At 42.2% G+C, this 128,477-nt stretch overlaps 1 protein-coding gene and 1 pseudogene across 1 annotated transcript; one reads left to right on the top strand and one right to left on the bottom strand.

Annotated features, from left to right (window-relative positions):
• The first annotated feature begins 34,526 nt into the window (after positions 1-34,526).
• EIF2AK3 (eukaryotic translation initiation factor 2 alpha kinase 3) lies at positions 34,527-122,427 on the top strand. The gene is made up of 17 exons (XM_066376891.1): positions 34,527-34,998; positions 43,998-44,127; positions 76,193-76,387; positions 77,761-77,891; positions 80,293-80,527; positions 81,223-81,385; positions 82,955-83,095; positions 84,510-84,632; positions 86,333-86,562; positions 87,581-87,693; positions 91,075-91,197; positions 95,496-95,645; positions 99,054-99,831; positions 103,390-103,557; positions 111,815-111,916; positions 119,415-119,477; positions 121,250-122,427. Exons 1-17 carry the CDS (start codon positions 34,724-34,726, stop codon positions 121,454-121,456), a joined length of 3,327 nt encoding a protein of 1,108 aa, XP_066232988.1. The 5' UTR covers positions 34,527-34,723; the 3' UTR covers positions 121,457-122,427.
• Positions 47,902-48,016, bottom strand: LOC136401832 (U4 spliceosomal RNA; annotated as a pseudogene).
• Positions 122,428-128,477: the final 6,050 nt, after the last annotated feature.

Raw genomic sequence — 128,477 nt, 5'->3', positions numbered from 1 at the left:
GCTCGTCCACAGAGATGTGAAACGGGGTCAACAGCACTAGGCACCTTTAGCCCTCAGTGGCAAGTCCCACCAGACTGGGCAAGGTTAGGTCACAGGTGGCTGGAGCAGGGCTGGAAGAGACTAAACTCTCCCTTAGAGGAGCGAGGCAGAAGCCTAACCTTCCAGTGTCCCTTTTTCCCACAGCAAAGGCATGTCCTGGTGGGGGCCGAGAAGCCTGGCAGGCTTTAGCTCAATGACCTTCCTTTCCGCTATTGAATCAGGGCCCATATGGAGTAGTATGAAGCCCCCTCGGGGCATTGGGGCCTTTAAGGGTGTATGCCAAGAGCTGGTATTCCACCTGATTTCTTTTGGGTTTTTTCTGCCTCTTGGTCATTATAGACCTTAAAATCCATGCTCAGAAGGTTTTGCTGAGGGACTTGAGGGTCCCCATCTGCCTAAATAAACTTTTTCCGTATATCTGGAGCTATTTGGAAAAAGACAAAACAACGTTATTAGCTGGATCAAATAAAAGAGGATAGAAGTTTGCAGGAGAAAGAGGTTTGGAGTCTCCTGTACATCAGCATTCAAAAGAAATCTTTTAAAGTAAAAAGCATGATAAGGTAGACCTGCAGGAGTTCCAGGATATGACTCCCCCAATATATGTATTTTAAATTGACCTTAAATATTTGCTGGGTACACTTTAATAATACCTTGACTTTAAAGATTGTAAGAAATACCTGTAATTCAAAAGGTTTGACAAAATATAGTAAATGCTTTTCCTACATATGTAGGAGTATTATTGTCAGTTTTAATCAGTTTAGGAAGTCCTAAAATAGAAAATACAATGCGCTATGACATGCTTAGTAGCCTTACTTGTTCTGGCAGAGGCTACTATAAATCTAGAATAAGTATCCACTGTAACGTGGACAAAGGACTGTTTGCCAAATGAAGGTATATGAGTAAAATTCATTTGCCAAAGTTGGCCTGGTAGGAGTCCTTGAGGGTTAACTCCAAATGAAGGGGCAGATTGTAGTATAGGACACCTTGGACAGGATTTAACAATCTGCTGTGCTGCTTTCCAAGAAAGTTGAAACTGTTTACACAGGGCTGCAGTGTTCTGGTGATGAATACTATGAGACTGGATTGCTTGATCTGTCATGGTTGCTCCAATAATTTTCTTTTGGGTAGTTTGATCAACAAGGGCATTCCCTTGTGCTAAAGCTCCATTGGAGCCTAGAAATTAAGCAAAGGAACACTGAATGCAAAATGCTTGCAATCATGAGGACTTAAAGGAATAGTAAAAAAGCAATCCTTCAAGTCAGTAATTACAAGGTAAAAATTCCATGGGATGGCAGTAGGAGAAGAGAGTCGTAGCTGGAGAGGACCCATAATTTTCTTAGTCTTATTTATTGCTCTCAAATTTTGTAATAGCCTCCAGTTTCCTGATTTATTTTTAATGACAAATATAGGCGTATTCCATGGGCTATTAGAAGGTTCAATGTGCCCAAGCTGTAACTGCTCTTGTACCAATCGAGCAGCTGCCTTAAATTTCTCCTGAAAGAGGGGCCATTGGTCTACCCATACAGGATTATCTGATTTCCAAGCAATTGGGTCTGCACAATGCATTATTGGGTAGCAGGAGCTACCAAGGCCCCTATATTAAATTTTGATATCCTAATCCACGCCTTCTAGTATTGGGTGCCACGTCTATGGTGGTGAGAATTTCCCACTGTTCTTTCCCTAGTCCCTTACTGGGCAAAAATCCCTGATCAAGCATTTGAGTACTGACTAAACTATAAGGACTGACAAGCAATGCTCCCATATTTTTCTTTTTCTTTTTTAAAAAAAAAAATATATTTATTGATTTTAGCCAGAGAGGAAGGGAGAGAAAGAGGGACAGACAGGAACATCAATCTGTTCCTGTATGTGCCCTGACCAGGGATCAAACCGGCAACCTCTGTGCTTCAGCCTGATTCTCTAACCAACTGAGCTATCCGGCCAGGGCAACTCCCATATTTTTCAAAACATCTCTACCCCACAAATTAACTGGCAATCCAGGGAGCACATAAGGCTGAAAAAGTCCTAATGACCTTTATCTTCCCATTGTAAAAAACTAGAGCTTTGTGGAGGGGATTTACTCTGCCCTATACCTTGTAATTCTGTGGCTGCTGCATGAGTGGGCCAGGAAGGAGGCCAATGTAGCTTAGCAATAACAGATACATCAGCCCTAGTATCTAAAAGTCCTTTAAATTTACACCATTGTATTATTATTTCTATTTCAGGGTGTTCCTGACCTATTTTTTGAATCCAATAGGCAGAATCAGAGAAGCCAAATCACCGATTTCCTTGGGGCCCCTTTTGCAGGATGTGGCCTGAGAAGCAGAATTAGCATCCTTATACTATTCTTCTAACTGTCTGAGGCAGCTTGAGACAAATTTTTGAAATGACTTATTAGGGGTCTGCTTAATTTTGCTTAATTTCTTTGTTTTGCCTACCTGAGTATAACCTTAAAAATAAACAAGACAATCTATGCACAAAAACAAGTATAACATATAACTTTGATTAATCCTAATACATGAATTGTTATTTGGCTCCTAACTCTGAACACACTTCACAATGCACTAACCAAATTATTATAGTAAGTCTTAAGGATATACATTCTATTCTATTTAAATTTAAATGAGCGCTCCTTACAAGTTCTAAGATCACTTTATTTTTTCAATATTAGAGCCAGCATTTCCAATCTTTGCATGCAAAACTCAATTCAGGCCTCAAAAACAGACACACTTAGACATTAAACAAAGACTTCACATACAATCACAAAAATCAAGAGTGAAACTCAGGATTTTAGAGATTAGAACGTGGCCTGCTTGATCTTACATAGGGCTATTTTAATAAGGATAAATACTAAACAGAAATCTGTCTGGAAAAATCTCAAGACGACCATATGAGATTTCTGTTTAGCAATCATCCAAACAGGCTCCCCCTTCGCCCTCTTTCCACGCAAAGAATAAGAAAGAAACAAAATGACAGTTCAGAAGATTGTAGTTAAAACATTAAAGAAAATCAGACCATAACAGGAAAAGCTGTGACTTTCCTATACCTGAGTCTCCTATCCATTCTCAAATTCTATAGTTGCTGTAATCAGTGGCTCAGGTTCACTATGCTGAGATTTCTCCCCTACCTCAACTTCAGCTGAGCGGCAGACTAAGCAGCTAGAGAGAACCAGAGGCAGCCACTCTGTCCTACGTTCCTTGGCCCCCAAACTGCAAAGTACAGCACCAACTGCCAGGGAGACTGCCACTTTTATTCCTCCTCCCATAGTCTCCTCACACCACTGCCTTCTCAGAACTTTACCTTCTTGCTCCCCTGTAGCAGAGCTAACTGTTCCCTCCTCCAGGAACCAGGGGCACACATCTTGAACATATCGCAAAAAGCAATCTAGCTGTATAACTATCCTTATGAAAGGTCCCCTACTTTAGATCCTAATTGTCCCATAATTTATTACTACCGACTATACTCTCCTCAAAACTTTCTTTACTCACTGTGCACACTTGGGGAGCTCTGTCACCTGCCTTCAGTTTAATTTTCTCGTATTCAAGTCCCTGTTTGGGTGCCGCTTGCCACAGACCAGCACAGTTCGTAATTCTGGGTCTTGAGTGAGAATGGTGTGGAATTAAGAAAACAGACTTAAGAAAAAAGGATGGGATCGGGAGGCCTCTTCAATGCTGATGGCAATATCAGAGCACCCCATAGCCCCAGTTTGCTTTATTATATAGCCATATGCAAATCAAGGAAGTCCTTGATACAAAGTTACACATCTGAGGCTAAAACAGGAACTCTCCCAAGGCATAAACAGGAATCCCCCTACCCTGCATAAGCAAAATCAACCAACATCTGAACAAAGAGTGAGAGAAAGGGCATGTAAATTGCTTCCAGCAACTTAAGCAAGCAAGTGAAGTGGGTGCAAATACTCAATATCATAGCCATTATGGAGGTGGTGGGGGCAGAACTTAGCCTTTTGCTACTTTCAGTCTACAACACTCATCGAAATTTCTACCAACGCAAAGCAAGGTGTCCAAAGCAGTCACGGTGACTCACCTGTCAGCCCCTCATTGGCACATGCATTTGCTCCTTCCCGAGCCATCTGCTCAGTTGCCTGCCTGGTGGTCAGCTTTGTCCAGTCTGGAGTCTCCAGTCATTTTCCCCCTTGGCTGCAGCTGGGTTCTCCATCGTGAGGGTCTCAAACACCATTTCATGTAAAAAGAAGAAAGATAAGTGTCTTTCTGGAAGGCAGTGGTTTGCACGTGCTATGTCTATCCTGCACACTGTCCCAAAACTGTGGAGGGACAGTGTTCCCCAGAACCTCTCCATCCATGTCAGGAGAATATCAGGCTCTGGTAGCTAAAAGGCAGGGCCATGCAGCCCCAGCTTTGGACAGGCGTTAGTTCTGACCTGCTTGTGCTTGAGCAGCCATGCAACATCTCTAAGCAGCCTGTGTTCTCATCTCTAGAATGGGGATATTTTTTTTTTTTTTTTTTTTTTTTTAGAATGATATTTCTTAAGGACTCACGGGGACAATGCTCTCCATATAGACTATTTTTTTTTAATGTAAATTTTTATTTTAATGGGGTGACATCAATAAATCAGGGTACATACATTCAAAGAAAACATTTCCAGGTTATCTTGTCATTTAGCTCTGTTGCATACCCATCACCCGAAGAGAGATCGTCCTCCGCCACCCTCCATCCAGTTCTCTCTGTACCCCTCCCCCTCCCCCTCCCCCTCTCCCTCCTTCCCTCCCCCCACCCCCTATAGCCACCACACTCCTATCCATGCCTCTTAGTCTTGCTTTTATATCCCACCAATGTATGGAATCCTGCAGTTCCTGTTTTTTTCTGATTCGCTTATTTCACCCCGCACAATGCTACCAAGACTCCACCATTCCTCTATAAGTGATCCGATGTCACCATTTCTCCTAGCTGAATAATATACCATGGTGTATATGTGCCCCATCTTCTTCATCCAGTCCTCTATTTTTTTTACAGTGATTAAAAGCCTTTAAGCAAACTCTTGGCCAATACAGCAAGAATCCCTAAAAGAGTACTGTCCTTAACATGTTCCCCAAGTCCAAGTTGGCCCCATCACCATGCCAAATCCCTGAAAAATGCAACCCAACCACAGTTCAGTCTGTTAGGAGCTGTCACAGGGAGCAGGAGTCCAGGAAATTTCCCCACAGGAAAAGTCCGCATGGCACTGGAATTGTTGTCATCATTCTATACTTTGCAGCTCATGTCCAAGTCCCAATGACCGCTGCTTCTAGCTGGTAATGATTCAGGTAGACTGGAAAAAGCCATTTGCAGCATGCGTGGATATGAAGCTTCTGTTCTCCTCTGCCTGGAGAGTTGAGACCAGGTTGCTTTTTCCTGGAGCTCTGTGACTGTGGCCTGGTAAAGAGAACCTTGGGATACACTAAGCTGGGTGGCAAAGGTAAATTCATAATACAAGTTAGCAAAAGGAAGAAAGAGAGCTCTAAATTAGGAGTAGGTCCCAGCCTGAAATATGAGTGGGACATTGAGGTAGGAGGGATAAAGGAAACACTATATATTAAGCAAAGCAGCAGAAAATAGGACTATCAACACCCACAACAGAGATCTTTGAGGGAAGAATAAAAAACCTGACTATTCAGGCAAAACATAGTTAAGTGGCCCTTGTGCGAATGAGATCAGTTTACCTGCTTCTTGGAAGAAATACCCTAGGCTCGTCCACAGTGTCGTACATGGGGCCGACGGCCCTGGGCACCTTCAGCCTTCAGTGGCAAACCCCAGCTTTCTGGGCAAGGTTAGGTCATAGGTGGCTGGAGCAGGACTGGAAGAAACTGAACCCTCCCTTAGAGGAGCGAGGGGTAAGCCCACCTTCCAGTGTCCCTGTTTCCTCACAGCAGAGGCCTGTAAGCCTGGCAGGCTTTAGCTCAATGACCTTCCTTTCCACTACTGAAGCAGGACCCAGATGGCATCCTATGAGACCCCTTTGGGGTGTTGGAACCTTTAAGGGTGTATCCTAAAAGCTGGTAGTTCCCCTGATCTCTATTGGGCTTTTTCTGCCTCTAGGTATCTTAAAAGCCATTCTCAGAAGATCTCGCTGAGGGGTTTGAGGATCCCCATCCGCCTATATAAATCTTTTCCATATATCTGGAGCTGTTTGGAAAAAAGACAGAACAGTGTTATTAGCTAGATCTAATAAAGAAGGTAGTAGTTTGCAGATGAAAAAGATTTGGTGTCTCCTGTTCATCAGCATTCAAAAGAAATGTAAATTTTTTTTTTTTTTTTTTTTTTTTTAAGTAAAAAGCATGATATGGTAGACCCGTCGGAGTCATTGGCCTGGTGTGCAGGATTCCCGGGTTCGGTTCCCGGCCAGAGCACACAGGAGAAGCGCCCATCTACCTCTCCACTCCTCCCTCTCTCCTTCCTCTTCGTTTCTCTCCTCCCGCCCGCAGCCAAGGCTCCACCGGAGCAAATCCACCCTGGGCACTAAGGATGGCCCCACGGCCTCCGCCCCAGTTGCTAGAATGGCTCGGGTTGTAACAGAGCAACATCCCAGATGGGCAGAGCATTCCCCCCGGTAGGCATGCCAGATGGATCCTAGTCAGGCGCATGCAGGAGTCTGTCTGACTGCCTCCCCATCCCCATCCTCAGAAATATACAAAAAATAAATAAATAAAAGAAAAAGTACTAAAAAAAAAAAAATAAATAAAATAAAATAAAAAAATAAAAAAATAATAAAAAAAAAAAGGGAGGGGGCATTCCCTTGTGCTAAAGCTCCAGGGAGCATGGAGTGAGCTTGAGTATGTCCTATGAAACATGGAGCTCTATGTTTACATATAAGTCTTTAAAGAAGGAGGAACTGCTGAAGTAGTTTATCAGCATTTGTCCCTAAGACAGCAGTCTTTGTAGTGGGAACACCATACTTAAATATTTGCTGTCTGTCTATAGATTAAGGGGGGAATATGGCAAATGCTGAAAAGCCATGATCTTTGTGACCCTCCCCTCCCCCAACCCCCTCCCTCTCCTCCCCCCACCCTGTAACCCCAACACTGTTGTTCATGTCTCTGAGTCTCATCTTTATGTCCCACCTATGTATGGATACATATAGTTCTTAGTTTTTTCTGATTTACTTCTTTCACTCAGTATAATGTTATCAAGGCCCATCCATGTTGTTGTAAAAGATCCTATGTCATCATTTCTTATGGCTGAGTAGTATTCCATAGTATATATATACCAAAGCTTTTTAATCCACTCGTCCTCTGATGGACACTTGGGCTGTTTCCAAATCTTTGCTATTGTGAACAATGCTGCCATAAACATGGGGGTGCATTTCTTCTTTTCAAACAGTGCTATGGTGTTCTTGGGGTATATTCCTAACAGTGGTATAGCTGGGTCAAAAGGCAGTTCAATTTTTAATTTCTTGAGGAATCTCCATACTGTTTTCCACAGTGGCTGCACCAGTCTGCATTCCCACCAGCAGTGCAGGAGGGTTCCCTTTTCTCCACATCCTCGCCAGCACTTATTCTGTGTTGTTTTATTGATGAGCGCCATTCTGACTGGTGTGAGGTGATATCTCATTGTGGTTTTAATTTGCATTTCTCTAATCATTAGTGATGTTGTACATTTTTTCATATGCCTATTGGCCATCTGTGTGTCCTCTTTGGAGAAGTGTCTATTCATTTCTTTTGCCCATTTTTGGATTGGATTGTTTGTCTTCCTGGTATTAAGTTTTACAAGTTCTTTATAAATTTTGGTTATTAACCCCTTGTCAGACGCTATGTCAAATATATTCTCCCATTGTGTAGTTTGTCTTTTTATTCTGTTCTTATTGTCTTTAGCTGTGCAGAAGCTTTTTAGTTTGATAAAGTCCCATTTGTTTATCCTGTCTTTTATTTCACTTGCCTGTGGAGACAAATCAGCAAATATATTGCTGCGGCAGATGTCAGAGAGCTTACTGCCTATGTTTTCTTCTAAGATGCTTATGGTTTCACGGCTTACATTCAAGTCTTTTATCCATTTTGAGTTTATTTTTGTGAGTGGTGCAAGTTGGTGGTCTAGTTTCATTTTTTTGCAGGTAGCTGTCCAGTTTTCCCAACACCATTTGTTGAAGAGGCTGTCTTTACTCCAATGTATTATCTTACCTCCTTTGTCAAATATCAGTTGTCCATAGAGCTGTGGGTTTATTTCTGAGTTCTCTGTTCTGTTCCATTGATCTATGTGCCTGTTCTTATGCCAGTACCATGCTGTTTTGAGTACAATGGCCTTATAATATAACTTGATATCTGGAAGTGTGATACCTCCCGCTTTTTTCTTCCTTTTCAGGATTGCTGAGGCTATTTGTGTTCTTTTTTGGTTCCATATAAAGTTTTGGAATACGTGTTCTATGTCTTTGAAGTAAGTCATTGGTATTTTCATTGGTATTGCATTGAATTTATAAATTGCTTTGGGTAATATAGACATTTTAATGATGTTTATTCTTCCTAACCATGAGCACGGTATATGCCTCCACTTATTCGTATCTTCCCTGATTTCTTTTATCAATGTTTTATAATTTTCCGAGTACAAGTCTTTAATCTCCTTGGTTAGATTTATTCCTAGGTACTTTATTTTTTTGGTTGCAATGGTAAAGGGGATTGATTCCCTGATTTCTCTTTCTGATAGTTCATTATTAGTGTATAAAAATGCCTCTGATTTCTGAGTGTTGATTTTATATCCTGCCACCTTGCCAAATTCTTTGATCAGGTCTAGTAGTTTTTTGACTGAGACTTTAGGGTTTTCTATATACAATATCATGTCATCTGCAAATAATGATAGTTTTACTTCTTCTTTTCCAATTTGGATGCCTTTTATTTCTTTTTCTTGTCTGATTGCTGTGGCGAGGACTTCCAGAACTATGTTGAATAAGAGTGGTGAAAGGGGGCACCCCTGCCTTGTTCCTGATCTTAAGGGTATTGCTTTTAATTTTTGCCCATTGAGTATGATGTTGGCTGTGGGTTTGTCATAGATGGCCTTTATCATGTTGAGGTATGTTCCTTGTATTCCCACTTTGCTGAGAGTTTTGATCATGAATGGGTGCTGGACTTTATCAAATGCCTTTTCTGCATCTATTGAAATTATCATGTGGTTTTTCTCCTTTCTTTTGTTTATGTGATGAATCACATTGATTGATTTGCGAATATTGTACCAGCCTTGCCTCCCAAGAATAAATCCTACTTGATCATTGTGTATGATTTTTTCCATATATTGCTGGATCCGGTTTGCTAATATTTTGTTGAGGATTTTTGCATCTAAGTTCATCAGGGATATTGGCCTATAATTTTCTTTTTTTGTGTTGTCTTTGCCTGGTTTTGGAATCAGAATTATGCTCGCCTCATAAAAGGAGTTTGGAAGTCTTCCTTCCTCTTGAATTTTTTGAAATAGCTTGAGAAGGATAGGAGTTAGTTCTTTTTTGAATATTTGGTAGAATTCACTTGTGAAGCCATCAGGCCCAGGACTTTTCTTTTTTGGGAGTTTTTTGATAGCTGTTTCAATCTCATTTGTTGTAATTGGTCTGTTTAGGTTTTCTGATTCTTCCAGATTGATTTTTGGAAGATTATATGATTCAAGGAATTTGTCCATTTCATCTAGGTTGTCTAGTTTTTTGGCGTACAGTTCTTCATAGTATTTTCTTACAATATTTTGTATTTCTGTTGTGTCAGTTGTTATTTCTCCACTCTCATTTCTAATTTTATTTATTTGAGTCCTCTCTCTTTTTTTCTTGGTGAGTCTTGTTAAAGGTTCATCGATCTTGTTTACCTTTTCAAAGAACCAGCTCCTGGTTTCATTGATCCTCTGTATTGTTTCTTTAGCCTCTATGTCATTTATTTCTGCTCTGATCTTTATTATTTCCTTCCTTCTACTAGCTCTGGGCTTTACTTGCTGTTCTTTTTCTAGTTCTTTTAGATGCAGGGTTAAGTTGTTTATTTGAGCTTTTTCTAGCTTCTTGAGGTATGCCTGTAATGCTATAAACTTCCCTCTCAGGACTGCTTTTGCTGTGTCCCATAAATTTTGAGTTGATGTATGCTCATTATCATTTGTTTCTAGGAATTTTTTAATTTCTTCTTTGATCTCAATGTTAACCCATTCATTGTTTAATAACGTGCTATTTAGTTTCCAAGTATTTGAATGTTTTTCAATTTTTCTATTGTGGTTGATTTCTAGTTTAATGCCATTGTGATCAGAGAAAGTGCTCGATATGATTTCAATCTTCTTAAATTTGTTGAGCCCGCTTTTGTGCCCTAACATGTGGTCTATTCTAGAGAATGTACCATGAGCGCTTGAAAAGAATGTATATTCTGCTGTTTTAGGGTGAAAGGTTCTGAAGATATCTATTAAATCGAGTTGATCTAATATGTCCTTTAAGTCTGCTGTTTCTTTGTTAATTTTCTTTCTTGAGGATCTATCTAATGATGTTAATGGGGTATTGAAATCTCCTACTATTATAGTATTGCTGTTGATCTCGCCCTTTAAGTCTATCAAAGTCTGCTTTATATATTTAGGTGCTTCTATATTAGGTGCGTAGATATTTATAATGGTTATATCTTCCTTTTGGATTGCTCCCTTTATCATTATGTAGTGACCTTCTTTGTCTCTAACTATGGTCTTTGTTCTAAAGTCCATTTTGTCTGATATAAGTATTGCTACCCCAGCTTTTTTTTCATTTCCATTTGCGTGAAATATTTTTTTCCATCCTTTTATCTTCAGTCTGTGTGCATCTTTTGATTTAAGGTGTGTCTCTTGTAGACAGCATATGCATGGGTCCTGTTTTCTTATCCACGCAGCTACCCTATGTCTCTTGATCGGATCGTTTAATCCATTAACATTTAAGGTTATTACTGATATGTAATTGTTTATTGCCATTTTTTTTCTTTAAAACTGTTTTTCTCTTTTGCTATATTCTTTTTTTCCTTTGACCTGTTTACAACAGGTCCCTTAGCATTTCTTGCAGCCTTGGTTTGGTTGCAGTGAAATCCTTGAGTTTTTTTTTTGTCTGTAAAGCTTTTTATTTCTCCTTCAATTTTAAATGATAGCCTTGCTGGATAAAGTAGTCTTGGTTGTAGGTTCTTGTTCTGCATTACTTTGAATATTTCTTGCCATTCCCTTCTGGCCTCAAGTGTTTCTGTTGAGAAGTCAGAAGTCATCCTTATGGGGGCTCCTTTGTAGGTGATAGTCTTTTTTTCTCTCGCAGCTTTTAGTATTTTCTCTTTATCATTTAGCTTTGGTAATTTAATTATGATGTGTCTTGGTGTTGGTTTCTTTGGGTTTCTCCTTAATGGTGTTCTCTGTGCTTCCTGAACATCTGAGACATTTTCCTGCCTTAATTGGGGGAAGTTTTCCACTATAATATGTTTGAACAAAGTCTCTATCCCTTGTTCTTTCTCTTCTTCTTCAGGAACCCCTATGATGCGGATGTTATTTCTCTTCATGTTGTCACAGAGCTCTCTTAGAGTTTCCTCAGACTTTTTGAGTCTCTTTTCTTTTTTCTGCTCTGCTTCCGTGCCTTTATTTATTGTGTCCTCTAACTCACTGATTTGATTTTCTGCTTCATCCATCCTGCTTTTAATTCCTTCCATTGTATTCTTTATTTCAGATATTGTATTTGTCATTTCTGTCTGATTCTTTTTTATTATTTCAATGTCCTTTTTTATATTTGTTATCTCTTTATTTAGGTTTTCGTAATGGCCATCTATGGTGGTTCTAATATCTTTGAGCATCCTAAAAATCGTTATTTTAAACTCTGCATCTGGTAATTTGGTTATATCTGATTCACTTAGGTCCTTTTCTGGGGATTTCTCTTGGTTTATTTGTGTTGTATTTCTCTGTCTCCGCATTTTCTCTTCACGGGAGTGGCTGTGATCACGTGCTCGGGTGCACAAGGGTTGGTGGCCTTGGCCTTTGCCCCGCTCCCGTGTGTGATGTTATGCTCGGTCCTGAGGGCACTGGCGAGCACCTTTGCTCAGCTGCGGGTCTCTGCCTGTTTCCGGGCTTTCGCCTTGCCCTTGCAGGAGGAGCCCACTCAAGGAACCTCTGCTAGCCTTGGCTCTACCACCAGTCAGGGCTGCGTTCCCAAGCTCAGCTCCGTAGCGGAACACGGCCTCTTCTGGGCTTTTGGCTCCACCCCCACGGGAGGAGCCGGCTACCAAGTCAGACCGCAAGCCTGAGTTGCACGGGCGGGGCAGGGATGTGCTCCTCTGCCCTTGCTCCGGGACTGGTTTCTACCCTTTCCGGGTTTCCCGCCCTTCTCCCAGAGGCTGGATTACAGGCTCCTGGCAGCTGAGTTTGGCCGCTTTTGCACGCCCCCTTCTCCCTAGCCGGGCAAGATTGAGCTCACACCTGAGCCCAGTGGTGGCCAGCCGGCTTCCACCCCTGCCAGCAGAACCGCGCTTTTGTTTCCCGCTGCTGCCCGCCCTCCGGCTCGCCCTCAACCGCGTGGGTGGGGGCGTTGCAGCTCGGACCCTGACTCACTACTGTAGACCCGAAAGCTCCCTCCTTCTATGCGATTCTGCTCTGAATGCTGCGGGGGAGCTTGTTTGGCTGCTCTCCTGCTTCCCTTTGCTGGTGTTGCTGTTTCCAGGGGAAATATTCACTTCAGCTTTGGGGAGTGACTCATCCCAGGGGTTAGGGTGGCTATCTCCCAAAATGTTTCTCCCTGTGCCTCCTAGATTATACTCTTGTAAAGCCAGTAGGCAGGGCCAGGGCCACCATCAGAGCAGCCCAACCCATGCAGGTTCGCATTGGATTCGGACAGTTGGTAAAGAAACCATGGAGCCAAAAACTGGTGGGCCATAACCTTTAATCCTACCTTGCACCCGGCGGGCAAGTAAAAATACACACTGGGCTCCAAAACCCAGTCACACTCAGTGCTCACAAAGCCACTGACTTATCCGAGTTTCCTAGAATCAAAGGTTTCTAGCTCACCAACCTTATTCTCCTCAGTTCCCCATCTCCTTCCTTATCCCAGATACAAACTCTACACAGACTGGCATCTCACTCAGTACTCCGCCATCTTGGCTGCTTCTCCTGGCCTCCTCCACGTGGCCTCCTTTAGCTGCTGGCTCTACTCTCTCCGCTCTCTCATGCTAACCTCAGGAACCAAGAGCCAAGTCCCGTTCTGCCCCCATTTTATAGTGTAGCTTCACAACCCTTAATCCAATATACAAAATAGGGTAGTCTCTAATACAAAGTCACTTCTCCGAGGCATGATTGGATTGTACCGCCCCACAACAAAAAGGGTGGGAAAGGCTTAATCCCAAAACCAAGCCCCAGGCTACAACGATCTCCAACACACATTAATATCACCTGGGCAACGGCCTCTTTAGTAAAGTGAGCATAATACATTTTATCTGCCCAACAATCCACCCCTATGCTCACTTTACTACCCACAATTTACATCACCAGCATTCCTGTGCAAGGAAATTAGAACATTACACAGATTACAACAGCAAAAATCATACAGTTTCAACAATTTCAAAGGTACATTTCACCAGTCTCTGAGCACTTAGCCCAAAGCGCAAAATGTCCTCGGTCTTCTTTCTAGCCATGGGAAAAGCTTCCCGGGGCAGGGGAGTGCTTCCAGCAAAGCCACCCCCCACCCCCATCAGGGTATTTCACATTGTCCAAAATCCGTAATCCGTAAATCCATCCAACAAAGGAGCCAATGCCTACTCCGGTCGTAGTCCAGGAAATCAGTCCGTGTAAATGGGGTGTCAGCCACCCCCCTCATCCCTGCCATCCTCGCAGGTCTTACACTGTCCCAAAGAGGGGCATGTGGCAATGGCAGTCAGCATTTCCATCTCTGCTCTGGAAAGCATGTCCGGCCCTATGTCCCCAAATCGCAGACCTACCGGGGCCATAGTAGGTGCTCCTTCCAGCTGGGCTCTCATCTTATGGAGACTACGGATTGCAACTCCAGCCCGATTCTCCTCATCCTCCAAAGAGGAACTGGAAACATCAGCTCCTGCTGCCGGGCTCGAACCCTGGGCTGCCGCCACCTTCTGCTCCGCAGACCTTGCAGCTCCGGACCCGGCCTCAGCTTCAGCCTCAGCCTCAGCCTCAGCCTCAGCCCCGGCCTCCTGCCGCTGCTGGCTCTCCGCAACATCCAGGGCAAGCTGCAACTCACGAACCTCTGAATCCTCCTCCAGCGTTTGCTCCATTTCCAGGCGAATCTCGCAAACCTGGTCGGCCTCCTCCTCCAGCGCTTCCTCCAGCTCCAGGGTCAGCATCTGTTTCTCCGGCATTTGCTCCAGCTTCTTCCACTGCTCAGTTTGCAGGTCCTGGGCAGCCTCTTCCACAGAGCTCTCGGTTTCCTCACGCATGGCTGTAAAAGTCAGCCAGCCTAAGATCCCCAAAAGGACAGCCATGGGGAACCCTAACACTAGCCAGTCCTCTACTCCACCGCTCAAAGGCTCCTTGCCGATCTGTATCGAATCCTGCCGACTACACCAAATGTAAAGCCAGTAGGCAGGGCCAGGGCCACCATCAGAGCGGCCCAGCCCATGCAACAACTCTCTTCCTGTTACTGTGGTTCTCTCCCCTCTCCCTCTGTCTCCAGGAGCCCCGGGTGAGTGTTTGTGAGAGAGATGTTCTGCGTGGTCCCTTTAAGAAGGATCCTGGGTCTGAGAAATCAGACTCTCTCACAAACAGTATCCTGACTTGTTTCCGGCTAAATACTGTCCTTACGCCTCTTCTGGGCTCTGGGGCTACAGGCTGGGGCTTTGTTCCTGGGGCTCAGGACCCTTTCCCCTCTGCTAAACTCACTTCCCGCCACGTGAGTCTCTCCCTGCTGCCGTTCGCTCCGAGAAGCTGGGCAACCCTCTCCGCGTTTCCGCTTTTCCTACCAGTCTCTGTGTGGCTTCTTCAGCGTTCCTTGGTTGAAGAGTCCCATATAGACTATTAATATGAGGAAGTTTGTTGTTCCTCAGCTAAAAAGCTATGCCTAGAAGGTAACATTTGTATAAACATTGCCCCACCCACCCAGCCTGGAGGGTACTTTTCAATCCTAGAATTTTGTTCAGTGTGGGCTCTCCTGTTACCCTGTTCCACACATCCCTGAGAGGCAGGGAGTTCCTGAGAGAGTTCCAGACTTCAGTCTTCCTGGAAATCCACGGTGACGCCACTGATTGGATGTCCCTACTTGTCCCACCCAGTGTGCGGCTGAGTTAATGCTTCACCCCTATAAGCCCTGCAGGATGCGGGCCCTCCAGGGAGGTGCGCTGGAGAAGGTGGCGGCCTCCATGCTAACAGCTTTCCCAGCTGGAAATATCTCCCGCATCTCGACCTTCATGACCATCCACCCAGCCTTCTCCAGAGCCCAACATTCCTGGACCAGCTGTTTTGTAGGTGAGTATGTGACCTCTCTTTGGTACAGCGATCACTCTGCCCACTGGTAGCTGTGTCTCCAGAGTGTCACCACATCTCTCTAAGTTTATAGCTCTGAAAAGTGGGGTGATGGAGGAGAAACCTCATCAGGTTCTTGCAGAGACTACTGTGCAGAGAAGCTGTGGCAGGTACTTACCTGGTGCCTGGTTCTGCAGAAAAGACTGCTAGATGGGAGGTGGTTGGATATAGCGGTGTTCTTTCTGTCTTCCCCAAGAAGTCACCTGCCTTGCCATTCAGCAGCAGGTGGCATTTCTGAGGATGGAAAATCACATAGAAAATAACTTCTCAAGGAGCTTGGGAATCCACTTAGCTGACCTTGTCCTGGTCTTTGGTGTTGCTGCATTAGAGAAGTCTGGGCATAACCGGGGGGGGGGGGGCGCTCAGGCCCACTCCAATATCTGGGATGGTTCTGGTTGGAGTTCCTTCATTCAATGTGGTGTATTAAGCACCGACTACAAGTAGGAATTTTTGGAGACCATTAGGCTAACTCAGTGAATGAAGCAGATACAATCCCCGGCCTCGGTTCTACTCAGTGAATCAGACAGTCACAGTAGATGTCATTCGCAGGTCCTGGCCACCGTCCATTGTACATGATGCCATCAAGGTCTTTACCACGTCTGGTGCTTATCTCCTTATAATGACCAGGGTGACACACCAGAGGACCAAGTAAAAATGTGAGTGTGGTCTTAGGGTCCAGTGCAAGGAAGGCCTCCTGTGTCAACGTAGTGGGGGCTGAGGGTGGGGAGGACCCGGCAGGACTGTGATCTTGCATATCTTCTGATTCCCAAAGAAGGCCTGAGCTTTGGTGGCTTCTATTCCAGAAGGAAAGGAGTCAAAGAGGACAGAACCAGGGGAACAGGTGGGCTGAGTTGTCCCTGAGAGTCCCAAACCCACCACAGTCCCATCTGGCTCTGCCTGCACCTCACCACAGCCATCTCCCCTGAACACCAGCACCAGGCCGAAAGCAGGAGATGTGGTGAGCAGCCTGCTCACAATTCTGTCTCCATCCTCATTAAAAAATATTCTTTGCCAGGTTTCTCTGTACTAGTGGTTAGGACAGTGATGGGCAATCTTTTGAGCTTGGTGTGTCAAAATTTTCCAAAAAACTGAACATAACTCAGGTGGTGTGTCACTTCGAGAAAAAAACCATAATTTCATGATATTTATAGTTTAAATAACAAAAATGTATAATTATAATATATAACTATTTAATAAATCAAAAACTAATTATTTAACTTACCTGCTTAGTGACTTCTTTGTTCATCTGTCAGTCGGTTTTTTTTGTTGGTCTTGATATTATTTAACTTGTGTGGGGTGCCGTGAACTAAAATAAGTGAGGGGGAGGGGGAATTCTTTAACTAATCTGCCTATTAGTGACTTTTTTATTGCTGAATTTCATTGGCTAAATCTTCAATTGAAGGTTGGTATTTTGTACACTTCAAGCCCAAGCAAGCGCTACTAACTTCATCTGTCAATCTGTTTCTTTTGTTGGTTTTGATATTATTTAACGCTGAGAATAAGGTCTCACAAAAGTACGTAGAGGAAAAAATTGTGAGTAAAGCCATTGCTATATTTTTCGGGGTGCTAAAAGTGTCTGGTAATGGGTTTCAGGCACTCCAAATTTCCTGTTCATAGTGGCACTCCTCTTGATTCTCCAAGCGGCACCTTTCCAGATTCTCAAGCATTGACCTCAAGTCGACAAACACCTGAGCCCAGATGCTGTCTTGAAATTCTGCAAGTTGCATCTTATATAAATTAAGATGGCTGCTGCTATCTCTAATGGTGGGAAACGGCACCCATAGCACAGGCCCTCGCCTCTCCCAGCCTCCCCCTCACTTATCTCAGTAATGACGGTCAATTAGAAATCCACGACACCTCAGAACAGTAAATTGGATGATGGTTGCTGTGGTTATGTGGTTGCTGGTAATGGAGATCACAGGGCCCCCAGAGATGCGACCCTTGCAACATTCTGCTGCTCCCTGCTCTGCTGGCCAGAAGTGAGGTCAAAGATCCCCTAACAGCCTAACGGGAAGACCCAGAACTAGACATTCTGTGCAGAGTTCTGTTGTTTTGGCCTACAGACCTCCGGCACAGAGTGTCTACACTACAGCAAATGTTTTATCCTCGGCTACTGCACCTGGCCATGCAGGAGCCAAGGATGAAACGTCCTTCTTGGCATGCGGCCCCATTCTTTATGGTATGTGGCTGCATGCGGCCACGTGTTATCGAAAATGTGTGATGACACGTGTGTCATAGGTTCGCCATCATGGGGTTAGGAATATAGTTATAGCATGGGGACTCGCCCAACCCTTACCTTTGATGATTCTATGCCCGATAAATCCACCCAACCCAGGAATTAATTACAGTTTACCAGAGAGTAATGCTTAAAGTTACCACCAGGGGGCAAGCCATCCTCTCTAGTAAAGGGTCAGTTTGGTTGCTGAGGTGGTGGTAACCAGCTATATTTAAATATATTATATTTAAATGATAAAGTCTTTCTCTGTTTCCTGCAGTGAGAAACTTCTGGAACAGCCTAGATTCGTGATGGGAATCTTTTTATAAAAACCGCCCACTTTTGCAGTGCTAGTCAACCTGGTCCCTCCCGCCCACTAGTGGGCGTTCCAGCTTTCATGGTGGGCCAATCATGGTGCTGTTTGGTTGCTCTGCTACTGCCCATTTATACCTGTATAAATGTAGACAAGGTATTACGAAAAGTATTTGTTCATCTTTGGTACATAACCCCTATGGCCTGAGAACAGCTAAAATAAATAAATAAATAAATAAATAAATAAATAAATAAATAAATAAATAAAACCAAGTGGGCAAAAGTGTTTCAGCTGGAGTTCAAGCCAACTGTTGCACCTTCTCGTGATATGTGGGTCATTGGGTAACCGACTTGTCTCAGTGTTCCCGGGACTTCCCTAGTTTTAAATCTAAAGATCCACCTCCAGTGAAAACCCTCAGTCCCAGGCAAACTGGGATGGTTAGTTGGTCCCCTTAGGTAGAAATGGATTTTCTCTTCCTCCCGGCTGAGGGATTTCAGATCAGGAAATGGGAGTGCATTTCAGAATGACCTTCCCATAGGTGGTCACTAAGCCTGTCTTGTCATGGAGCCTAACAATCAGGGCACCATGTCTAGCATCAAGTAGACCTAAAGCTACCTTTTAAATTCTGGGACAGAGTCAATCTGGACCAAAGTCAATCTGAGACAGATAAAGCCTGGGAATGTACAGGAGGGTCAGAGAAAGGAGCACTCTGAGAAAGTGGCATTTGAGCTGAGCCCCAGGTGAAGGGAAGAGGCAGCTCCCCAGAGATCTGGGAAAAAGCACTGCAGACAGAAGGAACAGCAAGTACCAAGGCCTGAGATAGGGCGGGATTTAAAAAGCTGGTGAAAGCAAGGCATGCTCAGTATGGCTGGAGCAGGAGAGGGGAAGAGGGGCAGGTGGTACATTTGGCAGGGTAGGCAGGGTGGTTCAGGTGTGGTCCTGTGGGCCTTGGGAAGGAGTTTGGAATTTTTTCTAGGACGAAAGAATTCTTAAGATAGGGAAGGAGGCCCTGGCCAGGTGGCTAAGTGGATAGTGTCTTCCTGGTGCCCTGAGATCATGGATTCTATCTTGGGTCAGGGCATATACGATAAGCAATAAATGAGTGCACAACTGAATGGAACAATTGAGTGAAACAAGGAATTGATGTTTCTCTCTCAAATCAATGGGAATTTTTTTTAAATTTATTGATTTTAGTGTGAAAGAGAAAGAGAAACAGGAACATCGATCTGTTCCTGTATGTGCCCGGACCATGGATCGAACCGACAACCTTTGCACTTCCATACAATGTTCTAACCAACTGAGCTATAGAGGCGGGGCATGGGGAAAAGTTTTTTTTTAAATGGGGAAGGGCACGGTCCAATTTGTGCTATAAAATGACCATGCTGGCTGCTGTGGGGAGATGGACTATGAGGGAGCTAGAATAGAATTAGATAAACCATTCAGGGAGTGCCTGCTGTTTGAGTCAAATAGTGTCAGACTGGTCAGGCACCCATGCCACCATTGAAGGTGCAGAGCAAAGTTCAAGGAGAGAGGGCCGCCACCCAACAGCTCCTCGACCAGTGTAGGTAGAGCGCAGAGCATTTACCTGGCAGCTGTGGCTGATGCTATGCTGTGAGAACACTCCAGCAAGGATAAACTCTCCCCATCACACCCCGGAGGGAGCTTGCCTGCTATATGGAAATGACTCAGTGCTAGCCAGGCAGCCTCCTGACCTTTTTTGGCCATTTTTCCTAGTATAACATCCTATTGGCTGACCCTGTGTATATAAGCTAGCTTACTTCCTGAATACAGTGGATCTGTGTCACTGAACCTGGTCCCCAGAGTCGGGTCTTTGCGTCTCCGTCGTCCTCACCCCCAGCAGGACTTGTCCACAGACCAGAGATTCACCTGTTTCCCACATCCCACTTTGTAACTAAGAAGCAGTGCAGTCCCTCAGCCTGGGGCTTCACAGAGCATCTGTGCTGTGGACCCAGAATGACCCAAAGATAGAGACCTGGCCTTTAGGACACTACTGTCCACATGGCGTCGCCCTCAAAGCAGGCAGAAGAGGGAGAGATGAGAGAGATGTAGAGAAATGAGAGAAATGGGAAATGATGAACATGTTTTAGTGCCCTTAGTCCTGAAAGGCACCCTCACTGCCCAATCCCAGTAGCTGTCCCTTCTGTCCAGCCTGATGCTGCAGCTGAGCAGAAAACTATGGTCAAGTATTTTGCTGAACCTCAGGATACGAGTGCTATATTCCCTGAAATGAACAGGAGTGTGAATGCAGGACCAGACTGCCTCCCGCAGCCTGGCTGGCGCACAGCTCCGACGTGCCAGGCCGTGGGGTGGTCAGGTTCAAGAGAGGTGAGGAGCCTGCGGTGCATCCTAGCTGCAGGGCATTGGTGAGACTTTTGGTGGCAAAGGCAGGAGCTCTGACAGAGAGAGAACTTTTTATGTCTCCCAAGTAGTCATGCTGTCTGCTCTTCCAGGAACCCCGTTTCTCCTTTGGACTGGGTGTAAGCATACAGGCAGTGATTTGGGAATAAAACTAGGGGGAGTCAGAGATGATAGGCTGGTCAGCTGGTGCTAATGAAAACTCTCAACCACACACAGGAAGGCACACTAGGCTGGAGTGGACGTGGAGGGCCGTGATCGGTGGTATCCACTGAACCTGGCCACCTTTTTTCTTGGCTGTCCCCACAGGAGGTCTTCCTCCACCCAGCTTCTCTGGGTCCTTGCTGACCCAGTATGGACTGGGGACAGCAGCATCAGCACCGCCTGTGAGCTTTTAGAAATGCAGGACCTCAGGCCTCACCACTGCTTAACTAGAACCTACATTTTATCATGGTCTAGGCCCTAGACTCTAGGGTGACCTGTATGAATATTTGTGCTTGAGAAGTACTAGTCAGACACTGGTTCGCATGCTTGGCTTCACATTGGAATCACTGGGGGAGATTAAAAAATTCTAATGCCTGCTTCCCACTTCCAGAGATTTTGATTTTGTCGGTCTGGAGTACCATCGGAGCATCAGAATTTTAAAAATCTGATATGTGGGAAAATTAGAGAACTACTACCCTGGAAAAACAGACATATTTGCTTTGTGCTTTGTGTACATTGGCCACAGTGCTGAGCATAGCACTGGTCACGCTGAGAGTGGAAGCTAGTGCCCTCAAGTTTAGCCTGCTAAGGGTCTCAAGCAATTACAGAGCTGGGTTACTATTCCAAAGACTTACTATTTTGTTGGAAAGACTATAAAAAACAAAATGGTGCTGATTTAAAATTTTCTAAATTACCATAAGAAGTAAATTCCAAGAAAGGAAGTCACAAATTGGACAACACCTTTTCCTAAGGTCTCTTGCTTACATATTTAGCTTACATATTTAACATGCTGCATACATCTATTGACTGGCCACAGAAGTGAACTGGATATTGATAATGAACCACTTCTTCCTTCCTTCCTTCCTTCCTTCCTTCCTTCCTTCCTTCCTTCCTTCCTTCCTTTCTTTCTCTCTCTCTCTCGCTCTCTCTCTCTCTCTCTCTCTCTCCCTTCCTTACCTCACCTCACCTTTCCTTCCTTCCTTCCTTCCTTCCTTCCTTCCTTCCTTCCTTCCTTCCTTCCTTCCTTTCCTTCCTTTCTTCCTCCCCCCTCCCTCCCTCCCTCCTTTCTCTTCTTTCTTTCTTTCTTTCTTTCTTTCTTTCTTTCTTTCTTTCTTTCTTTCTTTCTTTCTTTCTTTCTTTCTTTCTTTCCTTTTTTTCTTTCTTTCTTTCTTTCTTTCTTTCTTTCTTTCTTTCTTTCTTTCTTTCTTTCTTTCTTTCTTTCTTTCTTTCTTTTTTAGTGAGAGAGAGAGACAGACAGGCTGGAAGGGAGAAAGATGAGAAGCATCAATTCTTTGTTGCAGCACCTTAGTTGTTCATTGATTGCTTTCTCATATGTATCTTGACCGGGGGGCTCCAGCAGAGTGAGTAACCCCTTGCTCAAGTCTGTGACCTTGGACTTAAGCCAGCGACCTTGGGCTTCCAAGCCAGCAGCCTTTGGGCTCAAGCCAGCTACCATGGGGTCACATCAATCCCACACTCAAGCCAGCAACCCCATGCTCAAGCTGGTGAGTCCACGTTCAAGCCAGATGAGCCCGTGCTCAAGCCAGATGAGCCCGTGCTCAAGCCAGTGATCTTGGGGTTTTGAACCTGGATCCTCTGCATCCCAGTCTGATGCTCTATCCACTGTGCCACCACCTGGTCAGGCAGTGATGAACTGTTTCTTAAAGGGCACAAATAGTTTCAGTCTGATCATATTCATAGGAATATACACTGTACATGCAATAAAGATGAAATTAGAACAAAATTTTGTTATGATGATATGGAATATCTTGGGCTCCATGTCTTGGGGCCTGGGGAAGGTGTGGTCCATTGCACTCTAAGGCACTTAAACCCTTGATTTAGTTCCAAGATGGACCTGTAGTATAACAACAACAAAAACATTTAAACATAATGGCACTCACAAATGTATGGTGTGATATTCATATTGGGTATGTACATTAATACAGTATCTAATCTAGGTAGATGTTCAGAAGTATTTGTCAGCTTTGGGTACAATTGCTTTTTCATTCAAAGCTGGACAGAGCCCACCTACAAAGGCTGAAAGATGAGTTCTGCAGCTGAACAGTGTTGTCCATTTCCCACAGTGTCTATGCATTCCTCTCCGCCTCTCTGGCTTTACATCATCATGGCCTCTACAGCTCAGAATGAGGCCATTTTTTATTAGATAATTTAAGATTTAAGAATTACAAAAGTTAGCATTTGGGAGATGGGGTAGGTGGAGGACGGTGGGAGGGTAGATGATGTATTATAGAATTATACACCTGAAACCTATGTAATTTTAGTAACCAATGTCATCCCAATAAAGTTAATAAAATTTTTTAAATGAAAAGTTAACATTTCGCAATGGACTGTGATGCCTGAGCTCGTGTAAATGATCCAGGGTATGAAAATCTGTTTTGGTGACTGGTCACCAGGCGCAAATCCGTGACGGCAGCCTGGCTTCCAAGAGAGTTCTTACATTCACCTGTATGAAGAGGGAAGACTGAAAAAACCCAAAGATTCCAATTTCAGAATGGGAAGAGAGGAGAGAAGTGAAATTTAGATACTATTTAGTAGATGAAACCATATAATAAAATAAGAAGTCAATGTAGTTGAGGTTGAGAGTCTAGGTGTGTCTAACCAGATCACTGTGGCTGGAAACATTCTCTACCCACGTCTCAACCCACAGAGTGTGACAAAGTTTCCATGGCTGTGTGCCACCTCTTTTCCCCTTACACAGGGTGGGGCAAAAGTAGGTTTACAGTTGTAAGTATGAGAAACAGAGTTGGCTCTTGTATCATCATTTATTTATTTATTATTATTATTATTTTTTTTTGTATTTTTCTGAAGCTGGAAATGGGGAGAGACAGTCAGACAGACTCCCGCATGCACCCAACCGGGATCCACCCGGCACGCCCACCAGGGGCGACGCTCTGCCCACCAGGGGGCGATGCTCTGCTCCTCCGGGGCGTCGCTCTGCCGCAACCAGAGCCACTCTAGCGCCTGGGGCAGAGGCCAAGGAGCCATCCCAGCGCCCGGGCCATCTTTGCTCCAATGGAGCCTTGGCTGCGGGAGGGGAAGAGAGAGACAGAGAGGAAAGGGGGGGTGGAGAAGCAAATGGGCGCTTCTCCTGTGTGCCCTGGCCGGGAATTGAACCCGGGTCCCCCGCACGCCAGGCCGACGCTCTACCGCTGAGCCAACCGGCCAGGGCCGTATCATTATTTATTAATTACACTGGGGAACAAAATTTTTTTTCATTTTCTGTTGCATGAGGTTTTAGAACTGTTTCTATATATTTCTGCATTGCTGATTCCAAATCTGAAATCTATGTTTTGGTGTATGCTCTAGTTTTTATGCAATTTTAATTTCTTTTTCTTACAATTGATGGCATGCATTGGTTTTTAAGTTGGAGTTAAAGGGCAATGACTCTTGGATTGAACATAACCACAAGGCAATTAATGTTTTACAAACATCACTTTTACATAATTGTAGTTATTTTTAAATGTAAAAAATTATTATCTGATAAAAACACCCTCTTATTTTGTTTTAAGACTGAATCATGTCTTCTTCAAGTAGGCATAAATTAAGAATAGTCCTGACACCTTCTGTTATATATGTGTCTGTTACACACTTCAATGTCAAGGTGCAATATTTCATCATTTGTGATACATGCATATTTTCAAGTTCCCCTTGGCTCCTCATGTTGTGTGTCATAATTGTGAGGCTATGCTTCATGACTGGACAAAAGGAAAACATAAAGGAATGCCTTTTGGTATTTCCATGGTTTGGCATGAACCTTGGTATTCCCATGGTTTGGCATGAACCTAAGGACCACAGCAGTGACTGTTATTTCTGTCTGATTCATACAAAGGGCATCGGCAAGAAAAAACGACATATGGTTGCAAATCCTAATATTCCTTCAGCAATATGACCTGTCCCACACTCTAAACACTCCCAGTTCCAGTTTTCAATGGTTTTATTTCTTTTAAGGACAAAGAAAGTGAACATGGTGATCAAGTGTATTTTGATAAGATGCATGAGGAAATGGTTGTAGAATCCGAAGGGTCTTCTTCTGATGCCAAGCAGTCATTAACCCCTCAGCAGTTTAGCCAACCCGAATTGAATGATTTAGTAAGAGATTTGGGCCTATCAAAGAAAGCAGCTCAGTTATTAGCCTCCAGGCTTCAAAAAAAGAATGTACTTCACCGGTCAGCTAAAGTATCCCATTTCAGGAAGTGTGAACAAATTTTTGTGGACTTTTTTTCTGAAGACAAACACTTTGTTTACTGTCATGATATCAGCAGTCTTCTCAGCCAGCTAGGTGTTACCACTTATAGTCAAACAGAATGGCGGCTATTTCTTGACAGCTCTAAACGGAGTCTGAAATGTATTCTCCTACACAACGGTAATGTTTATGTGGCGGTTCCAATTGGTTATTCAACTCATCTGCGAGAAGATTATAATGACATAAAAATTGTCCTTGACTTACTGAAGTATGAGGAGCATAACTGGATCATGTGTGTTGGTCTTAAAACGGTAAATTTCCTGTTAGGACAACCGAGAGGTTTCACAAAGTAGCCTTGCTTTCTGTGTTTGTGGGACACCTGAGCTCGGGAGAAACACTGGACACAGAAGGAGTGGCCAAAACGTGAAGCTCTGGAAGTAGGGATGCAAAATATTGTGAATGAACCTGTAGTTAATTGAGACAGGATCATTTTCCCCCCACTTCACATCAAACTTGGCTTAATGAAGCAGTTTGTTCAGGCTTTCAATAGAGAAAGTGAATGCTTTCAACATATTATCTCTACTTTTCCTGCCTTGTCTTTCAAGAAGATAAAAGCAGATGTATTCGATGGACCTGAAAATCGAACCCTCATACATGATGAAGAATTTGCCAGGAAAATGAATAAGGAGGAGAAAGCAGCATGGCAGTCTTTTGTGGCAGTAACAAAGAACTTCCTTGGCAACAAAAAAGCAGAAAACGATGAACTTCTGGTTCAAAGGATGCTGTTGGCTTTCCGCGACATTGGATGTAACATGAGCGTTAAGATTCACTTCCTGGGCCATGGCCGGTTGGCTCAGTGGTAGAGCATCGGCCTGGCGTGCAGGAGTCCCGGGTTCGATTCCCGGCCAGGGCACACAGGAGAAGCACCCATCTGCTTCTCCACCTCTCCCCCTCTCCTTCCTCTCTGTCTCTCTCTTCCCCTCCCGCAGCCAAGGCTCCATTGGAGCAAAGTTGGCCCAAGCACTGAGGATGGCTCTATGGCCTCTGCCTCAGGTGCTAGAATGGCTCTGGTTGCAACAGAGCAACGCCCCAGATGGGCAGAGCATCACCCCTGGTGGGCATGCTGGGTGGATCCTGGTCAGGCGCATGCGGGAGTCTGTCTGACTGCCTCCCCATTTCCAACTTCAGAAAAATACAAAAAAAAAAGAAAAAAAAAGAGATTCACTTCCTGAACAGTCACCTTGATAAGTTTCCTGAAAATCTTGGAGGTGTTAGTGATGAGCAGACTACTGCTGGAGCATCAAATGAGATTGTCCTCAACAAGTACACAAACGCAAGAGCTACAAACGCAAATTTTTGCCTGAATAGAATTTAAATAAGTTTTGCAAAATTTTATGATTAAAATAAGTGTTTTAATATGTTCTATTTTGAAATTGTAGACAAATTCTGATGCAATCATATCTTTTAGTGTATTAGTGTATTTTCTGCATTTTATAAATTATTATATTTTCACAAAGATGATGCCCAAGAAGACATTCTACTTCATTTTGTTAAACTAAATGTTGAAAATTTTACAATAAGACAAAAACCTAAAATCTTGAATTGCAAAAAAACTGTAGGTTACAGAGAAAAACTGTCAGATTTGAGATCAGCACACTCGAATTAGGTAAGAACAAGTGTTCTTATGGATGCAACAAAAATTTTGTTACTCAGTGTTATTGTTCTATTTTCCATACAAACAAGTGTAAACCTACATGGACCACCCCCAAATTCCCTTCTGTGTTCTGAATTTGGTCTTTTGAACATTAAGCTACTGGATAGTGTGGTTGTCTTTCTGCTATTGTCTGGTAGCCAGCAACTCACTCTCAGTTTTCATTTTGTCGTTCTATTTAGGTTTTTTGTTTTAATTTTATTTAGAAAATTAAATTCAATGGAGTGACATTGATCAATAAGAGTACATAGGTTTCAGGCAAACATTTCTATAGCATTTGAAGTGTTGATTGTTTTGTGCCTATCACCTAAGGTCAAATCATTTTCCATCACCTTATATTTGTCCTTTTTTACTCCCTTCCTCCTTACTCTATCGAGTTTTTAAATAACTAAACTTAAAGCTTTTAGTGTTTGAAGAAAAACTAAATTCTTTGGGGAAAAGACTTAACATACAAAACTACAAAATTTCTTGCAAACGAAAGCTAGTGTGATGGGTTTAAGAGAAGGGCTCTGTCTGCCTTACACACTATCTGGCTGTACCTGATTTAAGTATTTAGCTGAGGGTGGATCCTGTGGACATCAGATTGCAGAAGGGGATATGTAGCCTTTGAGGGAAGTTTCTGCAAGTGATTTAGGAGCCTGGCAGAGTGGGTCCAACTCCACAGCACATCTGGGTGTGATTTAATTTGTGTCAACTTGGTTATGCCATTGTTCCCGGTTGTTTTTAAATACCAGTTTGGATGTTACTATGAAGATATATGTTAGAAAAGATTAATATTTAAAACAATTGACTTTGAGTAAAACATTGCCCTCCACATATGAGTGAGCCTCATCCAATCAGTTGAAGGCATTAATAGCAAAAGCCATGGTCTCCTAAGGAAGAAGAATTCTGCCTCCACGCTGCCTTCATACCTGAGATTGCAACATCAATTTTTTCTTCCATCTACTTATTGGTTCTGTTTCTCTGGAGAATCCTGACCAAGCTTGCCCCCATTACACACATGTGGCATACTAGTGTGTTTGATGCCTGAGTATGGTGAGAAGTGTAGCATAGGAGGGAAACCATGACATGGGGCCTGCCGCTCTTCCTGGAGCATCCCTCTAAAATGAATTTTTCTGCTGACAGAGTCACTCAGAGGGTCTCTCTGTCAGTGAAGAAAGGCAGTGAGTGGACAGCATGGAGCAGCAGCAGTCTGGAGCAGAACCACGTGAGCTGGGCGTAGGTCTGAGTGTGGGGGGAACTGTCCTTCTAGCCCTTTCATTCTCCAAGCTAGACAGGTAAGGAGACTTAACTGGAAACACAAACTGGTCAAGCCTAGAGGGCATTCAGACTATACCTGTAAGAATCCAGTAGTATTTGCAGAGGAGAATCTCTGGAAACACAATACTTTCTGTTAGAAGCACTGAGCATTGAGTTGCGTTTTGTTTTTGTTTTTGTTTTTTTAATTTTGTAATTGATTTTTTAGAGAGGGGAAGGGAGAGAGATCCATTGTTCCAACTAATTTATTGCATTTATTGGTTGATTCTCGTATGTGCCCTGACCTGAACGGGGACAGAACCTACAACCTTGGCATATTGGGTTGATGCTCTAAGCCAGTGTTTTTTAACCAGTGTGCCGCAAGACATGGTCAGGTGTGCCGTGGGGAAATTAAACATGGGTCCCCAAACTACAGCCCGCATGCCGGATACGGCCCACGGAGGCTATTTATCCGGCCAGCCGCCTCCAACCGAACATAAACATCCCCCTCACAATCCCTCCAGCTATCAGTGACAGGAAGAGTGGAGGCACAGGGAACGCTCACTGACCAATCACCTTCTAGGATTCATCCCGACCACAAGCGATGAACCAATAGTAGGCCGCCTCTCATCCACACCCAGGAAGGTCCCTGCTCAGGCTGCCACGCACTTGTCATTGTGTGGCTGCAGTGAGTAGTTGAAGCTGCTACTCCTCCCCATGGTCCCGATTTCTAATCCTGGTCAGGACTGGAGGTAAATGTTGCCACTACTAGATGAAGCCTCAGCCTCATTTGGTTATGTCTATCCTGATGGTGTATATAGATATTTGACCTTTTTCTTTTTAAAAGAGGCCCCCGCAGAGGGTGATATATAATGCATCACAATGTTATTTATATTGTATATGGCCTCCTGAAGGGTCATCTTCTTAAAGAGCTCAAATCTCTATATATACCATCAAAACAGACAGAACCAAGGCCCCTGCACCCAGCTAACCATGGGATTTGAACCCACAACCTCAGGGAGAACTCTAGTATTTATCAGAATCCTTACCTAGAAAGCAAACTTCTCAATCTGACAGTAGAGATGCTCTGAGGACTTATGATGTTACACAAGTACCCAACATTTTCTAAAATTGATTTTGTCCAGTCTCTATAGAGAGAGTATTTGCCAAATTGATTTGAACTCACAACCTTGATGAAAGCTCCAGTATCTATTAGCAGGATTGTATATATGAGGGGATACATGGGACTGTATATATGAGGGGTTACATGGGACTGTATATATGAGGTGACATGGGACTGTATATGAGGGGATGTTACGTGGGACTGTATTTATAAGGGGATGCTATGTGGGACTGTATATATGAGGGATGTTACATGGGACTGGATCTATGAGGGGGTTAACCTTTTTTATTTAACTTTTTTTTAATAAATGTAATTTATTTAAACTTTAAATAAATTCTAACAGCTAGAGTGTCATTTTGGTAGGTGGTGTGCCCCAGGATTTTGTAAATGTAAAAAATGTGCCATGGCTCCAAAAAGGTTGAAAATCACTGCTCTAAGCGACTGAGCTATCCTGGCTAGAAGGAGCATTGAGTTTTGTGATATTGGCATCAGTAAAACTTTTTGAGGTCACTTGCTGATGGGGTTTGGACATGCTAGTTTTATTCCCCTGATATTAAATGGATTAGACAATATTCCAGTACAAATAAAGAAGCTACTTACAAATTCATTTTGCTTGTATTATTGAAAAGGGGCAATTCTTGTGTTGTGGGGCTGGCTAAAAACATGTGATCAGGTTCTCAGCGATATCCTCTCCTTTTTTCTCTCCCCTGAGTTAGGCAAAATAAAGTCTGTTTCTTGAGACTTCTCAGAGACTGTAAAACAAATCTGCTTTTGAATCTCCAGGAGACTGCAGGACCCCAGTGGACTGGGTATCAGAAAAGTATGTGTGCAGGGGACCCTTTTCTCAGGAAGCATTTCTTGGCATTAGTGTTCATGGAACACGTGAAATAATTGTAAATAAATCTTTCACAGGCACTTTTCCTATTGCACCCTAGCCTGCCATTCTCTTTGCTTGCAGAACAAATCTCTCAGTCTGAATTCTTCTTCTAGTTCTAAATCAGCACTGATTCAAACTGTTTCCCCCAGTTTTCTCTATGACCAACTGTGTTAACTTTTTAAAGAAAATGAATGGGGATTGTTCTGTAACTGTAGAATAGAGGGAGAAAGGTAAGTGCTTGGTTTTTGTATGGTGCATGTTCAAAGATAAATAATGTCCCTGATACCATTAGTGCCATGGCTTTATCAAAATAAATGCACAAGTGATAGGAAAAGGAGAGATAGGGAGGAGAACAAGGAGAAAGAAATGGAGGTAAAGAAGGCAAGAACTTGCCACAGTGACGATTATGGGTAATGCAGGATTGGACTTAAATACTACCACCTCCGGGGCCTCTCAGAACTGCTGTGCCAACGGTGAGAGAGCTTTCTGAAACACGATAAGTAGACACAGCTGCCACCCATTCTCCAAATCTCAGTAACTAAGCTTCAGACTGTGAAAGCCAGGAGCTATGAAACATGGCCAAAAAGCCATCAAAATGATAATTGAAAGACATTACAGCCCTGGCCGGTTGGCTCAGCGGTAGAGCGTCGGCCTAGCGTGCGGAGGACCCGGGTTCGATTCCCGGCCAGGGCACACAGGAGAAGCGCCCATTTGCTTCTCCACCCCTCCGCCGCGCTTTCCTCTCTGTCTCTCTCTTCCCCTCCCGCAGCCAAGGCTCCATTGGAGCAAAGATGGCCCGGGCGCTGGGGATGGCTCCTTGGCCTCTGCCTCAGGCGCTAGAGTGGCTCTGGTCGCAATATGGCGACGCCCAGGATGGGCAGAGCATCGCCCCCTGGTGGGCAGAGCATCGCCCCTGGTGGGCGTGCCGGGTGGATCCCGGTTGGGCGCATGCGGGAGACTGTCTGACTGTCTCTCCCCGTTTCCAGCTTCAGAAATGAAAAAAAAAAAAAAAAAAAAAAAAAAAAAAAGAAAGACATTACATTTTTTATATCTATATTTTGGCTCTTGAAAGAATCAAAAACCTTAGAACTTAAAGCTCCCAGAAAAGCCACCTTCAAGTTGGTATTTAGCTAGAATTTTTCTTTCGTTGTGTATTTAAAGATATCCAAGAAAAAAAAAAAAGATATCCAAGGAAGGAAATGCCACAGCTCCCTGGATAAATCACTCCAGTGTCTAGTAAGTTTTCAGTTTTCCTACACTCACTCTCCTGACTTTATTTAATAATGCCCAGGTTTAATAAGCAGGAGCGTTCCCATTTTATATTCCCACAATTCAGCATCCAGCGCATTGGCCTCGGTAGGCAGCATGGCCCCTCAAGCAGTGAGGTTTATGTAAGTTGGTGCAGGTGAGTGGGGAAGGGCTGAAAACACAACCTTGGGGAACTGGGCCGGTGTCAGAACCTTCTTTGTCAAGAACAGGTAACAGAGCTCTTGACTTGAGCTATGGTAACTGCATGGCCTCTCCTGTCTGGGAATCTTTTAGGTTGTTGCTTTTTTTTATTAGTTTGAAATATATTTGTTAATGTCCAGGAAGTTTTAAAAAACTCTTTTGACCAGGAAAAAACAGCAAAGTCAGAGGTCTTCTATTTTTCTAGCATAGCCCCGTTTCTCAGGCTATACCGGTGAAGAGAGAAAATCAAGGCACCAGGTTATAGCTCAAGAGATTGGCGCCCAAAGTTCCACCTGTAGTCCTGGGAGTCAATTGGCCATGGGAAGGCCCCACCCCAGAGTTCTTCCTCTCCTCAGTGTTAGATGTTTTTGTTTTGTCTGCCCAGCATCCACCCCTTCCCCCCACTAGCTGATAGAAGAACCTGGTTTCCCTGTGGGAATGCTGCCCTCCCCTATCCCACTGTGTGCTGTCTTGAGAGGACTGTAGACCAAGTATCTCTGCCCTACGTAGTTGAGAATGAACTAATAATTCACGTTTAGGTCAAAGCTCTCTCTCTAGAGCAGGGGTCTCAAACTCGCGGCCCGTGGGCCGCATGCAGCCCGCAGACTAATCCACGAAGTTCAAAATATTTTGGATAAAATTAAGTAAGCCTAAGGGCCTACTTGTATTTTTCATTTCTCTAGCATCCTAGCTAGATACTAGCTTAGTTAACAGCAGTTGTGATGCGAACTACAGTTTCTGGTCGTTTTGTGACACTGAGTAAACTGCATGTACGATTGTGCTTGTTGTACTGATTTTTTTTTGTTTTCAACTGCAGTGAGAAAAGTGTTGCGTAACAGTTGCCTTTTGTAGACCTAGTGCAGCCCGCCGAATGGCTGTGATCTTGCTCTGCGGCCCACATGCTGAGTTGAGTTTGAGACCCCTGGCCTAAACCATGCTGTTTTTATAGTATATGCACAGTGAGCCATTCTTATCAGTTAGGGGTGGTGAGAACCATTCCAGTACAAGTTCCCAAACACCAGCCAAGGGCCAACCTTGCGAGCAGCCCTAAGGAAAGTAGTCTCAGGCCTGCTTTGTTACCTTTTCTTCACAGATGCATACATTATAACTGGTTGATAGTTCTTAAATCTCTTTTAGTCTACACAACCCTCCAAGGGGAACCTTGCAAGGGGAAGAACTTTCAATTTATTGGTTGTTTCCCATAGTCTGAATTTTGTTTACTGCATCTCTATAGAGTTATTTTAAATATTCCTCTGTCCCTTGTCTTTCCCATAAACTTGTAGTCATATCTACAGGCTTGATCCAATTCAGGTTTGATTTTTTAATTTTGTCTGGTAGAAGATGACTTCATAAACAGGATTGTGTATGTCTATCACATGACTGTCCTATTGTAGTGCCATTGTCTTGGTTCTAGGCCCTACATCTGTTAATTCACAAGAGGTGCAGAATAGTACAATTCTAATTCTATCATTTCTTCATTTTTTTAAAAGACATTTAATAACACTGCCTTTTAAAAAACTGATTTTAGAGAATGGGAGAGAGATAGGGAGAGAGAGAGAGCAGAGAGAATGTGGTAATATAATATATAGAATGTTATAGTAATTAAATATATAGAAATATAAAAAATATGGAAGATATATAAAAGTAATTAAGATATAACATTAAATTAATTAAGGAAATTAAATAAAGTTACGCCATCTGGATAGAAATTAATATAGTGTGTGCAGATGTGATAAACAGACTGACTTTCGAGCAGGGCCCAGTTAGTGTGTGTATGAAGTTATACATAGATAAGAGGTGGCTTGATGTCATAATTCTGTAAATTAACATAAATAAGAAACTTTCCTAGGAACATCTTAAAAGTGGATTGATGTGACATTTCAGTAACATTGAGCAACTCCCAAAAAGGTGGTTTGAGGTGATAATCCTGCAGATTGACACCTGTAAGGCGGCTTGGCCAGAAAAGGTACTAAAGTTGAGGGGCCCCTGCTGCAGTAGTTGCCCAGACTCCAACATTGATGTGGACTGTCTCCACGCCGCACTCTGAGCTCTGACCTAAAGACAGCCGAGGGGAGCATGCCAATGGGGCCCTCTTAAGCTGTAATCAGGCACATCAAAAGGATTTATAATAAATTGCCTGTGTGATTCTTGCAACTAACTTGTGTATTGGTTGTGTTTTTCCTCCAGTGGCAGTCAGTGTCGGCACTGATCGGTAGCATCCTCATAGCCACCTCAAAAGTAGTCTCCAAGAGGCTGCCAGCTCTGCTGATAAGCAGGAGTGTCCCACTGCACAGGGAAGTCAAATCAGGGGTGCCTGATCAACATAGAGCTTGGGCTCTACTGGGACAGAGAAACATCAAATCATAGTTGTGTCACTGCAGTTGTTTATTGATTGCTTTCTCATTTGTGCCTTGACCGATGGTCCCAGCTGAGCCAGTGACCCCTTGCTCAAGCCAGTGACCTTGGCCTCAAGGCCAAGCCAGCAATGTTGGGATATCATTGATTCCAGGCCAACACTTGAGCCATCGCGTCCCCATGGGTCCAGCTAGCATTCCTTCTTTATCAGCTAAAATACTTCTATAGAGAACAACCTCCCTCCTCATATTCGATTACACATTGGCAGTCTCTAAGCCCCACAGTGAGGTACAAAGCCTGCTGCATCTGGTGCAGTAAGCTAAAAGTCAGTAGGTGGTGCTTCTCCAAACACCAGCTTTGTGAATTTAGAGGAACTGTGCAGGGACTGGGCTCCTTCCGCTTTACAACAAGGAAGGGGCGTACCGCACGGTCGGATACACCGGTTTCATCACTGACTTCTCTACACGGAGGAGCCCAACTTCTCCTCATGTTCCCTGCTCCACTGCGCTCTTTCCACTTCTAAGCACTGGGCGTGCGCAGTCACGTCTGTTCCCTGCTTCCCTTCCGCTCTTCTAAACAGACCGGGCTCTAAAGATCCATAGCAACAGCTCCGATCACGTGGGACTCCCCTCCAGCTCCTCCTTTCACTAAGGACGCTACTCTCCACATTAGAATCAGCCACGTAGTCAGAGCCGCTTCCAACCAATCAGGAAAAAGTTATTGCAGAAGTTTTGAGGGGCATCCGCTTCCACCAGTGAGTTTCAAGTCTTTCTAATGCCTTGCTGTGAAGAGACCACCAATCAGGTAAGAAGGCTGAGGGAAGGGCGGGGCGCTTCGCTTGGGCAATCGCTTCCGGAATAGGGCGGGGCCTCGGGCGGGGGGGGGGACCGATGCGATTTGATTGGTAGGCGTAATGTTGACAACCGGAGAAATCCATCTTCTCCAGGAGTGGCAATGGCTAAAGCCAATCGGGGAGCAGCCGCGCGTACAGTTTGCTCAATTGGTGATGTCCGAGGGCGGCTGTCACTCAGGAGGCGGTGGCGGAGACCGAGCTGAGACGTGGCGGGTGGAACGCGGTTGACTGTCCAGGCTGTCTGGGCGGCGGGGTCCTCGGCGCGTCCGCGGCTGCTCGGGGCGCAGAACGGCAGGAGCGGCGGCGGCGGCGGCTTCACTTCCATGCCCGCGCGTGGGGCCGGCCACTGATGGGGCGCGCTGCCTGCCCGGGGCCGCTGGCGCGGGCGCTGCTGCTGCGGCTGCTGCTGCTGCTGGGGTTGGCGGAGGCTGCGGGGCGCGCCCGAGACAGGCCCGCACCAGCGGCGGAGGCGGCCTTCGGCCTGGGAGCCGCGACGGCGCCGGCGGCCGGGGCCGAGGCTGCGGCCGAAGTGACGGTGGAGGACGCCGAGTCGCTGCCGGCGGCCGCGGGCGGGCCAGAGCCGCGGGAGCCCGAGCGAGTGAGCGAGCTGCGGCCGCGCGACAGGTGAGCGAAGTGGGCTGAGCGCTGGGCCGCCGGCTTCGGGGAGCCGCCGGGTGTTGCCCGGACGGCCTCCCGGGGATGCTCGCGGGACGGAGCGCACAGGCAGTGCGGAGGGCGCGCCGCTGTCCCTCGATGCCCGCGGACTGTGCTCCGACGACGGCGAACTCCGATCCCCACCCAGCGCTATGTTTCCTCCGCCAGTCGCCGGCCGTCTGCGCTGCTGTGACAGCTGTTTTGGGCAAGGACCTCACAGGGAGATGTCCACATTTCATTTTAAGCACAGCCCTTAATGCCCGGACCAGAGCTATTGCCCGTATTTCTCTAGTTGAGATCTGCGGGGCACTGGCCGCAAGATCACCCGGGGACACCGGGTGACCGACTGTACAGGGCCTTAGGCCTCAGCTCAGAATGACTCAATCAGACTACCTGGGTAAGAATCTGGAGTGTGCGGGTTTAACAAGCAACTGGCACAATTCTTGAACACGCTCAAGTTTCTTGATACTGTATTTTGACAGTTTTGATATGCAGAGATTTTACCATAATCAGCATTTAATATAGGACCGTTTTGGTTGGGTTGGTTAACCTCCTTAAACGTGGTACTTCAAGATACATGTGTTAAAGCACTTTTCCAAGTCTGGACACAAATGTCAGATATTTTAATGGTAAAGTACTTTGCAGACAGTTGTCTTAGCACATTAACAAATGGAATGATAAAAACATTAGATACATTAAATCAAGAACGGCTACAATGTGGTTACAAAGTATTGTAAGTTTATAACGTAGTATTGACTAGATCGTAGCAAAGCTATTCAATTTCCAGTTAAATATTGGAACCTTGATGTGTGTACCCCTGGGTTACTATAAATAGGCCAAGAACTAAAATTTTCTAAGCACCACTTGAATGTTTATATGTAGATATATTTAAAAAAAAATTTTTATTGATTTTAGAGAAAGGGAGAGAGGAGAGGAACATTGATTTGTTGTTCTACTTATTTATGCACTCACTGGTTGATTCTTTTATTTTTATTTTTTATTTTTTACAGAGACAGAGAGTCAGAGAGAGCTATTGCCCGTATTTCTCTAGTTGAGATCTGCGGGGCACAGGCACTGACAGGAACAGAGAGAGATGAGAAGCACCAATCATCAGTTTTTTGTTGCGACTCCTTAGTTGTTCATTGATTGCTTTCTCATATACGCCTTGACCGTGGGCCTTCAGCAGACAGAGTAACCCCTTGCTCAAGCCAGTGACCTAGGTCCAAGCTGGTGAGCTTTTGCTCAAACTAGATGAGCCCGCGCTCAAGCTGGCGACCTTGGGTCAAACTTGGGTCCTCCGCATCCCATTCCGATGCTCTATCCACTGCGCCACCGCCTGGTCAGGCACTGGTTGATTCTTGTATGTGCCCCGATGTAGGATGAACTTGCAACCTTGGTGTAGGGAGGATGCTCAACTGAGCTACCTGGCCAGTGTAGATATATTTTTAAAGTGGCAAATATTTGACAAAATTTTCATAGGTTTTGCTAATAATTAATTTCCCTGGAACAGTTTTATCTTAAACTTCTGAAGCACCTGCTCAAACTAAGTTACATGAAGTAGGATGGTTCATTTTTAGAATACATATCTGCTTCAGCAGATATTGTGGCACTTACAAAGGCCCTCAAGATGCCTTGAGGTTACAGAGGATGGGGGTTAGCCCCCCACCTCCTGGAGGAGGCTAGCCCTGAGGATTCCAGGAGGAGACCGATAATGTCATTACAGAGCAGGAGTGCAGATTATGTGCTATGAGTGTCTCAGGGTTCTTTGTGGTGCTCGCTCAGTGGGGGGAGTGCAAGGGCTGAGGTAGATGAGAAGATAAGCAAAGGCTGTGGTGGAATGAGTTGGTTCCTGAAAAGTGGTTAGCATTGTGATGGGCAGACACTGGACTCGAGGAAACAGCAAGAGGCAAGCTGGGGAGTACATTTAGGGAACATTTTGTTTATATACACCTGGGTATGTGCGAGATGCAGATGTACATACGGCAGTGTTGGGCAGGGAGGAGTAGAAGGTGAGACTAGAAACATGTCAGGGCCATATTGTATACATACAGCCTTATGTAAGTGGTAGGGACATTGTGGGAGCTTGTTAGAAATCCAGATCAAGGAACATCCAGACCCAACTGGGTAAGTATTTGCATTTTCATAAGCTCACTGTGTGCTTCACATGCACATTGCTGTGTGAGTAGTGATGTATCTCAAGTGTCAGGCCTGATTAAAGTTTGTGCTTCAGGAATCTTTCTCTAGCAATACCATATACCGGACACTCGAGGTAAAGGCTATATACCACAAGGAGAGTGTTGAAGACATAGAATAGAGGGACTATATTGGAGGTAGAATGTTGGTTTTTAGCAAATGAATCAATTCCTCCTCTCTTGCCACGCCCATCCAAATATTGAAACCAGGTGGCCAGAAGTTGAGAGCACACATGAGGGAAATGAAGAGATTTAAGGGAGCAGCAGAGAAAAGATAAGGCTTTGGTGTTGGACATGTGACTTGGAGGTGTGGTCAGGATATCAAGAGGGAGATATTTGGTAGGCAGGTGGAAATGAGTGACTGAAATTGGAGAGCAGTCAGCATAGGTAGTCGAAACTGAGAAAGGGGAAGTTCATGGTAAATTCTCAGGAAAGTGCCTTATATATTAGAGAAGACAGGCAGGCAGAGGAGACAAATACAGTTGACGAGGATGATGGTGCAGAGTGACGGCTGAGAGGAATGAAGGATATGGTAATGAGCACTCTTAAATAATTTAGGTAGAGCAATAGGGAGTGTTCTGATGGCAAGAGAGGGGTTAAGGGGTCATCCTCTTCAGCCCAGTGCCTCCTTCCCTCACTGCTAAACCTGATGGGAGGCAAACTTTAGGACCAGGGCCTTGGATCTTATTTACACACATGGAGGAGAGAGCTTGTACAGGTACAGAGGTGGAAAAGAGAGGGATGGAGGAGGAGGTGAAGGTAGTTGGGGAGGACCTATTAGGTAAGCCAGAGGATCACTTCTTTTCTCAAAAACAAGGTGAAATAGAGGAATTTTGGCCTGGCAGAGAGTAAGTGGTCTTTGACAAACAATTGTCTAGGAAGACACAGGCCCAGGTATGGTGGGTCTGCCTGGTAGTGTTAGATAGTGTGGATAGTTTGAGAAACCTTGGGTAAGTAAATTGGTAGCGCTAATAGGAGATAAGTATGCAGTGTTTGTAAAACTTTTTCTAAATGCTCTTAAAAAGAAGCAGTATCAGTTCATCATAATAGACCAATATCCTGTTTGTTTCAAGAGAGAAGATTAGGGGAGAGATTTGAATTAACCAAGAATTTACTATAAACAGCTGTGAAGAATTATCCTATTTGTAACACTTTTAAAAAGAGGGAAGTGGGAAATTAAAATCTTTATTTTTGCATGTTGTATTTTGATGCTCAAGAAGCAGAATGAGGCTCACTAATTGATTTTTTCTCTCCTGATGGCATTTTCATCGCTTCATTCTAAATGCTCACTCTGCATCTGAAGCATGTATATAAGTGAATAAATTACTTTTTTCTTTAAAAAAAAATAGCTAAAACTTTTTTTAAGGGGTAGGAAGGATGAGAGAGAGAGAAGCAGCAACTCATTGTTCCACTTTGTTCTGCAACTCATTGGTTGCTTCTCATATGTGATCTAAGCGGGCTTGAACCTGCTACCTCGGGGTGGAGATGGCAATCCCGGGATCAAACTGTCGGTCTTGGCGACCTGGGACATTGCTGCGTCACAGGTCAGGGCTAAACATATTTTTCTGATAGCAGTCTTGTCAGTGCTGCTTCTGTTAAACATTACATTTATTTGGAATTTAGATAGAATGGCTACTGCAGGAAGTTGGGAAGAAAGTCACAATTTCACCTCACTGTTAGGTTTTCTGCAAGTTGACATAATATGAGTTACCAGTTTTCTGACTCCAACAGAAATAGCAGGTTAGAGTATTACTGACAGTTCTTGTGATGGGGTGGGCACCCTCATATTGAGCACATCTGACAGACTCAGAAGTTGTCAAGGACTAGTTTTATCTAAACAGTCACACTAACATATAAAGTATTTGTTTCTTTTTCTTCTGCCTCTAATTCCCCTGTAATGAAAGTATGGCACACTGAAAATCTATGGTGCCTCTTCAGTTTTTGCATCTTTAAACTGATTTTTTTTTATTTAATGAAATAACTTGAAGATGCTTTGCAAACATAAGATGATTTCATTCCTGTTTCTCCTTCTGTCCTTTCACAAACTGGTCTGATGTGAATCTGTGGTACAGAAGATAGGTCTTCCTCAGATTTTCAAATTCATAATCATCCTTTTTAAAAAAAAAAAAAAAAAAAGTACGGCCTGGCCTGTGGTGGCACAGGGGGTAGAGCATTGACCTGGAACGCTGAAGTCAGTGCTTCAAAACCCTGGGCTTGCCCGGTCAATGCACATACGACAAGCAAGCAATGAACAATTTAAAGTGAAGCAACTATGAGCTGATCCTTCTCATTCCCTCCCCCCTGTAAAATCAATAAATAAAATATTTTTTTTTAAAAAGTATGGTGGAGTAGAAGAATCTCACAATACAGTGTTGAAAGGGAATTTAATGATCTGTTCCCAACACTGCTCACTTTTTTTACTTTGGACTTTTAAAGTTGACTAAAATTCACTTTTAAAGAATTTATGCATAAGTTTCAAGACAAGTTGTAAGCTGAAATAAACATACATTAGGCAAGCAGTTGACTAGCCTTCCTGTCTACAGTAGTTTTTTAGTTTGACACCTGGACTCTAAATATCATCTGTGCCAGGTTTGAAAGGCCTCTGTATTTAATTTGAACTCAGCTTTTACACTCTGAGGATTTTGCACAAGGAGTCCTGCCTTTATTAGCTGTTGTGAGCTGTATAGCTTGGACATGGCTGAAATACTACCTGGGAATCCATCTATTTTTATTCTTTCTTTCTTTTTTCCTCCCTCCCTCCCTCCCTCCCTCCCTTTCTTTCCTGTTTTATAAGAGAGGAGCTGCTTTATATTTTATTACAAAATGTTTTTTGTGGTTTTTTTTACAGAGACAGCGAGTCAGAGAGAGGGATAGATAGGGACAGACAGACAGGAACGGAGAGAGATGAGAAGCATCAATCGTTAGTTTTTCTTTGCAACACCTTAGTTGTTCATTGATTGCTTTCTCATATGTGCCTTGATGGTGGGGCTATAGCAGACTGAGTAACCCCTTGCTGGAGCCAGCGACCTTGGGTCCAAGTTGGCGAGCTTTGCTCAAACCAGATGAGCCGGCGCTCAAGCCTGCGACCTTGGAGTCTCGAACCTGAGTCCTCCGCATCCCAGTCCGATGCTCTGTCTGCTGCGCTACCACCTGGTCAGGCTACAAAATGTTTTAAAATGAAAAGAAGAGAACTTGTAGATTACAGAACTAAATATGAGAGGGGAAGATTACTGTTTTCCCACCCTATTCTTTTTTTTTAAGACTTTATTGATTTTATAGAGAGGAGAGAGCAGTGGAGGTGGGGGGAAGAGGGGAGCAAGAAGTATTGATGCATAGCTGCGTCACTTTAGTCATTGTTCATTGCTTGTTGTGTGTGCCTTGACCAGACAAGACAAGCCCAGGGTTTCAAACTTGTGACCTCAGCATTCCAGGTGAATGCTCTATCTACTGTGCCACCACAGGTCAGGCAAAGGTTGAGCAGCCACCCTATTCTACCTGTAAATAACTATTTTGATTAAAACTGTACCATAGAATAAAATACGAAAAGTACTTCCAAAACTTTTAATATAGTAGGAAAAGGGTATCTGTTACTTTCATGTTATCTCTGTATAACATTGGAAACTTAAGACTGTATTTCTTAAGGTCTAGTGGACACGTCCAAAGTTATAGGTGGTAACTTTTGACATATTTGTTTTGATTTGGGGTATGGCTAGTCTTGTGATATGTTTAAATAAAGGAGGTTTGATTTGAAGATATACTTAGTAGGTAGGGACTAAGAAAGAAGTAAAGTCCATGAGTACTGAGTACTAGTTTTTTTGGGGGGGGGTTATATTGATTTTAGAGGGGGTGGGGGAAAAGGCAGAGAGAGAAAGAGAGAGAGAGAGAGAGAGAGAGAGAGAGACATAAATTTGTTGTTCTACTTATTTATGTGTTCATTGGTTGATTCTTGTCTGTGCCCTGACTGGGGATCAGGTCCTCAATCTTGGAGTGTTGGGACAATGCTCTAACCAACTGAGCTACCCAGCCGGGGCTACTAGTTTGTTTTTGAATGAGAACATGTGCCTCTCTGAGGGAGAGCATGTATTTTTTTTAAATCATTTTTTAACTTTTCAGTTACAGTTGACATACAATATTATATTAGTTTCATTTGTACTCTCCAGTGATTAGACATTGTATAATTTCCTAAGTGATCATCCCGATAAATCTCACATTCATTTGACACTATACATAGTTATTAGACTATGACTATATTCCCTATTTTCTTGACTATTCTGTTTCTTAATCCCCTCACCTTTTTCACCCATCCCCTCAACCCTCCTCTCATCTGGCAGCTATCAAAATGTTCTTTGTATTCATGAGTCTTTTTGTTCTGCTTGTTCATTTGTTTTGTTTTTTAGATTTTGTTGATAGGTATATATTCCCATTTTTTTATTTATTTATTCATTTTAGAGAGGAGAGGGAGAGACAGAGAGGAGAGACAGAGAGAGAGAAAGGGGGGAGGAGCTGGAAGCATCAACTCCCATATGTGCCTTGACCAGGCAAGCCCAGGGTTTCGAACTGGCGACCTCAACATTTCCAGGTTGACGCTTTAACCACTGCGCCACCATAGGTCAGGCCATATCCCCATTTTTGTCTCTGTGTGTGACAGAGACACAGAGAGGGACAGATAGAGACAGACAGACAGGAAGGGAGAGAGATGAGAAGTATCAATTTTTCATTGGGCACTTTAGTTGTTCATTGATTGCTTTCTCATATATACCTTGACCAGGGGGCTGCAGCAGACCCCTTGTTCCAGCCAGCGACCGTGGGCTCAGGCTGGTGAGCTTTGCTCAAACCAGATGAGTCTGCGCTCAAGCAGGTGACCTAGGGGTCTCGAACCTGGGTCCTCTGCGTACCAGTCTGAAGCTCTATCCACTGCACCACTGCCTGCCTGGTTAGGCTATTCCTATTTTATTGTTAATATTTTTTATCTTTTCTTTTTCTTAAAGAAGACCCTTTAACATTTCATGTAATACTGGTTTGGTGATGTTGAACTCCTTTAGCTTTTTCTTGTCTGGGAAGCTCTTTATCTGTCCTCTGATTCTAAATGTTAGCCTTACTGGGTAGAGCATGGGTCCCCAAACTACGGCCCCGCGGGCCGCATGCGGCCCCCTGAGGCCATTTATCCGGCCCCCGCCGCACTTCCGGAAGGGGCACCTCTTTCATTGGTGGTCAGTGAGAGGAGCATAGTTCCCATTGAAATACTGGTCAGTTTGTTGATTTAAATTTACTTGTTCTTTATTTTAAATATTGTATTTGTTCCCGTTTTGTTTTTTTTTTACTTTAAAATAAGATATGTGCAGTGTGCATAGGGATTTGTTCATGGTTTTTTTATAGTCCAGCCCTCCAACGGTCTGAGGGACAGTGAACTGGCCCCCTGTGTAAAAAGTTTGGGGACCCCTGGGATAGAGTAATCTTGGTTCTAGGTCCTCGCTTTTCATCAATTTGAATATTTCTTGTCAATCTCTTCTGGCCTGCAAAGTCTCTGCTGAGAAATCAGCTAACAGTCTTCTGGGAGCTCCTAACTGCTTTTCTTTTGCTGCTCTTAAGATTCTCTCTTTGGCCTGACCAGGTGGTGGCGCAGTGGATAGAGAGTCGGACTGGGATGCGGAAGGACCCAGGTTCGAGACCCCGAGGTCGCCAGCTTGAGCGCGGGCTCATCTGGCTTGAGCAAAGAGCTCACCAGCTTAGACCCAAAGTCGCTGGCTCCAGCAGGGGGTTACTTGGTCTGCTGAAGGCCCACGGTCAAGGCATATGTGAGAAAGCAATCAATGAACAACTAAGAAGTTGCAAAACGCGCAACGGGAAACTGATGATTGATGCTTCTCATCTCTCTCTGTTCCTGTCTGTCTGTCCCTATCTCTGCCTCTGTAAAAAAAAAAAAAAAAAAAAGATTCTCTCTTTGTCTTTTGGCATTTTAATTACAATGTGCCTTGCTGTGGGCCTCTTTGGGTTCATCTCTGTGCTTCCTGGACTTGTATGTCTATTTCCTTCACCAGGTTAGGGAAGTTTTCTGTCATTATTTTTTCAAACAGATTTTCCATTTTTTGCTCTCTTTTCTCCTTCCAGCACCCCATATAATATGAATATTGGTACACTTGAAGTTGTCCCATAGATTCCTTACACTATCTTCATTTTTTTTGTATCCTCCTTCCCCTTCCCCTTCCCCTTCCCCTTCCCCTTCCCTCTTCCTCTCCTTGGGAGGTGGCACAGTTTGACTTTGAGAGTTTTTAAAGAGGATAGAACAAAGTAGTCTGAGAATAGTAACAAGATACACAGAGCACACCTACCCCATTGCTAGGCCCAGTGGTCAAAGATGTGGAGAAGACAGTTCCCACTTCCAAAGCAGGGTCCTCAGGGAGAGCCGGATTTCATCAGCACAAGAAGGAAAGTGAACATTCAGGAAAGACTTCAGGATTTGGGGAAAGAAAGAAGAGGACAGAGCAGGGAACACTGAGTTCCATGTGGGGATTAGAGTGTAGGGATGAGTAGTGACCTACAAGTCTGGGACTTCTCAGACGTGACATAAACAGACAAAGGACATAGTGCAGTTGTCTTGGAGGGCTGAAGATATTGGTGGCAAGACCACAAGTGTTATGAGGAGGTGATCCTGCTTCTCTCCTGCAGATGGAGGCCTGGGAAGGGGCTAGTTGTTTTTTTTTTTTTCGAGTGAGTGGAGTAGGTGCTTAATATCTTAGATATCTTTAAAACTTTTCCTATTAATCTTTAAATTTACAGAGCATTAGTGATCATCAGCACTTTAGATGGGCGGATCTCTGCGTTGGATCCAGAGAATCATGGTAAAAAGCAGTGGGATTTGGACGTGGGGTCTGGCTCCTTGGTTTCATCCAGCCTGAGCAAACCAGAGGTAAGAGTTTTCTGTTGCACATCAGCATTTGTAATCAGCAATTGCTCGTATCAGAACTGTGTATTGGCTTTCAGAGCTGGGGTTCAAGACCCCATTGCCTAGGTGTACGGCTGACTGTCTCTTACTGACTGACTATGTCCCTTTGGGGCAGTTACTTAATTTTTCTGTTCCACAGTTCCCTCCTTGTAATGAGATAGTGATATTAATCTAATTCTTAGGGGTTTTGGGGGGCATAAATAAGTTAATTATATAAATCAGTGGTCCTCAACCCCCTGGCCACGGACTGGTACCGGTCTGTGGGCCATTTGGTACCGGTCCGCAGAGAAAGAATAAATAACTTACATTATTTCCATTTTATTTATATTTAAGTCTGAACGATGTTTTATTTTTTAAAAATGACCAGATTCCCTCTGTTACATCGTCTAAGACTCACTCTTGACGCTTGTCTCGTAAGTTCGACAATTATATTTAAAAATACCACAGTTTTTACGCCAGTCACATAATTTTATATTGTGCATTTATCTGTACCACCCTAAAGGCTGGTCTGTGAAAGTATTTTCTGACATTAAACCGGTCTGTGGCCCAAAAAAGGTTGGGGACCACTGATATAAATGAGTAACTAAGGATACTGTCTGCTCTGTCAGTATATCTCATTATGTGAGCTATAACATGATCATTTATTATTATTATCACATAGTTCCCTAAAGAGTTATACATATATAAGGAACTTAACTTGTAGGAAGGTACCAAAAAGCTGCAAAATTAATATTGATATTCTAGGAGGAAAGGTCAGGCTTTCCTGTCCTGTCCTTCCTTTGGGGAGGGGAGGGAGAAGAATGTAGAAGTTTCTGGCTTGCAAGGACAATGGGTCATTTAGTTTTAAATCTAAAATAAAGGGAAACTTCTTCTCTTTCAATGGGAGACAGAATTTACATACCACTCTACATTGATTGAAGTTCCTCCCCCCTTCCTGGAATCCTGAGAGTAACATACCTCTAGGCAAAGGAGGGAAGATGAACCCTGAAAGATTGTAAATATCTTTGATTGTGTTACCTTGAGAGTCTTAATGTTTTTATGTATCCCCTAAACAAATGTTGTAAATTTGTGCCATGATATCCTGCTCTCTCCAGCCTGTGTGTGATCAAGGTTATATAACCAGCCCCTGAGATGTATTTGGCGCACACAGTTTGGGTCTGCAAATGTCCTATGTCAGCCATATGCTGCTGGCATATTTAATAAATCTCCTCCTTTAATAAAACTCTTCAAAACTCATCTGGACTTGGTGTCTCTACGTAAACCCGCAGAAGTGAGGTACAGTACTTTTCAGCATCTGGGTACAGTACTTTTCAACAAACTGTGCTTTAATATATACAGTGTGTCCGTAAAGTCATGGTGCACTTTTGACCGGTCACAGGAAAGCAACAAAAGATGATAGAAATGTGAAATCTGCACCAAATAAAAGGAAAACTCTCCCAGTTTCATACCTATTCAGTGCAGTTAAATGTGGGCTCACGCACAGATTTTTTAGGGCTCCTTAGATAGCTATCCCGTATAGTCTCTACAGACTTGTCACTGATTGATGGCCTACCAGAATGGGTTTCTCCACCAAACTGCCGGTTTCCTTCAACTGCTTATCCCACCGAGTAATGTTATTCCTATGTGGTGGTGCTTCGTTATATATGCGCTGATATTCACGTTGCACTTTGGTCACGGATTCGAATTTAGCGAGCCGCAGAACACACTGAACTTTCCTCTGTACTGTTCACATCTCGAATGGCATGGCCATGGGCTGCTCCGCTGTATACACGGTGTTATGTCATCATCTCTGCATGCACACATGCTGCCACATCATCCTACAGAAACTGGGAGGGTTTTCCTTTTATTTGGCGCAGATTTCACATTTTTATTGTCTTTTGTTGTTTTCCTGTGACCAGTCAAAAGTGCACCATGACTTACGGACACACTGTAGTTAGAAATACAGCAGTGGGCAAAAGTAGGTTTACAGTTGTACCTATGGAAAATAATGCCAAAAAAAGAATGAAAGTAGTGCAGTAGTTAATCATTAATAATACAAGAATGAACTGTCTTGCACACTCAAAACCTGTAAGCCTACTTTTGCCAACCTCTGTACAGGCTGCAGAATCTCATAAATGATGCTCCACATTATCCCTCAGGTATAGACCTTATTATAAGCATAATTATTTGAAATTCTTTTGGAATGTCATTTTAGACACATTTGATCATTTGCAAAGAAAGAGACCTTGCTTCCAAAACTATTCTGCCTGCCTGTGACCCTAAGACTTGCACAGGTGGCTCAACCCCTCAGAGCCACAGTGTCCTCGTCAAGAACATAAGGACACTGCCTGCGTTGATGAGGTTAGGGAGTAAGTAAATGAAGGAAGTGTATTTTCCTCATGTTTAGTCTTGACCATGTTAAATCGTCTTCTCCTTTTCTGGAGTGTTATTCTCTTATTTAAATTGTGTAAAATAAGTTCCTCTTTTGAGCATGACTGCTGGCACAGAGCAATCACATCTGTTTTCCAGAATACCCGCCGGCTTCTCTTTAATCAGGTTGTTCCTCTGGGACACTCCCACAGGGTCCTCTGTTTTGTTGTCATCATCAGTCTTTCCCTTTCAGAAAGTGTCTTAGCTGATGTCAAGTTTAAAAAAGGGAAAATCTAACTTGAGAATGAACTGGTTAGTGGTGAAGAAATTTTCTGGTGGGAAAACTGCTAGTAAGTAACCTAACAGCTCTCCAGTAACCCTAGCCTGTGTTTTTTCCTGGAACAACAGGCAGGTATTTAGGGAGATGGCACTGCTGAGCCCTGACTAGATTCAGAATACCTGCTATTCATTGAACAGTATACCGAAAATATCTGTTCAGAATAGTGTACTTCTGTTGCATTGTGAATTATTAATGCAAGTAGCAATTTTATTATAAGTTACATTAAAATGTTTAAACCAGGTATACTATTCAAATGATTATGACTCAGGCTAAACATTCATTCTGGGATTATGCTTGGGTATGCATGTTTTGCTTTATTTTTAAACTAGACATAAAAGGATCAGCAAAATCAGAATATGATAAGCTGTCTACAGCTGAGGTAATACTGCAATGGTGCACAGCATGTGTGTGTCTGCAGAGCAAAATACACCCACAAAAGATAAATGGCATGCATGGTGTGACAGGGTAGCGTGCAGACAGTTGTAGCAGCCTAAATGCTGTGGAGTATGTTTAATTATAAGAATCTAGTTGTACTTGAAGGCTTTCTTTTTTTCTTCTTCTTCTTTTCCAAATGAAAGGAGGGGAGATAGAGAGACAGACTCTTGCATGTGCCCCAACCAACTGAGATCCACCTGGCAACCCCTGTCTGGGGCCAGTGCTCTGCCCATTTGGGGTCATGCTTGCAACTGAGCTATTTTTAGTACCTGAGATGGAGGCTTCATAGAGCCATCCTCAGCACCCAGGGTTGATGTACTTGAACCAATGGAGCCATGGCTGTAGGAGGGTAAGAGAGTTAGGGGGAGGGGGAGAGGTGGAGAAGCAGATGGGCACTTTTCCTGTGTGCCCTGACTGGGAATCAAACCTGGGACATCCATACACCAGGCCAACACTCTACCACTGAGCCAGCCGGCCAGGGCTGAAGGTTATATAGCTGGCTTTTTAACTTAAATTTTTAAAAATTTAACTATCATCAGTATACAATATTATATAACTCTCAGGTGTACAATATAGTGACTTGACATTTTTATACCTTACAATGTGTTCACCCCTCTAATTCAAGTAATTATCTGTCACTGTGCAGATTTCTTTGTTTTTGTTTTCAATTAGCAATAATAGCATCTCGGATAAACTTCATTGGCTACAATATTGCCACTGCACAAAGCTGTGGTTACCTTGCAGATTTATCAGTGTTACTGACTACATTCTGCTTCACTTTTCTTATCCATCCCCCACCCTTCCCCCTCTGGTAACAACCATCCTTGACCTTTGTTTCTATGAGTCTGTTTTTATTTTGTTGTACTTGCTCTTTTTTTTTTTTTTAAAGATTCCACATATAAGTGAAAACATATTATATTTGTCCCTCTCTGTCTGACTTATTTCACATAGCATAATACCTACTAGGTCCATCTGTGTTGTGGCAAATGGCAAGATTTTGTCCGCTTTTATTATTGTGGAATATTCCATTGTATAAATGCACCACATCTCCTTTGTCTGTTCATCTAGTGATGGACACCTATTACTTCTATACACTGGCTATTGTAAATAATGATGCAATGAACATAAGAATGCATGTGTCTTTTCAAATTAGTATTTTTGTTTTCTTTGGCTATATACCCAGAAGTAGAATTGCTGGGTCATATGGTAGATCTATTTTATTCCACAGTGGCTGCACCAGTCTGCATTCCCACCAGCAGTGCAGGAGGGTTTCATTTTCTCTACATCCTTGTCAACACATGTAATTTGTTGACTTTTTTATAATAACCACTTTGACTGTTGTGAGATGATATCTGACTTTGGTTTTGATCTGTGGTTTCCTAATGATTGGTGACATTGAGCGTCTTTTCATATGTCTGTGGTCCTGTGTATATCTTCTCCGTAAAAATGTCTTTTCTTGTCTTCTGCCCAGTTTTTATCAGACTGTGTATTTTTTTTATTGAGTTGTATGAGTTTTTTTCTTTCTTTTTTAAAAATTTATTGTGTTTACATAGATTCTAATGTCACCCGTGTTCCGCAATACACCCCCCCCCCCCGTCTCCCTCCCCGTAATGCCCTCCCCCCTTCCCTCCAGGAGTTGCTTTTCTGCTCTCGTCCTATCCTATCACCCTATCATCCCCTTTCCCTCTGTCCGCTTTCCTTCTGGTCCCTTTGATCCCGCCTCTGTCTCTATTCTGCTCCTCAGTTCATATTGTTTGTCGGATTCCTCGTATGAGTGAGGTCATATGATATTTTTCTTTCTCTGCCTGGCTTATATCACTTAACATAATAGTTTCCAGGTCCATCCATGTTGTCGCAAAAAATATTTCCTTTTTCACAGCCCCATAGTATTCCATTGTGTATATATGTACCAAGCTTTTTAATCCAATCGTCCACTGACGGACACTTGGGCTGTTTCCAGGTCTTGGCTATTGTAAACAATGCTGCCATAAACATGGGAGTGCATTTCTCCTTTTCAAACTGTGCTATGGTATTATTGGGGTATATTCCTAAAAGTGGGATGGCTGGGCCAAAAGGCAGTTCGATTTTAAATTTTTTGAGGAATCTCCATACTGTTTTCCACAGTGGCTGCACCAGTCTGCATTCCCACCAGCAGTGCAGGAGGGTTCCCGTTTCTCCACATCCTTGCCAGCACTTACTCTGTGTTGTTTTGTTGATGAACGCCATTCTTACTGGTGTGAGGTGATATCTCATTGTGGTTTTAATTTGCATTTCTCTAATCATTAGTGATGTTGAACATTTTTTATATGCCTATTGGCCATCTGTATGTCCTCTTTGGGGAAGTGTCTATTCATCTCTTTTGCCCACTTTTTGATTGGATTGTTTATCTTCCTGGTGTTGAGTTTTACAAGTTCTTTAAAATTTTGGTTATTAACCCCTTATCAGACGTATTGTCGAGTATGTTCTCCCATTGTGTGGTTTGCCTTTTTATTTTGTTCATATTGTCTATAGCTGTGCAAAAGCTTTTCAGTTTGATATATTCCTATTTGTTCATCCTGTCCTTTATTTCCCTTGAATGATAAATCAGCAAATATATTGCTGCGAGTGATGTCGGAGAGCTTATTGCCTATGTTTTTCTCTAGGATGCTTATGGTTTCATGACTTACATTTAAGTCTTTTATCCATTTTGAGTTTATTTTTGTGAATGGTGTGAGTTGGTGGTCTAGTTTCATTTTTTTGCAGCTAGCTGACCAATTTTCCCAACACCATTTGCTCAAGAGACTGACTTTACTCCATTGTATGCTATCACCACCCTTGTCAAATATCAATTGTTCATAAAGGTGCGGGTTTATTTCTGCATTTCTCTGTTCTGTTCCGTTGATCTATATGCCTGTTCTTATGCCAGTACCAAGCTGTTTTGAGTACAATGGACTTGTAGTATAACTTGATGTCCGGTCGTGTGATAACACCCACTTTATTCTTCTTTTTCAAGATTGCTGAGGCTATTTGTGTTCTTTTTTGGTTCCATATGAATGTTTGGAATATTTGTTCTATATCTTTGAGCTATGTCCTTGGTATTTTAATAGGAATTGCATTGAATTTATAAATTGCTTTGGGTAATATGGACATTTTAATGATGTTTTTTCTTCCTATTCGTGAACATGGTATATGCTTCCACTTGTTTGTATCTTCCTTGATTTCTTTTATCAATGTTTTATAATTTTCTGAGTACAAGTCTTTAACCTCCTTGGTTAAATTTACTCCTAGGTATTTTATTTTTTTTGTTGCAATAGTGAGGGGGATTCTTTTCTTAATTTCTCTTTCAGACAGATCATTGCTGGTGTATAAAAATGCCTCTGATTTCTGAGTATTAATTTTATATCCTGCCACCTTGCTGAATTCATTTATCAGGTCCATTAGTTTTTTTACTGTAACTTTAGGGTTTTCTAGGTATCATATCATCAGCAAATAATGATAGTTTTACTTCTTTTCCAATTTGGATGCCTTTTATTTCTTCTTGTCTGATTGCTGTGGCTAGGACTTCCAGAACTATATTGAATAAGAGTGGTGAAAGGGGGCACCCCTCCCTGCCTTGTTCCTGATCTTAAGGGAATTGCTTTTAACTTTTTCCCATTGGAGTATGATGTTGGCTGTGGGTCTGTCATACATGGCCTTTATCTTGTTGAGGTATGATCCCTGTATTCCCACTTTGCTGAGCGTTTTGATCACGAATGGGTGCTGGATTTTATCAAACCCTTTTTCTGCATCATTTGATATTATCGTTGTGGTTTTTGTCCTTCCTTTTGTTTATGTGATGAATCATATTGATTGATTTGCAAATATTGTACCAGCCTTGCCTCCCCAGAATAAATCTCACTTGATCATGGTGTATGATTTTTTTCATGATTGCTGGATCCGGTTTGCTAATATTTTGTTGAGAATTTTAGCATTTAAATTCATCAGTGATATTGGCCTATAGTTTTCTTTCTTTGTGTTGTCTTTGCCTCGTTTTGGAATCAGAATTATGCTGACCTCATAAAAGGAGCTTGGAAGTTTTCCATCTTGAATTTTTTTTTTTTTTCCTGAAGCTGGAAACGGGGAGGCAGTCAGACAGACTCCCGCATGTGCCCGACCGGGATCCACCCAGCACGCCCACCAGGGGGCGATGCTCTGCCCATCCGGGGCATCGCTCTGTCTCGACCAGAGCCACTCTAGCACCTGGGGCAGAGGCCAAGGAGCCATCCCCAGCTCCCGGACCATCTTTTACTCCAGTGGAGCCTTGGCTGCGGGAGGGGAAGAGAGAGACAGAGAGGAAGGAGAGGGGGAGGGGTGGAGAAGCAGATGGGCACCTCTCCTGTGTGCTCTGGCCGGAAATCGAACCCGGGACTTCCACACGCCAGGCTGACGCTCTACCACCGAGCCAACCGGCCAGGGCCCATCTTGAACTTTTTGAAACAGCTTGAGGATAGGTGTTAGTTCGTCTTTGAATATTTGGTAAAATTTGCTTGTGAAGTCATCTGGCCCAGTGCTTTGGTTTTTTGGGAGTTTTTTGATAACTGTTTTGATCTCATTTGTTGTAATCGGTCTATTTAGGTTTTCTGATTCTTCCAGATTGATTTTTAAAGATTACATTTTTCAAGGAATTTGTCCATTTCCTCTAGGTCAGGGGTCTCAAACTCGTGGCCCGCCAAACAATTTTGTGCGGCCCGCAGACTAATCCACGAAGTTCAAAATATTTTGGATAAAATTAAGTAAGCCTAAGGGCCTACTTGTATTTTTCATTTCTCTAGCATCCTAGCTAGATATTAGCTTAGTTAACAGCAGTTGTGATGCGAACTACAGTTTCTGGTCGTTTTGTGACACTGAGTAAACTGCATGTACGATTGTGCTTGTTGTACTGATTTTTTTTTGTTTTCAACTGCAGTGAGAAAAGTGTTGCGTAACAGTTGCCTTTTGTAGACCTAGTGCGGCCCGCCGAATGGCTGTGATCTTGCTCTGCGGCCCACATGCTGAATTGAGTTTGAGACCCCTGCTCTAGGTTGTCTAATTTTTGGCATACAGTTCTTCATAGTATTTTCTTACAACCCTTTGTATTTCTAAAACTTAGTCTTTTTTTTAAATTTTATTTTTATTTTATTTATTCATTTTAGAAAGGAGGGAGAGAGGGAGAGTGAGAGGAGAGAGATAGAGAGAGAAGGGGGGGAGGAGCAGGAAGCATCAACTCCCATATGTGCCTTGACCAGGCAAGCCCAGGGTTTCGAACCGGTGACCTAAGCATTTCCAGGTTGACGCTTTATCCACTGCGCCACCACAGCTCAGGCAACCCTTTGTATTTCTGCAGTGTCCGTTGTTACTTCTTTATCCTCATTTCTAATTTTATTTATTTGAGTCCTTTCTGTTTTTTTCTTTGTGAGTCTGGCTAAGGGTTCATTGATCTTGTTTATTTTTTCAAAGAAGAAGCTCTTGGTTTCATTGATCCTCTGTATTGTTTTTTTAATCTCTATGTCATTTATTTCTTCTCTGATTTTTATTATTTCCTTCCTTCTACTTCCTTTCAGATTTACTTGCTGTTCTTTTTCTAGTTATTTTAGTTGCAGGATTAAGTTGTTCATTTTTTTTTTTTTTTGAGCTTTTTCTTGCTTCTTAAGATATGCTGTAATGCTATGAACTTCCCTCTCAGGACTGCTTTTGCTGTGTCCCAGATTTTGAGTTGTTGTATGCTCAATTTCATTTGTTTCTAGGAAATTTTTTATTTCTTCTTTGATCTCATTGTTGACCCAGTTAATAACATGCTATTTCATTTCCAAGTGTTTGAGTGTTTTTCAGTTTTCTTATTATAGTTGATTTTTAGTTTCATGCCATTGTAGTCAGAGAAGATGCTTGATATGGTTTCATTCTTCTTAAATTTGTTGAGACTCGTTTTATGCCCTAATATGTGGTCTATCCTAGAGAATGTACCATAAGCACTTGAAAAGAATGTATATTCTGCTGCTTTAGGGTGGAAGGTTCTGAAGATATCTATTAAATCCAGTTGATCTAGTGTACCCCTTAATTCTGTTGTTTCTTTGTTAATTTTCTTTCTTGAGGATCTATCCATTGATGTTAGTGGGGTATTGAAATCCCCTACTATTCTAGTATTTATAGCTGTTGATCTCTCCCTTTATGTCCATTAAAATCTGATTTATATATATATTTAGGTGCTCCTATATTAGGTGCATATATATTTATAATGGTTATCTCTTCCTGTGTGATTGCTCCCTTTATCATTATGTAGTGACCTTCTTTATCCCTTACTAGAGTCTTTGTTTTAAAGTCTATTTTGTCAGATATAAGTATTGCTACCCCAGCTTTTTCTTTATTTTCATTTGCATGAAATATTTTTTACTTTTTTTTCAGTCTATGTGTATCTTTTGTTTTGAGGTGTGTCTCCTGTAGACAGTATATGTATGGGTCCTATTTTCTTATTCACACAGCTACCCTATGTCTTTTGATTGGAGCATTTAATCCATTTATATTTAAGGTTATTATTGATATATAGTTGTATATTGCCATTTTGTTCTTTAAAGTTATATTCCTTTTTTATATTCTTCTTTTTCCCTTTTGTTCTGTTTACAACAGGCCCCTTAACATTTCTTGTAGCATTGGTTTGGATGTAATGAATTCCTTGAGTTCTTTTTTTTTTTTTGGTCTGGGAAGCTTTTTAATTTTAAATGATAGCCGTGCTAGATAAAGAAGTCTTGGTTGTAAACTCTTGTTCTGCATTACTTTGAATATGTCTTGCCATTCCCTTCTGGCCTCAGTGTTTCTGTTGAGAAGTCAGATGTCATCCTTATGGGGGCTCCTTTGTAGGTGATAGCCTTTTTTTCTCTAGCAGCTTTTACTATTTTCTCTTTATCTCTTAGCTTTGGTATTTTGAGTATAATGTGTCTTGGTGTAGATTTCTTTGGGTTTCTCTTTAATGGAATTCTCTGTGCTTCTTGAACTTGTGTGACTTTTTCCTGCATCTATTTAGGGAAATTTTTAGCTATGATTTCATTGAACAAGGTGTCTAACCCTTGTTCTTTCTCTTCTTCTTCAGGAACCCTTATGATGCGTATGTTGTTTCTCTTTAGGTTGTCACAGAGCTCTCTTAGAGTTTCCTCAGATTTTGTCAGTCTCTTTTCTTTTTGCTGCTCCACTTATGTGCTTTCACTTATCTTGTCCTCTAAGTCGCTGATTTGATCCTCTGCTTCATCCAGCCTGCTTTTAATTTCTTCCCATGTAGTCTTCATTTCTGATATTGTGTTTGTCATTTCTGTCTGGTTCTTCTTTATGATTTCCATGTCCTTTTTGATGCTTTTCAATTTCTTTACTGACGTGTTCATTAAGTCTGTCCATTGTAGCTTTGAGATCTTTAAGCATCCTAAAAATCATTATTTTATACTCTGCATCCGGTAATTTGATTACTTCCGATTTGTCCAAGACTTTATCAGAGGATTTATCTTGTTGAAGCATATGACTTATGGTCTGAGAGAGCGATCAGTTTTCAGAAGAATGCCATTGGCATTTTGATGAGATTGCATTGCATCTATAGATTGCTTTGGGTAGTATCATTATTTTAACAATAAAAATCTTTCCAATTCATGAGAATGGTATATCATTCCATTTATTTGTGTCCTATTCAATTTATTACAGCTTTCCAAGTACAGATCTTTCACCTGCTAGGTTAAATTTATTTCTATTTTGCTTTTTTTGATGCAGTTATAAATGGGATTGTTTACTTACTTTTTTCTTCTGATCATTTGTTATAAGTGCACTGAACCAGAACAAATAATTCTAAAATGTATATGGAACCACAGAAGACCCCTAATAGCCTCAGAAATCTTGACAAAGAAGAACAAGAGTTGGCGGTATCACACTACCTGATAGCAATCAGACTATACTACGATGCCATAGTAATCAAAATGGCATGGCACAAGCCTAAAGGAGACACACAGGTCAGTGGAACAGAATAGAGAGTCCAGAAATAAACTCATGCCTATATGGTCAGTCAATCTCTGACAAAGGAGGCAAGAGTATACAATGGGATGAAGACAGTCTATCCAGTAAATGGTGCTGGGAATATTGGACTGGTATGTGCAAAAAAAAAAAAAAAAAAAGAAAGAAACTAGACCACTTACTTATACCATATTCAAGAATAAACTCAAAATGGATTAAAAACTTAAATGTAATGTCTGAAACTGTTGAACTCCGAGAAGAAAACATAAGCAGTTAACTCTGACACTGCTCTTATTTACATTTTTGTTGATATATCTCCTCAGGCAAGGGAAACAAAAGAAAAAATGTGGACACATGAACTACATCAAACTAAAAAGTTTTTGCACAGCAAAGGAAACAACAAAATGAAAAGACAGCCTAACCATATGAGAAACCATATGGAGGTTTCCTAATAAGTTAAAAATAGAACTGTCTGCATTTCCACTTGTGGGTATTTATCCAAAGAAGTCCAAAACACTAATTCGAAAATACAGATGCATCTCTTTGTTCATTGCAGCATTATTTACAATAGCCAAGATAAGGAAGCAGTCTAAGTGCCCAACAGTAGACGATTAGATAAAAAGGAGTGGCACATAAATATTATGGAATATTACTTGTCTATAAAAAAATTAAACCTTACAATTTGCAAAAACATGAATGGACCTAGAGGCTATTATGCTAAGGTAAATAAGTCAGACAGATGGATAAATACCATATTATTTAATATATATATATATATATGTCATGCAAGGAATAATATAAACGAATAAACAAAACAGAAATAAACTCAGATACAGAGAAAAACTGATGACTGCCAGATGAGAGTGAGGTCAAGATTGGTTGAAAAATGTGAAGGGTGTAAGATATACAATTGGTTGTTACAGAATAGATACGGGGATGTAAAAGTAGAGCACAGGGAATATAGTAAATAATATTATAATAACTGTGTATGGTGCCAAGTGGATACTAGATTTATTGGGGTATTACTTATGAAATTATATAAATGTCTATCCACTAGGCTGTATACCTGAAACAAATATAAACTAGTATTGAATGTCAACTGTAATTGGAGAAAAAGAAAGTGAGTTCTTCTAGGCAACATGTATTCAATAGATCTTTTCTAATTTATTCTGCCACTGTCTTCTGAGTGGAGCATTTACATTTAAAGTAATTATTGATAGGTATTTATTTATTGCCATTTTGTTAATTAGTTTTTGTTGTTCTTCACTTGATCTCTTTTTTTTTTTTACTTGATCTCTTTTGATTTGCTGTTTTTTGTTTGTTTTGTTTATTTTTTTAAGTGAGAGGAGGGGAGACAGACAGGCTCCTACATGCGCCCCAACCAGGATCCACCTGGCAGCCCCCATCTGGGGCCAATGCTTGAATCAACTGAGCTACCCACAGTGCCTGAACCCAATGCTCAGATAAACCAAGCTGTCTAACTGCCTGGGGTTGATGCTCAAACCATTTGAACCATTGGCTGTGGAAGGAAAAGAGAGAGAGTGGAGAGGGAGAGGGGGAGAGAAACAGATGGTTGCTTCTCTTGTGTGCCCTGACCAGGAATCCAACCCAGGACATCCATATGCCAGTCTATACATTGAGCCAGTCAGCCAGGGCTTTTTTAGTGTTTTGAATGTGTTCCTTTCTTTTTATTTTTTGTTTATTTTTTAATGTATTTGGTTTATGGTTACCATGAGGTTTATATACATATATCTGTCTATATCTATGGCAGTCTATTTTTAGCTGAGAGGATTTTAGTTGAAACACATTCTAATTGCATGATAAGTCATTTTTGCTTTCCCTGCTACTCCTTTTGATGTTGTGTTTTATATCTTTTTGTTTTGTGTACCTGACTTTTTTTGTAGCTGTAGTTAATTTTGCTACTTTGGTCTTTTGACCTTCATGTTAGCTTTTTTTTTTTTTTTAATTTTTTAAATTTTAAAAAATTTTTTATTTATTCATTTTTAGAGAGGAGAGAGAGAGGCCAAGAGAGAGACAGAGAGAGAGAGAGAGGAGAGAGAAAGAGAGAGAGAAGGGGGGAGGAGCAGGAAGCATCAACTCCCATATGTGCCTTGACAAGGCAAGCCCAGGGTTTCGAACCAGCGACCTCAGTATTTCCAGGTCGACGCTTTATCCTCTGCGCCACCACAGGTCAGGCCATGTTAGCTTTTGAAGTAGTTGCACTGTGTTATATTTTCCTTTACCAGTGATATTTTTTCTTTCATCTGTTTTCTTATTTATGGTTTTTTGTTTTGTGCACAAATAAGACTGTTTAATATTTCTTGTAATGCTTGTTTAATGATGGTGAATTCTTGGTTTTTGCTTTTCTGAAAAACTATTTCTCTCTTTCAATTTTGAATGATAACCTTGTCAGATACTGTGTTCTAGGTTGTAGGTTCTTTTCTTTTAGGTCTTTAAGTATTTCCTGCCACTCCTTCTGACCTGTCAAGTTTCTTCTGAGAAATTAGCCCATAACCTGATGTGGTTTTCCTTGTGTGCGACTTGCTTTTTTCTTGCTGCTTTCAAAATTATCACCATGTCTTTAACCTTTGCCATTTTTTTTTGTGTGTGTATTTTTCTGAAGCTGGAAACAGGGTGAGACAGTCAGACAGACTCCCGCATGCGCCCGACCGGGATCCACCCGGCACGCCCACCAGGGGCGACGTTCTGCCCACCAGGGGGCGATGCTCTGCCCCTCTGGGGCGTCGCTCTGTTGCAACCAGAGCCACTCTAGCGCCTGGGGCAGAGGCCAAGGAGCCATCCCCAGTGCCTGGGCCATCTTTGCTCCAATGGAGCCTCGGCTGCGGGAGGGGAAGAGAGAGACAGAGAGGAAGAAGAGGGGGAGGGGTGGAGAAGCAAATAGGTGCTTCTCCTGTGTGCCCTGGCCGGGAATCAAACCCGGGACTTCTGCACGCCAGGCCGACGCTCTACCACTGAGCCAACCTGCCAGGGCCAACCTTTGCCATTTTAATTACAGTGTGTTTCAGCATGGCCTCTTTGGGTTCATCTTGTTTGGGACTTTGTGTGTCCTGCACCTGGATGTCTGTTTACTTCCCCCAATTAGGAAAATTATTATCCATTATTTCTTCAAATATACTTTCTGCCCATATCTCTCTCTCTCCTGGAATCAGTATAATGTGAATGTTATTCAAGAGTGCTTGAAGTTATCCTAAAGATACCTTATTCTATCCTTAATTTTTGAAATTCTTTCATTTTGCTCTTCTGACTTGTCGATTTCCACTATGTTATCTTCTAGGTAGCTAATCCATTCTGTGTTAACTAATATACTATTTGTTCTAATGAAATCTCTATTTCAGTTATATAGTCTTCATCTCTGAATGGTTCTTTCTTACATTTTCTGTTTCTTTGTTAAAGTGCTTCCTGAAATTCTCTACTGTACTCTAACGTTTGTTGAGCATCCTTACGACCCCTTTTGAATTGTTTATCAGGTAAATTACTTACCTTTGTTTCATTTTTTTTTTTTCCTTGTTCCTTCATTTGGAGCATATTCTTCTGTCTCCTATTTTGTTTGACTTTCTGTGTTTGTTAGTATGAGTTAGCTAAGATAGCTATCTCTCCCAGTCCTGAAAAAGTGGCCTCTGTGTGGTTTTGGTTGGTCACGTGTAGTTGGGGGTGGGTGTTTTTGATGCCCAGTGTATCATCTGGTCTGAAGGTGTGGGTTCCAGTGGGGCCTTCTGGTGTGTGCACTTGATTGCCCTGGTGGGTCTGCTGTGTGCCTGGCATGTCCTGTTGCTTTAATTGTTGCCTGAGCTGGGTAGTGAGCTGAGTGTGTACGTCACACTACTCTTAGGTCCGTACTTTCTCCAGATGGGGCAGTCCTGTATGCGTGCACTGTTGCCCTTTGTTGGTGCTGCGGCCTCTCTAGGCTGGGGAGCCCTGCCTGTGTGCAGTCCAGAGAGTGTGCTCTGAAGCCCCCTCTCATACCCCCTGATCAGTCCCCAAGAAGAAGAGCCCCTGTGTGCACAATGTGGTGCCCTCCAGTTCCTGCTTTATCTACCTCCAGGAGGGGTGACTGGGAATGCACTGTAGCAGCCCTGCAGGTTGGCCAGAGAACCTGGCTAGTGCTCCCATGCCTGTATGTGTGCAGGGGACATGAAGAGCGGTGTTTCCCAGTTTATCCTGCCCTGGAGATGCCCTCAGCTCCTGGGGAGCTCCCGTGGCTTCCCAGCCTTCTCCGTGTCTCTCGTTTGTTGTCCAGAAGCTGTTCAGTTGGCGCTCCGCTATCTTTCAAGAGGAACTGCACTACATAGAAGATGTGTTCTTGGGAGGAGGTGAGCTCAGCACCTTCCTATACCACCATCTTGGACCCACCTCTATATTAGCTAATTTTTGAACCACAGTTCAATTTTCTTATTATCACTATTCCTTACTATTTTCTGTGACTTATTAGGGCTCTGTTGTTCTAAATAGCCTTCCTACCTACCCTTAATCCTAGATCCTTTGGATAGAATGCTTTGAAATGTTATACTGCAAAGACATTCAAAAAGTTTCACTGTGTTACCCTTGCACAATTAATGAAGAGCTCACTGGCTAACTTCCATGCAGAAAAAATATCCTGAGACCTCTCTGCATTTTCTAGATTTCAACTTCTACTCTATAGGAAAAAAAGGAAAATCTGAAGTTATTGAACCATTTGTGATAGCATGATAGGTTTACTAGATTTTACTGCTGTCCTGAGTCTGTGGGACCATTTCTTGAGATTGTGTTTTACCGTGTAGCTGTGTTAATGACAGCAACATTGTTCCCAGCATTGTCATACAGATACGATGTTCTTTACATATAGTACTCATACTTTACAAGCAGTGTAGTTCTCACAGTAACTCTCCTGAGGCTGATGTGTTGGTCTCACTTTGTAGAAGAGGAAATAAAAGCTCAGAGAAATTAATTGCTTAGAGCTGCCAACAGACCGTATGATAAAGCTGGGATTGAATGCAGGCTTGCAGGACTTAACCCCATCCTGCCTTTTCAGGAGCCCTTTCAAGTCTTGTCCGTATCTCCCCTATAGCCTTGGGCTGTTCACCTTACACACAGGTCTCAAACTATGGCCTCTCTTTACATTCTTAAAAATTACTGAGAGCTCCAGAGAGCTTCTGTCCTCTGGGTTATATCTGTCTATATGTAAGTCATATTAATAATTAAAACATTTTAAAAAGACTCATTATCAATTAATTAAAAAAGACCAGTGGGCCCATTGCTTGCTAGCATAAACAACGTAGTTTCATGAAGAATAACTATATTTTCCAATAGAAAAAAAATTAATGAAACAAATGGCATTGTTTTACATTTTTGCAAATCAGTTTGATTTCTGGCTTAGTAGACAGCTGTGGTTTGTATCTTCTTCTGCATTTAATATGCTGCATTGTTGTTTTGGTTAAAAGATATGAAAAAGAAAATTCAATTTCTGGTCAGGGCACATAGGAGAAGTGCCCATCTGCTTTTCTGCCCTTCCCTCTCTCCTTTTTCTCTATTTCTCTCTTCCCCTCCTGCAGCCAAGGCTCCATTGGAGCAAAGTTGGCCCTGTGCTGAGGATGGCTCCATGGCCTCTGCCTCAGGCGCTAGAATGGCTCCAGTTGCAACAGAGCAACGCCCCAGATGGGCGGAGCATTGCCCCCTGGTGGGCATGCTGGGTGGATCCCAGTCAGGCGCATGTGGGAGTCTTTCTGACTGCCTCCCAGCTTCTAACTTCAGAAAAATACAAAAGAAAAAAAAAAAAAGAAAAGAAAATCCAGACACATAGGTATATAGTTGGAAATGGGAGTAGTATTAAAGTATCCTTTTCAGTTGATTTTGGCCTTTTTTTTTTGATACTCTTATCAAAATAGTGAAAGTTTCCTAAAAATTAGTTGTACTGTGGACTCTGAAACCTTAGTAATGAACATTTTGTATTGTGTTAACATCTGTCTTGCCTCTTACTCTTGCATGCTTTTCTACAATCATTTAGAAAAATATTGATTTACTGTGTTACAAAGATCTTTTTAATGTTAACATATTTTCTCACAGAATATTTTAAAAATCAAATTTTTTACTCTCAATACTGATCTCATCAGAAAAATCTTTAAGGACTGGGAAGCTGTCCAGCTCACATTAGTAGATACAGGTTTTCCAAAATTGTAGTTTTTGTTAAAACTTGAATTTTATTGCCTGACCAGGCGGTGGCGCAGTGGATAGAGCATTGGACTGGGATGCTGAGGACCCAGGTTCAAGACCCCGAGGTCGCCAGCTTGAGCACGGGCTCATCTGGTTTGAGCAAAAGCTCACCAACTTGGACCCAAGGTTGCTGGCTCGAGCGAGTAGTTACTTGGTCTGCTGAAGACCTGCGGTCAAGGCACATATGAGAAAGCAATCAATGAACAATTAAGGTGTCACAATGCGCAACGAAAAACTAATGATTGATGCTTCTCATCTCTCCGTTCCTGTCTGTCCCTGTCTATCCCTCTCTCTGACTCTCTCTCTGTCTCTATAAAAAAAGAAAAAAACAAAACAAAACAAAAAAACCTTGAATTTTATTACAAATGTTTTCTTTGAAATGATTCACTTTGTTTTTGAGAAAATGCAAAACAGTTAAATCTCATAACCGTAGTTTTTCTGTCAATTTTTCAAGTGAAAACTGAACTCTGTGAACAAAGTTGCTAGTCCAGCTCAAAAGTCAGTCACCCCTGGCTGGATAGCTCCATTGGTTAGAGTATCAGCCCAAAGCTCAGAGGTTGCCAGTTTGATCCCCAGTCAAGGCACATACGGGAACAGCAAATTGATGTTCCTCTCTCTCTCTCTCTCTCTCTCTCTCTCTCAGCCTCCCTACCCTCCTTCCTCTCTGGCTAAAATCAATAAATAAAAATTAAAAGAAAAAATAAAAGTCACACGAGTGATTTCCTCAGGATGTGCTTATGTGGCACAGTGCTTGATGCAGACTCCTAGTCAGTTGTGCAGGATAGTAAAATATATGTATTTTGGTCACAGCTTAATGCAGTTATTCATTTTTTATTGCTTCTTCAGAACATTCTTTTTTTTTTTCCTTTCCTCTTTTCTCCCTTCTTTTTACTGAGACAGAGCGAGAGTCAGAGAGAGGGACAGATAGGGACAAACAGACAGGAACGCAGAGAGATGAGAAGCATCAATTCTTTGTTGCAGCTCCTTAGTTGTTCATTGATTGCTTTTTCATATGTGCCTTGACCAGGAGGCTACAGCAGACCGAGTGACCCCTTGCTTAAGCCAGTGACCTTGGGTCCAAGCTGGTGAGCTTTGCTCAAACCAGGTGAGCCCGTGCTCAAGCTGGCGATCTCGGGGTCTCGAACCTGGGTCCTCCACATCCCAGTCCGACACTCTATCCACTGCACCACTGCCCGGCCAGGCCAGAACATTCTTGAATGAAACTACTTTTTTGTCTCTTTTTTGCTGTGAGTGTATGACAGTGAAGGATACAAGGATGGGCTTGATTTGGGCTAAGGCACCAGCAGTTTAATCACACTGCTTTTACACTCTCTATACAGAAGTCACCACAGTAAAAAGACAAATAAATGACACCTTAATATTAAAACTATTTGACCTTTGGCATCTCTTCAAGTGTCCAACAGACCACACTTTGAAAATTGCTGACTAGTATATAATGAAAATTATAAGAAGATTTGTAAGATCATAAATGTTGGGCAAATAGGTTTATGGAATCTGTATTTTGGGGGTTTGCTCAGTTTTATTGTTAAAAATGGCCACTGATCATGTGATTGCATTGCCCAGGTAATACTGTTAATTACCTTCATGCTTGGGAAGGGGCTTGTTTATGCTAATGTGTGCTGGAGGAGGGATTGTCCTGCTGTAAAGTTTTAAGTGGAAGATCTAGGAGGCCATTTTGGAAGAGGCCACGTTTGCAGAGGAGGCAGGCAGCCAAGATGGAGGCATGCTGAAGGGAACAGAAGTGAGGGGCTTTGTGAGCTCTGCTGAACTAGTGTGGGCTTTGATTCTAGGAAAACTCAGATGAGTCAGTGGCTTTGGGAGCCCTGAATGGAAAGGGAAGTGTTTCCTGCTGTGTGTATTGACTCGCCCGCCAGTGTGAGCTAGAATAAAGAAATGGCCCACCAGTTCTTGGCTCCACAGTTTCATTACCATCCACCCTAATCTAATGGGAACCTGCCTGTGCCAGGCGGCTGTGACCGTGGCCGTGGCCGTGGCCACTGGCTTTACAGTAAACATGTTATCAAGGAGAGGAATGTATTGTGAACTGGGGTCATCTGTTATTCAGCAAGGTGTATGCTGCTTGGCATCTACAATTTGTGTTCAGAAGTTGGACAAAATATCACAGAAAGAGGATCAAAACTGCTATTTGGAATGTTTTGAATTAGATGCAGAGAGGAATATCTCAGTGCATCTGATAAATATTTTAGGAAGGTCTGTAATTTTTTGTGAAAAATGGTTAACTTTCTCTGAAGCCCAGCATTTGATGGGAAAGAGTTGTAAAGAAAGGAAGGCTACTTTTGCTTGAATAAGAAAGTCAAAGCAGTGTCGGAACCTTTTAGGCTGTGTGATATTGTAGAGGAGGGACTAGGTCTCAGGAGCTTGAGTTCTCATGTGATTCTTTTTTTTTTTAATTTATTTTTGTAATTCATTGAGTTGACATGTTTTGCCAAACTACACAGGTTTCAAGTATATAACTCAATATAACACCACCATATCATGGCTGCCCAACCCCCTCCCCCCACTCTAAGCAAAGTCTCTTTCTACCCCCATAGTGTGATTCTTTCAATGACTGACTTAAACCTGGCTAAATTAATGTTTAATTTCCTCTGTAAAATTATGGGATTGGACTAAATCTCTAAAGATTGTTCTAACTTCAGGAATCAGGTACCATTAAATACATAAAACATCCAAATAAATTACAGTTTTTAGAGGAATTTTGGAACTTTCCTTTTTATTACATTTAAAATTCTTTAACAAATAAAATACAAATTCATTAGAAACTACCATTAGGTGCATGAATATCTCATTGCTTTCCTGGTCTGCTCTGATGTTGTCCTAATGTTTTTGATTTAAAAGGCATATACATAGTGTGTTATGTTCCTTTAGTGGTGTTTTGATCATGTCAATAAAAGTAAGTTCCCAGGGGATGACAGAGACTGATGGTTCTGTTAAAAAACAAGTATTTTACATTATATTTAAAGTGAATTGTATACTGTAGGAAGGCTGAATTGTCTTGCTATACTGATCTATCTGGTTTGCCATTCTTTCCTCTTAACTAGGTATTTGCAAACTTCCTCACACATTAGAATAAATGATAATACTACGGCACTGATTTTCAACCAGTGTGCAGCAAGAATTTTTAAAACATGCAATACCTGACTATTTAATAAGGGGCACTGACCTCTTTTCTCTTAGATTGTCAAATAAAATGACAATAGTCAACACAACAATAGTCATCTGGTGTGAATGAATCAAAATTATACCTATATATTTTTTTGTCAGATCAACAAAAAATATAAATTATTCTTTTTCTTGGTGTGCTATAGAATTTTAGTAATTAATTTGTGCCACAGCATGAAAAAGATTGAAAATCACTGACCTAAGGTGTACTCTGGTAGTTTTTACAGATGTGCCCTAGTTTCTAAACCTAGTACTTTTAATAATAGTGAAGAATTTTGTTTTTAATTTTCAGAAGGACCACCTGAGATGAAACCTAATTTGCTTTCCTTCGGTAATTTATATGCATATTCAACTTGAAAATGCATTAAGGGGATTTGGCTGTTGTTCCTTGTTGTGTCTTAAGTCTTATTTTGTTTTGTAATATACCAGCATTGTTTTTCTTTGGGGTCTCTGGTTGGCATTTGGACTACACTTTACCAAATTTTAGTAGAGGTAATATGCACGAGCTCTTTACTTCTCTATGTCTTAGAATACATTCACAAATACAAAAACCTTTCTTATATTTATTTAGAATGTGTATTATAATTGTGTGTATGTAACTAGTTTGTCCTTAGATGAGTATCTTTATCTTTATTTAGAGAGGTATTTGTTTTGTTTCGTTTTTTTGTTAAAATGCCCTTTTTCCACTCTTAAAAGAGCAAACAACTCTGTAATAAGTCTATAGTTAGAGTTTGGGGTTTTGTTTTATTTTCGGCATGTTCCTCCCCAAGGGACACTTTCTATTTTAGACAGGTGCAGAAACAAACAGCCTTGCATCTGAAGCTCTCCGACCTCTAACCTCCTGCTGGCATCAGACTGCCTTCATTACCACAGGCCTTCAGAGGTGGCCTTTGGAAAGAGTGCACTTTTCACACTTACTTGTTCATGGTTCACAGAGCCCATTAGTAGGCCCATTTAGTGTTGTTTTATTAAGGGAAGATCTGTAATCTCTTTGAAAGATTCCCAGACTTGCACTGAAAGATGTCTGGTCCTTTTGCAGTTTTTCATTTGTACATAAAGTAGCTCCTTTTCAGCCTGGTTGTGTCATCTAAGATGGTGGTTTATTGTGAAAAGTCACTGTCAAGCGTGTAGCAGGCAAGTATTTCAGTAATTGAGTAGGGTAATGGCTTTCCTGTGACCGGTCAAAAGTGCACCATGACTTTACGGACACACTGTGTGTGTGTGTGTGTGTGTGTGTATGTACACACAGGTATATATACTACACACACGCACACGCACAGGAATTACATTTGAGGTTCAAAATAGCAGCCCTGGATTAGTACATCGACATAGCAACTATTGTTTGATTAATACTTTACAGTTTGCCAAGTAATAGAAATCCATTCTTATTTAATCATTAACATTGCCTTATAAATAAATATTCTTATTAACCCCTATTTTTTATCTGAGAAAATTTGGACTCAAAATGGTTCAGAAATTTTTTCGATGTAGTAAATGTGAGATTCAACCTGAGATATTTGGACTTACTTTTTTGCTTTCTTTCCAATATTTCATTTTTTTTTCCTGAAGCTGGAAACGGGGAGAGACAGTCAGATAGACTCCCGCATGCGCCCGACCGGGATCCACCCGGCACGCCCACCAGGGGGCGACGCTCTGCCCACCAGGGGGCGATGCTCTGCCCCTCCGGGGGGTCGCTCTGTTGCGACCAGAGCCACTCCAGCGCCTGGGGCAGAGGCCAAGGAGCCATCCCCAGCGCCCGGGCCATCCTTGCTCCAATGGAGCCTCGCTGTGGGAGGGGAAGAGAGAGACAGAGAGGAAGGAGAGGGGGAGGGGTGGAGAAGCAGATGGGCGCTTCTCCTGTGTGCCCTGGCTGGGAATCGAACCCGAGACTTCTGCACGCCAGGCCGACGCTCCACCACTGAGCCAACCAGCCAGGGCCCAATATTTCATTTTTTAAAATGATCTCAGTAGTTACCAATGTATTGTTTCCTTTCCTAGTAATTATAATTCTTAATGTGTTTATCAAGAATAATTACTCAAAGATATTATATATTGATTGATAGCATGTTTTATGATTATCTTATAAATGCTTATAAATATAACTGTTTCCTCAATTAGAGATAATTGGCTTATAGTGTAAATACTTCACTCAGACTAAAAAAAGTAGAAAGTAAAAATGACTGAAATAAGAGGCCCTAGCTGGTTGGGTCAGTGGATAGAGCATCGTCCTGGCATGCAGATGTCCCAGGTTCAATCCCCTGTCAGGACACACAAGAGAAACAACCATCTGCTTCTCTCCCCTCCCTCTCCCCCTTTTCTCCCTCTTCTCCTCTCACAGCCAGTGGCTTGAGGTTGAGCATTGGACCCGGGCACTGGGGATAGCTCAGCTGATTTGAGTGTCGGCCCCAGATGGGAAGGGAGGAAGGGAGGGAGGGAGGGAGGGAGGGAGGGAGGAAGGAAGGAAGGAAGGAAGGAAGGAAGGAAGGAAGGAAGGAAGGAAGGAAGAATGTTCAGTGTTGGAGCCACTAAGAAGGAAGGAAGGAGGGAGGGAGGGAGGGAGGGAGGGAGGGAGGGAAGGAAGGAAGGAAGGAAGGAAGGAAGGAAGGAAGGAAGGAAGGAAGGGAGGGAGGGAGGGTGTTCAGTGTTGGAGCCACTAGGAAGGAAGGAGGGAGGGAGGGAGGGAGGGAAGGAAGGAAGGAAGGAAGGGAGGGAGGGAGGGAGGGTGTTCAGTGTTGGAGCCACTAGGGAGGGAGGGAGGGAGGGAGGGAGGGAGGGAAGGAAGGAAGGAAGGAAGGAAGGAAGGGAGGGAGGGAAGGAGGGAGGGAGGGAGGGAGGGAGGGAGGGAGGAAGAGTGTTCAGTGTTGGAGCCCACTAAGAAGGAGGGAAGGAGGGAGGGAGGGAGGGAGGGAAGGAAGGAAGGAAGGAAGGAAGGAAGGAAGGAAGGAAGGAAGGAAGGAAGGAAGGAAGGAAGGAAGGAAGGGTGTTCAGTGTTAGGAAGGAGGGAGGGAGGGAGGGAGGGAGGGAGGGAAGGAAGGAAGGAAGGAAGGAAGGAAGGAAGGAAGGAAGGAAGGAAGGAAGGAAGGAAGGAAGGAAGGAAGGAAGGAAGGAAGGAAGGAAGGAAGGAAGGAAGGAAGGAAGGAAGGAAGGAAGGAAGGAAGGAAGGAAGGAAGGAAGGAAGGAAGGAAGGAAGGAAGGAAGGAAGGAAGGAAGGAAGGAAGGAAGGAAGGAAGGAAGGAAGGAAGGAAGGAAGGAAGGAAGGAAGGAAGGGAGGGTGTTCAGTGTTGGAGCCACTAAGAAGGAAGGAAGGGAGGGAGGGGGGAGGGGGGAGGGAGGGAAGGAGAGTGTTCAGTGTTCGAGCCACTACTTGAGAAAATGCAAACCTCAGCTTCCAAAGCTGAATGAGGGAAAGTTTCTTTATAGAAAAATTCTAGCTCATAAAGCAGAAAGAATGATAGATTTAGAAATCATTTTATTCCCTTCATTGAACTAGTAATCATCAATTGATACTAAAATGGTGAAAAGTTTATGGGACACACAGGGATGGGGGTAACTCCCTTGAATCCGCTTATTGATAATGATGAATAGGACATAACACAGGAGCTGGCACACTTTTCTATAAAGGGCTAGATACAGTGGTGGGATTCATCCAATTTGCAGTGGTTTGGTAGAACCGATACCTAATTTTTTGTTGAGTTTGGTGAACTGGTTGTTAAAATGGCACTTGTAATCAGGGTTCTTTCTAAGGTAGGTGCTTGGGCAGCCACCCAATGTAGAGATCACAAATTTACATTCCTTACTCTTTTTTAACGTCCATTTGCACAACAGTGTATTCTAAGCACCCGTAGTAATGTTCATTTCGTCTGTAGGTGAAAAAATTTGCAAGTGAGGACACCAGTTAAGAAGCAATATGGAAATACTTAAATAACAGATTTATTTTTTTTGTCAGGTATTATTTACTATGTATTTTTTCATTAATATTTTAAAACTCTTATAATCTAGTTTGTGTACCTCCTTTTTTGTATTTTTCTGAAGTGAGAAGCAGAGAGGCAGAGAGACAGAATCCCACATATGCCCCATCAGAATCCACCCGGCATGCCCACCAGGGGGCAATGCTCTGCCCTTCTGGGGCGTTGCTCTGTTTCAACAGGAGCTATTCTAGTGCCTGAGGCGGAGGCCATGGAGCCATCCTCAGCGTCCGGGCCAACTTTGCTCCAATGGAGCCTTGGCTGCAAGAGGGGAAGAGAGAGACAGAGAAAGGAGAGGGAGAAGGGTGGAGAAGCAGATGGGCACTTCTGTGTGCCCTGGCTGAGAATCAAACCCGGGACTTCCACACGCCAGGCCGATACTCTACCACTGAGACAACCGGCCAGGACTATGTACCTCTTTTTTTTTTTTTTTTTTTTTTTTTTTTAATTTTTCTGAAGCTGGAAACAGGGAGAGACAGTCAGACAGACTCCCGCATGCGCCCGACCGGGATCCACCCGGCACTCCCACCAGGGGCAACGCTCTGCCCACCAGGGGGCGATGCTCTGCCTATCCTGGGCGTCGCCATGTTGCGACCAGAGCCACTCTAGCGCCTGGGGCAGAGGCCACAGAGCCATCCCCAGCGCCCGGGCCATCTTTGCTCCAATGGAGCCTTGGCTGCGGGAGGGGAAGAGAGAGACAGAGAGGAAGGTGCGGCGGAGGGGTGGAGAAGCAAATGGGCGCTTCTCCTGTGTGCCCTGGCTGGGAATCGAACCCGGGTCCTCCGCACGCTAGGCCGACGCTCTACCGCTGAGCCAACCGGCCAGGGCTCCGACTATGTACCTCTTTTATTGTTCTTATTTAAGTATTAAATGCATGAAATAATAAACTACATTTTGGTATATATATTTTTATACTTAGAACGGTCATTAGGGCAGAGAACCGGTTGTTAAATTACTTGAACCTTAGCACTGGCTACATAGTAACTATCTCAGGCTCTGTGGACCACACACCCTTGGTAGGTACAGTAGGAACAAGTGTGACTGTGCTACAATAACATTTTGTTTACCAAAACATGCAGCTGGTTGGTTGGTTGGTTTTGGCCCATGAGCTATACTTTGCTGACTTCTAATATAATAGGAAGTTTACAGCATCATCTAGGGAGTAGTTTTGTCAAAAAATCAAACCTGCATCAGATTAAAGCTCCAGGGATGATCACATTTTTCAGCAAATACAGGGGATAAAGGAACAAGTTAAATGACCTGCAGAACCCAGCCTGAGGGACATTCTGTGGGATTACTAAATCGGGTTTCTCAGGTAGGTCAGTGCATGAGGAAGGGTGTAGAAGGGGCTCTTAAGGGAAAAAAGAATCAAATTGTGATATGTACAGTTTGAATTTGTTGTTGGAGCACACCAGTTGTATAATATATCTTTGAGGCAATCGGAAGAAGTTGAATGTTAGATGATGTTAAGGAATTATTCTTAATTTTGTTATATGTAATGTTGGCATGATAATTATTTCTCAGCAATGAAATACTTATAATGAAATAACATGTCTGGGGTTTACTTTAAAATACTTCAGTAAACAAGTGTATGGAGTAGGTGAGTGAAGAACAGTTGAAACAATTAGCAAAATGTTAATAATTGTTGAAACTGGATGATGCATATGGGTTCATTATATTTTTATCTTTATTAAAATATTTATTTTATTTTATACTTTTGTAAGTTATTGTAAAGTTGCTTATACCCTGAAAAGTGTATGTATGGGTGGTGTGTGGGTAGTGGTGGTAGTTGCACAGAAAAGGAGGGAAAAAACAAATGAAAAAATATTTTTTCATAGTTAGAGGAATGTTTGTTTTTATTGCTGGTTATATTTATTATAGTAATAGTTCTTTTTGCACTTTTCCAGTTGAAGTTCCTTTGAAGCTTCTACCACTTGAAAATACGAGCTCTTATTTTCACATTCTAATTTCAAATAGCCATCCCTGATTTACATGTATCACCAATATCATTATGCCCTTTAGATTTTGTTCCAAAATAGAAATTTGGTTTCTTTACCAAACTGTTTTGTGATTGCATGGATTAAGACCTTGGATCTTTGGTACCAGTTTGCTAGTCAGTGTAACAACCCTCTTGTTTTAAAATTATGAACAGAAAAAAATATATATAAGAGAAAGAACCCTCAAACCAAGAATTTATATTTTAAAAAGTAACTTGAAGGGAGAAACATTGCACAATTAGTCTGAGATGCAGAGCAGCAAATCAGAACAGGTAGCTGCTTACTGAGACAAATCAACGGAATGTGAATTTGCAGCACGGTAATCTACATTTTGATCTACGGAGAGATTTGCAACTAGCCATCTGTGTGACTCATTCCTATGCTGAGCTGGTGAGGTAATGCTCTTGTGAGGGGTGATGTCATCTGTCTACCTGAACTGAATGCATGCACCAATTCTGGTGACTCAAGGAAAAGCACCATCTGTCTTCACAGAGGCTGCTGGAAAGACTGCTGCAGAGGTTAGCAGCCATGTGTATGACTCATAAGTGGCCAGTTAGCGAAGAGCAGTAATTTCAGGGTGAACTTTTAAAGTCATAATCCAGAAATATGATATGATGATTCAGTATTAAATCATAATGCTTTTCTTTTTTTGGTTTGGATTTCCTACTTTTCTCATTGAGTTAATTACTGCTCTTGCAGATTTAACTTTTCAGATAAGCCAGTTTTTCACAATATGGTCAATGGTTGTTTAAACCACATTTTTAATCTTGGTTGTTTAAACCACATTTTTAATTGTAGATAAGTGTGTTTTTATTACAGTAGGGGATAATTTTAATTGTAGATAAGTGTGTTTTCTATACACTAGGAGTATAGATTATCCTTAAAGCAGTGATGAATTTTAGTGCATTTTATTAGCTTGATAATTATGATGTTTTTTTGTTTTTTTGGGAGGGGGTTGAAATTAGGGGCCATTGTGTTCCCTAAGGACCTGCTATTGCTTCATGGGGAAAGATATTGTTAATGGAAGCGGAAACAAATCAAAACAAATGTTATCGTTTTACTACAGACCTATCCACTCCTTCCTTTTAGTGATGTACCTTTCCAGTTTGACCTTAACTACTGCTGCTGTCGACAGGACTGCACAACCTTAAATACCTATTTTTTAACTTCATCATAATTTGAATGTACTGTTCTGATAAATAAAATATAGACTACCTGGCCTGACCTGTGGTGGCGCAGTGGATAAAGCGTCGACCTGGAAATGCTGAGGTCGCCGGTTCGAAACCCTGAACTTGCCTGGTCAAGGCACACATGGGAGTTGATGCTTCCAGCTCCTCCCCCCTTCTCTCTCTGTCTCTCTCTCCTCTCTGTCTCTTTCTCTCCCTCTCTCTCTCCTCTCCTCTCTAAAAATGAATAAAAATAAATTTAAAAAAAGTTAAAATATAGACTACCTAACATACTGTGGAAGATAGAGAACAATACACATTTGACTTTCTAACACATATAACTAAGAATGGGAGGTGATATGGCTAAATACTACATATTGTATTTACTGTGATAACAGTATATATACTGTCTGCTCTTAGTGGCAACTTCAAATTGGACATTCTACAAAAGATGAAAAGCTTAAATTTTTTGAAAGTAAAATCTGTTATCTTGTTATCAAGACCTGTAATTTACGAGTGCAAAGAATAAAATCGTGATGCTTAAACTCTCAGATAGTATGAGGTAGGATACCTACTGATGTCATTTGAAAGTTTATTAAAAATTAATTAAAAAAACTAATAATTAGAGATGTTTAAAAACTCAGCATTATGATTAACCCTTGATTTAATGATATAGCCTTTTTGCTTTAATTATAGAGATCCTGCAAAACTCTTGAGTATCTTTCCTTTTTTTTTTTTTAAACCTCTTATTTGGAAATAATTTCAAACTACAAAATATTGCCCAAATAAAAGTGGCTCACCCAGCCCTTATGTACCCCGGTTTATCTACCCAGACTCCATTTGCTTTATCATTTGAGTGCCTCACTCCCTTTCCTCTCCCCTAACCCCTTATACACACTTCTTTTTCTTGAAATGCTTGAAAATAAATTAAATACCCATCATGGCCCTTTATCCCTAAATACTTCGTATGTATTTCCTAACAGAGATATTCTCTTACACAACCACAGTACAATTTATAAACCTCACAACTTTATAATCGTACTTTACTGTTCATATTCCAGTTTTATCAGTTGACCTAATGTCTTTTATAACATCCTTCATCCCAGTACAGCATCTAGTGTAGTGCATTTATTTGTCATATTAGCCTCTCTTAATCTGGATTTTTCACAGACTTTGTCTTGTATGGAGTTGACATTTTTGAACAATACAGTCTCCCTGCCCATTTATTTCCTCCAGTTGTGCTTGTCTGTTTCCTTGTGATTAGATGCAGGTGTAACACTCTTGGCGAGGAGACTGCACAGGTGATTTTGTGTCCTCCCATAGGGTGTCACATTTCTCATTCAGGAATGTTACTAATTTTGGTCATCTGGTCTGAATTATTCCCTATATAATTACTGGTTAGTTTTTTTTTTTTTTAATTCTGTAACCAAGACCATTTCAATATCCTGCTTCTCATCAAAATTTTCACCTAGATTTAATACCATTGCTGATTTTTACCTGATTTAGTCTTTACTGTGATGGTTGCAAATTGCTAATTTTTCCAATTACAGCCTTTATGTTTACCAGTAGACACCTGACATTTTATTGCAGTAACAGCCCCCCACCCCCCGTGTATTATTTATCTGTTTGCTAGCAGTGTGGAGTCATAAATTCCTTGTTTCTCAATGCTTTATAATTCAGTACTTAATTATTTTGGTGCTTAACTCTTCCAAATGTGGTTAGTAGCATGCTCCCATAATTACTTTTGTTTGTTTTAATTTTTTTATATTTTTAAAAATTATTGATATATCTGGGCCCTGGCTGGTTGGCTCAGTGGTAGAGCATTAGCCTGGCGGGTGGAAGTCCTGGGTTCGATCCCCAGTCGGCACACAGGAGAAGCACCCATCTGCTTCTCTACCCCTCCCCCTCTCCTTCCTCTCTATCTCTCTCTTTCCTTCCCTCAGCCAAGGCTCCATTGGAGCAGGGTTGGCCTGGGCGCTGAGGATGGCTCCATGACCTCTGCCTCAGGCTCTAGAATGGCTCTGGATGCAGCAGAGCAATGCCCCAGAAGGGCAGAGCATCGCCCCCTGGTGGGCATGCCAGGTGGATCCCGGTTGGATGCATGCAGGAGCCTGTCTGTCTGCCTCCCCGCTTCTAACTTCGAAAAAATACAAAAAAAAAAAAATTACTTTTGTACTTTCTAGGATAATAATATGTTAAAGGCTCATCTGGTACCTGCCCTGCCCCATCCTGGGGTCATCCATTTTTTTGTGAAGACTTGGTGCCTGGGTGCATTATGTTTACAGCCACTGTATAAAGAAATGTAAAATAATTGGCATACCTGGTAAATATTTCTTAGAGGTACAGCAAGCAATTTTTGAGAGTTTATGGTGTCTCAGTTTGTAATTAGAGTAATAAGTACAGTATTAAGGATTGGGAAGATTTTTGTCATCAAATGTGCACCATCACCATTTTCTTGGATTTCAGAGCAAAAACATAAGTGATGCTAGCTTGAAGTTCATATAGAATTTCAGTGGCAGGCCATGTTGGTATAGGAAAGTGTTCTGGAGAGAAGAAATGACATTGATGTTTTGTCAATAATTGAACAATAAAAGTAACATTAAATATTACATCATTAAGGAATGGTGCCTGATTGCTGTCCACGTGGAGAAAGGTAAGGAACAAGGAGGAAGAGGTTGTTTGAGGTCATGTTTAGAGGACTTTTGAATGTCAGACTTAGGATTTGGGGACTTTAAGAAGAAATAATAGCTTTAAAAGTTTTTGAGTAATGTCATAACAAGTTTAACTCTGACTCCAGAGATTAATCTGTGAGATAGAGGTTAGAATGAGGAAATTTCTGGATAAGAGGTATAAAGAGACAATTATAATAGTTTAAGCAGATATACAAAGATTTGGAACTAGGAAGTGAAAGGAAGAAGTAGATTAGAACAGCATTTTCCAGCCTGTCCTCTAGAACCCCGGTGGTGTGGCCCAAAGCTGGGGGATGGGAAGGGATGTGAGCTGGGCACCATTTTAGAGCTCTGACTGGCATTGGGGGCATATTCAAGTAAGTCTACCTTTAAAGAGAGTTCTGCTGGGAAAGGAATGAGGAAGTGCGGAGTAAAATGTTGTTTTAAAGAAAAGCTAAGGCTAGTGTTTGTTTGGAGTCTTGTTTTTTGGTTTTTTTTAGACGCACTCTTCTTTTCTATTCCCAAAGTTCTGAGCCTGATGATCAGGAAAATAGTTTTGTCATTAGCCAAAATAAATCAAACTGATATGTGTCTTAAATGCCAAAGGACCAATGTCACCATGCCACACACTAATACTCTCTATCAAGAAACAAGACATTCTTGGTCAAAACCATTAGAGTCATGCTGAAGTCTTTTCTTTTGCTCAGTCCACACAGGGATCCTGTTGGCCTTCCCCAGATCTGACCACCTTCAACACTGCACTGTTGTCAGCCATAATCATCATCTCATGCCTTCTGTGTTTTCCCCCTGCCTCCGCCCTGGCCTCTGCCCTGGCCTCCATGGCCTGTTCACTTTCCTTGTGGTGGGCACACTTACACTGAAGGCCTCTGTAAAGGTTGTGCTGCAGAACAAGCATGGCTAACTCTCATGGTTTAGCTCAGATACCACATTCTTAGCAGAGTCTGCCCTGAACTCCTCGGTGGCAGTCTCCCCCCTTCCACATGCATGTTTTTCCAGTCCCTCTTTATTTTGTTCTGTTTTCTCTCTGGCGTTTATCACAGAACATCCCCTATAATTACTCATCATGGTGTTTGTCTGCTGACACCAGAATTTGAGCTCCAGAATGAGAGTGAATGTTTTTATTATCCTTTGTTTTGCTCATTGGTCTACCCTAAGCAACAGAAGAGTACCTGGCACATAGTAGGCCCTTAGTAAACATTGTTAAAGAGGAAGGAAAACTGAGTGTCAACTCAGTAAGCTTAGTTCCTACCCAGGCTCCTCGCACATAGCAGACTTCAGAAAATAAATACAGGGAAGGATGGGATACTGTGTGAGTCACCTGCATTCCTTGGATCTGAGCCTGTGACAGTGATTGTTTTGAAAAGTATCGTCTGTGCTGTTGCCTTACTAGAAAATCATTTTGTGCTCTAGCATAGTGATCACTGTAAGCACCCCTTAGTAACCTCTCCTTGAACTCACTTGATCACAAAACTCTCTTTGGGTAGCTCACTTGTTATTATGGGATATTCCTGGCAAACAGAGTATGAAGAGGACCTTGCTGCAGTCCTTCCTACTGGCCCCTGGAGAGACCCGCAGTTCTCTCGATTTGCTTTTGGTGGATGAGCGGTGCTGCTGAGATGGGGGCTAGAGCACAGCATACTCAACCCCGCTGTAGTTACTCCTCTACCGTGAAGTCCCTTTTAACAGGCAGTTTTTATTTCAGGTGTTTGGGAATAAGATGATCATTCCTTCTCTGGATGGAGACCTCTTCCAGTGGGACCGAGACCGTGAGAGCATGGAGACAGTGCCTTTTACAGTTGAATCACTTCTGGAATCTTCTTATAAATTTGGAGATGACGTGGTTTTGGTTGGAGGCAAGTCTCTCACTACATATGGACTCAGTGCCTACAGTGGAAAGGTGAATGAGGTTGTTGGATTCATTTGGGGAGCAATCAGAATGAATAGGGATAGAAGTAATTTCCTAAACTATACTTTTACTGGTTCAGGTTTATTAAAATTTCCTCAAGGAGATCATTTGTTTTAATTAAAGCACTATAAAGGAGGAAGGGGAGAATACGTTTATGAGAGGCTAAACTTAACCAAGATGGCAGAATAGACAGCAGAGCCAGGAGAGCTGGAGGAAGATGGTGTGTTCCACTCTTTGCCGGGTGCACTGCACATTACTTTGCAATCCTCACAGTATTCCCAGCGGTTACACTTTTTTTTTTTTTCCATTTGGACAAATGAGGAAACCTCCAAGGGTTAATAACAATGCTGATAAAGATTATCATACTCCTCATTTATCTAGTTTGATCCCAGAATAAGTGTAGCCAAGAAGGAAGTTTGCACTCATATTAAAGAAGACTGAGACTGTAAAAAGTTCAGAAACTTAAAAAAAAAGTTTAAAAATCAGATTTGACTTAGCTCTTTCTTACGATAAAGTCATGCTGTTAAAACCTAGACTTCGTCCATTATTAGCTCTTAGCATATGATCCTAATCTGCTTCTAAGATTTGGTCTTGTAATATAGATCCAGTATTAGGAATAACTAATTAAAATCATCCTTTTTAGAAAGTTAAAAATATCTTTATCTAACCCCTTCATATCTTGATGTGTGGATTACAGACTTAAGAAAAATTATCTTTTGACCCTTTGACCCTTGACTTTCTCAGCCTTTACCCACTCCCCACTGTCAGCTGCAGCACTTGCTCAGGTGCTCTTGTGCTCCTCACCACTGGGTTTATCTCATCTGGGAGGCGCTGCATGGAGCCAGACCCTCTGGTTCTCTGGTTTGAGGGGCTTCTGCCGAGTTCTGCTATTCCTGCAGGCAGGCTGCTTTCTGTGAGGATTTTAGTCTGGGTTGTACTCAGTCTTCCTTTTTCTTTTAATGAAGCTTTGAAGGCGGTACTTAGAAATGCTGCAGCTATTAGAAAAGGTTCAAAATTTCAAAAACCAACTATTTTTGTCATATGGAAACTCTGAGGTTGATCTTTTTTTAAATTCATCTGAAATTTAATTAATGATACTGTTAGGATATCAAACCTGGTTATCTATTTCTTTTTGTGTGTCTCATGGAAATGCTTGAAGTAAGACTAAAATGATCTAAATCCTTAAAATTATTGCTACTTTATGTTTCTAAATAACTCATTTTAGGAGTTGACACTTACTAGATGCCTCTTAATAGTTGGGTACTTCTTATACATTTTTCATTAAAAAAATAAATCAGTTTCTTTTAATGGCTCTAGTTTCCTATAAGTTGTATTTTCCCCCCCAATTTTATATGTCTTTTCAGGTGAGGTACATCTGTTCAGCTTTGGGTTGTCGCCGATGGGATACTGATGAAATGGAACAAGAAGACATCCTGCTTCTGCAGCGCACCCAGAAAACGGTCAGGGCTGTCGGCCCTCGCAGTGGCAGTGAGAAGTACGTACTCAGATAAAGATGCTGCTGACAGTGTTCAGTGCTACACCAAGACCAAAATCCACAAGATTTTTCTTTGCAGAATTTTTAAAACTATTTTGTTACCTTAGAAGCATACTGTTCTTCTTAAGAAACATGTAGACCCTAAATTAAAAATGGCCTCATGATTACTAATGAATTCTGAACTGGACTTAACCATATGTTTCAGGATATGGTAATTAGAAGGAACACCATACAATGACTGTGGACTGTCAGTGTAGTCTTAGGTTAATGATGTTTTTCATAGCAACCTTACTGATCAACATGTTTTGAATGCCGAAATCTTAAGAGAAAGTTAATTTGCTTTATTTTATTTTGGACCTTTTTGACTTTGTAGTTCTCTCTGGTATATAGTAGTTTCACAATTTGCCTGATTACTCCAATTTTAAAATAATATTTCAGTCTATTATCTTCTTAAAGTATGAAAATATACTTTATTTGGTCAAAATTATTTTCCCAGATAATGAATTCCTTTTGTGATTTTTACATTTAAATATGTGATTAAAAATAAGGAATTGGGTAAGATATGCTGTTCTTAAATCACATACATGTATGATTTTTAAAAACCTAATTAACCTGACCAGGCAGTAGTGCAATGGTTAGAGCATCTGCCTGGGATGCTATGGACCCTGAGGTCACCGACTCGAGTGCAGGCTCACCAGCTTGAGCACGGGGTCACTGGCTTGAGTGTGGAATTATAGACATGACCCAATGGTCTCTGGGTTGGTCACTGGCTCGGCTGGAGCCCCACCCCCCATCCTGGTCAAGGCACATATGAGAAAGCAATCAGTGAACAACTAAGGTGCCGCAACTATGATTTAATGCTTCTCATTTCTCTTCCTTCCTGTCTGTCCCCCATCTAAAAAATAAAATAAAAAACAAGTTAAATTTTAAATTGTCCTTGTAGTAAAAATAATTTTACTTATTTATTTACTTTTATTTATTGATTTTAGAGAGAGTGAGGAAGGCCAGAGAACGAGGGGGGGGAACGTTTGTTGTTACGCTTATTCATTCATTGGTTGATTCTTGCATGTGCCCTGATCAGGGATCAAATCTGCATCTTAGACTATTGGGACAATGCTGTAACCAACTGAGCTAGCTACCCGGCGTAGTACCCAGAGCATAGTAAATTAATTTTAGATCCCATCTTTATCTTTGGGAAGTGAACCACACTTTCAGATTTAGTTTAATATGATGCAATATGATTTATTTTTCTCTCCTGAAAATTGTGTTCTCAAACTCAGTTAAGAATGCATTTTTCCTGATTCCCTGGACTTTAGTAGGGCTTTTGTATCTGCTGGTGATGAAATCTTTTTTATCCTTATAGGATTTTTTTTTTTTTTAAGTGTTTGACTGGTTGCGGGATACTCAGCCATCATGGGAGCAGATGTTCAAATTAATTAAGATTTTGAGTCATACCACTATAGGGAGAGTCTGAGGTCTAAGACCCATATTCCTTACATATATATAGGATAAGGACACATCATTTTATGGATGAGGACATAGTGACTTGCCCGATATCAGTCAGTAGAGGTTGGAGGTAAGGTGGTGAGACCTTTTAGGTTTGGTATACTGTGTCACATTGCCTTTCGTGACTTGTTTTTACATAAATTTAAAGTTGATGTCTTCATCTTGCCTTCTACATTATTTTATTGAGATGTACTCATTTCTCTGCACTTGAATGAAATGTGCCCAGACTTTAATTAAGAAGTAAGGCTGGCCCTGGCCAGTTGACTTAGTGGATAGAGCCTCAGCCCGGTGTGCAGAAGTCCGAGGTTCAATCCCCAGTTAGGGCACACAGAAGAAGTGACCATCTCCTTCTTTTCCCTTTCCTCTTCCCCTTCTCTCTCTCTTTCCTTCTCACAACCAGTGGCTCTATTGGTTCTAGCATCAGCCCCGGGCAGTGAAGATAGCTTGGTTGATCTGAGCATCGGCTCCCAACGGGGTTGCCAGGTGGATCCCAGTCAAGGCACATGTGGGAATCTATCTCCCTTCCTCTCACTTAAAAAACAAACAAACAAACCAACAAACAAAAGAAGTAAGGCTGATTGCATGCTACCTCGTTTTAAGATGACTTGGATGCATTTTGAAAAAAATCACTCAGATTTGGAAATGTGAACTTGCTACTTTTTGAGAGAAATCTGTCCCATAGCTCATGTTAGCTCACAATGTTCAGGACCCTGGTTTCTAAAGGGTCAAAGTTACGCCCTTTTGTGGCATAAATTGTTTCTTTCCAGAAGGTTGTGTGAGTTGTTCTTTTCTCCTTACAAAATTTTAATATTTGCTTTTTCACTTTAGGAAAGTTTTTTATCTGGCCCCCTTTTTTTAAGTGTAAATTTCTAAAACATGCCTTTGTAAATTTAAGGTGGAATTTCAGTGTTGGCCACTTTGAACTTCGGTATATTCCAGACATGGAAACTAGAGCTGGATTTATTGAAACCACCTTAAAACCCAGTCGGAACAAAGAAGAGTCTAAAATTATTTCAGATGTTGAAGAGCAGGAAGCTGCTGTGGTGGACACAGTGATAAAAGTCTCAGTTGCTGATTGGAAGGTTATGGCCTTTAGTAAGAAAGGAGGACATCTGGAATGGGAATATCAGGTACCTAAAACCACTGAGCCTTTATGAACTGTTTCTTCCTTTCTCAGTTTGACCAAACATTGGGTACTGGGAAATGACTGCCATTTTGGATTTTTCCTATATAAGGAGTTGAATTCATCGAAGCATAAATTAGAATGGTGATTGCAAGGGAATGGCAGGGTGGGATGGAGGGGGTGGAGAAATGGGAAGATGTTCAAAGAGTACAAAGTTTCAGTTGTGCGGATGACTACATTCTGAAGATGTAATGTACAGTTGGTGATGAGTGTGGTTAATATTACTACATTGTATACTTGAAAGTTGTCAAGAGAGTAGGTCTTTTTTTAAAACACTTTTTTCTAGCTTAATTGAGGTATAATTGACAAGTAAAAATGATATATATTTGGTTTGTACATCTATATGCTTTGATGTACGTGCACATTGTGAAATGAAGAGAGTAGATCTTAAATATTCTTGCCACACACACACAGAAAGTAACTGTGAGGTGGTGGGTGTGTTAATCAGCTTCATTGTGGGAAGCATTTCACAATGTGTCCATAACAAAATACATTTTGCACACTTTTTTGTCAATTATACCTCAATAAACTTGGAACAATAAAAGTTTAAAAAGGAATTTGTGATTTTAAATGATATTTTATAAGTTGGAATACATAAATACTGCTTGAAATTATTTAAAATACTTTTCCACTTTTGTTTAGTTTTGCACTCCAATTGCATCTGCCTGGTTGGTTAAGGATGGCAAAGTCATCCCCATCAGTCTTTTTGACGACACAAATTATGCATCTAATAATGAAGTTTTAGAAGATGAAGAAGACATTGTAGAAGCTGCCCGAGGGGCCACAGAAAACAGCGTTTACTTGGGTGAGTGTCTCTTATCCAGTATCAGTAAAAATTGACATCTAGATTTGATTCCTACATTGTTCCTACTTCAGCTGTCCCTATTGTAGTTTTCATTCCTAAATGCATTTTTTGCCTTAGGCTGCCCTAAGATTTATACTTTGATTTCTATTCCTGCTATTTTGTGTTATTTATTCAATTGTAAAACTTTTAATTACTATAGCTTTTTTCCTCTGAAATCTATATTAGAAAGGCTTAGAAATATTGCCTGTATATATATATGTGTGTGTGTGTGTGTGTGTATCATATATATATATATATATGGCATAATTTTATTTTTTTGACAGAGACAGAGTCAGAGAGAGGGACAGATAGGGACAGATGAGAAGCATCAATTCTTGGTTGCAGCACCTTAGTTGTTCATTGATTGCTTTCTCATATATGTCTTGACCAGGAGGCTACAGCAGAGCGAATGACCCCTTGCTCAAGCCAGCGACCTTGGGCTTCAAGCCAGCGACCATGGGGTCATGTCTATGATCCCATGCTCAAGCCAGCAACCCCGCACTCAAGCTGGTGACTCAGAATTTTGAACCTGGGTCCTCTGCATCCTAGTCTGCCTCTATTCACTGCACCACTGCCTGGTCAGGCTATATATGGCATGATTTTAAATTACTGATATATCCTCAAAATCTAAAACTTTCTACATTTATATTTGTACCTGCAATTTGCTGTTCCCTTTATTTATTGATCTTAGAGAGAGTGAGAGGAAGGGAGAGGGAGGAGTGGGAAGCATCAACTCATAGTGGTTGCTTCTCCTGTGTGCCCTAACTGGGCCAGCCCGGGGCTTTGAACCAGCCTCACCCCTGCTCCACCTGCCATACACTGAAAGCCAGGTCGATGCTTCATTGTCTACACCACCACAGGTCAGGCCAGTTTCCTCCCCCTTAAAGATAATGTTTATTTATTTTGTACATCTCTGCAACTTACCTGAAAAATAAAAATGAAATTCTGGAGTACTTCTGGGCAATTGAAGGCCTTTAATATAACAACTTTTAAGAAACCTTAAATCTAATTATTTGAACTAGTTTTGGTGGTCAAATACAAACTTCTTTAATCTCTATTGGTATGCCACCCAGTACACATTCTCAATGAAATTCAGGAGTTTGAAAGATGAACATGTCACACACGTGTTATGGTAAGCATTTCCTGAATTGTTAGCAATGTCTCTGGAATGATAGGTGTTTAGTTTTCCTTAGGGAAGTTGTGACTTCACCTAAGATATCAGTCTCATAAGAATACACTGACTTCTTTTCTTTGAATTTTTCTACTGGATGAATTTGCCCATAATTACTGGAAATTATTATTCAGTGAGAAACATTGCATGCACCTTGTGTGTAACATCCCTCTCTTATTTTGTTGAATAGCTTTTTGGTTGTTTGAGTGCCTTGGGTACGATTCTTCTTTGAAAAGAACTGTATAACACAGGAACAATAACTAGAACTAATATGATGTTATGAGGTCAATATGAACCTTTTTGAACAAATGATTGGTGTTTGATTCTAAACGTTACTGACAGTGTTCTGATTGGTTCAGGAATGTACAGAGGCCAGCTGTATCTGCAGTCGTCAGTCAGAATTTCAGAAAAGTTCCCGACAAGCCCCAAAGCCTTGGAATCTGTTGATAATGAAAATGCTGTTATTCCTTTGCCAACAATCAAATGGAAACCCTTAATTCGTAAGTGAATTGTAAACTTTTATAAAGTGTATTAATGTGTTCAGAGGCCTCATCATGAGTGTCCTTGCCTTAGTTTTGACTATCACAGAGATTACAAGTATTATATTCTCTATATTTTCTGATAAACTTAAAAAGTATTTCAAATGTTAATGAATTTTAATTATCATTTAGAGCATGATTTCATTGAGACAGCAGTTGCTTCTCTAGACCTCAATAATATATTTCTCTGTACAATTTAGAAAAGCTCTTTAACTGTTCATTGACCATGCCTACGTATCTGTTAGCTCTTAACCTACTAATATCATGAATTTTTATAAAAAATTATCCGCTTGTGGCCCTGGCCAGTTGGCTCAGTGGTAGAGCATCGGCCTGGCGTACAGGAGTCTCGGGTTCGATTCCCGGCCAGGGCACACAGGAGAAGCGCCCATCTGCTTCTCCACCCCTCCCCCTCTCCTTCCTCTCTGTCTCTTTCTTCCCCGTCTGCAGCCAAGGCTCCATTGGAGCAAAGTTGGCCCGGGCACTGAGGATGGCTCTATGGCCTCTGCCTCAGGCGCTAGAATGGCTCTGGTTGCAACAAAGCAACGCCCCAGAGGAGCGGAGCATCACACCCTGGTGGGCATGCTGGGTGGATCCCGGTTGGGCGCATGCGGGAGTCTGTCTGACTGCCTTCCTGTTTCCAACTTCAGAAAAATACAAAAAAAAAAAAATTTATCCGCTTGTCCCATCATATTCTTTGAAATACTTAATGACTTGAAATCAAATACTCAACTACTTACTTTCTTCAATTATCTTCTTGTACCTTTGTGTGTGTATATATATATTATTTATTTATTTTTGTTTATTTTATTTTTCTGAAGTGAGAGTGGGGAGGCAGAGCGACAGACTCCTGCATGTGCCTGACCAGTATCCACCCAGCATGCCCTCCAGGAGGTGATGCTCTACTCCTCTGGGCCATTGCTCCGTTGCAGCCAGAGCCATTCATTCTAGCACCTGAGGCAGAGGCCGTGGAGCCGTCCTCAGCACCCAGGCCAACTTTGCTCCAATGGAGCCTTGGCTGCAGGAGGGGAAGAGAGAGACAGAGAGGAAGGAGAGGGGAAAGTGTGGAGAAGCAGATGGGCACTTCTCCTGTGTGCCCTGGCTGGGAATTGAACTCGGGACTTCCACATGCTGGGACAATGCTTTACCGCTGAGCCAACCGGCCAGGGCCTGTATACTTTTTATCACACGTTTTTATTTACTTGTTTAAAGGATTCATTTTCTTTACAAGACTGCTTTTCAAGGGAGAGACCCTTGAGCTACTTGTCTGACTTACATGCTTGAACTGAACTGTGGTTGAATATCTGTTTTTTGAATGATTGAGGTACATGTGTTTTCATGAAAGCCATAGCTGTTAAGCTTTTACATTTTCTTTTAGATTCTCCTTCCAGAACTCCTATTTTGGTAGGGTCTGATGAATTCGACAAATGTCTTAGTAATGATAAGTATTCTCACAAAGAGTACAGTAATGGTGCTCTCTCCATCTTGCAGTATCCATATGGTAAGTATGATCACTCATGGGCTAAAAATGCTGTTTTATTTTTTATTTTATGTATTAATTTGAAATTAATTAATAGAATTCAAATGAAAAGTAATCATTTTGTGGGTAGAAAGTAAAATACTATTTTATTTTGGCAATATTGTGAATGGTGGCCAAGGGGCAAGCTCTAAAGTCAAATTGCCAGGGTTCAGGTTCATTTTGGCACAACCTGGGTTGGACAGCTAGCTTACTGCATCTCGGTCCCTTCATCTGTAAAGGAGATTGGTGGTCCTCCTGTCTGTGTATTGGGTTGTTTTGTGAGGTCTCAGTGAAAGAATGCACATGCAGTCTTCATTAACACTGTGCCTGGCAAATACGTGTTCAATAAGCACGACTTGTTCTTATTTATCCTCCTGTGTAATGGAGTCTATATAAAATCAGTCTATATAGTGAAGAAAACAGGTGTTTTCCGTAGAGCTGCGTGAAGATCCTGTAAAATGAGATTCTCAGATGAGGGCAATTATTGCAAAAGTCAAGACTAGGTGAACTTTAGCATGAAATGCATCCCTGTGTATTTAAAGTTAGGATATATTTAGATAGAGAACTCTTTTGAATGGTTAGATATAAAAAAAGTCTTCACATCTTTATTAGACAAAAATACAGATTCCTTATCAGTTACCTTAGATGCTAGGGCTGGGAAATGATTGCAGAGTTTAAATTGATAAAAACAAAAACAAAAAAAAACCAGAGGGCTCTGAACTAGAAACAGCAGTCTTTATCTGATTTGATCAAAACTTCGGGTAAGAAAGAACTGTATAATCTTCCCATACAATATAGCAGACAAAAGGCTGCTTTCTAGGACAAACTTACAATATTTAGACAGCCTGCAACGAACCAAGGAATATAGTGGAGGTGTTTTGCTTTCAGCCTGTGAAGAATGATTCATGGTAAAATTTGGCACTTAATTAATGCTAAATGAAAATAAAGTTTAAAATCTATCAAGGAAGTTGAGTACTAATTCTTTCTCACATTTAAAGGATTTAATTATTAATGAGGTAATAAGTGAGGTGGCTCTTACATTTTTCTATTCTTATTACTCACTATAAAGGAAATTTTTTTTTTTTTTCTGAAGCTGGAAACGGGGAGAGACAGTCAGACAGACTCCCGCATGCGCCCGACTGGGATCCACCCGGCACGCCCACCAGGGGCAACGCTCTGCCCACCAGGGGGCGATGCTCTGCCCCTCTGGGGTGTCGCTCTGCCGCAACCAGAGCCACTCTAGCGCCTGGGGCAGAGGCCAAGGAGCCATCCCCAGTGCTCGGGCCATCTTTGCTCCAATGGAGCCTTGGCTGCGGGAGGGGAAGAGAGAGACAGAGAGGAAGGGGGGGGGGGTGGAGAAGCAAATGGGCGCTTCTCCTATGTGCCCTGGCCGGGAATCGAACCCGGGTCCCCCGCACGCCAGGCCGACACTCTACCACTGAGCCAACCAGCCAGGGCCTATAAAGGAAATTTATGATGCCTATAGAGTAAAGGAAAATATATTTGCGTGGTAAAAGATAACTCGTGTAATTGAGGCTAGTGAATGTGTTAAAGAAGAGATGAAACTTTTACAAAAGGAGTTAATGTTATGAATCATAGGAAAATTGATAATTTTTAATAAAGATCAATCTACTTAGATTTATCTTTGTAAAAATTAAAACCTTTTAATGTTTGTTTTGAAGATAATGGTTATTATCTACCATACTACCAGAGGGAAAGGAGCAAACGAAGCCCTCGGAACACAAAGATTACAGTCAGATTTCTCGACAACCCAAATTACAACAGGAATATCCGCAAAAAGGATCCTGTCCTCCTCTTACACTGGTGGAAGGAAATAGTTGCAACTATTCTATTTTGTATCATAGCAACAACTTTTATCGTGCGCAGACTCTTCCATCCTCATCCTCACAGAGTAAGACATGTTTTTTTTTGTTTTTTTTTAATTTAACTTTATTTTTTTAATGGGGTGACATCAATAAATCAGGATACATATAATCAAAGATAACATGTCCAGGTTATCTTGTTGTTCAATTATGTTGCATACCCATCACCCAAAGTCAGATTTGTCCTCTGTCACCTTCTGTCTAGTTTTCTTTGTGCCCCTCCCCCTCCCCTTTTCCCTCTCCCTCTCCCCCTCCCCCATAACCACCACACTCTTATCAATGTCTCTTAGTCTCACTTTTATGTCCCACCTACGTATGGAATAAATTTATTTATTTATTTATTTTTTTGTATTTTTCTGAAGCTGGAAACGGGGAGAGACAGTCAGACAGACTCCCGCATGCGCCCGACCGGGATCCACCCGGCACGCCCACCAGGGGCAACGCTCTGTCCACCAGGGGGCGATGCTCTGCCCCTCTGGGGCGTCGCTCTGCCACGACCAGAGCCACTCTAGCGCCTGGGGCAGAGGCCAAGGAGCCATCCCCAGCGCCCGGGCCATCTTTGCTCCAATGGAGCCTTGGCTGCGGGAGGGGAAGAGAGAGACAGAGAGGAAGGAGGGGGGGGAGGTGGAGAAGCAAATGGGCGCTTCTCCTATGTGCCCTGGCCGGGAATTGAACCCGGGTCCCCCGCATGCCAGGCCGACGCTCTACCGCTGAGCCAACTGGCCAGGGCCTGGAATAAATTTATTTCAAAGTATTGGGAGTTTAGAAAACTAATGGGGGAAGTGCTAGGGGTACATTTAAGTTTTACTGTAAAATTTTTGTTGTTCGTGTGCTGTTTCCACTTCCGTACCCCTCAACCCATTGCAGCCTGGCTCCCTCCATCATCCCACTTCCACTTCCCCAGGGAAGTGCAGTAGTTTGTGTTCTTATAATGCGTTTATTCTTCTCAATACTATTTATGTATTCTTCAGTGTTACTTTATGGCCTCAGATTGTTAACTAACTTTCAGTGGGCTTTGGACTGATAGTGATTTCCCCACCTTGTCAGCAAAGGAAGGAATCTGAAACTCAGTGTCAAACTGAAAGTAAATACGACTCTTTAAGTGGAGAAGCTAATGATGGCAGCTGGAATGATATTAAAAACTCTGGCTATGTATCACGGTGAGTTTTGTCATCAATGTGTGTGTGTGCTGTAGCTTCTGGTAGGGGCTGTTTTGGTCACGGAGATGGCCTCTAAGATAAGATCTTGTTTAACTGGCTTTTTAAATGTGTAAATATGTTAATAAAACATGAGCTTAACCTCAAGGAACTTAAACTTACTCAAAGTGGTATGTGCCCTAAAATGGTTAGAAATAGAGTGTTACAGAAGTTTAGAATTTCAGGCACCAAATTGAATTTTTATCTGATAGTGTAGTTGTTGAGGGGTCTACCATGTAGCCGGCTCAGCATTAGTAATACTAATAATAATTGTGTTATTAGATTATGGTATAAATCTCCATACGTTACTTAATCCTCAGTTATTTATTTCATCTTTATTTTGTCTAGAGTTAGAAGCAGGAGGATGGGGGACAGATACCAATAGGATAGTTCATTTTTAAAAGCAGAAGAGGTAAGTGAGTTGCCTGCAAAGCAGTCAGTTTAAATATACTGCTCACAAAAATTAGGGTATATTTCAAAATGAATATGAAGCAATAAAAAAAAGCATTTGATTTTCTTTTTAGTAAACAAGAACATCAGAAAAGCAAACGGCAAGTCAAAGAAAGTTGATTGATTATGCAAATGAGATGCAAAACCAACTTTGATTTCATTGGTGAAAATGCACTATACAAAAGGCTAACAGTACTGGAGTCTCTGCACAGTCCCTGATCCCCTAATTTTTGTGAGCAGTGTAATTGGAGAGTAGATGAAAGTGGAGCCTCTGGGCAGGCAGTCTGTCCTACGGGCAGGCTGTGATGCTGCTTGTGGTGCAGGAATGTGCTGTGGTGTGGTTCATGTTTCACGTCCCCTAGACTGTCACTCCTTTCCTCTTTGTAATGACTTACACTTAGCACTTCAGTTCAGTGAGGATAAGGAAAAGATGTGGAACCTTTCTGCTTCATAACTATGGTGACGCTTTTATGACACAGCTGAAATGTGTGATATTACACATTGAATTACTTATCCATATTAATACAGTGTGGATGCAGCTGAAATGATCAAAAATTGAAAATTTACTGTAGTCAATTTGTTTTAACTACTAGTTCCTCAAAGTAAAATATACTAGGTGACTAACAAGTGGTAAGGGCTCTAAGACCCTTACTAACGAAGACACTGACGTGACAGTGGCCAGCAATCTCAGCAGGCTGTGAGAGAGAGAGGGAGGGTGCAGGGGCCCAACCCTCCTGACGGGGACTTGTTGTGGACAGTATTCCTTGTTCATTGAGCATCTATTGAACAGCTATGTGAAGGACAGTGCTCAGGCTGTGGGAGGAACAGAAAGTTGGTCTGGTCTTGGAGGAGCTAAGCCCATGGGGAGCTACACTGGGTAAAATATAAAAGTACCAGGAAAAGCTCTACGCTAAGTGACCAGCACTGGTAGTGGTGACTTAAGAGGGCATCAAAAATGAGGTCACATTTTAATTGAACCTTAAATAGTGAGTAAGTGAGAAGGAGCTAGAGATGGAGTAGGAGTGAGGTGTGATGCTTGTAAGGCTGTTGTGAAGAGAATTAGAGTACTCTAAGACTGAATAACTTAATTTTCCTTTAACTTTATTCATTATGAAGAATACAGCTAATTGTTTTTGGACTGCAGAAGCTCTATGTTAATACTGAATGTATGTTGAGTGCCTCCTATATTCTAGAATCTAGGCATTATTAAGAGAACGAGTTCTGGCTTCAGTAATGAGTCCCATCCCAACCTTGTCATTTATCAGTTGGGACTATAGGCAAAGTGGTACGTGTAGTTATAGAACCTATAAGCATATATGTGTAAGATGTTTCTCTTTTCAGAAGATATGTCCATTTTCATATGGATGCTTTCTTTAATATAGGAAGGAAAGTCAGTGGGCCCTGCAGGAGTAGCACGTGAACTTCTTGGGATTTTGCAGTTGGGAAGGTGGACTTGTACTGAAGGACCTTGACTAACTAACTATTCTTAGGGGTACAGATTAGTACTCTTAATTCTCCATGAAGGTGATTGTTTCATGGAGGTTTGGGATCTATTGCCTCTCCTCCTTAACTCCATGTTCTAACCAACTGAGCAAACTACTAAATTAACCTGAGTGTGCACATCATGAAGTAATAAATTTAGCCTTATAAGTGATATCAAAGATAATCTAATTAAACTCTTCCCCTATATGGCTGGAAGAATAACTTCCACAGCATTCCACAGGTAAATGAGGTCAGGCGCTAAAGGGGGAAACAGGCTGCAGTGTGAGGTCCGGCTGTGAGTGGCAGATGGTGAGTTAGCTTCTGTCCGAGTTCCTGTGGCTGTGAGCCTACTGACTCATGAGGCAACCAGCCAGTTTCAGGCCATGTTGGTTCCTAGAGCAATTTCTGGCTTGAGAAGTACTGTACTTAATTATAATAAGATTGATTAAATTTGTCCTGTAAAACTTACAGGCACTGTCATAAGATTAAAATACATTTTGAATTGAGTACAGGTGGTGAAAGGTTAGAGAATTCAGGATAGACTATTTTAGTAGTTGGTGGGAATTATTGGATAGGACAAAATAGTATACTTACTTTAAGACCAAGTGATTAACAGATGATTCCCAATGAAGCAGAACCTTTCGTATTTTTTTTTATAAATTTCCTAGGAAAATAATTAGAATGTTTTTGCTTAGTTTAGCCAAAGAGAAGAACAAAGAGTGCTATTAGTAGAATTTATACTCTTTATTAAAATGAGTTCTATGAGACTTACTGAATTTATAAATTTTTTTTTTTTTACAGGGACAGAGAGAGAGAGTCAGAGAGAGGGATAGATAGATAGGGACAGACAGGAACGGAGAGAGATGAGAAGCATCAATCATCAGTTTTTCGTTGTGATGCCTTAGTTGTTCGATTGCTTTCTCATATGTGCCTTGACCACGGGCCTTCAGCAGACCGAGTAACCCCTTGCTCGAGCCAGCGACCTTGGGTCCAAGCTGGTGAGCTTTTTTTTTTTTTGCTCAAGCCAGATGAGCCCGCGCTCAAGCTGGTGACCTCGGGGTCTCAAACCTGGGTCCTCTGCATCCCAGTTCGACACGCTATCCACTGCGCCACCGCCTGGTCATGCTGAATTTATACATTTTTAAAGATTTTATGTATTGATTTTACAGAGGTGAGGGGTGGCAATGAGAAATACCTGCTTTACTCTAGCTAGCTGTTCATTGGTTGCTTGTCATATGTGTCTGGACCAGGCAAGCCCAGGGTTTTGAACTGGTGACCTCAGTGTTCCAGGTGGGCGCTCTATCTACTGCGCCACCACAGGCCTGGTTATATATTTATAGATGTCATAAAATAACATTGATCTGATTATTACCATACTACAAAATTTAAAACTATTTAATTAATATTTTTTAGCTACCTAACAGATTTTGAACCAATCCAGTGCATGGGTCGTGGTGGGTTTGGAGTTGTCTTTGAGGCTAAAAACAAAGTGGATGACTGCAATTATGCTATCAAGAGGATCCGTCTCCCCAACAGGTATCGGTGGTAATCTAGTAGATTTGCAGTTAGTGCTGTGTAAGCAAACCTCATGAGCAGTGTGTCCTTTTTACTATGTTCCATAGAGCATAGTCAGAGCCCACAGAAAACAGTCTTTGACCAGAATCTTGTTCTAAGTGCTACTACGTAATCAGTTGTCTAAAAGATATAATCAACTTTGGTTGCTCTGAATCTTTTAAAATGTGCCCTTTTTATTTTTAACAACTCAGAATTTTCCCATAGTGAGTGTTAATAACTATAGATTTTAATACATAGCGATATTTATTTACCTGTTTATTTATTGAAAGAGAGACAGACAGACAGGAAAAGAGAGTGATGAGAAGCATTAATTCATAGTTGTGGCACCTTAGTTGTTCATTGATTGCTTTCTCATATGTGCCTTGACCGGGGGCGGGGGCTCCAGCCAAGCCAGTGACCCCTTGCTCAAGCCTGGGTGTCACCTCAGTGTCCCAGGTTAACACTCTAACTACTTCGCCACCACTGGTCATGCTGCATAACACCATTTAAAAACAATCTTATCTATTTATTTTGGAAAATAGGGAAAGTGTTAAAACCAAAATTATTTATATCTTCTCTAACCCAGTAATAAACCATTATTAGCATTTTAGAATATTTCATTTTTTTTCTGGCTGTAAATTTATTTAATTATCAGTCTAGTAGTTTCCTCTCTTGCTTTCTTCATTGTATTTTCAGCATTTTTCATGTTATTAAGAGTATTTTATTAAAATGTTAAAATAGGCCCTGGCTGGCTAGCTTAGCAGTAGAGCATCATTACAGCGTGTGGAAGTCCTGGGTTCAATTCCCGGCCAGGGCACACAGAAGAAGCACCCATTTGCTTCTCCACCCCTCCCCCTGTACTTTCTCTCTTCCCCTCCAGCAGCCAAGGCTCCATTGGAGCAAAGTTGGCCCGGGTGCTGAGGATGGCTCTATGGCCTCTGCCTCAGGCGCTAGAATGGCTCTGGTTGCAACAGAGCAACACCCCAGATGGGCAGAGCATCGCTCTGGGTGGGCATGGCGGGTGGATCCCGCTTGGGCACATGCTGGAGTCTGTTTCTCTGCCTCCCTGCTTTTCACTTCAGAAAAATACAAAAATAAAAATAAAATGTTAAAATATGTTAAAAGTATTTTGTAGCTGGATAGTTTGTACAAAAAGTATTTTGTAGTCTGGTTGATCATGTGCTGTCATATGTTTAACTGTTTGTTATTGTTAAACATGTAACTTTCCAATTGGTTGTAACTAAAAGTAACATTGAGGTGTTCATCTTTTACATAAACATTTGATTACATCACTTTCCTAGGGATAGATTCCTAGAAGTCGAATTTCTGGCTCAGAACAATGTTATGCTTAAGATGATACACTTTCAGAAATACCTTCCTTTCCACATATTGTAGAATGCTCCTATGGATTTTTAAAAAATTGTTATTGAATTTATTTGGATGAACTTGATTAGTAAAATTATATACGTTTCAAGTATGCAGTTCTATAGTACTAATCTGTATATTGCATTATGTGCTCACCACCGAAAGTCTTGTCTCCTTCTGTCACCATTTGTCTCCCCTTTACCCTCTTCTGCCTCCTCTACCCACCCTTCCACTGGTAATCACCAGACTGTTTTCTGTGTCTATGAGGCTGTTTGTTTTTGCTTAATCCCTTCACCTTTTTCACCCAGCCCCCCCAACTCTTTTTCTAACAGCTGTCAGTCTATCCTCTGTATCTATGAGTCTGTGTCTGTTTTGTGCATTTTATTTGTTAGATTCTACACATAAGTGAAATCATATGTAATTTGTCTTTCTCTGACTGGCTTATTTCACCTAGCATGGATAATTGCCGGGCGTCCTTCTAACAGTCCTATAGGTAGGGACAGAGGAATGAGATGGTTTGAGTACTGTGGAACTAGTTCCTTTCTTTGGCACATAATTTTTGAGTAGTTTAAGTATTTATAGGAAAGGCTTCTGTGCTCAGGAACCTGTAACTATTTGAGACATTTGTATATATACTCAGGTAATCCCAATACAAGGAAGATCCTGACCCGTGACTTACCTAAGTGAATAGCTTCTCCTGGAAAATAGTGCAAGTGTAGCTGAAAGGCAGTCAAGGAAGTCAAGGTTTATGGAGGCAGTGACATATGTGCTGGGTGTTTAAGAGCAGCCTGCCCCTCAGTACACAGCTATGGAGGGAGGGTCAGCTAAGTCCATGAAATGGCCTGAGCTAAGGCTCTAGGGACACACTCAGAGCTGGTGGGAAGAATAGTGAGTGTTCTGGTGAGGGCTGAGCAAAGGGTAAACAGGGGGCGTGTGAAAGAGAAGATGGAAAAGATGGTTGCTGCAGCACTTTAAATGCCAAACTGCCTGACCAGGTGGTGGCACAGTGGATAGAGCATCAATGTGGGATACTGAGGACCCAGGTTTGAAACCCCGAGGTTGCTAGTTTGAGCCCAAAGGTGGCTGGCTTGAAGCCTGATATCGCTGGCTTGGTCCCAAGGGCACATATGAAAAAACAATCAATGAACAACTAAAGTGCCACAACTACCAGTTGATGCTTCTCATCTCTCTCCTTTCCTGTCTGTCCCTGTCTGTCTGTCTCTTTCTCTGTCTTTTCCACACACAAAAAAAGTCAAGCAAAGGAGTTTAGATTTCATTTCATAGATGGTTATGCCTCTAGGCAGCATGACGTGATCATAGTAGAGGTGACTCCGCTGGTGGTTTGTAGATGGCTGATAAAAGTAAAGAGTCAGAAACACCAGTATTTGTTAGGAAATTTATTTTTGCAAAAGTTTAGTCTTAAGATACAGAACATGAGTGCAGCAGCAGGGTGGACAGAAAGGAGTTGAAAAAGAGGAGCTGATAGGTTTTGGTAACTAACTGAATGTGAGGATCTAGAGCAGGGGTCCCCAAACTTTTTACACAGGGGCCAGTTCACTGTCCCTCAGACCGTTGGAGGGCCGGACTATAAAAAACACTATGAATAAATCCCTATGCACACTGCATATATCTTATTTTAAAGTAAAAAAACAAAACGGGAACAAATACAATATTTAAAATAAAGAACAAGTAAATTTAAATCAACAAACTGACCAGTATTTCAATGGGAACTATGGGCCTGCTTTTGGCTAATGAGATGGTCAATGTCCGGTTCCATATTTGTCACTGCTAGCTGTAACAAATGATATGATGCACTTCCGGAGCTGTGTGCGTCCTGTGTCACCGGAAGTAGTACTGTACGTGAGCGACCCTGCGCTTTGCCGCACCGCCACATATAGTACTCCAGGAGCACAGGATGCATCCGCTTACCACCAATGAAAGAGGTGCTCCTTCCAGAAGTGCGGGGGGGGGGGGGGCGGATTTTTGGCCTCAGGGGGCCGTATGTGGCCCGCGGGCTGTAGTTTGGGGACCCCTGATCTAGAGGGTGACAAATTCAGAAACACACCAGGATTCTCAGAGTAGGGACAGAAACAACAAAGCCTGGCGGGAAAGTGGAAGTCTCTGACCACCTCCTGGGGAAGGAAGGGGCTATCACTTGTACTTACATTGTTTGATAGTGGGATCCCTAGAAATAGGAGATGACATCCATCAGAAGAGCTTTCACAGGAAAAAGTCAAATCCAAATGCCTTTTCAGTTTAACTTCATTGCCCAGAACAGTCCATGGTTGAGGCTTGTTTTAAACGTGTTAGGACAAGCTTTTTGGACTGTAACATGGACCCTGTTTGGTGGTCAGTCTCCATCACCCTGAACTGTGATACTGTGCTCTGTTTTCTGAATACTTGACTTTGTATCTATTTATTAAAAAACATTAAACAATAGCCTGACTGTGATGGTGCAGTGCATAGAGCATCGACCCCTGGGATGTTCAGGTTGCTGGTTTGTAACCCTAGGCTTGCCCTGTCAAGGCACATACGAGGAGCAACTACTATGCACTGATGCTTCTTCCTGCTCCATTAAAAATAAAAGAAAAATGAACAAACAAACATTAAGCAATAATCAGTAATCTTTATAGGTCTATAATCATCTATTTTTAGTGAGCCAAGAAAGCTTCTTTTTGAATGAAGCAAAAAATGTGCTTCTAGCATTTATTTCTAGAACAAATAAATTAAATACCAAACATTTTTTTAAGTACTACAGAACTTAATATTGTCTTTTTAGAATTAAGCCATTAGGCTAAATCATCAATTTCTAATTTTAGATCTCAGAGAGACCTTTATTTTCTTTCTGATTATCAGGTATGATCCCTCTTTCAGATCAGAGCCACCTTCAGTGTCTCCTCTTTTCTCTGTTTCAGGGAGTCGGCTCGAGAGAAGGTCATGCGGGAAGTGAAAGCATTAGCCAAGCTTGAGCACCCAGGAATTGTTAGGTATTTCAATGCTTGGCTGGAAGCACCACCAGAGAAGTGGCAAGAAAAAATGGATGAAATTTGGCTGAAAGATGAAAGGTAATGTTCTTAGACATATATTTAAAATCTAATACTTTCTTTCAGGATAGTTTTTTTTGCTTATGTAAACTATTATTTCTATAACTTTAGAGATGATTTTTTTTTTCCCCTAAAGTGAGAAGCTGGGAGGTAGGCAGACAGACTCTCACATGCGCCTGACTGGGATCTGCCGAGCATGTCCACTAGGGGGCAATGCTCTGCCCATCTGGGGCGTTGCGCCATTGTGGCCGGAGCCATTCTAGCACCTGAGGCGGAGGCCATGGAGCCATCCTCAGCGCCCGGTCCAACTTTGCTCCAATGGAGCCTTGGCTGTGGGAAGGGAAGAGAGAGAGAGAGAAAGGAGAAGGGGAAAGGTAGAGAAGTAGGTGGGTGCTTCTCCTGTGTGCCCTGGTGGGAATTGAACCCGAGATGTCCATACCTGGGCCAACGTTCTACTGCTGAGCCAAGCGGCCAGGGCTGAGATGATTTTTTTTTTTAAGGAAAATAACAACAGATTACTGTTCTCTCTCACCGTGTTTGGAACATTCTCTAGTCATTTGTTAAGTGAAAGTTCATTTAATATTTAAACATTATTTTTTTTCCTATATGTGCCCTGACCGGGACTGAACCGGCAACCTCTTCACTTCAGGATGATGCTTGCCAAGCTATCCAGCCAGGGCAGATTTTTTTTTTTTACTCCATCTCATTACTTTTTTCCTTTTAATTGGTGGTTGCCCCTTTACATTTAGTGTGATTATTGAGGATTTCCAATAGCCGTTTTTCCTTGTAGTTCTATATCTCCACTGTTCTTTTTACCCTTGTGTTTCTGTATGTTATTTTAATTTGTTGGTATTCTGTGATTTAGTCTCCTGTTTCCTCTTTTTTATGTTGTGTACCTTAATAAGTTCTTCAGCTCCAGAATTTCTGTTTTGTTCTTTTTTATAGTTTCAGTCTCTTTGGTGAAGTACTCCTTTTGTTTGTTGATTTTATTTTTGAGCTCTTTGAATTGCTTTTCTGAGTTTTCTTGTATCTCATTGAGTTTTTCAGAACTGCAGTCTTGAATTCTCTGTCATTTAAATCACAGTCTTTCATGTCTTTTAAGTTTATTTTCTGGAGATTTTTCATTTTCTTTCTGAACTCCCTTGTTACCCGGGTTATTTGTTATGCCTGATAGATTATTTTTTCTGCTGGGTATTTTTGGGAGTGAAACCTTACTATTTTTTTTTAAAGTGCAGTCATTCCTTGCCATATCACAGTTCACTTTTCATGGTCTACTGTATCATGGATTTTTAAACTGTATATATCTAATTTTGTATCGCAGATTTTTCACTGTCTTGTGGGATTTTGTAGTATATAAGTATTTTTATATATTTATTATTTTAATTATTTTTGTGGTAAAATAAGCATTTTCTAACCTAAAAATTGAAAATAATATAAAAACTTAATTAAAACATATTAAAAGAATATTAAATCATCATCATCTTCATCATTCAAGTTGTAGTGTATTTATTGGTGAGTACCCACATAGAATTTCATAATGTTGTTAAAATTACATAGGTTTAAGAGTAGAAAGTGTTTAAGAGCATAGGAAGTGTTTATAAGAGTGTGGGAAAGGTTTGTTAGAGTGTGGGGAGGGTTTATAAAGCCCTAAAATATATATAAATAATAAATATAAGGTTGCTACTTTGCGGATTTTCACCTATAGTAGGTGTGTTCTTGAACCTAGCACCACGATAGGCCAGGGATCACTGTATTCCACTCCTCACTTGTTTAGCAGGGCTTCTTTTGTTCTCCAGTAGGTGGTGCTGAAGCACAAGTTTTTATTTTTTCTTACCTGCACTGCAGAGGTGTTCAGGATTTTGTAGCATGGTACCTCCTTGGTCATGGAAAATGCCCTGAGTTCTCCTAGGAGTGGGAGTTGCCCTTATGACCCAGTTGCCTTGGTCTCCAGCACTACACCTGTGAGGGATGGGTCTCTAGGCCTGTGTGTTGCCACTGCTGCCTTCCTGTAGCCAGAAGCTGTAGGCAGAGCTGCTATCTGAGCTGACACAGCTGCTACCAGGGCCCATTGGATGTATGGGGGATGGGGTTGGTAGTGGGAAGCAGGTTCAGGTATCTGTGGATTTTTTCTTTTTCGTGGGTTTAGTTGCAATGAGTACAGACCACTTAGCCTGGAAAGTTGTTTCTGACCTTTCGTGATCTGGCAAGTGAGGATTTTATAGTTGGGAAGGCCAGAGGAGGAAGGGGAGGGTAGGTTCCTGCATCTGTGCAATCCTTTTGCTGATGGTGGGTGCTGCTCTGTGCCGCTTCTCTGCCCCTACCCTGGTCAGCATCAGCATGTAGCGGCCCCCTAGCCCCAGTTGCTGTCTCTGTTTTTTCAGTTTGTCCAGTGGGGGTTACACCCTCACCCTTCACTGGTATTGTGTCAGCTGGGGCTGCAGCAGTGCCTATCTCTGTCCTTCCTCATGCCTGTTCACCCAACATGCCCCCACCTTCAGAGCTCTTAGACATGTTTGTGTGTTGAGCAGAAAATTTCCCATTGTTTGAATTATAGCTGTCCACCTTGTTGTAATTTCAAGGGGAGAGACCCGAGGTCCTCTTATACTGCAATGCTGCTGACATCACTGATCCAGATCATGAATTTTAAAAATTTTTAGTAGATAGGGCTCTATGAATTGTAATTCACTGAGGGATTGACAGTGGCTTTTCTCAGTAAGTAATATTATATGCTTTTTTGTATGTATTCTTAACTTTTTATTGTTTCTTAGTAGTTAACAATTTATGACCCCTTTTTAAAGTAGTTTTAAACTATTTGCAGTTTAAAATGCGTAAATTTGTGTAACCTGATGATAATTCCTATATTAAAATATGCCTGCGATATGATCGAAGGCCCTTTACAAACTACTAACTGAGAACTAAAGGGAAGCAAGCTGCAAATAGACTGAATTCTGCTGGAGCAGAATTCCTGCCTTAAAGTACCAAACACAGCCCTTGTCACAGTGACGCTTGTTACAGACTCAGCCAGTAGCCACACCATGGAAGGATCACGTGAAGTGGCCTCTTGACTCCAGACCCTGTGAGCCTCTGCCCTGCTTTGGGCTGGGCTTCAGGGTCATGGTCACCGAGGGTCCTGTCCTGGGTTCTCCTTTAGTATTTTGTATTTTACATCAAGACCTTGGCCACTCCTGCATGACAATCCCAGATAATAGTTCTAAGTATAAATTAATGTTTTAAATTAAGTGTTTTTAGAAGGAATAGTGGAATGTGATGTTCTTTGTTTCATATCATGTTTTTATTTTAATCTATATGTCTTTTGTGTTTTGGTAACTGGCTTTACTGTTGTTGAAGCTTTTAAAACAAAGAATGTATTTCACATAGTTTAATCAACAAATAGTTACTCTTATCCTCTTGTATTCCTGCCACTTTTAGCACAGACTGGCCACTCAGCTTTAGTCCAATGGATGCCCCGTCAGTTAAAATACACAGAATGGATCCTTTCTCTACAAAGGAACATATAGAAATCATAGCTCCTTCACCACAAAGAAGCAGGTCTTTTTCAGTCGGGATTTCCTGTGACCAGACAAGTTCATCTGAGAGCCAGTTCACTCCACTGGCATTTTCAGGACCGGACTCTGGAGACATCAGTGAGTCCATGGGCACAGTGTACAAACTCCAGGACAGTTGCCTTACAGACTGCGATGTGGAAGGTGGTACTCTGGACGGCAGTGAAGAGGGGCACTCCTTTGAACTTTGTCCTTCTGAAGCCTCTCCATATGTCAGGTCAAGAGAGAGAACCTCCTCTTCAATAGTGTTTGAGGATTCAGGCTGTGATAATGCGTCCAGTAAAGAAGAGCCCAAAGCCAGCCAGCTGCATGTGGGCAACCATTATGCTAATAAACTCACTGCCACCGGGCATTCCAGTAGCAACTCTTCTTCAGAACCTGCTTTGTCTGTTTCTCTTCCAAGACCTACTACGTTAAGTCTTGGTCTCAGTAAAAACACCGCACAGAAGCTGCAGCCCAGCTCCCCGAAGGTGTACCTCTACATCCAGATGCAGCTGTGCAGGAAGGAGAACCTCAAGGACTGGATGCACAGCCGCTGCCGCCTGGAGCAGCGGGAGCGGGGCGCGTGCCTGCACATCTTCCTGCAGATCGCGGAGGCAGTGCAGTTTCTGCACGGCAAGGGGCTCATGCACAGGGACCTCAAGGTCGGTACTTGTGGACCCTCATCGAGGGTGGCAGTCTGACGTGTGCAGCACTTGCTGTATTTGTCAGCTTTTAATGGACGTGCCCCTGAGAGCTGAAGACTATACACGCATCAGGAGGAGAGGTCTGGGAGCGTAGCCTGAAGGGGCCCGCTGCAAAAATAAGAAATCCCAGGATTTAAAAACCTCAGTCAGATTGTGAATTCATTTTCTCATGTTTATGTCCATTTTATAGTAAATAGTATTCCTAATCTCCTGAAGAAAAAAAATTATGTAAAGTCCAGGGATACCATTTTCTATGGCTTTGAATAACCCTGGCACAGCCTCCCACAGGGTCCTGGAGGAGAACACTGAAAAGGGACACAAGTGACAGGAGATGCACAGGTGCCTTCCTTTGCCAGCTCTGAATTAGGGCCAGTGGTAGGCTCTGGGGAAGGGTGAGAAGCTGGATGATGAAGGGTTGCAAGTGGTTAGCCACGTGATTTTTATAGCTTTAAAACCTTTCATTCTATTTTCAGTATATACAATATTGAATATTCTAGCAATGCATATGCTAAATTACTTAAGATTCCTACTAAAACATGCAGTATTTCTTCAGTGTGTGCTTCTTAAATAAGTATTTGGAACTTTTATTTAACTAATTTCTACCATAGTCCATGTGCTCAGCATGATTATCAGAGTAAACATAGATGTGTAATGAATACATAAATACTTCTCTGCCTGACCAGTCATGGTGCAGTGGATAAAGTGTCAACCTAGAATGCTGAGGTCCCAGGTTCTAGCCCCGAGGTTGCAGGCTTGAGCACAGGCTCATCTGTCTTGAGTGTGGGCTCACCAGCTTGAGTGCAGGGTCGCTGGTTTGAGCATGGGATCATAGACATGACTCCATGGTCGCTGGCTTGAGCCCAAAGGTTGATGGCTTGAAGCCCAAGGTCTGGTCCCTCCCCTCTTCTCCCTCCCTTCTTCTCCCTCCTCTCCCCTTCCCCCTCCTCCTCCTCTCCCTTCTCAAGGAGGAGAGATAGACAGACTCCCCACATTTGCCCTGACCAGGACCCCGCCCCCTCACAACCCCCATCTGGGACTGATGCTACTTGAATCAACTGAGCTAACATCAGGGCTGATGTTCAGACCAATTAAGCCACTGGCTGCAAAAGGGGAAGAGGGAGAGAAGGGAGAGAGGAAGGGGAAGAGAAGCAGTTGGGTGCTTCTCCTGTGTGCCTTGACCAGGGATTAAACCAATGCTCTATCCATTAAGCCAACTAGCCAGAGCACTTTCTTATATTTTCTATGTAGCAAAAGAAATTTCAAGGAAATTAATATTCCCTTTAGTTTTCTAGATATCAAAAAATTTAGTCTTTGGTGAAGGTAAATTCCTTTTAAAAATTTCTAGTGAACCATAAAAAAATTCCCCCAAGAGTTTTGCTCCTAGTTGAAAAATCTCTGCGTTCTTTTTTTTCTGACCTAAGCCTCTGAGCTCACTGTGAACCCTCCCAGCCCTCTCACTTTTTGTTCTATGGCCACATTTTTGTGACCTGCACTCTCTGGCCCCTAATTCTTTAGACTTAATTTTAATCTTTTCTTTTCTTCACTCAAGCTACACTGGGTTTTTCTCAGTAGTTTAAATACACAGTGTCCTCAAAGAACCTGGTATTTCTCCTTCATAATCCTCACCATAGTTATATTATTTGTCCTCTAGTTTCCACAGAAGCAGAAGCCATGTCTGTCTGTCCACCTATTGTATCTTTGGCACAATGCTTAATATGTTCTGTACGCTCATATAATTTTATTTTGAATATTCTCTTGTTTGCCACCAAAAGCATTTATAATAATTTAATCACAAAGGAAATTTATTGGCCTATGTAATCGAACTTGCCCAAGATTCAAGTAAAGCTTTATCTAGGATCACGTGATGTGGTCAGCTTGTCGTGTGTGTGCCCCTATCTCCCCCGCCCTATTTCTTGTTTCCACTTTCAGGCAGGTTCTCCCTTCAGTCCCAGGACAGCTGCTAGCTATTCTTAGGGCTTTGTGTTTGTAAGTCTTTTGGAGGCTTGGGGAAAGTACCTCTTTTCCCTGCTGTTGACCAGAGGCCTGAGTTTCCTTCTAATTGATAAGCCAAGGACACAGACCCATCCCTAAAGCAGTGCCCTGACCAGGGCGGTATCATGCTGGAGTTTATGCAACCTCAGGGGGTGTAGCCCTGAGACACTGCACAGTCGGGAAGAAGGAAGCTCCCAGAGTCCAGTTAGGATGCTTCTGGAGGAAATTAGGGGGGTAGACACTGGAGAGCCTGAAAGTTAACATTAATTAATTAGTTAATTAAAAAGTCCTTTACAGTGTTCAATAAATAACACCAGATGGTTGGGGGAAGGGAATGATAAAATTTAAGGCAGCATAGTCTGTTTTTGTCTCTCATAAAGTCATTTGTGGGAGAGCAGGAGGTTATTACTGCAGGCTTTGGTCATGTGCGGTAACTTCATTACTTCAAAGTCAAAATTGTATAATGGCATTTTGGAGTTTGGGAATAAAATGTTATTTATTTGGCAGTATTTGAAGCGTGATAAAATTCAATTTCATGAGCTCATTGGCTTTTTTTTTCTCCAAGGGCTGTGAATGGTGATTATGTTAGCAAGGTTAAAATGGGCTCTGAGGGATGATGACGTATTATTTCATGTCGGGGACTTTGAGTCTAAGGGCCCATGAGAAATTTGGTTTGCTCTCTCTCTTAAACAGCTGCAGATGAGTCTCTACGTCAGGCAGAGGTCTTAGAGTACATGGGGGCTGTAGGTGTTAGGGGTGGCAGCACAGGGTTGCCGTGAAGGGTTTTCATCCTCCCTGCGAGCCTACTTTTCCCTGTCAGACACAAACTTGAATATCAAATAGTAGTGACTAGTTACTGTCGGGCATGGACTGTACTGAATGCTGGACCCATGGTAGCGAAGCAGACATCCTCTCCTCATGGAGACAGACAGCCTGTCTTTGAATCCCTGCTCCATCACTCACTACCCCTGGGTAACCTTGGGCAATTTACTTACCTGCTCTGGGTCTCAGTTTTCAATCTGTAACATGAAGGACTAATAGAGCTGATAGGGTTGTGACTGTTATATGAGTTAATAGTAATACGCAGCTCAGAATGGCTTCTGGTGTATTGTCAGTGCTCTGTAAGCATTTGCTGTTATCATTGCTATTATCATAATCAGGGCCTCAATCACAAATATAGAGAAACTTACCAGAGGGAAGCTGTATAGAATAATAAGACTGAGCATTAAGTACCTGGCCCTAGGTCATGTGAATCGCTAAGGGTGTAAATAGGTGCTGTTTGCTAACTCAGGAGCCACATAGCTAAATGTGAATGCTAACTCCCTCTGCTACCCTTTCCCTGTTCTTTACTCACAGAGTTTGTCTAGCATGGAAGGATTGGTGTTGTTGCCATATCAGCTCATTTTAAAGGAAACATGCTTGAGAATATCTAGTTTCATGTGTTCATTGTCTGTTGTCATTTTAATAAATTCTCTCCTTTTCCATGCACATCAAATTTACTTTGTTTTATTATTTTTTTTTCAGCCTTCGAACATATTCTTTACAATGGACGACGTGGTCAAGGTTGGAGACTTTGGGTTAGTGACGGCGATGGACCAAGACGAGGAAGAGCAGACTGTCTTGACCCCAATGCCTGCATATGCCAGACACACAGGACAAGTGGGGACCAAGCTGTACATGAGCCCAGAGCAGGTGAGTTTGTCTTCTTCTTAATTAAATATAGATTCTTAGTTAGCATGACAGCAAGGTAGATATGGCCATTGACTCTCCATCTGTGTTCTACTTAAAAAATCCAATAAAATCTGAAGAGTATGAAAACTGTTAGTAGTGTTCCACAGGCAGCACAGCTAGGGGCAGTTTCTATAATTTGAATCGGGGGTGGAGTAAAAAAAACAACACTCAACATGCATAAAACATGCTCACCTTCTGAACCAGAACCTGATAGCAACCAGAAATTTATACAGAGAACCTTGAATGCTTCTCCCAAACTTAATTTCAGTTCCCCTTTGTAAGCTGTGTAGGAACTGTCTTCAGAACCAACTAGAACCAGAGGTACTAGACTGAACTGCCGATAACAATTCACAGGCAACTTCCAGAATATCTTGTAGCAGGAAATAAATAAAGGTAGGTGGGCTGGAATATCTTGCTTTGTAGAATGCTTAGTCTCCAACAGAACGGGGCAGAGACTGAGAGAACGGCGGGAGCAGGGTGTACTGGGGGCTTCAGAGTGACACGCACAGCCCCTACCAGGTTAATAATACTCACAAGCTTATCTGTACTTAGATCAGTGGTTCTCAAACTTTTTGGTCTCAGTATCTATTTATACTCATAAATATGATTGAGAACCCAAGAGTTTTTCTTATGGGGTTTTATTTATCAATATTTGCCATATTGCCCTGGCCAAGTGGCTCAGTTGGTTAGAGCATCATCCCAAAATGCCAAGGTTGTGGGTTTGATCCCTGGTTAGGGCACATACAAGAATCAACCAGTGAATGCATAAATAAGTGGAACAAAGGATCAATATTTCTCTCATTCTCTCTCTGTGTCTCTCTTTTTCTCTCTCTAAAATCAAAGAGTTTAAAAAATTAATTTGTCATATTAGAGATTAAAATGAAAAAAATTTATAAAATCTTATTAACTAATAACTATTACCTCTTCCTAAAGATTTTTTTTTTTTTTTTTTTTACACACAGGACAGAGAGAGAGTCAGAGAGAGGGATAAATAGGGACAGACAGACAGGAATGGAAGAGAGATGAGAAGCATCAATCATCAGTTTTTCGTTGTGACACCTTAGTTGTTCATTGATTGCTTTCTCATATGTGCCTTGACCGTGGGCCTTCAGCAGACCAAGTAATTCCTTGCTCAAGACAGCGACCTTGGGTCCAAGTTGGTGAGCTTTGCTCAAACCAGATGAGCCTGTGCTCAAGCTGGCGACCTGGGGTCTTGAACCTGGGTCCTCCACATCCCAGTCCGATGCTCTGTCCACTGCACCACCATCTTTAGGTCAGGCCTAAAGATATTTTTATGATAAATATTTTCCAAAACAAAAAGAGATTGGTGAATACAGTGACATTTGTTTAATTTTTACAAATCTCTTTAAAATTTTACTTAAAAGAGATTCTCATATCTGCCTTTGCATTCAGTTTGTTGCAATGTGTTATTTTGCGTGAAGTGAATGAAGAAAATCTGACCTCACACACATATATAGTTGGAAAAGGGAGAATTTTTTTTTTTTTTTTTTTTTGTATTTTTTCTGAAGCTGGAAACGGGGAGAGACAGTCAGACTCCCGCATGCGCCCGACTGGGATCCTCCCAGCACGCCCACCAGGGGCGACGCTCTGCCCACCAGGGGGCGATGCTCTGCCCCTCTGGGGCATCGCTCTGCCGCGACCAGAGCCACTCTAACACCTGGGGCAGAAGCCAAGGAGCCATCCCCAGCGCCCGGGCCATCTTTGCTCCAATGGAGCCTTGGCTGCGGGAGGGGAAGAGAGAGACAGAGAGGAAAGAGGGGGTGGAGAAGCAAATGGGCGCTTCTCCTATGTGCCCTGGCCGGAATTTGAACCCGGGTCCCCCGCACGCCAGGCCGACGCTCTACCGCTGAGCCAACCCGCCAGGGCCGGAAAAGGGAGAATATTTTAATAGCATTTTCAAGTAATTGTTGTGGGTATTCTTCTTTAATAATGCATCAGAATGATAATTTCTTTTTTTTGTGTGTGTGTTTTTCTGAAGTTAGAAGTGGAGAGGCAGTCAGACAGATTCTCACATGCAACTGACCAGGATCCACGCAGCATGCCCACCAGGGGGCGATGCTCTGCTCATCTGGGGCATTGCTCTGTTGTAGCTGGAGCCATTCTAGCACCTGAGAGGGAGGCCATGGAGCCGTCCTCAGCACCCGGGTCAACTTTGCTCCAATGGATCCTTGGCTGTGGGAAGGGAAGAGAAAGGAAAGAGGGAAGGGTGGAGAAGCAGATGGGTGCTTCTTCTGTGTGCCCTGACTGGGAATCGAACCCGGGACTTCCACACACTGGGCCAACGCTGTACCGCTGAGCCAACCGGCTAGGGCAATGATGATTTCTTAAAAGTCACTTGCCCTATGGAATCTAAAACCATATCACTGAACATTTTCTATTCTCTTACTTTAACATCCTTATTTCATTTTGCACCTGGGTTTTATTTCACCATGGATTTGAGAGTGAGAGGAAGGAAGGGTGGGAGGGAGAGAGAGAGAAGCATCAACTTGTTTCCACGTAGTTGTGTGCTCATTTATTGTTTCTTGTATGTGCCCAGCATGCACAGGGACGGTGCTTTATCCACTGAGCCACCTGGTCAGGGCCTCATTTTATACTGTGAATGCGTCTTTTACCCATGCAGGGGAGCTAGATGAAAAATAGATGAGGTCTTATTTATAGTTGCTATTTTAACATTTATTGATAAACAAAATAAGATATACTTTCATTTCAAACTTCTAGACCGTAAAGAAACATCAGATATATTTGAAAACAAAACTTGTGAGTGTCTTGCTATATCCTAGTACAATAAAAAAAGATATTAGTGGTATGTTTTGATTTTAGGTTTTTGTTTTGTTTTTGCTTCTTTCGCTAGCTAGAAATTTAAAACACCTCCCTAGTAACTATTGGGTGAATAATAAAATTAAAATGCGGATGCAGAGTATTAAGAAAACAATGAAAGAAATGAAAAAACGTTGGAACTCACAGGAAGCTATCAGTGTTCTAAGATGACTTTATGTATAAGGCCTTCACATAAGCACAGTACTGTGTAAGTAAGTGATTTAGCACCCTGCTCTGCAGGAGCAGCTGAGCTGTCAGGAACAAGAACTCATACTGGTGAAGCAGTGAGACAACAACATTAGGGTAGAATTGAAGTTTTAAATAAAGATAACCCTCTCTAGCAAGTCTACTTAAAATGGAAAAACCATAAGTAAATTTAGAAGTTAAAAGTTTCTCATGTGGCAGAGATTTTAATTTATTAATATAAGAGATCTATTATACATAGTTGGTCCTTTGAAACCAAAAGTATCCAAACTGACATGAGTAGAAAAAGAAATCTATTGGCCCAAGTAATTGAATCATCCTAGTTAAATGATGTGGCCGGAACCCGGCACCAGGAGAAACCAAACCTGTGTGAAATACCAAAGTACTGTGAATGTGTATTTATATCCCTATAAAAACAGGCAGGAAGGGTGGGCCATCACTATCAACAGTCACTGCTTCTGTGCAGGGGCTTTGAAAGTTGTTTTGGATTGTTCTGTGTTTTCTGATTTTTCAGCTAGACATGTATCAGAATTGATACTAAAGTATTTTTAATAGCATTACTTTTTTAAATTCACCATTATTCAGGAGGCTAGAAATATACCTTCATACTTTAAGTGTTATGAAAACTAGGAATGACTGACTAAAGGGAATTCTACCTGGATGTGTGTGCGTCTGAGGGGCTCACAGACGGAGTCCCCACAACCCCAACCCTGTGTGAAGTAGGGGACTCTCCCTCCACTCTCTGTCAGGATTATCACCTTATACTGTTTTTACTTTTCATAGCATTTTTTTTCTTCTTTTTCACAGAGACAGAGAGTCAGAGAGAGGGATAGATAGGGACAGACAGACAGGAACGGAGAGAGATGATAAGCATCAATCATCAGTTTTTCATTGCAACACCTTAGTTATTCATTGATTGCTTTCTCATATGTGCCATGACCCTGGTCCTTCAGCAGACCGAGTAACCCCTTACTCGAGCCAGCGACCTTGGGTCCAAGGCTGGTGAGTTTTCTGAGCCCACACTCAAGTTGGCGACCTTGGGGGTCTCGAACTTGGATCCTCTGCATCCCAGTCCGACGCTCTATCCACTGCGCCACCGCCTGGTCAGGCTTATAGCATTTTAACTCTGAAAGTATTTTTCTTCCCCTCTAAAATAGTACATTATCAGAAGAGGGACCTAGTTTATCTCTTTATTTTACTCCTAGTACCTAAAACAATGCCTAAATTCAGCTTGAATATTTGGTGGCTGAGAGAATGTGAATGTCAGAGGAAAAGATAGAGACCAGGTGGGTGGTCACGCCACTGCAGACACAGGGCTGTGCTGACTGCATTTTGGCTTGTGGCTACCGAGTGTGTATGCATGTGTATTGGAGGCAAGGTTCACCATCTGAGAAAGGAAGAGACTAATGACAAGCAATGCTATATTTGTTATTGCTGAAGATACTGGAAAATCAAGGGTGGCTATGTGATAGCTAAATCAGGTAGTTACAAATAGTCTTTTTTTAATTTTAATATTGATTTGAGAGAAAAGGAGAGAGAAGCATCAACTCATTCACTTCGTTGTGTACTCACTGATTGCTTCTTGTAGATGCCTGACCTGAGGTTGAACCTGTGACCTCTGGTATGCTGGGTCGCTGGTTTATCCACTGAATCACCCACCCAGGGCCAAAATAGTTTTAATTCCTTAATAAATCTCTTAGTATTCTTTTCAGTATTCTTTTTTTTTTTTTTTTCTTTGAGAGGCGAGGAGGCAGAGAGACAGATTGCCACATGTGCCCTGACCTGGATCCACCTGGCAACCTCCCTGCCAGGCGATTCTCTGCCCATCTTTGGCCCTGCTTTGTTGCTTGGCAACCCAGCTATTTTAGCATCTGAGTCAAGCCCATGGAACCATCCTCAGCACCTGGGGCCAAACTGCTCAAACCATTCAAGCCTCGGCTGCAGGAGGAGAAGGGGCAAGGTGGAGAAGCAGATGGTGCCTCTCCTGTGAGCCCTGACCAGGAATCAAACCCAGAAGAACTTCACATGCTGAACCGATGCTCTATCGCTGAGCCAACTGGCCAGTATATTATTATACTGAATAATTCTTCAGTATTCTTAAATACAGAAGCTGTCACTCTATGAAATGTAGCTTTTAAAAGTCTCTCAAAATACTTGGGCTGTATGAATTGTCTTACCCAAGACTCAGAAGCTGTACTAAGACATTATTTAAAAATTTTTAGCCCTGGCCGGTTGGCTCAGCGGTGGAGTGTCAGCCTAGCGTGCGGAGGACCCGGGTTCGATTCCCGGCCAGGGCACACAGGAGAAGCGCCCATTTGCTTCTCCACCCCTCCGCCGCGCTTTCCTCTCTGTCTCTCTCTTCCCCTCCCGCAGCCAAGGCTCCATTGGAGCAAAGATGGCCCGAGCGCTGGGGATGGCTCTGTGGCCTCTGCCTCAGGCGCTAGAGTGGCTCTGGTCGCAGCATGGCGACGCCCAGGATGGGCATAGCATCGCCCCCTGGTGGGCAGAGCGTCGCCCCATGGTGGGCGTGCCGGGTGGATCCCGGTCGGGCGCATGCGGGAGTCTGTCTGACTGTCTCTCCCTGTTTCCAGCTTCAGAAAAATGAAAAAAAAAAAAAAATTTTTAAAATCATACCTAAAGACGTCTCTTTTTGGTAATGACAAACATGTTTTTTAAAAAGGAAAAAGAAAAAGCCTGGTTTTTCTCAACACACCTTTAAAGGTATTTAAATTGTTTCATATCTGGTCAAGTTGAGATTTTTAAGAACCTCATTTTTAATTTGTGATAAAAGTTTATAACTTGATTTTTTCAAAAAAGTCAACAAACTGTAAGCACCTGTTAATAAAGGTCTTAAATAATAAAAAAAAAAATTTTTTTTAATCAAAACTCTTAATTTTGTTCTAGGAGAAAATGAACAGAGACCACAGTTACTTTGTTCTTAGTTGTAATTACCAGGAAATACAGACCAAGTTCTAGTATTACACAGTGATAAAACAATCAACTTAAACTCTGAAAGAGTTTATTTTTATTTTTTATTTTTTATTTTTTTTATTCATTTTGGGGAGGGGAGGGGAGGGGGGAGGGGAGGGGAGGGGAAGGGGAGGAGCTGGAAGCATCAACTCCTATATGTGCCTTGACCAGGCACCCAGGGTTTCGAACCGGCGACCTCAGCATTTCCAGGTCGACGCTTTACCCACTGCGCCACCACAGGTCTATGGCTGAAAGAGTTTATTATACCCACCCACTCCCCAGCCTTGAGATTTGTACTTAATTTCTTATTTTTTAGATGTTCTGTAACGATCATTTTGTATTTGTTTATGAAACTGCATTTGTTTTTTAAATGTATTTAACAGTGCTTTCCCCCTTGTTATATGTTAATCTATGCTCTATGTAGGGACCATGGAAAATATAGGAATGTATAAAAAAAAACCCAAAAATCACTTACTAAAACACTAACGTGGTCTCTAACAGGTGCACACACATCCAGGTAGAATTCCTTTCAGTCAGTTATTTTCTTTTATGTAACACACACATACACATACATCTTAAAACATTTTTATACGTGCCTTATTTTGGAGAACAACATTGGGATTCTACTCTGTAAGTTTTTGGATATAATATAAAAATATAAGCATTTCTCACATTATGAAGTGTTCTTGGAAAACCTTTTTGGCTACGTAATATTCTTTCTGCTAATTTATTCAACATTTGTTTTGGACATTTTAGTTACTTATAAATTGACTGTTGGGAATACCACTTAGATAACTACAGCTGTGCACACGTCTGTGTCCACATTTCCATCTACTGTGGCTGGGTGGATATAATTAGGGCCATCCAGTGGGAGCAGACATTTATCGCCACCTGCTTTTTATGAAGGTGTGTTAGTATATATTCTCCAGATATGTATGAGGGTGTCCTTTTCACTGTAGCCTATAAGTTCTGTTTTGCCAGTTTTCTTTGAATACTTCCCAAACCCCAGGGATAAGAAGTAAGGGAAGAGAAAACCCTGACAGGGTAGCTCAGTTGGTTAGAGTGTCATCCTCATATCCAAGGTTGTGAGTTGATCCCTGGTCTCTGCACCCACAAGAATCAACTAATCAATGCATAAATAAGTGGAACAACAAATGATCTCTCTCTCACTCTTCTCCCGTCCCTTCATCCCCCTTTCTCTGTCTCTAAAATCAGTCAATAAATTAAAATTAAAAAGTCAGGAAAGAGCAGAAGGTGATGAAGCTGATGTCCTATATTCTGTAAGTTCAGAGGTTGGCAGCTGTGGGAGTAGCCAGGGAGGCAGGGGTCAAGTGTATTCAGAGAGAAGGCTGTGGAGGGTTTGTCATCCTGTCTGCTACCTGTGACCCCCCCCCCCCCCCAATGATGTGCTGGTGTGGTGCATTCCCAGAATGACACCCTTTTTTAGTTTTGTCAAATGTCAATTTATGTAATTTTCATGAATAGGGGGGTTCTACTGAGTGCCCCTGCTCCCTCCCTTTTAAAATGAATGAGGCTTTGTTGAAGAGTATTTGAGCTGTAATTCATCTGTTCACTTTTAACAAATAAGTATTTCTTGAGGGCCTTCTCTGTACTTAGCCCAAGTGCTGGGTGGTGGGGATACAACAGCAGCAGGGCCCTTCCCTCCAGGACTTCCTCTCCAGTTGTGAAGGCTAGGAAATATGCACATGAAAAATGCAATTAAGAATGCAAAATAGTTTATAATTAAATGCCATAATGAAGGCTAATCACAGTTGATTAGTGGTTTGGAGTAATGAAGATTTTCTCATAAAAATGGGTGAGGACTAAGAAGATTAGAAATGAGAGATCTGCTGTAGATAGTGTTCACTTTGAAAAACCTCACCTCAGGGTTTTGCCAAGCAACCTTTTTCTGGCTCCCACAAGCTTTTTCAGCATTGCAAGGCACCAGGTTTCTGCCAGGCCTGTTTTACTGATGGTATCTCAGAGCTGTTCCTGGCGTTCTTTCTGTGATGTTGAGTAGTATAATTACTCCTACTGCAGCGAGTTGAAGAGAAGAGGCTTGCAAGATTCTTAATTGTTGGCTAACATTTTTACACTTACAAGAAGTGACTAAGTCGGCTTTGGAATTCACCAATGAATGCCAGTATTATCTATTGTATTATCTCTGTTACTTTTTTCTAATATCTGTCCTTTTGTGGAATTTCAGATTCATGGAAGCAACTACTCTCATAAAGTGGACATCTTTTCTTTAGGCCTCATTCTGTTTGAGCTGTTGTATCCATTCAGCACTCAGATGGAGAGAGTCAGGGTAAGTTCTCCCTGCCTCTGAAAAGGTGGGGAAAGAAAATATTCTTAAATCTACAAAGAATAGTTTTTAAAGGAGCATAAGTTATTCTTAATACCAGCAGATTAGTTAACTAAGAGTGAAAGAGGTCATGTGAGCCTATGGGGAGGATTTGTATGCAATTTACTTTCATTTAAAGCTCAGTCTTTAAAAACATTTTGTTCCTTGTTAACTAAAATTCGTCAGAACTTAACAGTATCTAGTACTCAGTAAGTTTGTAGTTAGTGCAAAGCCAGGGCAACCTCAGGGTGATGGGGTGGGGTAGGGAGGGAGCGATGGTGGCCAGGGCCAGTGGCCACACACTCATACACTTACAAGCTGGCAAACTAAGCATAATTAAATGTTTTCCCTCTGAAACCGTGACCATGGCTTCTCAGATAGACAGCACTGAACTGTCTTCTGAACCCAGGCTTGGTCACATCCTTCCCAGCTTTCACAAGCAGGGGCCTCAGCTTGTCTAGCTGTTAACAGCCCCAGGTACTTCCACATTCCAAATGTTATCACCCTTTCTTTATGGGCTTTAGACCTTATCTATTGATTCCTGGCCAGGGTGGAAGAGGATGTCAATCTAACATAGCCAAAGGGCTCATGTCTTGTAAACATGAGGACCTACCAAAATTGGTCAATTTCAGAATATCCTAAAAGCACCCCAAAACAGGTATTAAATAGGTCCAACATATATTAAGGATCAGGACTTCTATGGCATCAAAGGACCCTATTAAAAATGTAAAAATATAGTCTACAGAATGGGAGAAAGTGTGTGTAAGTCATATTTCCCATAAGGTTCCAGGGTCTAGATAGAATATGTCAAGAATTACCACAATTCAACAGTGAAAACACAACCCAATTAAAAAATGAGCAAAAGACTTAAATAGACATTTCTCCAAAGGTTTACAAAAGACCAATAAGCACAACATTATTACGGAAAGGCAAATCAAAACCACAGTGAGATACTAATTCACACAATAGGATGGGTATAATAATACAAGAAGCGTTGGCAAGATGTGGAGAAATTGGAGCCCTCATGTTGCTGGTGGGAATTTAAAATGGTACAGCTTCTGTGGAAAACAGTTTGATGATTACTCAAAAAGTTACACAGATAATTACATATTGACTCAGCAATTTCATTCCTAGGTATACGCCTGAGAGAAATGAGCACACGTGCACACAAAAGTTTGTACACAGATGTTCCTAGTAGCATTTTCACAATAGTCAGAATGTGGAAACAACTAAAACAGCTGATGAACAGCACAACAAAATGTGGCATACCCACACAATGGAAAGTTCTTCAACCAGAAAAAGGAAAGGATTTGTGTGCTCTAGTGCAGAGGAACTGTGAGCACATGGTAGTCAGTGAGAGAAGCCAGACAGGAAAGGCCATGTGTTGTGTGAACTCATTTACATGAAATACCCAGAACGGGCAAATCTAGAGATGGAGGAGATTAGTAGTTGCCAGGGGATGGGCTTAGCAGGGGATGGAGAGAGAATGCTTAGTGGATATGCGGTTTCCTTTTGGGTGATGAAAATGTTCCCGAGTTAGATAGTGGTCATGGTTGTACAGCATGTGAATAGAATAAACCCATTGAGTTATATATACTTTAAAATGGTCAAAACAGTGAATTTTATTTCAATTTTAAAATGTAAAACAACAAAAAAACCATGCAGTTGTGTTAAAAAGTTTTGGTTAAATGAAGTCTATTTCTCTTGACCGGGCACATATTGTTCTATGCTGGATCAAATGTATTTGCACTTTTTCTCCCTGCTGCAGTCCTTTTATTTATTTATTTATTTATTTATTTATTTATTTGGTATTTTTCTGAAGCTGGAAACGGGGAGGCAGTCAGACAGACTCCCGCATACGCCCGACCAGGATCCACCCGGCACGCCCACCAGGGGGTGATGCTCTGCCCATCCGGGGCATCGCTGTCGCGACCAGAGCCACTGTAGCACCTGGGGCAGAGGCCAAGGAGCCATCCCCAGCGCCCGGGCCATCTTTTGCTCCAATGGAGCCTTGGCTGCGGGAGGGGAAGAGAGAGACAGAGAGGAAGGAGAGGGGGAGGGGTGGAGAAGCATATGGGCGCTTCTCCTGTGTGCCCTGGCCAGGAATCAAACCCAGGACTCCTGCACGCCAGGCCGATGCTCTACCACTGAGCCAACCGGCTAGGGCCCATATATGTCATATTTAAAAACTTATTTGACCAACATTCCACCTCTTTTGCTCACTTCACAATCTAAAGCATAGGTATACCTGCACAAGGAAATTAGGCACATTACACAAATTACAAGAACATGACAAATCATACAATTTCAACAATTACAAAGGTACATCACCAGTCTCTGAGCACTTAGCCCAAAGTGCAAAATGTCCTTGGCCTTCTTTCTAGCCATGGGAAAAGCTTCCCGGGACAGGGGAAGGGCCTCCAGCAAAGCCACCCCCTGCCCCCAACAGGCTATTTCACATTGTCCAAAATCTGTAAGTCCATCCAACAAAGGAGCCAGTGCCCACTCTAGTCGTAGTCCAGAAAATCAGTCCACAAACATGGGGCCTCAGCCGCCCCCCTCATCCCTGCCGTCCTGGCAGGTCTTACACTTTCCCAAAGAGGAGCACGTGGCAATGGCAGTCAGCATTTCCATCTCTGCTCCGGGGAGCATGATGGCGACCACCCCTATGTCCCAAAATCACAGACCTACCAGGGGCGTAGTAGGTACTCTTTGCTGCTGGGCTCTCATCTTCTGGAGTCTGCGAATTGCAACTCCAACCCGATTCTCCTCATCTTCCAAAGAAGAACTGAAAACACCAGCTCCTGCTGCTGGGCTCGAGCCCCAGGCCGCCACCTTCTGCTCAGCAGGCCTTGCAGTCCCAGCTCCGGCCTCAGCCCCGGCCTCCTGCTGCTGCTGGCTCTTCACAACGTCCAGGGCAACCTGCAACTCACAAACCTGTGATACCTTCTCCAGCAACTGCTCCATTTCCAGGCTAATCTCACAAATCTGGTCAGTCTCCTCCGGTGCTTGCTCCAGCTCCCGGGTCAGCATCTGTTTCTCCCACGTTTGCTCCAGCTCCTTCCACTGCTTGGTTTGCAGGTCCCGGGCAGCCTCTTCCACAGAGCTCTCGGTTTCCTCACGCATGGCTGTAAAGGTCAGTCAGCCTACAGTTCCCAAAAGAACAGCCATGGGGAACTATTAACAGCAGCCAGTCCTCTACTCCACCACTCAAAGGTGGTGGTGGCTGCATACTAATCTCCAAATCCTGCCACAGACTATGCCAAATGTAAAACCAGTAGCCACGGCCACCATCACAGCTGCCTGGACCATGCCAGTTCGCATTAGATTCGGACAGACGGTGGTGAAACAACAGAGCCACGAACTGGTGGGCCATTATGTTTATTGGTGTCTCACCAAGACAGGCAAGCCACAAGAGAAGACAAGGGAAAAGCAGAAAACCAGCTTTTCCCATGAAGGGCAAGGGGTCAGGGAGGCCCCTGCAATGGTGATAGCAGGAACTGAGAGAGCGAGCCCCTAGTCTGTCCCCATTTTATAGTATAGAAATGAAAACCTTTTAATCCAATATACAAACAAGGAAGTCTCTGATACAAAGTCACTTATCTGAGGCATAATGGGATTCCTCATGAGAGTGCACCACCCCACATCATGCAATCAGTCAAGGGTGTGGGGAAAAGCTTAGTCTTAAAACCAAGCCTTAGGCTATAACGACCCTGCCTGCTTACAGCCTGTCCCCCCCACACACAATGCAAACTATAAGTGAGCAAACATATGTATCAATTTACAAACTTATTTGGCCAACAGATAGATAGATAGATAGATAGATAGATAGATAGATAGATAGATAGATAGATAGACAGACACATACATACTTTCATAGATTGATTTTTCTGGAGCTTATTCTCAAAGCTTTTGTCCTTCAATATGTTCTGATCCCCCACAGACCTGTAAGTTGTCTACCAAGGATGTCCTGCCTACTGTCCTGGTTTGGCCCCTTGTTCTTTAGATTCCATGTTTTCCCCTTTGCTTACAGTACTCTCTTGTTTTGCTAGAGCACATTCTAGTAAATTCTTCAGAAAGGATGTATGAGAGATACAGCTTTAGAGTTCTCAAGTGTGTGAAAATGTATTTTTTCCATCCTCACACATAATTGATAAATTGTCCAGGTTCCAATTTTAGATTGAAATGATTTCCCTCAGAACCCTGAGGGCACTGACTCGTGGCCTTGTCACTTACAGCACTGTTGTTGGGAAGCCGACACCCATCTGGTGCCTAATTGTTTTATACGGGATCTGTTTGACCTGTTTTATTTTTCTTTCTGGAAGCTGTTAGGACTTGACCCTCATCAGTGCTGTTGTGAGAGTTAGTCCTTTCCTTGCTCTTTCCCTTCCACCTCCCACTTATGTGCTTAATACTTGGTGGGTTCTTTCAGTTAAAAGATAGGAATCCTTCAGTTCTAGTAAATTTCTTGTATTATTTTTTAATAAATTCTCCAGTTTTTCTCTTTTCTTTTTTTGGAACTCCTGACTTAATCTTATCAACATCTATTATAAATATTTTTTCTGCTATATTTCATCTTTCTGGCTTTTTTATACTCTTTGCAAAAGTTCTTTAACTTGTTCCAACCTTACTAATTCCTTTTTATATTTTGACTGTCCAATTTTTACTGTCCACAGTTTTTCTTTTTGTAAAGCCAGAAGGCAGGGCCAGGGCCACCATCACAGCCGCCCGGCCCATGCAGGTTCGCATTGGATTCGGACAGTCGGTAAAGAAACAGCAGAGCCAAAAACTGATGGGCCATAGCCTTTAATCCTACCTTGCACCCGGCGGGCAAGTAAAAACACACACTGGGCTCCAAAACCCAGTCACATTCAGTGCTCATAAAGCCACTGATTTATCCGAGTTTCCTAGAATCAAAGGTTTCTAGCTCACCAGCCTTCTCCTCAGTTCCCCATCTGCTTCCTTATCCCAGATACAAACTCTACACAGACTGGCATCTCACTCAGCACTCCGCCATCTTGGCTGCTTCTCCTGGCCTCCTCCACGTGGCCTCCTTTAGCTGCTGGCTCTACTCTCTCCGCTCTCTCATGCTAACCTCAGGAACCAAGCGGCAAGTTCCCGTTCTACCCCTATTTTATAGTGTAGCTTCACAACCTTTAATCCAATATACAAAATAGGGTAGTCTCTAATACAAAGTCACTTCTCTGAGGCATGATTGGATTGTACCACCTTACACCAAAAAGGGTAGGAAAGGCTTAATCCCAAAACCAAGCCCCAGGCTACAAGGATTCTACCTGCCTTTAGCCCACCCCAACACACATTAATATCACCTGGGCGACGGCCTCCTCGTGTTATCTTTAACAAAGTGAGCATAATACATTTTATCTGCCCAACAATCCACCCCTATGCCCACTTTACTACCCACAATCTATACCACCAGCATCCCTGTGCAAGGAAATTAGAACATTACATTAGAACATTACACAAATTAAAACAGCAAAAATAATACAGTTTCAACAATTACAAAGGTACACTTCACCAGTCTCTGAGCACTTTGCCCAAAGCGCAAAATGTCCTCGCTTTCTTTCTAGCCATGGGAAAAGCTTCCCGGGGCAGGGGAGTGCTTCCAGCAAAGCCACCCCCCACCCCCATCGGAGTATTTCACATTGTCCAAAATCCGTAATCCGTAAGTCCATCCAACAAAGGAGCCAATGCCCACTCCGGTCATAGTCCAGGAAATCAGTCCATGCACATAGGGCATCAGCCACCCCCTTCATCCCTGCCGTCCTCACAGGTCTTACACTGTCCCAAAGAGGGGCACATGGCAATGGCAGTCAGCATTTCCATCTTGGCTCTGGAGAGCATGATAACGTTCATCCTATGTCCCCAAAATCGCAGACCTACCAGGGCTGTAGTAGGTGCTCCTTCCAGCTGGGCTTCCATCTTCTGGAGACTGCGGATTGCAACTCCAGCTCGATTCTCCTCATCTTCCAAAGAGGAACTGAAAACACCAGCTCCCGCTGCTAGGCTCAAGCCCCGGGCTGCCGCCGCCTTCTGCTCCACAGACCTTGCAGCTCCGGACCCGGCCTCAGCTTCAGCCTCAGCCTCAGCCCCGGCCTCCTGCCGCTGCTGGCTCTCTGCAACATCCAGGGCAAGCTGCAACTCACGAACCTCTGAATCCTCCTCCAGCGTTTGCTCCATTTCCAGGCGAATCTCGAACACCTGGTTGGCCTCCTCCTCCAGCATTTCCTCCAGCTCCAGGGTCAGCATCGGTTTCTCCTGCATTTGCTCTAGCTCCTTCCACTGCTCGGTTTGCAGGTCCCAGGAAGCCTCTTCCACAGAGCTCTTAGTTTCCTCACGCATGGCTGTAAAAGTCAGCCAGCCTACAATCCCCAAAAGGACAGCCATGGGGAACCCTAACACTAGCCAGTCCTCTACTCCACCACTCAAAGGCTCCTTGCCAATCTGTATCGAATCCTGCCACAGACTACGCCAAATGTAAAGCCAGCAGTCAAGGCCAGGGCCACCATCACAGCCGCCCGGCCCATGCAGGTTCGCATTGGATTCGGACAGTCGGTAAAGAAACAGCAGAGCCAAAAACTGATGGGCCATAGCCTTTAATCCTACCTTGCACCCGGCGGGCAAGTAAAAACACACACTGGGCTCCAAAACCCAGTCACATTCAGTGCTCATAAAGCCACTGATTTATCCGAGTTTCCTAGAATCAAAGGTTTCTAGCTCACCAGCCTTCTTCTCCTCAGTTCCCCATCTGCTTCCTTATCCCAGATACAAACTCTACACAAACTGGCATCTCACTCAGCACTCCGCCATCTTGGCTGCTTCTCCTGGCCTCCTCCACGTGGCCTCCTTTAGCTGCTGGCTCTACTCTCTCCGCTCTCTCATGCTAACCTCAGGAACCAAGCGGCAAGTTCCCGTTCTACCCCTATTTTATAGTGTAGCTTCACAACCTTTAATCCAATATACAAAATAGGGTAGTCTCTAATACAAAGTCACTTCTCTGAGGCATGATTGGATTGTACCACCTTACACCAAAAAGGGTAGGAAAGGCTTAATCCCAAAACCAAGCCCCAGGCTACAAGGATTCTACCTGCCTTTAGCCCACCCCAACACACATTAATATCACCTGGGCGACGGCCTCCTCGTGTTATCTTTAACAAAGTGAGCATAATACATTTTATCTGCCCAACACTTTTTTAATCACATCCTACTCTTTTTACATGGATTTAGTATCCTAATTTTCTCTGAGAATCTTAGTTGTGTATATGTGTTATCAAGTCAAGAAAAGCTACTGACTGATGTTTTCTACCTGTTTAATATTTACCTTTTATCCTTAGTTTCTCTTTTAAAATATCAAAAATATTTTTGTTTAAATAGATCTATATATCAAAATAGATTTAAAGATGAGTAACATTTTTCTTTTTAAAAATTTTTTTATTTTTAGATTTTAACTGATGTAAGAAATCTCAAATTTCCACCACTGTTTACTCAGAAATATCCTCATGAGGTTTGTATAATTCTCCTCTTTTATTTATTTGTTTAAATATATAAAATTGATTTTAGCCATCGATATGTTCTTCCACTTACTTATGTGTTCATGGGTTGATTCTCATATGTGTCCTGACCAGGGATCGAAACACAACCATGGCATATTGGGATGACACTCCATCCAAGTAAACTATGGGCTAAGGCCTCATCTTTTATTTTCTTTAGAATCATATGTAGAACATAAAGGGTCCTTAGCAGTCAGTTCATCAGTTGCCCCGTTTTCCTGATGAGGAAGCCAAAGGTCTGAAGAAGAAAGAGATCTGATCCAGGAACACACAACTTGTTAAATCAGAGACTGGGGCCGAGCCTTGGCCTGGCCTTCTGTGCCCTGTGCTACGTGACGAGTTGTGTGTAGATGGTAGTGCTTTTCACTTCCGCAGGGCTGAGCTTCTAGGGTGTCCTCACAGGAACAGAGTCGCTGTTATCAGCAGGCCATTAATGCTTTATCTTAGCGAATTTGAGAGAGATCTTAAAAACTGGCTTCTTTAGGGAGAGGGGCACAATTTCCAATGATTATATGTGTTGCAATGATACCACTCAGAGTGACACAGTAAATGGTTCAGAGTGGGAAGGGGAAATTTGGTTTGTCTTGAATAGTAAAAATTATGTGTTATGAACCTTTGAGATTTATTTTTGCAGTTTTAAAAAAAATTTATTTCGACCTCACCAGTGGTGGTGCAGTGGATAGAGCATCAACCAGGGATTCTGAAGTCCCAGGTTCAAAACCCCCGAGGTCACCGGCTTGAGCGCAGGCTCGCCAGCTTGAGTTCAGGGTCTCTGGCTTAAGCATGGGATCATAGACATGACCCCAAGGTTCCTTACTTGAGCCCAAGATTGCTGGCTTGCGCAAGAGTCACTGGCTCAGCTTGAGCCCCCCATTGCCATCAAAGCACATACAAGAAGCCATCAGAGTGCCACAACTATGAGTTGATGCTTCTCATTTCTCTCCCCTCCTCTTTCTCTCTCGCATGCCAAAAACAAACATTTCATAAAATGTTTCATCCAGAAATATTTAAAAATTTATACATTGATAAATCTTGAATTTTCTTAAATAATAAAATTGAAGTAAATTAGACTTACCACAAATTAAAGTTTATCTTTCAGTATTATAAGTTCAATGAAGGATTGCATTAAAATGAATTTTATAATACAGAGTTACACTAACCTAAATGAAATACATTTTACAAAAGTTTTTTTGTTATATATTTTGTAAATTTGATAATTCTATTCCCAGAGTGGCTCATAAGAATATGTTACATTAATAGGAGTTCAAAAAAAAATTTTAAGATGTTAGGTATCGACCTCTGACATGATATTTTAATTGAAATTTTTATTGAGATGGTTGTACACTCACAGGCAGTTAGTTATAAGATGAATTTGTTTTTAAAGTCAAATGATGTGTGTGTTTCAAGGATATGATTTAAGGGCTTTTATTATATGTTAGAAGATAACAAGCAATTATCCACAATGGTCCACACTTGTTAAAGAGTTGGCAGACCAGCCCCCAGGCCCAGCCCAGCCTCCCACCTACCTTTGTAATGAAGTTCGGGACACAGCCATGCCCATGTGCTTACACGTCGCCTGTGGCTGATCTTGTATTTTAGCGACAGAGTTGAGAAGTTGTGTCAGAAACTGGCTCACGAGTTTAATTTTGCTTACTCTAGAGTTAGGGTACTGTGTGCAGCAGTCGAAACTTGGCCCTTTTATCACAAAACACTTTTTATGTTTCAGCATAGGATGGTTCAAGACATGCTCTCTCCATCCCCCATGGAACGGCCTGAAGCTACAGACATCATCGAAAATCCCATATTTGAGGACTTGGAGTTTACAGGAAAAACAGTGCTCAGGCAGAGGTCTCGCTCCATGAGCTCATCAGGAACAAAACATTCAAGACAGTCCAGCAGCTCCCACAGCCCTTTGCCAAGCAGTCAGTCTTAAGGTGGCACAGAGTGGTCCCGTAGTCCACCTCCTAGAAGTGTGCCTTCCAGAGTTGTGGACTTGAGGATTTTGTTCTTTGCTCAGTTTTATTTTGGACTACTTTTCTAAGTCAAATTTAAACCGAATTTTGGAGCATAACCTAATATGAGCCAACTCTTGATTTTTGCTACACTTGAGGAGAGAACCATCACTAAATAATCTGTGATTCTTTTTCTTTGTTGGTCTCTTGAAACTGGCTGGCTAAACTTGATAGACCTCATCTTTTGCAGGTGGAAGCAGTCTCTAAAATTAATAGGATATTTTTATAGTATAGAATAATGAAAGTCCCTACATATGCTAACTGTATTGTTCTAGAAATATGCTTTCTAGATATACTGGTGATTTTGAAACTGATTTCCAAAAAAGCTGACTCTGTTTTTGTCCCTGGTGGGTAAGTTAGGAATCAGCACTATTTTGGAGGACAAGTAGCACAAATTGTACAATGGTCTAATATGTCCATAGCTAGTTTTATAGTAGCATTGATAGCATCTAGTAGCTGTATTCCTAGAGAGAGATCTAGAGAGAGTCTAAGGGCTTTTTGTACTTTCTCTCCAAAAAAAAGAGGGAATAAGGCTTTTTATGTAAATTGGTCAAGAGTTCTGGTTTAGGGATGAAAAAAGGCTGTAGGAAGAAATGAATCACATATCACCCCCTCACTTCTTTAATTATGGACTTTTTAACCTAATAAATTCTTAAATGTCTTCTATGTAATTCTTTAGGTTGGTACTTAACCAAACCTGATTATAGGTAACAGTTTAATCATCTAACTCGCTAATGTGTTTTTATTTTTCACTGTAAATATGTTTATTTTTTATTTATAAAAATTCTGAACTCAATCCATTTGGGTTGGTGGTATATAGAACGCACTTAAGTGTGTTAACTATTGTGACTTCTTTCAAGTCTAAATGATTTAATAAAACTTTTATTAATTATTTATGATTGACTCTTATTTGGGGGAATTAGCCCCAAAATGGTAGTATTTCAAATTCAAGTTTATAAAATAGGCTGTGTCTAAGAAGGGTCATAGCACTACCCTCAAAGAAACTTATTCCTAACCTATTCCAAACAAGTGTCTTCTATGTTATATTCCAAAGACTTGTCCAGGGCCAAGTCGTTTTCACAACTCACTGTGCTCCTACTCTAGAGATGTTTGCTGAGCACCTATTCTGTGCACATGACTAAGGACGTGAGGAGGACCTACCCTTGGAGAGCTGCATGGCAAAGGGCCTGGTGTGCGGGCTGTGCTGTGTGACAGCAGGTCTGATGGGAGCCATGTGGAGGCACATGCGAGCTGGGCTGGCTAAGTATAGGCTAGCTAGACAACATGCTATTAAGGGTCAAAGTGGAAGATTACAGTGGTACCTTGAGATATGAGTTTAATTCATCCTGTAACCGAGCTTGTAAGTCAGTCAACTCATATATCAAACAAATTTCTCCCATTTAAAATAACTGAAATAGATTTAATCTGTTTCAGCCCTGTGAAACATCCCTAAACCATCCTAAATTATGAAAAAATATGTTTTTAATTAAGAAACACATATGTATACTTTACCAATGCATAACAAAATATGTGAAATAAAAGAAAAAGGTGTTATTTAGTACTGTATTCTTACCTTGGAGACAAGACAAGTGCGGCTAACGGAGGTGAATGGCAGAGGAGGAGGGAGGAAGGAAGGGATGCAGGCACTGTAGACACGTAAACTAAAACTGCACTTTCTTAACACTAAATGTAAACTAAAACTGCATTTTCTTTACTTTAAACAAAACTAAAACTGCACTTTCTTTACTTAAAATGAAACCAGAAAAACTTATTGTAAAAAATGCACTTTCTTAACTTTAAACTTAACCTAAGCTTAACATTACGTATTTTTCATTTAATCATCACCAGTTTTTGCCTTTTTCGCTGTACTTTCGGCACTTTTCATTTGCAGGACTTTTGAATAAAAATCTATCCAAAGAGGTTTGCTTTTGCCTGCCTTTTAAATGTTATGGAAATGTGACAAGTGTCATTAAAAAGTGCTGAAGTGGCAGCTTCCCAAATCATGACTCGTATCTCAGAATTTCGCTTGGATCTCGAACAAAAATACGGACCGACCAAGTCGCAGATCGTATCTTAAAAAATTTGTATGTTGATCTCGTATTTCAAGGTACCACTCTATTTTCATTTTACAGACAGATGATGTGTGTCCCACAAAGTTGTGAGCAGTCTCCGAGCTGGAAAACTGTCGCAGTATTGATGCTGCCCCTCCAGACCCTCACTTCTCAGTGCGGCTGAACACTGCCTCTCTTTCCAGCATCTCCTTGACTCCAGGCCAGCCTACCCATCTTTCCTCATCTCTCAGTCAAACGTCAGCCTGCTTCAGTTGCTGCTCCCTCAATACCTTTCCTCCACCTTCGCCAGTCCCAGCTGCAGACCCTTTGGCTGTCCCAGATGCCCTGAGGGCTAGTTATGGCAGGTGTTAGGATAGCCCATGCTACCTGCGGTAAAGCTCGGGTCCAGAGAGGGGCTGCGGTTTAGCCCAGCCGCGCACAAAGCCAGAAAAAGCAGAATTTGGACCCAATCCCAGGTAGTCCAAAGCTGGTCAGGGTTTTATCTACTCCCTTGTACCAGGCTAAGGATTTGCAAGATTTGTACATGATATAATCAGGCCTCCCTTCATTTTAATTCTCTTGTGCCTTTGCTGGCCACAGTAGGAAAGCAGGTTTGGGGAGTGATGGGGCTGGGCCGGCAGGACCAACTGTGGCAAGAACAGACTCCTATTCTTACCAGAGCCCTTTCTCCTGACCCCAAATCCTTCTCTCTCTTCAGGCTGTTGCTTTTCTGGCATCTTTCTGAGACCTCTCCCTTATACTTGCCTCTCCTTGTAGCACTTTGTACTTAATAACATGGTTATCAGGCCACTCTGATGTAGGTGAACTTTAATAGCTATGGTCCCAGAGGGTAGGGGCACACCTTGTGATTCCATTAATGCCTTGCATAATATAGTCTGGTCCTGGATTACGTATTTGTAGAATTGTATTTGGAGAACATAACATGTAACTCTGACATAGCTGCAGCAAATAGCCAAGTGAGGAATGTACTAGTCAAGGCAGTACCGTATTTCCCCATGTATAAGATGCTCCCACATATAAGACTCACTTTAATTTGGGGGTCTGAATTTGAAAAAAAAGTATTATATAAAGTTATTGAACTCAAGTTTTATTCATCATAAAATTCATACAACTCATCACTGTCAAAACTCCCATCCATTAGCTTGTCCTCATCTGTGTCTGATGACAAATCACTGTCTTCATATATTGCCTCATCCTCAGTTCCATCTATGGCATTTGAAATGCCACACTTTATAAATGACTTGACAATGATCGCAATCTTGATATTATCCCAGTATCTTTTCACCCAGATACAAACTTCTTCTGTAGTAGGTTTCTTCAGTCTTCCTGCTGGTGTCAAATTGTCCCCAGAAGACTTCATCCATTGGTTTCATTCATCTCTCATGGCAGCTTTGAAGGGTTTGTTAATGCTGATATCAAGTGGTTGGAGCTAGGATGTCAAGCCTCCGGGTATGACGGCAAGTTTAGTTTTTTGCTCTGCAGCAATCTTCTTTGTGTTTTTTGTTATGTGTGCCCTGAAGTGATCAAGCACCAATAGGGTAGGTTTGAGTAAGGAGCCCACCTGGTCTCCTCCAAACTTTCTCAAACCAGATCTTCATCCCATCCTGATCTATCCAACCCTTGTCATGAATGTGGACAATAACTCCTCGAGGAATATCTTCTTTTGGCAGTGTTTTGCATTTGAAAATCAGCATAGGAGACAGCTTGGTTTCATCAGCACAACCATCTGGAACAACTGTATAATGGCTCTTTTCATGTCCACTTGTCTTCACAGTTAAAGTTTTCACCCCTTCTTATCAAAGTTCTGTTACTTGGGACATCAAATTGAAAGGGGACTAAGTCCATATTTGCAATCTGTCCCAACTCAAACTGATGTGTCTGCTGACATTGAATGACAAAATGATGAAATTCAAGGACCTTCTGCTCATAGCTTTCAGGGATCTTTTGGGCAAGTCTGGTGCGTGTACACATGCTTAGTCCATCCCGTTTCATGAACCTGAAGCACCAATTGTGTCCTCCTTTGAAATCAGTAACTTATTTTTCATCAGCAGTTCTTCTTGCCTCATGCTGAACCATCTTTGTGCACACAGGAGTGCCAATTGCCCTTTGCTCCTCAATCCATATCTTCAGTTCCCTCTCTAAATCAGGCCACTTTGCTGACTTGCCTCTCATGGCCTCCCTCTGCCGTGGCGTTTTCAGTAGGGTTTCTTCTTCCCGTAGACAGTCTCGGATTGATTTCTCAGTTGGAGGAGGACAAAACTTACATATAGCAGCACAATTTCCATTCACTTTTGCAAACTGGATCACTTTTAACTTGAATTCAGCAGGGTACGAAAATCTTTTCCAAGCCATTTCTGGGCAGAATGTGGTAAAACATATACCCGTAACAAGTACGAAACAATGAGCATAAAGACAACAAGCACGAAAAAACGGGAAATGCAAGTAAAAAAAAAATCTACAACCACTGTCTAAGATGCACCCAGTTTATAGACCCCAAAATTTTCAAAAAAGTGTTTCTCATACATGGGAAAATATGGTAAATAGTTGGCTAAGATCTAAGGAGAAAAAGTGGTTGAACAATTCTGATGCTAAACACGGAAGTCTCAAATCCTGAAAGTTTTCTAAAGGAAGGGAACCTTATGCTTTAATTTAAATGAGAGGAGAAATGGGCTGGGCCTCAGCACAGCACAGCCCTGTCTGGGATAGCACCAGACACAGCTTCCTCTCTCACTGGCCGGCATCCTACGCCCCGCCCCCCGCAGGCCCATGTAGCAGGGATTCTCCCAGGACAGCCCCGCATTTGTGTGGACCCTGCCAGAGAAAAAGCACATGCACATCTCCAGGTTCTAGGTTCCACCTCTCGGAGGCAACAGTAGCAGTGTGAGTCCTGGTCTAGAGCTAAGGAAGATGGTGAGAAACTGAAAATTAGTCACCTACTCTGTCTGCCCTTTGCCTCTGAGTAACAGACAGAAAAACGGGAGTTTATGGTTTTCTGTTTCCATATTGTTCCTCATGGATACTTTGTATGCATTTACACCAAAAGCTATTCTATTTCTCCAGGGAAGTGGTGATAAAGCAAGCTTCCAGCTCAATCCTGGGCAATAGGGTTGCTCAGTCTCACTCTTGGACCAGTCAAGGGCTGAGCAGGGACTCTGGATGTTTCCTGGTCCACCTTTGGGGACATCCACCTCTGAGGGCATTGCTCTTCCACAACTAGATTGGTGAGGCATTGCTTAAGGAGATTCCCCCTCCCAGATCCTACCCCTACAACTATAGTAGTTGCCACTAGGGGTCTCATTTTCACCTTTCCCCAACAGTACTGTATTTCCCCATGTATAAGATGTTCTCATGTATAAGATACACCTTAATTTGGGGGCCTGAAATTTGAAAAAAAAAAAGTATTACATAAAGTTATTGAACTCAAGTTTTATTCATCATAAAGTTCATACAACTCCTCATCACTGTCAAAATTCTCATCCATTAGCTTGTCCTCATCTGTGTCTGATGACAAATCACTGTCTTCATATATTGCCTCATCCTCAGTTCCATCTATGGCATTTGAAATGCCACAACCACTGTATAAGATGCACCCAGTTTTTAGACCCCAAATTTTTTGGAAAAGGGTGTGTCTTATATATGGGGAAATACGGTAAATAGTTGAGGGCTGAAATAAACTTTCTTCCATCTGTAAAGGTAGAACACACTACCCCCCCAAACATGATAACAAGTGTGTCTACAGGTGACTTACCTAACCATACCAGATAGGGAGAAATCCAACCACACCAAGTCTGCCTTTAAATTCCTCGAGTGTTCAGTGACTGAAAACAGTAAACATAGGAACAGTGTGCCCAGTTACATCCAACAATCAGGGTCCTTAACCCCTTGCTCAGCAGTAGCTTCCTTTTCTGGTCTTCTGTAAGACCTGGTGTTCTGGGCAAAGATTGGGGGGAAGGGCAGGAATGAGGGGGGTACGTAGGGGGAGGAGAGGAAGGAGAAAAAGCATTCTTAGTAGTGCAGCAAGCAGAGAGGTCAGTTAAATTATTTTTGAGGCAGAAAGTCCAGGACATTGGAGTTAACTGAATATACATGGAGAGAAGAAAATGGCTTCAGGATGTCTGGTGCTTGAACTTGGATAGAATCCCAAAGAAGGAGGAGGTAGGTGGTCTGAGGATAGATGTTCTATTTTGAAAATGGTGAGTTTCACAGAACTGTGGTTGGTACTCATAGAACTGTGGTAAAAGTTGGGGCTTCTGTCCAGACAAAATGATAACCTGTAGTAAGGTACCAAAAAGGTGCAAAATTAATACTGATATTTTAGGAGGAAAGATCAGGCTTTCCTGTCCCATCCTTCCTTTGGGGAGGGGAGGGAGAAGAATGTAGACATTTCTGGCTTGCAAAAACAATGGGTCATTTAGTTTTAAATCTAAAATAAAGGTTAACTGAGAAACTTCTTCTCTTTCAATGGGAGACAGAATTTACATACCACTCTACATTGATTGAAGTTCCTCCCCCCTTCCTGGAATCCTGAGAGTAACATACCTCTAGGCCCGTAATGGTGAACCTTTTTATAAAAACCGCCCACTTTTGCAGTGCTGGTCAACCTGGTCCCTCCTGCCCACTAGTGGGCATTTCAGCTTTCATAGTGGGCCAATTGTGGCGCCACTTGGTTGCTCCGCTACTGCCCACCTGTGGGGTCTGGACAGTTCTTCAGTAGATACCTCCCCGTTCCCAAATTCGACAATTTGGACAATTCAGCAGAGAAATCAAGGAGAAATCAACTCTTTTGCTTTACTGAATTCTGGCTTTCTTCTGAATTCTTACTTTTGCTTTTCTGTTTGGGGACTGGTGCTGGTCAATTTGTTTGGGACTA

The sequence above is a fragment of the Saccopteryx leptura genome, chromosome 3 (genome assembly GCF_036850995.1).
Source record: "Saccopteryx leptura isolate mSacLep1 chromosome 3, mSacLep1_pri_phased_curated, whole genome shotgun sequence".
Taxonomy (NCBI): Eukaryota; Metazoa; Chordata; class Mammalia; order Chiroptera; family Emballonuridae; genus Saccopteryx; species Saccopteryx leptura.
This window is presented reverse-complemented; position numbering and strand designations above follow the sequence as displayed.

Bases quoted from the DNA above. Each gene is read 5' to 3' on its own strand.
- EIF2AK3 (XM_066376891.1), top strand. From the start codon at position 34,724: ATGGGGCGCGCTGCCTGCCCGGGGCCGCTGGCGCGGGCGCTGCTGCTG. The intron at 91,198-95,495 runs GTATCGGTGGTA...TCTCTGTTTCAG, and splicing joins AGGATCCGTCTCCCCAACAG to GGAGTCGGCTCGAGAGAAGG. The intron at 95,646-99,053 runs GTAATGTTCTTA...TGCCACTTTTAG, and splicing joins ATTTGGCTGAAAGATGAAAG to CACAGACTGGCCACTCAGCT.